Source organism: Nomia melanderi, chromosome 8, assembly GCF_051020985.1.
Source record: "Nomia melanderi isolate GNS246 chromosome 8, iyNomMela1, whole genome shotgun sequence".
NCBI lineage: Eukaryota > Metazoa > Arthropoda > Insecta > Hymenoptera > Halictidae > Nomia > Nomia melanderi.
In genome coordinates, this window is record NC_135006.1 from 16,469,709 (window position 1) to 16,586,295 (window position 116,587).

The 116,587-nt window shown below is 52.4% G+C and overlaps 2 protein-coding genes across 6 annotated transcripts; both read left to right on the forward strand.

Moving 5' to 3' along the window:
• The first annotated feature begins 3,388 nt into the window (after positions 1-3,388).
• On the forward strand, positions 3,389-108,928 carry LOC116433066 (nephrin). Of its 5 annotated transcripts, none has more exons than XM_076369615.1 (15): positions 3,389-4,247; positions 8,629-8,845; positions 24,183-24,315; positions 36,800-37,005; positions 55,106-55,216; positions 60,319-60,546; positions 67,942-68,093; positions 75,816-75,957; positions 96,552-96,682; positions 103,306-103,465; positions 103,858-104,205; positions 105,878-106,144; positions 107,534-107,773; positions 108,351-108,463; positions 108,634-108,928. In XM_076369615.1, the coding sequence occupies exons 2-15, from the start codon at positions 8,728-8,730 to the stop codon at positions 108,712-108,714; spliced, it is 2,430 nt and encodes an 809-aa protein (XP_076225730.1). In that variant the 5' UTR covers positions 3,389-4,247; positions 8,629-8,727; the 3' UTR covers positions 108,715-108,928. The 5 variants fall into 5 exon arrangements, with proteins under 5 accessions (XP_076225730.1, XP_076225729.1, XP_076225733.1 ...); XM_076369614.1 differs by having other exon boundaries at positions 3,389-4,122; XM_076369618.1 differs by having other exon boundaries at positions 3,389-4,122; positions 108,355-108,463.
• Positions 108,929-113,942: 5,014 nt separating this feature from the next.
• Positions 113,943-116,325, forward strand: Npc2b (Niemann-Pick type C-2b). The gene is made up of 3 exons (XM_031990753.2): positions 113,943-114,180; positions 115,053-115,357; positions 115,861-116,325. The coding sequence occupies exons 1-3, from the start codon at positions 114,102-114,104 to the stop codon at positions 115,942-115,944; spliced, it is 468 nt and encodes a 155-aa protein (XP_031846613.1). The 5' UTR covers positions 113,943-114,101; the 3' UTR covers positions 115,945-116,325.
• Positions 116,326-116,587: the final 262 nt, after the last annotated feature.

Genomic DNA, 116,587 nt, shown 5'->3' on the forward strand with positions numbered 1-116,587 from the left:
CATTCTTTGAAAGTAATTCTCTCTACGTCATCGATGCGCGTATTACAGTCCAATCTACCGTAATTACACAGTAGAAAGTTCTATCGGTCTCAAATCGCGGTGATATCGCATTTATACGTCAAACTTTACCCTAAACTGATGTGTCTTCGCGGCTAGTCCCGTCGTAGCTGAGAAATTACTAATACTTAACACATTGCGTACTGGCAACGAGAAATATCGTTTTCGTATAAAGACACTTAGCTATGCAATTTCGCTGATTACTCAGGCTGGAGGGTTGCTGGGCTTTTCCGAAGGATGCGTAAGCAAGGGTAGTGTAAGGAGAATGCTTGCGGGAGAGAATGATTTTTAACTGATGGCGAGAGTTTTTAGAGAATTGCGTTGACCCGAGAAGAGAAAAGACCCGAACACTGCGAGCTGCATCGTTTCTATTTATCTGTATTTCATTCAATTATCTATCGCTGTGTCTTTTTCAAATAAAACATATTTAAAACGCCATTAATACCACAGCAACGAGGGAGCGTCTGCGCTATGTTATCGTTAGATTTCACTTGTTCGATTGAATTTTGGTACGCGCATTTACACTTCGAAATGCGTCATCGCGCGACGACGTCTGTAGTATTCCGACTGCAAGGGGTTAAAGGTCTCGATCGTTTTCAATTTTCCTAGTTCCCTTGGTTGCGAGAGGAACCGAGCGAGAGTAGGTTACGTCGGTGGTCGAACAGAGACGGGCTGCGTTATTATTGAGCCGCGCGGCGCAGTTGTCGCACATGATTCTGTCTTACGAGCGTTTCCTGGGGTGACACGATATTCCGTGTGCAAGTTTACGCGCCCATATGCCGCACGCATAATTACACGCATATACCTACGGGCAACAGAAGCTGCCGGCGTTACGTAATCTTAGCTGCTCGATCAGTAAACCGTAAAGACGCGTACCACCGATCGCTGCAACGTTCCGTCGTCTACTCGCTGGAGCGATTATGGGATTCAAGCGGGGCCACCGTGTGATTCGTTCGCGGATTAATCGAGATTAATCGGAAGATCGAAGGTTCAGGTTCCACGAGTTCACAAAAATTCTTAACGTCTCGCGTATCACTTGTTCCTTCGTAGCAAAAAGCAAACGGGATCTTTCGAATCCATTGGCTCGAATGGAAATTTCCGGATTAAAAGAGACTTTCGAAATTCTCTCGACGGAACAATATTTATCTGCTTTAAGTTGCCTCATCGTTTCACGCCAGCCGTATAATTATAATGGGTCGGGGCCGCGCATGTGAATACAAAGCGAACAGCGGAGATAAAAAATTGTGCCGGCCGTTTAGCGGTTCCTCCTGCACCGCCGCGACCCTCTCGCCGCGCTTAACACACCTATTGCTCGTTAACGATAACACACGCGCATTTATTACAGAACCGCTACGCGGGCCGAATGACGTCGGAAATATGTCTGTTTAAAACGTAACCAGATCCAACTGCTCCGCCCGGTCTGCGGCCGAGCGCATTTTTAACCTCCGCGTAACTCGTAATGTCGGTGCAATATGAATTTTCGAAAGTCCTCCCGGCGAACGGGGCGGACCGTTACAATGGGAAATTAAGCGTTTCTGCCGACACAATCGACCGACGGGGTTCTCTCAATTAGTCGATAAAATTCTCTGAAATATTTTTCGTCTGATTCGTCGCGTTCGAGGCGAAGTGAATAACCGAACGTCTGGGGTAACAGCGCGGGTAAAATTGTTGCTGGCTCCTCGGGAAACGTTTCTGCGTGTCGCGACCGTTCGGGGGATTATCGTATGTTTCATTTATTTACCGGCCGCTTCGATTTTCGTTGTGAATTGTGGCATTAGATATTGGAAAGGTCCCGGAAGCTTTTCCCGTGGTACTAGATTCGCCGACCGCTTCCGTTCAATAGGATATTTAACACTGTCGGTGGCGGTAAATTTAGAAGCAGGTATTTTAACGGTAGAACTGCCGGTTAACATCGATACGACCTATTTTAGACCTCTCTCTTCATAGTTAGAAATACTCACGACGATCCAGATACGCCCAAATTAGAGTATAAGCGAACTGATACGCGAACGAGTGTCTTCTTATACTTTATATACCAAAGAGTCGGCTGTACTGATCGATTTTTAAGCGATCGCTAGACAAATCGGGGCCATTGTCGCTCTACTATAACGCACGGAGCTACTTTACTGCCGTCATTCACAGGCTGCGGTATCGAACAATCGCCAGTAAACGAGTGGCAGCCCCGTGACGGACGCGAAGACGCGATCGGTCGCGCGGTTCGTCATCGATCCCGAGCGAGACACGCCGCCGTACAGGGGTAAATTGCAGCGCGGACGTCGCCGAGGGTCTCGCCGCCTTGAGAACCGCATAGCTCCGCGTAATTAATCGCGTAAGCGCGTCCCAAGGTTGGCCGTACGAGAGGTCAGGCTAAGCCCCACCCATTTCTGATTCGCGGCTCGATTAATTTCGATCAAACGCCGCGCAATCAATATCCCGGCGAGTTAATTACCGAGGGAAAAAGCAGCGGTGCTATCGAGCCGTGGTCTCATTAATCTCGCTGCTCGGCGAGCGGCGTGGCCAGCTCCCGGCTCGCAGACGCGAAGATCGCGGGCTTTTTGGACGGGTAGTCGCGTCGGCCGGAAGCGCGGACGGGGAGCCACGGTTTCTTAGCCAGCTGACCCCGCCACCCCCCTCTTCCCCGGCGGTAGTTTATCAAGACTATGACTCATTTCTAGTATGCACATACGGCGAGAAATTCGAACCACTTTGAGTAGGATTCGATACGACTTCCGAGCGTGAAGAGTACTTTCCAAGTGGAAACTCTGGTGCAGCATAGAACACGCTTCGAACGATAATAGCGATGATTCTTTATTAAAACGTGAACCGCAGGAAGAATAAGGGAGAAGGAGAGAGGAGGTAAAGTCAAAAGACAACTCTACGGGTACAAGAAATTCATCCGAATCGACGAAGACGTACTCAGACGCGTTCGCGTTCGGCAACGTTGAAAACACCTTCGAAAGAGGGATTTTTGAATGGTCATCGTTGCTCTCGCCGGACGTTACCCCTGTCCCGCTGCGAAGCTCCTTCCCTCGGTTTCCTCTTTATCTCCAGCGAGCGTAGACTGCGAGCTCGCACGAAGATTATCGAGCTCGCACGAACGGCGAGCGAGGGCGAGCAGGCGAGCGGCCGAGCAAGCAGGCAGGGGTGTCGGCAAGTGGTGGTGGAAGTGGAAAGCCGGGGGTGCACGCGGGGTGGAGGTCTCGACTAGGTGCACCGGAGAGATTCGCCACGCGGGGAACGGGTGGCGGTGGGGTGAGTTTCGGGCGCAGGTTGGAGCGAGGATGGTATCCGTGCGCGAAAGTTCGTCGGCAGCATCCAGTGACATCGCGGAGCTCGGCGCGCGCGCTTCGTTCCCCTCGAATCACGTTCCCACGGCCCCCAGTGCTTCCGATACGTCGTGCACCCCCGATGTTCCGCGATCGAGCCGCGTAACAATCCTCGATCCCGAACGCGCGCCCGCCGATGGGATCGCGGTTCCGCGGCGCGTCGGCCTGCGGATTAATCATTTCGCCGATCGAGCACGCTCGTCTCCCGAGGATCGGCGATCGATCCCCGTGTTTACCGGGATCGTAACGGTCCCTACCCGTTGGATACACGCTGCGAACGGCACAAGCGCGCGCGCGAGCGCACACGCGTACGGGGACGAACCGTTCGTTCCTGTTCGCTCGGGACACACACCGTTCGCCGAGGATCGGAAGAGGAACCGCGGCCGGAGGTCGTACGAATCCCCGACTCTCGATGGAAGTAGTGCGCGCGGATGCCAACGGGACTCGAGAACAGTGCGAGACGGAGGTGTTCCTGCGGGATAGAGCAGTGTGAGCGAACGCGAGCCGGAACGTTCCGCCGACGACCCATGACAGGACACAGCACCACGTGTTCGCGGCATAATTCATCCTGGACCTGAGTCCACCAGGGACGAGTTGTCACGGGGGCGATGGTGTAAAAACAGAGGGAGAATAGGGGTAGGAAGAGAGAAACAGGACGAAAGTGTGAACAGTCGTGCGTCGCTCGGAGTGGTGTATCGTGTCGGTCGGCGACGAGACTCGGACGACAAGTACGGGACAGGTAACGCGAGCTGTATCTTCCGGTAGATTTTACGATCCTCTCAGCTCGCCGCTTCGGAACTCTGATTGATAACGAAGTGCGCGGAATCGAGACGGCTCTGGGAAATGAACGAGACAAAGGGGGAGGCAAGTTCATTATACCCCCATCGATAAAACAGCCCCGTAACTTTTTACGAACCTCTCGCTCGTTTTCCCAAGGAAATCGATAGTTTTCCTTCCGCGAAGCCTCGGCGAGCCGCCGCGATCTTTGGCCACGGGAATATTTCAAACAATACCCCTTTATCTCCTTCTTTCACCGCGCGACTGCTACACAATGTGCAGTTATTGTGATTCGGTGGTTCTATAGCGACCCATCGAATGCCCCGGCTTTCCGCCAGTGTCTCTAGCGAGACGCAAGGACGGCGAAAGCTCCGCTGCGAGTAGACGAGCGGAAAAACTAGCAGCGTTGCTTTACAGTCGGCCCATTCCGGTTAGGGCATCGGGTCCTCTCGTCTCTCTTTCGGCCGCGAGACGTCTTTCTCTCGGGTATTTCTTACATAAATTGATACTCCGAGGTCATCAGCGGAATATGCCCGTTGCACCGGGTATAACGTACGACGGGCTTATCGCGTAAATTCCTGCCTTATCCGACGCAGCGGAAGAGTATCATGAATTTTTGCGTTCGCGCGGAACGGGGGTGACGCGGATTCAGTCGTCCGCGCACCGTTTTCTTTCCTCGCTGCCAAGAAAACCGAAAAAACCTCTCCCGTGCTTCCGAGAATGCAAGTTTAAAAGATGCTCTCGCTGCGATCCGCCTCTCGCTCGGATGCAATGTTTCTGCCGCGCAGCGTTTCGCTGGGAAAACACTGCTTTCGCGTCTCGATATTCTGATGGATGTCGCCATTTATCAGTCACTGGCTGCGTCGTTGTCAACGGGCGTGACAGAGAGAGAGAGAGAGGGAAAGAGGCAGAGAGGGAGAGAGACAGAGAGAGCGAGAGGGAATATCACGAATTACGCTTCCTGGATTTTATTTTTATTTTCATCGGACAAGCGCGCGCTCGGAGATACATTGGCCGCGGTTCGATAAAAAATAATAATTTATTTCGGCCGGTGATGCGCGAAACAATTATTTATGCGCTCGTTCGTTTCTCGCCGCACACCACGGCGCAGCCCGTTTCGTGTACTTAATCCTCCGCGGGCAAAGTGAATTTCGAAAAGATTTCAAAGTTTCTTTCGTATAACAAACTTTCGCCATTTCCGTTCGTAATCAAACATTTATGACTTTATTTCTATCAAGTATTATATTATCGCTTCGGGAAGAGTGCACTCAGAGTCTCCCGGACTCCCAGCTCCGGCGGTTAACGATAAAAGTTTCATCGACTACAATATTATATGTTTGTAATAAGTAAATCGCTTGCCAGGCTCTCCCTTTGTTCCCGAGGATTTACGTATTTATTCCCGTCGAGAGTTCCCCCGATATTCTCCGGGCGAGAATATCTCGCGGAACGAACGGCAGCATTACCGCGGCGAACTTGGCGAGCCAGTTCGACTCGGTGAACAAAAGTACGAGTAACTGGTTGTTCCGGACTCGCGAAGTATCCCGTATCGCGCGGTTCTCGACGCGCCACGAGAAAAAAGGCATTAATGCACGCCGAATCGCGCGCTTAAAGGAAATTAAGCGCTTCGCCGACTACGGTTCCCCTGTTCGCGTGTCCCTCGCCCTTTCCCCGTCGCGAAGAACAATCGGCCTGGCCAACTCTCGCCGGTCGACCTATAGAATCGCGAGCTCCACGATACTTAGCACCATCTCCGCCCGGCGAATCAATGATCCGCGCAGTCTACAAACACCGGCTCGACGTGTCCCCGCGTGAAACTTCCAAAGTTTTCGCCGACGTCTGTCGACCATGCGGGTCGCGTTTAAATTCCTCGTCGCGCCTCCGGGAAACGGATCGGCAGCCGGGAAGGGAAAACTGAAAGGATCCCGCTGTTTCCGCCGGGATTTCTCGAACGGGGTTAAAGGTAAACTGATTAGCAACCTCCCTGAGCCGATCCCGAGGCGGACCTTTCCGATCGAGCCCCGAAAATTAGCGTCATCTTGGAAGTGTCGGATACTCGTCAACCTAATCGTTTCGGATGCTCTTTGAATGTCGATGGGCCTTTAGAAAGCCGGGGTTTCGGAGACGTCGGGACGCTCCGACGCGTTTCACCTCGCTAATGGCAGTTTAACAGCTCGGTGAAAAGACGGGGCGGCTGAAACTTCTCGATATCTGGTCCGCGAGCGTCGTCGGTGATTTTCTTGGCTCGTTCGAGCTTCGTCGCGGCGTCTTCCGAGAAGTTCCTCGGAACTGTCCGATTAGCCCGTCGAATACGAATGTGAGAGGGCGAAGCGCGAGGTCTTAAATCCTTCGGTCATATTCGCGGAACTTCGGGAAGTTCGGCGATAGCAATGCAGTTACTCGAGGATACTTCGGCGTATCTAACGCGACTCGAAAGCATCGGGAGAGAATGGATAGAAATTCTGACGTACGCCGGACAAGATACTCTTCCGTGTACGTCGGGGCGCGCATCTTACGCGAACGGATCCCCGATCACGTCCGTAGCGTACGATAGTTCGGTTCAGCTCGAAAGTAGAGTGAAGTAATTCCGTGGCTCGGATGCCGAACACATCGCCGGGCCAACTCACTTTTCCGTTCGGCGGGACAAACAGCGGGGTAACTTCCTTCGACGTTTCTCAAAGCAGCTCGTCGGAAGCGCCGAATGCACCGGCGAGAAGTATTTATGGGGCGTCGCGGCTCGAGGGAACAGACTACGGTAATTTCGGGGCAACGCTCGCTATCCGCCGCGATAATTTCGCTGTCTGGCCTCTCGACGCTTTTCTCGCGTTAGACCGCCCGCGTGCTATTGGTCACGTTCGATGAAACGTTACTCGGTCGTTTCTACCGCGTGTGCTCGCGCCACGAATCCCGGGGTGATTTCGGTTTATCCGTGTTTATCGAAAACAATATACGAGCAAAGAATTCTGAGTGGACCGATAGCGTGCGAACGGGCCTCGCCGCAGCTCCGTCGTATCCTTCGAAACCGATCCACGCCGGATGAACGTATCCCGAGCCGTAAACTCGGCTGTGTTTCGCGAATCGTCGAATGGTTTTACGACGCGCGTATTTGCCGGCGAATATGTTTACGTACCTTTAAATCCCGATCGCGCGGTCGGCCGGCGTTCAAAGCGTCCGCGGCTCGTGCCCCGATATTACTCTCCTCTTTATATGGCCGTTCGCCGGGCAAACCTATCGCGCTAACAGTGAACTTCATACTTGCCCGATGTCGATCCCGTTTCCATCGCGTGACGCGTGTGCCGTCCGCCGGCAGCGGACCCGACGGCCGCGCAGAGGACGGTTTAATTCGTTGTATGTAACTGAAAAACGGGAACGGCCGGGCTACACCGGAAAACGAAGTTACGCGCGCGGCGTCGCATCGATTCGTAATACGATACAAACGGAGAAGCGCGATCGAAACTTGCGCTGCGGCTCGCCGGATACAACGCGTCGCTCGCTGTAATTTCCCCGTGGTCAGGCGGAAAAAGGAACGCGAGATTCGTGTTCGAGGCGGATCGGACGAGAGACGAGGGGGGGAGGGGATGAAATACCTTTCATTGTGCCTTGTATAGCGCTCGGGCGATTGTTGCGCTGGTGTTTTCTCGAGTAAATTAAATCGAAGTCGACATCTAATTAAGTGAAACAACCGGCCTCGAACTGGACCGCGATGTTTACTTACAATGTTTGCGTTCAATTAATTTGTACGCCACAGTGACGAATGACATGTTTAAAACTGAACGTATACTTTGACAAATTCACCGAAACGTCGCGCGCCGATCGAAACTCGATTTGAAATTACATTTTTCGAGAGACGCCTGTGACCACTCCCGCGTGATTACGATGTCCAAATATTGGTGCAAGTTACTGACATATGCACAACATTCCCAAATGAATTTATTCGCACGCGAGTATTGCAACGCTAGATCCACGCTCGTTTGTCGTGTATTCCATTGTTCCTAGCGAAATTGCTGCTCGTTTATTTAGACCTTGGAAATTAGGAGTTTGAACGGCCGTAGACGTCCGTCGAAGAATGTTTATGAAATTCGTGGAAATACGATACGCGTCGAATCGGCGTGTTCCTTGAGCCCGGCGTTAATATCGAGAACGTTCGTTCAGGGACATATCGGGCGGCCATTGAAACGTTTAACGTTTAATCGGCCGGCTACCGGACTCGACGGATATTTTCGTTCCTGCCTTCCTCAATCTTGAATTCCACCCTCGCGTTCCCATTCGAGCACGCGGCTATTACCCGGAACAAGTTTATTCCCTATTAAAACCGTACCCCCCTTTTCCCCTTGACTGCTCTGTTTTGCGTAAAGGTTCCCGGAAGATATAGCTGCCGCCCCGATCTCCCGCCTCCCGCGGCCCTATAAAGTTGCATTAAAGCGAACCTTAAGGGCGACCTTATAGATAACCCGCGCTCGTTCTGTTTCAGATAAGGGGAAAGTACGCGTCGCGATCCTTGTTCGAAGAACAAGACGTAAACGTCGTTAGGATGGTTTGAGGGTGAAGTTATCAAGAGACGTTCGTCAGTATGCTGTGGATATTGATCGCAGTGACGTGCATCGAGGTATCGACCTTTGCCAGCGCACAGCCGAAAAAAGCGACGACTGCTCAAGAAGATGCGAACAACACCGAGGCGGAACACCCGAGTGAGTACCGTTCCCGTTTCGTCGGCTGCCCCAATCTTTTATCATCCCCCGGGAGGCGAGCGATTATCGAAGATCGCATGGCCGACGACTAGGTCGATTCTCTTATTCGCCAACTTCTCGACATATATTTTTCAACGTCCTCCACGGGAACTCGTCGGCGCTCCCCGGGATCTGATAAAGTTCCCGGAGATCCGGGTCAATTTGGACCCGAGCGTCAGAGAATTCATACGTGTTGATTATACGTACCGTGCGAGATGTGGGTTTCGGTAATGGTTGGACGAAGCTTTTTGAAATCCTTGAGAGAGATGGAAGTGTTTTTTTACCAATGTCCACGGGCGCGATGTTGAAGCTTTTTAATTTCCGTTCGATTGAAAATTATATTTCGACTTTTCTGGAATATTTCCGATGCCGATTGAAAGCTTTTATCGCGAGCGATTGGAGAGTATAAATTTCATGTATATTTGTTCGTGATTGGCATGGCGCGCGAAGATTTGTTCGATGAGCGATTCATTCGAAATCTCTGTCCTGCGTTGATTTACAAGATATATGCACTCCCGTGCGCAGCGATTCGATAAGGTAACCATTTTCAATTTATCGAGCGAAACGTCGAAATAATGCAAGCTTTTTACACGTACACCGTCCGTCACGTCCCCCCGCGCACGGGGAAAAACAATTTGTTAAAATGGCTGCGGGAACGTGCTCCCGCGGCAGAATGTTCTCTCTTACTGATCGTGTTGTGCAAACGAGGCGCTGGCCGGGTAGCTGGAAAATAGAGAAACTACTCGCACAAATTCTCCTGCGCAAAACTTGTTCCCTAATTTATTCGCCGGTTGCCGCGCACGTCTCGCGAATATCAAAATTAATGTTAAATGGGTACGTGTGGCGGGATTAGATTCCGGGTAAGCTCGTCGAAGAACTTTTTCCGATACCGGCGCCGCCAATTAGCGACGGACGCGTGCTCGCCCGGAGAAGAAACATTACGAAGCCTGTTTCCTCGGATGATTCCTGCCGGAACACCGTGATTTCGATGAATCCAAGAGGCGAAAGGAGGTTTCCGGGTTCGGAGGACCCGGATCGGATGAAAGGGGCACTCGGAGGAACACCTCTCGCCGATCGATACGGAATCTGGAGGAATTCCAGGAGACAGAAAGAACATCTGAAGTATAAAATTTCAACGTCCGGTGTTCGTTACTCACGGGGATAATGATTCGAAAGTGAAATTTCATTGCTCGCGTCTTCCCGGCGTGTTCCGCGCACCGAAAAATTTCACCTGGACCGACGGGAAGCGGTTTCCGGGATTACACTCGACGAAAGAAGCTCGCCGCGACTCGTGCGTCAGACGGATCACGGAACAACCGGAGAACTTGGGTCGCGGCGAGTAGGAAGGAGGGTATCGGTTTCCGGGTTTAGATTCGAGACGGCTGCTCCGGATACCCGAACCGTCCAGTCTCCTCGCGGTTGATTCGATCGAAAACAGAGCGGCGGATCTCCGGCGAACGAAGAGGAAGTACGTGGTAAGACCACCGATGAATCGTTGCGAGAGTTTGCGATCGGGATTTAGCGGATTAGTCGGGCTATATCGGTCGCGCGCTTTATAAATCCCGGACGAAACCAAACTAATTAGGTATGTATATAGTCGAAGCGGCGCCGCGGGACACATAATTAATGCGGTGCCCCGGGTAAATGAGAAATTAATTACGATATGGAAATCAGAAGGATCCCTCGGTCTGGCTCAGCAACGTTGCCCAGGGACCCCTCCGATCCCTCGGCGTCCGTCCACGCCGGGTGTACGTTTCTTTGATACAGACGCACGTGCAAAACGTGAGCTGCACCGACACGGGACTCCCCGGTATACACGTGCCGCCGCAGACGCGCGCCGAACAAAACTGAAACTCTCTTCCATCGCGACACCGGAGCACCGGAAAATACGCCGGGCGCCGCGGAGGACGCCTCCGCAAAAGTCCACGGAATCTTTTGTGTAGCATTCTCGCGACGCGACGCGACTCGACGCTTCGTTTTCTCCCCGTGGCGCGACTATTTTCAAGGAACGCCGGAGGAATAGCTACTTGGAAATTCGAGCTTTCTAGTGGGTCAGTTCGAATCCTCCGTATTAGCGCGGCTGAAAAGAGGGATTCCAGGGGAGTCGGTTTAGCTGGACGGTTAAGTATCGAGTCGAGTATTGGGCTAACCCCGTTGTTGAACGAGGGCCAACGAAACTATCCAGTTTGCTCTACGTGTTCCTCGGGGCATCCACCGTGAACCGCTTGGTTACCGGTAATCTAGTCGAAGACCGAAACTCACCGACGTCTACAACTTTCCTGGACTAGTTTTTGGAATTCAGCTTCATCCGAGCTTCTTGCCGTTTCGGAAGGAGCGAACCGTCAACTCGAAAGAGATTCTCGTCGCCGTAAGCGATTGTTCGCCGAAATAATTACCGACCACTCGAGCTTTCGGGAAGTATACGGCGAGGATTTTCCCGGCAGACGAGGTCGCGCGATTTTCGAACCGCGCCGCGATAAACTTCGCACCCGGACGCGACGTTTATTAACCGTCAAAGGCTCGCCGCGCTCCCGGTTTCTCGAAACGGAGCCGCGTCTAATTACAGGTTCGCTCCTCGGCTATTTGCAAACGAAAGCGCGGGGAATCCTCGTCCCGTATCTTCGCGGGATTTCACCGTTCGATCGAGGGACCGATTGAAACTCTTCGGTTTCTCGAGTGCGGTTCCCAACAAACGTCGGGGGGGGGGGGGGGGGGGAGGAGGCGAGGGACTCTCGAAACCGAGAAACGACCCGGAACGCTGTAATTCAACCGCCCGAAGTAGCGTGGAGAGCGGCGAGGCCGTTACGTAGCCGGCAACAACCGACATTCCGGGATTTTTGAAATTTACATCGCTTCTTCCGGCAACAGCTGGAGGCTAACTTTCCACTGTTAACGAGTCCTCGAGTTTACTAAAGTATTTTCTTTAATAGATTCGCCGAAGGAACTCGAAGTCCGCGGGACGGTTCGCGCGGGGCGCGATCCGCTTGTTATCGTTACCGAATTCCGTTGACGTTTTCTTCTTCTCGCTTGGAGCAACAACGGCCGGACCTTGAATTCAACGCCGCGTTTATGCGATAATAATGACGGTAATAATTCCTTAATAGGACCGCGTTACGATTCCGGACATCCAGCAACTTTCGCCGCGCGATACCGGCGTGAAAAATGAAACGGGTCGACGGTGTCTCGGAGACCTTGTACCCAAGGGTGCAAGGAGATTTCAAGGAGGAGGTATTTCACCGCGAAAATACGTTTAAAGGTAGACGGGAGAAAAATCTATGGCAAATGCGCGCATCGTTGAGTGTCCTTTTAAGGGATGGAGAGTGCTCCCCGTCGTTGAGGAGGGTTCGCCGCGATGGGGGATGAAAAAAGGGGGCGAAATATCGGGGAGAAATTACCTCCCGGAGGGTATGCCCGAACGGAGACAGTTTAGATAAAAATTTCCTACGTTTGTCACGGTCCTTCCCTAATTAAAGGCTCGTGATTAATGTCCCGTAATTTCGCGTTGTCCTCGACAATCGATACGGCCGAGGTTCGAGCAGCCTCGGTGCCGAGTCCTTTCCGAAATTCCACTATATTACTCGCGATACGCGCGAATCGTCGCGTTAAACTCCCGCGCGGCGCTCTTTTTCCTTGGTTCCCTCTTGCCCTCGTCAGCGGCTGGGAGAATTTATCGTTCCGCTCCTCGCGCAGTTTCTGTATACACACTTTCACGCAAGAAATTAAAGTTTTTATCTGGCCGGCGACGCTACGCGCAGAGCTCGTTGCACGGCGTCTCGCTCGGAGGACATTAATTTGGCTGAAACGCGCGGGAAGTTTGGAAGGAAACGATTCGTAGCCGCGATAGTTTAAATTACTATCTTGCGGACCGCGTTAAAACTTTCGCGAGGAGGGTCGGGCGCGGCCAATAGATCTTTTTAATAACTGCAAGGAAATCCGTGAGCGTTGTTTGCCCGCGGTTTTAAATCAAACGGGCCGGAATGTTGCTCGCCGCCGCCTCGCGGTCTATCGGCCGATAGCCGGCGAGCGGGGGAGGAACCTCTCCGCGAAATATTGTCTGCCGGGTCTTAAACTGTCTAATGAAATTCGTTCTATCGCGAGAGGCGGCGTTGCCCGTTTCGGGCGTAAGCTGCTTTTAGCGACGAGCGTCTCTTCTTGCCTCCGCGCGGAGCGGCGCAACAGCGCGAGACTCAGCTGGTTGCACGAAACAACGATCAAGCCGGTCTAACGAGTGTTTAAACTAAGCTTGTTAACCATCACGGCCGGGCAAGAAGCGACGACGCGGCCACGGGAGAGAGTGTGCGAGCGCGGGCCTCGCGCGGATCACGGCGACGATGTCTGGCCCCCTTCCCAAGGGGCGGCCGAGCCTTTCTCCGGCTCTATTTTACACCCGGCTTCCCCGGAGCTCGCTGGAAATTTTCGTCGCGCCGCCGAAACGAAAGAAATGCTCGGCGCTGATGACGCAAACTATCGAGAGACCGGCTCGCCGCGCGAGCCCCGCGACAGGCGTGAAATTATCTAAATACAGGGAAAACCTCGTTTGCTAACCCAATTAACGTTGATTCGATATAACGCGGTTTCTCCAAGAATACTAAACGCGTTCTGAATATTCCGCGACTCGATACGAGGGTCCTCGTCGACGGGAAACTGGCTGTTAAATCTTCACACTCCAGGGACAATTCCCTGTTTTTCTTTCATTCGTGAATTTACACTCGTATCTCGAATGTATACATGTTGAGTGAATAGAAAGGTAACTTACGATCAAGACGACGCTCCTTCGCTGTTAGTTTTTTCGTTCCCGTTTCGCGTGCCTTGTTTCGCTCGACGCTTCGCCGCCGGGGGTCGTGAGTAGATCGTTAATCAAGGTATCATCGTATCTCCGTTGTTCCGTTTCCGTCGTGTATCTCTCGCTTCCTCGTCCCCGCAGTTTCCATTTGATGCACGTTCATTCCGCCATGTAACGAAAAAAAAAAGAAAAATGCGAATCAGCGGAAACCATCGATAGGAGAGACGCGCTCTAAAAAATGTCTTCCGCAATTTTAATCCGTAGATTGAACCATTGAAACGTATCGGGGAACACTTGCAGCTTTTCGACATTCCCGGCGGTCATATGAGCGTAAAACGTTACACACAGGGATGAAATCGAACGAACGAAATTTGACTGGACTATCAAGCGACGGTTGATAATCCGTACCAACGCGGCGACTCGTCGCGTCCAACAAAAGAGACCAAAACGCTGCTTTTCATTGTATCGATTTTCCCGTGTCACTGCCTCGGAAAAGGCCGCGCGCGCGGTGTCCGGCGCGATGTTGTTACATTAACGGGTGAACATTCATCCGAAAGTTGCGATTGTTTGCTGGTGATTAACTTTTAACCGTTGCTTCGAGCGCCTGAAATAAAACGGTCACTTGCCGCGTGAATCGGTAGTGGTTAATCGCCGGGTGTGTTCGTGATCTATTGAAATCGAAGAAAACAAAGCGTGAAGACACGCGCGACGCCGCTTCGAACAGCGTTGTTCGCGTTAACGGGGACAATTCATCGAAATGTCACGATTCTTTGTCGGACATTAATTTTTAACCGTCGCGTGCCTAAGGTGAAACGGTCGTTTCACACGTACGGCGACTAAGATCGGTGTATGTGCGCGCAGGCGATCGATTGGAACGGAAGAAGACAAAACCGGAAGACGCGTGTAAAGCCGGTTCAACCAGGGACCGCGATATTGAGGTCGGCGCATAGAATTCAGCGGTCAATGGAAACCCTTTATTAAATAATAGTCGCTACCGGCGGACGCTAGTGTTACAGCAACGTTAGCGTAAATAAACTACCGCTGTATGGATCTGGCACATGCCCGGGGAACATAATAGATCAACCCGATTACGGAACGATTATCGGTATTACGGTAGGAATAATTCGCGGCGAAATCAACTGCGCCCTACACGTTTCTTGGACCGTTTCGCACCCGCGGCGGCGCGTTTCTACCCTCGTTCCGCGTATATCGGCCGTTGCCGTGGCGCTTTTATTTGCGAGCTAGACACGCGGCTCGCAAATTTAGAAAAACGAATTTACGCAAAAACCGAAATGTGGTTGGAAAAGTAATTGCCTGCACGGCGAGGCCGGTCAAAGGAAGCAAACTAACTGGTAATTAATATAGTTACGTCCACTCGTGAACCGAATATTCGCGGACGTTGGTTTTCAGTCGGCGGCTCTCCCAACGCGCGCCCCGTATCCCCGAAATCGCGTTAACCTTGCGTCCCTTACTGAACGCGCGCGTTATTCATCAACGATTCCGCGGAAGTATTTCCCGCGGCCCGAAAAAATTCCTCTACCAGCCGCGGCCGGGAAAGAAATATTCCTGTCAAGTTTCCGCGCGTGCTCTCGTTAGTTCGGATTATCCTCGCGTACGGGCGGCGCGTAACTCTCGCGAATGCGTTGGGAATAACAGGAGACCGGGCTGCCCTCCCCGTCGAAGGCAATTAAGCGAAGCAGCGAGACCAGCGACGCGATCGCTGAAAGTACGCCTAGAAAAGAATGTTTGTTCCGGCCGCGATCGGGCGCGTTAACGAGGGCGTTGCGTGACGAGTGTAAAATTCGTTCGCGCACAGGAGGAGGATCGACGGATCGACCGGGTTCCCACGGAGCCTCCGATCGAGCGGAGGCTACGAGGCTTGGAAAATTTCGTGCATACGAAACAACAGGGGAATTGATTTTCTTGTCACAAGTTTAATTGCTTGCGGATGATGAACGATCCGCTCGAGTCACCGTCGCCGTTAATAGCGCGGAGACTGTCCGACACACGGCACGGCCGCCGCCGCTTCATCCCCTCCGCATGAAAAATACACCGTTTAACGAAACTCCGGACACCGGTGAATGCGGTGCCCGCACTCAATAACCGGAGAGTTCAAATTTTTTATCCCGTGTATCGTGCCGGGCGTTCCCGGGAGATAGAGACGCGAGCAAAAGCGGGCGCGACAGAGAGAAATCGCGGGATCGAGATGGAGGGAAACTGTACCGTTCCTTTCAACTAACGGTCAAATTCTCTCGCGAAAAAGCTCGCTGGCAGCGACGAGCCCGCGCAAAGCCGGACGGAACCTGAAAATTCTAAGAGCGGAAAACGCTGCTGGGTCTACGGACGGATCTTCCCCGGGCAGTCAAAGTTTTAATTAATCGGGAGCACGGACCGTGAGGTATTTTTATTAATTTTCCTTCCCCCATTCCTTTAACCGTCGAGCTCCCTCCCCCGACAGCTTGGGAGGAATCAGCCTGGCTTTAATAGCGTCACGCTACGCGCTACACGCCGCGCGGACGATAATTGCTTCGAAGTTCGAACGCGGGCCGATGCGAAGCGGCGCGGAGCGACTCGACGTCGCGCACACGCGTTGATTGCGTTCGCTCCGAGGAAAGTTTCGCGCTCCGGAACGCGTTCACCGCATTCCTCTGGGCCTCGCGCGTTTACCGATGTAAATACGGGAGCCGGACGCGTCTATCGGCGGAGCGGCAGTTACTTCGGTTATCCCAGACAACGATCGCGCGTTAGCGTCCGCATTTTGACCGAGACAGACCATATTGGCTTTGAGGATCCGATGTCCTCGTTAAAGAGTCCCAGGTGTTCGATATCGGCCTAGACCAAAAGGATCAACTCTCGATTCGCCGCCTCTAAGGAACACCTGCGAGCGTTAGCGGCGTGTCAAAGTCTAATAGTTCGCGGTGTTGCGGTATCGGCTCGGGAGCAAACGAATCGATCCTTGATTTCCGAATACCACGTGCCAGTGGCTAAAGTTTCGCGCATGTTACACACCGAGGATTTACCCAGAAGGATTCGTCCATAGAGCGAGGGAAGTTGGAGATCATTTTCGGCCGAAACAACGAGGAACAATCTACCGTTTATCTCAGAATCTTCAGCGCGATCGAAATCATTTCTAACGTGTCGGCGTTTAGATATAAAAACCCTTCTGCGAGCCTGTTTTTAGTTAATCCGTGGATTGAGCCCAAGGTAGGCAATAGCTACGAATTTTATACCTGCATGTAATTTAAAGTCGAGGCGATCCTTGGTGCTATTGCTGCTATGGTCGTTAGAAAGTTCCGGGTCTCCGGCTAACGGAACAATTTTTGGGAAAAACCAATGCCACTCACGCGTCCGTCACTCCCCCGCCACTAGCGGAGAGATATATATCGTACGCCGACCCACCGGCATTATTCATTGCACATTGAGAAATTGAAAGATTGAACTGAGAAACGGTAGACTGTGTCACTCCTTTCGCGCTCCCCAAAATACATCCTCCGAATCCCCAATCGGTTTCCTTCCTATAAACGTAACGTCGACGGTTCGCGACGTCCATCGCATAATTATCCGAGGTCGCCGCGAGAGATAAGTGCCGGTTAACGTCGTAACGAGGGGCCAATATCGGCTGACAAACTGTGACGCGTATATTGGCCGATAAACGGGCGCGGAGAACACACAGATATTCTTCGTCTTTCCGAGCGCGGCCTGCTCTCTGCGTTCCCTTGGAAAAAGGGTGACGTTCATCGATAATCGATCTCAATTCCAGCGGGTTTGACGCTCGGCGAATCAAATCGGCCGTCGAGTGGTGAAGCGGCATCGCCGGCTCGAAGGTATACTCGTTAACGACGCCGACCTCGGGTCCGATAATCCGCAGTCAATTAGCGCGATAACCGATTTTCAAGGCTCCGCCGTGCTCCTCTCGCGAAGCGACGGGACGCGTCGCGTCGGTTTCCCGAGCGACGGACGCGGAATCTGTACACTTCCGTTACCGGCGTTCCCTCCGTGACATTCTCGGCGTGACTACGGGCGCAGCCCGGCCGCGCTGTGTACCATAACCCGTCGGCTAAATCGGCGGGCGTATATGGCCGACCGGTAACTGCATTGGATGGATGCTACCTACGATAAGGGCGCGATGCACTTCGCCAGCATCACCGTTATAACCCCCGCCGATCCACGTCCGTGGATATCTCGCCTCGTTTCCGCCCGGAACCGACATCGTTAAAACGTTGACTGCCACGTGAATTTTAAAGGCTTCGTGTAATATTACTTACTCTTTCATAGGGGAGATAGACGGTATCGGACATGCAAATAATTAGCCGCAACGCGTTGCGTTCGTTGCACGCTCAATGATATTTCTGTAGAAATGATTCTCAATACCGCAATTATTTTCGAGCAATCCAAAAGTAATCAGTGACCACCGCGGCAGTCAACGTTGAACCCGTCGCCGAACCGGAAGTTAGTGGTTCCACCGTGCGCCGGGCATCCGGTATAATTCCGTCGTTTATCCTCGGCTCTCTCTACGCACGAGACCGCGAAAACGTTGGTTGGAAGTTCTTACGCGGAGGAGAGTCGAACAGACGTCGCAGGAAACGGTGTAACGATCGCGGTCCTTCCGCGAGGAAACGGTTCTCCGCCGTAGGCGAAACGTTTCCCTCTGTGAAAGGGGAGGCAAAGGGAAGGGCCGTGCCACGGCGGGTAATACAACGTATCCCGGTAAGAGCTTTCCGAAGGGTACGGCGACGGTATTAGCGTCGACACGAGTTTTTCCAGGAGAGCCGCGCCGGATTAAAGCGGAACCGAAACGAAGCGATCGGAATACGAAACACCGGCGTGCACCGGGGAGAACGGAGTCGTTACGTGAGAGACACGAAGCAGGCCGGCGGACCGGTTCTCTCGATCTCGAACCGAATAATGCACCCCTTTGCAGTGATTCCTGCCGTTTCCTCGAACGCGACTTCCCTCTCGGAAAAAGCGACCTCCTTCCGAGACCACCCACCGTTCCTACATCAATTACTTCGATTCCTTTCTCCGTTTGTTCTTTATAACCAATCCTCGGGACGCACGGTCCTTTTTTCCCCTCTGCTCGAAGGCACGGTTGCTGCGCGCGAGAGGAAAAGAAGTAGCGATCGGCGAGAGGCGGAGCGAAAGGGAACGTCGAAAAGCGGACCGGTAACAAAGCAAAGACAAGCTCGTCGATTTTCTTGCAAATGAAGGATCCGAACGGCGACTCGATACCCTGACCAACGATTTCCATTTAAACGCGACCGTTTCCAGACCCGTGACGCACGAATTGAAAATTCCGGCTGCCGCGGCGAGTAATTCCGAACGAATCTTCCCGGAACGATACTCGGCGCGTGGAGAACAGAGAGATTCCCTCTGCACGAACGACCGTCCATCCGAGCGTGCGAACTTTTCACGAAATTCTTTCCCTATTCCGTCTCGCCGAGTCGCGCGCGCACCGTTTCCACTCGCCGGAAACCGCGCGACCGAAACTGGCCTCCGCTTGTTGTCCTGCGAGCTGGTCGTTTGGTAAACAGTGGAAGAATCGAAAACGTTCGGACGGCCTCCGCTCTGGCCGGCAGCCAGCGTCTCGTTCGTCGACGCGTTTGACGCGTTCCCGCGGGCTCGTCCCTCATCGGAGCTGTCGTCGAAACGGCGCGCGGACGCGGGTCGGGGAGGTTTTTTCCCCTCCGTCGCGCGCGCAGGGACAAATCAAGATTACGCTGAGGAACGGCGCCGTTCATCGGGCACCGGGGCAATTATTTCGGCATTTGTCGAGCCCGACGTTCCGTAAATCACGGATGAATCGAACGAACGGTACGGCCGGCGTCGCGCACAAATGTCGGGGGTTTGAAAAAGAATACCGGCCGGCCGTATCCATAAACAACGTTATAAAATTAAGCCGCATGCATACGCGGCCCCGTATAGTTTCGGTCCACGGCGTAAACCCAGAGGCAAACAGCGGACTCGTGTACACGCGGCGCTTTACGGCGCACTAGACGCAGATTTTGGTTTGTTGTAAAATCAACGTTCCCGCGGCGTGTGCTCCAATCGAAATCGCGTAACACGGTTGGAAGGTGGGCACTTGGCAACAATAGCCGCGTGCGATTGTTTGCGAATTACTTGGTCGTCGGTCACGATCTCTCCGTTCCACGGGAAAGGCCGGCGGAAAATTGAAACGCGATCGTTCCATCGCGCCGCGCCACGTTCTCCCCATTATCCCGTGACCCGTGAATAAGCCTCCGCGGACCCGAGCCGCGCCGGAAACGTTTCAACGACAGACGCTTTTATTTCCTGCCCAAATAATTTCCCACTTGCACCCGGCAATCCCGACTTCTCTCGCGAGGGAACGCCGCGGATTACACTTTCGTAAGAATTCGCGCGGAGCTTTCTACTCGCGATCCGCGTTACGTAAAAGCCCGTGAAACGTTCTTAGCGTCGCGTTTTAATATTTCATCGTAGACGCTCGTAACAAATTCGACCGCGCCGAGCGTGAGCGATGTACTAATAGAATCGTGAAATAATTGTTTTCACTTATTAACGTAGATACCGTATGCATTTATGAATAAGATCGAAGAGCAAGGGCGAAACGCCAGCGCGCCAGAGGAGAATCGCGATTACTCTATTCCGTTGCACCCGTTCATCGGCGATTTACGTGAAAAGAACGATTATTTCGCTCGGAGTAATTCGAGCGCGGCAGTTCGACCGTTCCGCCGGCAGACAGTGGTCGAACGATCGGGGGAGTAACGAGCCCGGCGGAGTCGGTGCTCCGGCGAAAGGTTTCGTCGCCGGTATTCTCGGTGTGCGCCGCTTCATTCTTCGCCGAGATACCCGCGATTCGATTCAGCCGCGGTACCCGGAGCGCTAGATTTCCCGTTTCGTCCGGCCGGCCGTCTTTCAGAACTTTCGTCCGTTCTCCCCACGTCCACTCCATTCTCCGTAGCCGCGGAATAAAGGCTCGTAATGTATGCAAGCCAGCTGCAGCGAAACCTTTGCGACCCGCTTTCTCCGGGCCAACATTCCATCTCGGCGACCGGACATAAAGAACCAGAAAGATATTCTGCTTGGCCTATTCTTTTTGGCCAGCCGCGCTTCGAAGCGGAAAGCACCCGTTAAATACGGAATTTCGCGAGTCGTCGGAACGATTCTACGCGGATACGTACATACCTGCAAGTTCGTCTTATCCTCCATTCGCCACTCGAAGTTCCGCCGACCGAGACTTCAATCCCCCATCCCCGGCCGCGCGAAATTATTACCACGGCGCAGGCACCGGTCGCTCGCCTCGCCTCGCCTCGCCTCGCCTCGCCTCGCCTCGCCGCGCGGAGGAGCTGAAAGAAACGCGAACGTTTCGAGACAAATGGTTCCATTACGTCGAACGATGAAACAGCTTAATATCACGCTTTGCCATTCGAACGTGCTCCTAATTTGGTTAACCGAAATTGAGTCCCGGAAACGCCGCCGTGCCCTCGTGAAAATTGAAATCGCGGTACGAGAGCGGCGCGCAAGATGGTCGGTGTAACCGGAATTTACGAGATACGGAACAAATCAGCGGGCAGAAAGAGAGAGAGGGGGAGAGAAAGAGAGAGAGAGATGTCGTATCAAAATTCTAGACCGAGCCGAGCGTAGCGGTAATTATACTCATCAACGGAAATGTCACGGGCAGACCCGGTTTATTATATGACCGCTCGCCGGGCGGCACCGCCGGGCATTATTGTTTCCCAAAGAATTTCATTTAAATTCCGACCGGCGGAAAGTTTTCGCGCGCAATACGAAATCGCTTTGTCTAATAGTTTTTGATCCACCGTAATTACTTCCCGTCGTAATGACGCTCCCCGGCGGGAACTTTGTAATTAATTAGGTTCAGCGCGGTCGTCCGCAGCTCGGAATCGACGAATCTTATTTGGAACTTCCCTTTTGATCTGATACGCGGTCAACGCGGACTGCGAACGCGCTTCGTTAATAAGTTAAAGCCCCGCACGAGAGGATTTAATCGAAAGCATTCCCATCCGTTCTCGGCGGCGTCGCCGTTCGTTATAATCACGTGATCTGCGAACACCTCGACAACATCGAACGCGATTTTCCCCTTTTACGCCGAATCGAAACGGAATCGGTCCCATCGATCGATAGGAAGAGTCGAGAGGAAGCTGTCCGAAGATCGTCGACGCATCGCGTGTCAACGATTTTGCTCGCGACGAAAAGAAGCAAAAAAGATTCGCACCAGTACGCCGGTCAGGACTCTGACGAACAACAGACGCAACGATGGCCCGTTGTTCGAGCTGTTCCGATCGAATTTTCCAATTTGTCTGGAACGAACGGAGGCGCCCCGGTTCCGATGGGCGTCCCAAACGAACGGCCACTTCTTCCGTGATTTAACTGGACCAAGTGAATTTCCGCATTACCGAGTGCCCGTTTGCGAGGGCACGTACTTGCGTGAAGTCGTTGTAACGCTAACGTAAATGCAATACGTGTTCCCACGGTGAAAATACATGCAGGATCCTCGCGTCGACGAGCGCCGAGGCGACATCGACTTAAACGAATTTCCCCGACAAACTCCGCCGCGTAGTCGTCATTTTCTCTTGAAACTCATTTCACACGGGCGCGAGTGCTCACACGCGGACCGGAGAAATAGAAGAGAGGAAGGCTAACACGGAAAAAGAGGGAATACACTGTTGAGCGCGGACTCGGGGATTCCTACGTCTCCGGAGCGCACTCTAATCCGGTCATTGTCTTCGTCCAGTAACGATTGGAAAATTGCTCCGATGACTCGCGGAACGCGATAACGACCGACGTTCCCGAGCACGTAAGATTTACGAGATCGTCGGTAAATATTCGCGAACGACCGCGGATAACGTGCGGCTGAAGGAGCAATTACTGTCGCGCTAATTACAGCGCGAACGTCGGGAGATCGAACAGCGTTCGACGCGAAAGTACGAATGGGGCAGGGAAACGACGTCGCCGCGGAGTTGGCCGACGCATATCCGGCTCGCTGCAGGAAGTACTCGAGCCGACGGTGTCGAGGGACGGAACAGCGAGCGTCGTGAACCGCGAGGAGCGTCCGCTAAGCGTCGAACGACCGACAACCGATTTGTTCAACGCGAGGATTACGGTCCGTCGCTCGAGCTTCGTTTCGAAATGAATGCCGATCGTTGAATCCCGGTCAGACAGACGCGTGTGCGTTCGGTTCACGGTCCAACGAGTAATTCTTGTCTGCGGCGCCGGTCGTTTATCCTCGCGCGAACGAAGACCGGGAGCTTTAGGGAGTTAAAGGTCGAGGGTCTCGTCGAGCTGCGAAACCAGCCGCGCGCTTCCTCCTTCTTCCCAGGTGTATCGGATTTAACGGTTTAAAAGGCAATTTATTTCGCGCACGATTTTCCCCGTCAGTTTGACACAACGAGAGATTAAACGAGCCGCATGCGTGCGCGCGCGGCCGCGCGATTCCCATCGAAGCGTTAAAGTGTATTTTATACCGAGCGAGGAGCGCAACCCGAGACCCGTCCGCGCTAGGTCGTTTCCTTCTCGAATACGCTAAACGGTGAATACGAAAAACCAATAAATTATTTCCACCCTATTAACGTGACCGTCGATACTACCCAGGCTACGCGGTAATGGATCGCGGGGAATTTTTCTTTTTCGGGGGAAAGTATCCATAACTCCTCGGGCTGCACGTCATAATTCTTAATTCCGAAGGTGCTTGAAACTCGCCGCGGCGACCCCGATAAAAGCCTTTTAAACGGAACGTCGATACATTTCCTATCCTGCTAAGCGAACAGGAATTAATTACGAATATAGCGGCAGGAAATGAATAGCCTATGCCAACGTTTCCCTCGTTTGCCGCGCGTTCGTCTTCGATAGGAACCTTGTAATCTTCCGATTCCTTTTTGCCTGTTTACCTATCGATCGTTTCTCTCCTTGAGTCCCTTTAGCAGCAGAGGTACGAATATTGTAACTGTAATTCCTACCGAAGAATATATTACTACTTATTTATTTCCACCTCATTGCTACGAATATTACTATGCAGAAGACCTTTATGCGAGCAGATAATTATAAGAATATATCGATTAACCCTGTGCGGTCCGAAGTACTTTTGTTCTCTCACTTTGAGGTTCACGTCGACGTTGGTTCATTCAATCGCGGCTTAATATGACGAAAGCTTAATTAATGCGAAGAATTTATTTATTCGAGAATATTCGGGAGTCATTGGAATGTTACCTTTAAATGGTACAATCGTGATACCACGAAGAAATATAGAAAAAATTGTTAAAACAGGTAGAGGTTGTAATAAAATGGAATATCGAGTCTGATTCGACATAGGACTGCAAAGGATTACGGTTGTACAATTCTATTGTACAATTAATTCGTTTAATAATTCGTTGGAACAGCATTATCCCTTTCAGTAATATCACTTCTACCGTTAAAAAGTCGAGCGACTCCCAACCCCGTCGTGATTTACCGTTCCGCGCGTTCCGCGGTGCACCGAAACGCGGGCGAAAAAGTTCTGAACGCGCTGTCAATGTGTTGCAGTACCGATGGAGACGATACAGGGAGTGGCGGGGCAGAGGGCAACTTTGCCCTGTAATATACAACCCCGCGAGCCGAACGACGCCGTCTCTATGGTGCTCTGGTTTAAAGAGGACAGCGGCGAACCACTCTACAGGTAAGCCATCATAGTTATTTACGAGAGATAGAGAGGGCGGACGAGAGAGACCTTTTAAATCTACGCAGCAGCCATTTCCCCGATACACAGAAGAGCCCTGTCGACGCTGTTTGCACGTGTCCCCGTGCCGCTGCCGCAAAAACCGGCGGCCGTTACCGCGTTGTCAGGAGCGAAAGACATTTTCATGAATCCGCGGTTCGTTTTCGTTCGCCGCGCGAAATCGAATCGGTACTCGGAGCGGGAGGGCCTGGTATCTGTTCCGTCGACCGATCGAAACGACCGCCGCGTAAACGGGGACCAACCCGAGATTTCGTTGAGCCACGAATCGTCTGCGCGGTCCATTCTCCGGCGCAGAGTGTTCCGACGACGATCCTTTCTATCCTCGTAAATATCGCGTTTATGGTGGATCGCGTAAAACCAGGATCAGCAGCGATTCCGCAGTACCGTCTTTCCGTTCGTCTCCGTATTCGCTCGCGCTGCGAATCATTTTCCTTCCTGTCGCCTCGTTCCGCTCGTGTTACATTCTTCGGAGCCCTCTCGCGGCGGCGATGGGCGTTCCGCAGACACTCCCCGGATCAGGATTAATTCCCGAAGATCGACGGAATTCTCGTTCCGCGCTGGAAACGAGGCGGATCGGAGGGAACGCCGATGAACCTCGGCCGGCTGCGACGGAATCACGGCTGCAAGCTGGGACTTTCCGGCTGGGCATTACGGCAGCTCGTAAAAAAATCTTATTCCGCCGAAAGAAAAATGCATAAAAGAGGCGCGAACTCGGTTTTATTCGTCTCGCGAGCCATGGAACAGTTCCGTTCGTGCTTCGCGCGGCACTCGTACGGGCGATAAAAACTTTGGGAATGTCTCTCTCCGAAGGCGCCAATGATATTCGAGCCGCCGACGCCGGCGATGGCTGAGAGTAGCAGAATTCAATATTAATATTTAATCTCTGGCGACGGATGCCAACGGCTAAGGGCGCGGGGAGAATAAATTTCGCCGCGCGAGGCGGCCGGAGGAAATTCATGCGGACTTTTAGGCTCTCCCTAGACGTCGCGCGACGAGCTCTTTATACCGAGCGAACGTGCGAGGCGAGATCCTCGCGGGACACGGTTCGCCGTTGTATCGGTCACCGATGACCGGTGCTTCCGAGTCCATTGAGAGCGAGTACGATCGACGGAATAATTCGATGGAAACGGTTCACTCGTTACCGAGCCGTTGCAACGCGCTTTTATCAAAGGGTTTTGTCTTAAAAGTAAACGTGCTTTAACCGGGAACAGTAAGTTTCCTCGCGTTCTCGACAATTATCGATTGCGAAGTGAACTCGAGTAGAAAGACTCGATGAAATTCTAAACGTAACGGATTAATCGAGCGTTCCTATGAATTCTTCCGACTAACTTCGAGTGTTCTTGAAAAACCGGGAAGCGGCAGTCGACGGCACGTAGCACAACTCATTTTCGCGGCCGGATACGGCGGGTTACCTCAAGATGGCTGTCGATCAATCCTCCTTATTAGCCATGCATTGGTACAGCTGTGTATACGCGCATAAATGAAGTTACACAGGATGCGCGGTTACGATCCGGATAACAAATAGCTCCGCCCGGCACGACGCACGCTCGCGTCACGCTCGTCCTGTAATTAATGTGCTTCCCCGGCGTAAAGTAAATGAACGTCGCTTATGAAATGCAAATTCCTCGGAGGGACTTAATTAGTGGCCGTTCGATTGCGAAGCTGCTGGGATCGCGAGTTGCAGCATCGCTTCCCGCTCCTTCGAAGTTCCAGTTGAATCGTTCGGACGTCCAGACACGGGAAACGGAAATCCCCGGGGAGCGGAAACCGCGAAATTCCAGCACGAAGCACATTTTCATATCTCGGTCGGGAGTCAAGTAATAACGGACACAGGCGTGCGATAGTTTTCGCGAGAATTTCGTAAGATTTTTACGGCCGGCGGAACAGCGGGAGACCAAGAAACGAATAGAGAGAGAGAGAGAGAGAGAGACCAAAGAGAGAGAGATAGAGGTAGTAGCGAGTTATTCCGGACAGCAGCAGGGGCGTTAACCACCCTTTCTACAGAACGGACAACACCGCGCTTATTAAACGCGTGCCAGGATTAAAAAGAAACTGCTTGCGCATTCAGGAATGTAATAGTCCTGCTTCCTAAGCACGGGCCGTTCCTACGGCGCGAAATATACTGCGACAATCTTGCGAAGAGTTAATTGCTCGGCAGCTTTACCAAGCGGAAGGGAGGAAAATCTTGCGGCCAAAGAAGTTTATCACGCCGCGAGCAGGTGCGGAGGGTTTACTGCGTCGTTACGAGATCTTCGAATACAAGGGGATGATCGTCGCGAGGTCGAACCATCGAAGATGGCCGGTGTTCGAGTCCCGGCGACGAACAGCGAATGACGAATGGACACGGGTCACGGTCCCCGAAACGGGAGTCCTCAAGGGCGAAGATGAAACGTCAGAGGCAGCATGATCGCGCACTCGCCGTCAGACGCATCGACCAACGAGGACCCGCCACTCGACACACTCGCTGAACCGTGTAGGATCGTTGACACGAGTACAAACGCATCGCCGGGCGTAACCCTTAACCCCCTAAACGCGCGCGACGCGATGCTACGACGGCGTCGCCATTAACCCGCCTTCCGCTCGCGGCGCGGTCGAGCTCCGACTTCAGCCGTAGCCTCGATCTCTCCACCAGCTTCCCTTTCCGTCTCCGTTCGCCTCTATGCCCGGCCGTTTCCGCCCTGACGATCGTTCGAGCAGCGCCGCAGCGACTTCCTCGTTTTCAGGCGACGTTTCGCGTTTACTTGGCCGTCGCCGATGCTCTCCACCTCTTTTGTGCCAACCTCTACGACGTCCCCATCCCCCCTTTCCATTCCGTCGGACTCCTTCTCCCTTTTTTCTGTGCCTTTTCATCGCGCCGCGCGAAAATTTCTGCTGACCGCGACTTTTCGCGGAGCACCGGCGTCGCGTCTTCGCCCTTCTAATCCGATCGAATCTTCTCCTCGGGCGCAACGACGAGATCCCGCCCTGTTGTCGGCCCGTTCCCAGCCGCGTCGGGGATCGTGTCCGACGGCGAACCACGCCTTCCCATCGAGGACGAGCGGTCCGGCTCCCCGACGCGTCGACGTCGAGCTGACTAATCATTCGACTCGACACCTCGCGCTCGCTCACCGCTTAACGGATAATTAGAAACCGCCGCGGACACGGAAACCCCCGCGATAGTGTAATCGGCCGTGCACGTACGCGCCCGGAGACAGCCTGAAACGGAGCAAAGATCATCAAACTCGCATAGAAACTTTAATTGCTTCTCCCGATGAATCGCCGGATTGTGCGGTAAACTTGCCGAGCGCCGACGCGCACCTGCGAACCGTCGCCGGCTCGTTCCGTCCGACGGAAACACCAATCGCGCTGACGTCAGCCGCTAGTCCGCCGAGAGCGTCGCGGCGCGCCGTTCAACCGCACGTCCGCTGCCTCCCCCGATGCCACTTCGATTCCCCGGCGAAACGGGTAAACAACATTTTATTTCAGTCTTTCTGTTCTTCGCTTTCGCATGGAAAACACGGGGGAGGAGTTATTGCAATCTGCGGCGCAGGAAATTCGCGATTATATGCTATTCAGTTGTCCCGGAAGTTCTTCCGTCGCTATGTGTAACGAACGCAAATGGAACACATGGAAACTTTGTTTCTAAGACTCGCTCCGAACACGGTGTTCACCCTGCGAGGATTATTAACCGTTGCACTCGAGAGACTCTCAGTCACCACTCGATTTATCACGGTAAAACTATAGAATGTGATGTTTAATGTTAAACCTTGTACAATGCCTCGACGCGTGAAACATTGGAATAAAACAGCTTTGCTTCTCAATGTACTCGTGATTTCCCTTCGAATTAGTCTCAATGAACATCGTCTCCGCCTCGTAAAGAAACGTTAAATATTTCTAGTAAGGAACATCCGAGTGCAAAGGGTTAACGAAGGAATAATAAAAATAATTCAATCCGAACGATGAGCAATACCTACTCTTTTCTGGTACTTAAGGAATCGATATACAATTAAACCGCGAGGGGTTATAAAAGAGGACGGGAAAGGCGATCAGAAATATTTCACTTGGAATCTGAATCATGCGCGAATCATAGATCCCGAAGATGAATGCTCGCCATGGAAGCTGGCAAATGCAGCGACGCTCGATTAAGCGGCGCCGCGTGCACGGGAACGTTCACTATCGAGAAGTTAATTGACCCGTTTTCGCGACGGTATTGTGATCGACTTACGTGTGGAACGGTGTGCACGCGTCTTGCCAGCTCGGGGCTGCGTTTCACCGGCTCGAATTATCGCTCCATTGTTCGTGCTGTTACACAACAGGGTAACGGACCTCTCTCGTACGCGGAACGGCACGGATGAACCGGGAAACCGGCCCATCCATTATTACGGGGCTATTGTTACGCGTCGCTCGGTTCCCGATTAACCGTTATCGCGGCGGCGGGACGTCGTTTAACTTATAGCGCCGGCCCACCGGCCTCGCGAGGATTCCGTTTCTTCGGATAACGCCAGATTTTCGGCGTCCCCTCGGTATTCGTGGATTCGAGGAGTACCGATAAATCGAAAGAGCCGCGATAACGTTGTCCGACCGGGCGTGCACTGTTGCGCTACTGTTTCAGAAGCGACTACGTAACTACTGTAGGCTGACCATACATCGTCTTGCACTACTGACCTTGTTATTAGACGTCAAACAGCCACGCTGTTGGCGAGTTTGCGTAACAAAGAACACGAACGGAGTATTGTTCAATTATGATCGGTGCTGCTGCTTTGTAATCGATAATTGATTGAAAATTAATAAACAGGAGGATAATATTGTAGTATCTAGAATTTTTAGAATGATTTTTAGTGAAAGACAGGCTATAAAACGGTCGAGGGAAAGTAGTCTGCTTTCCAGAGGTGCATCCGAGTGTTTCTGATGACTGCGAGTGAGAAGAATGCTTGTGGCGGAGAGAATGATTTTTGGGAGAGCCTGTATGAGTCGTGTGTTGGCCTCCGTGGCATTGAGTTGTATTTTTACGTGTTGTCCGTGTTGTTTCCATATTTTATAAAATACATATATTTATTCCTAGTTCTCGATTACTCGAGATCCATCTTTTCATTATCTATAATATAGTAATCGCTGTAACATCTAATTCGAATCGAGCAGAATTGAATAAAACGAATGCCCGTTGAGTCGTCTCTAAAGTTTTCATCGTTAGTCTCACTCGTTACCATCAGCGTCGAGTGTTTTCTTGTGGTCGATTAGGTGAACCGGTCGATTTTAGTCTGTAGGCAGTCTCTGTTAGGTAGAGATGCGCTTTGCGCGTTGCAAACGCGATATCCATCGGACCGGGAATCAAGTTCCATTGGTAGGAGCATTATATCGCGATCGTCCGCGTTCAGGAACGTTTCCAATTTCGAGAATCCGTGGGTAATCGTTTCGATTACGATCGTACTTTTAACGAGCTGCGCAATCCAGTGGCGCGCAGTGACCGGCAGGCAAGACATTCGAACGAACGTAACCGCACAGACGGGGCCGGGATTATTCGTGTAAGCTGACCGCAATAATTGGTCAGCGAGTTCTATGAATGCGATGGAGATTTAATGATAACCCGGACGGACATACCCGTGGACCGAAATCGCCGCTGACGCCCTACCTATCGGTAGATAAATGGTGACCGATCACAGATCATCGACCTGATTTGCATTTGCGAGCGCCGATACGGCCGACGCTTTTATCTCGCGTCCACGTCCTCGTTCGCGTTCACCTAGATTTCCTGCGCCCGATAAATGATGTCGATGTATGTTTGATGTCCACATCGATAAATCATCTCTTTCAGCGCGAACGATGACAGCTGCTAATTCACGACAAGCTAATAAACCGTTAACTATGGGTTCGATTCCATCGGTAAATATCGACGAGATAACGCGCTCGCTCGGACGGCCGCACGCGTGAAAAACGATTGTTCGGACACGCGGGACGGTTTTACGGTATCTCGTCGCGCGAGATCCTGTTTGCTCGTCAAAACGGGCTGCGGTTCGACGTCGAACTGCGAAATTACCTCGACTGTCGACGGAGAAAGCTACGGTTTCCCAAGCTCCGAAAGCTTCGCGTTTCGTTCCGATTGGCTCGGAGTCGCTCTCCTTCGACCGCCTTCGACGCGCTCTCATTTCGCGATCAACGGCGAGGCGTGTTCACGATTTTTCCGCTCGGGCGAATCAACCTCGCCGCGATACGTTTCCTCCGTGTCACCGGAGGATACGCGTAATTTTGAACGACCTCGAACGGAATTGCCTAAATATCGAAGTCCGTGAGCGCAAGCTAATTTTCCGTTCGACACACCGACTCGGCGGGTATGCGTCTGGTTGCAATCGCAAAGTTTCGTTCGGTGCGAGCTATGTTAACCGGCGTTCCTTTCAGCTATTGCATTAATTAGCGTACGCCGACGCCTCCTATCTATATTTCGCTCGACGCTGCCGCCGCTCGATCCCGACTTTTCGTTTCCCGGTCGTTTCCTCCCGTCTTCCTCCTCGCCGCTCCCGGTCCCCTTATGTTTCGTCGAGTAGAAACTCGTCTCTCCGTAACTCGTTAATTTGACGCTACTTCGCAGTCGGAGATTCGTCCGAGGTTTCGCGCCTTCCACGCGCGCGCCGTTCCTCGGACGAATATTCCACGTCGCTGTCGCGGCCCGACAGCGATAGACTAGTCTAGTTTAATTTCAACGAGAATCGACCCCCTCCCCGCGTCTGCTCTCGCTCGCCGCACCGATCGAACCGGCTGAATTCGGATTTCCAGGCTCGAAATTCGCACAACGGGAAACGTAAACACGCGTGGGGCGGCCCGCATTCCGCCGCTGAAATTTCTATAGCGCGCCGCCTGACAATGGCGTGTCCAGCGAGATTAGAAGGATGAGCGAAAATAACGCGACGAGAGGAACGTCCGAGGGTGGCGCAGCGGCGATCGCGTCGGCAACGGCGATCGCCGTTGGTCACGTTCGCCCGGAAGAAAAGGAAACTGGAAAAACGAGCAACTGGCGCGTCGGAGCCGCGGACAGCAAGGTCTTTTATCTGCTTACGCTTTATTTGCCGTCCGCGCGAGCGCGCCGGATCGGCGGCGCGCGTGAACTCTCGTCTGGCTACGCGACAGAGCTCGTATCTACCCTCCGTGAACGTTCGAGCGACGGATGAATATGAAAGTATCGCGCGCATCCCGTGGCGGTCCTTTTGTTCGCGTCATCCATTTATGCGCGAAGACAGGCACCGCTTAATCCGTCGCTCGGAACCTAACGAACTCGTCGATCGACCGATGCGTCGGCTTCTTCTTTTTCCCTCGCGCACGCTTCAATTCCCCCGCATCCGGAAGTCCCGGCTTTTCGCCGCGAAATCGAGCGTGTCCGCGCCTCGATTTTCCCACCTCGCGCTCGCTTCCGTTGCGACGCCGGCGAAACGAACCGCGAAGTCGCTCGTCCGCGAGACGCATTCTCCCGTTCCCCGCAATTCCGGCCGCGACCGGAATAACGTTTCCCGCGGCAGACAATGCGGGGACCGGCCGATGAAAATCGGAATTGGTTTCGATCATTACGAACCGACCGGATTTTCGACGAATCCGGGAAAGGAGGGCAATGTCTTTCGTAAATCCCGTCCCCCCGGCCCCGTCGTCCGCTTTAATACAATAATTCTGTCCGGTGTTCTCGCATTCGCCGGTGTCGTAAATAAACCCGCCGATTGTCTGGCAAGAACGCCGCAATCTCGAGAGGAAGCGGCACTCGGCGTCCTCCCCTCCGCGTTATCCGTCTGCTCGATATAACGCCCGGCGTCGCCTCGGTCCGGGCCGGTTCCGTTCCGTTTCTCCGGCTAATTCCCCGATTCGCCTCTCGTCGCGGTTCGCCGCGCGAGACGTCGTCGATCCCGCGCGACGATCGATAAATCGCGCGGGAAAAATCTGCGCTCGCCCCACGCAGCTCGAATTCTGATTCCCGGCGAACCGAGAAAAATGAATTTCAAGCTCGGGTCGGTCGATGCGCCGCCTCGTTTTACGAGAGTTCGCGAGCAAGAATACCCGTTCGTCGACCGAGAGTCGATCTATTACGGAGCTATGAAAATGATCCTATTGAAATCGAAAGAGCTTAGAGATGAAACCCGCGAACGGGGAAATACTCGATACAGATCGAACGATCATCCGTCTTCTGGGATTGCCGCGAAACGAGCGCATTGTGGACTTCGCCAATCACCACCCTTTTCCAGCGGTACGCTCTTTTGTCACCCTCCCTTTCTTCCACGCCCCCCGAAGCCCTCCTCGCCCCTCTGTCTCCCGGCGCTCCTGCCCGCGCACGGATTCGATTCTTTTGTTCGAGTTCTTCCGTTTCTGAAAGCTCTCTCCTCTCCTCGTCGACGACTCGATTCCCGCTTTTTTTTGCCATTAAAGAGAGAGAGAGAGAGAGAGAGAGAGAGAGAGAGAGAGAGAACAAGAAAAACGAAAAACAACGAAAAAGGCTCTTCCTCTTTGGTCCGCCGAGCGTAATCGAAGCTTGTTTCTTCGCTGCGATTCGTGTCGAGCCGCCGATCAGCTGAACCGACATCGTTTCGACGGTGTCGGGCCGCTGCGCTCCGGCGTGCTCTCGATTCATCGACGGGAAAAAAGTGGTACACCGAGGCGGGAAAGAAAAAAAAAACCGTGTCTCCGTATCACGCTGCAGATACATCGGATGCCAAGGCGGGGAACGCTCCGGGAGACGTTTAATGTTCACGACACGGAAGCGAGCCGGATCCCTTGCCGGTCGTGTAATCGGATATTATATTATATTCACCGATCGGATTGATATCTCTGTCCCCTATTATGCGACGGCATGAATCCCATTTTGAAGAATACCGGGCTGTGGTTTCACCGTGATATTTGAATAGAGGGGTGGATAGCTGGTTAGACCGGAGCGCGGGGGGTGTGGCGACGGGGCGGGGAGCGCGGAGGCTAGAAACGATGGGGGCTGGTACGCCGACGAGAACCAATGATTTCGACCGATCGAACGCGACGGACGCGGAAACCGTCGTTGAACCGTAACCGATTTCCATGCGCGCTCAGGCGCTTTTACGCCCGCGCGGGATCGTCCCGAGCCGTGTACTTCGCAAAACGGGGGCGAGCGTTAATTAAGAGCCGCGTGAGAATCGTTTTAATTAAGAGATTAATTCAATTTTTCGAAGAGAGATGGCCGGCTTACAGTGTCTCGTCGTAGAAAGTCGGACCGCCGCAATTACGAAATTAAAGCACCGCTCCGATTATCGGACACTCGGCGAACCCTTTCCCACCGACCTTTGCGTCGCTTCGTCGCGCGTGTAACGTGCAATCGGATTTCTCGGGTACGACCTAATCCGGGGCAACGACGCGAAGAATACGATACGTAACGTTTGCCTTCCCGGCGAGTGTATCTCGCGACGAACCACTTTCAGCTTAAAGATAACGATGACTCTTTCAGCGTCAGCCATTCCATTAAAAACGCGTCACGGGAGGACACTTTACCGGCGTTCCCTTCGACGGACGGTTCCTCGCCGCTTCCATCGCGCCGCTGTAAGCGTACTGAAACTCGCGCAAAGGAGAGACACGCCTAGCTGTTCGTTACTTCCGAAAGAATTCTTCGAGAATGTTTACCGTCTTCCGTGAGCTAGCGTTTGAACCGGGCGAGCCGGGCTCTTGATCCCGATTAAAAATCATTTAGCCGTCGCGTACCCAGGGAACGAAAGTTAACTCGCGCAAATTATATTTCCCGGTCGAGCGGGACGACGGGAAAGAAGGAAGCGAACGGTAGCTGTCTGGTTAGCCAGCCGGCTGGCTGGCTGGCTGGCCGGCGACCGGTGACGGCGGGCCACGGAACTGGGAAAAGAGAGAAATGTGCTGCCGCAGTGGCGACGCCGTCTGCAATTACAATGCCTTAATTTTATGCGCGAAGTTAAGCTCCTTTTAAGAGTCCCGGGAGCGGTCGGTTCCCTTCGTGGCCCTGTCTCCGGGACGCTGCGCGGCGGGTCGCCAACCTCCTCGGCGGTACACTCGTTTCACCGACACTAGCGTATTCATGGCCGACCTTCTTTCACCCCGCGCGACCAGCGAGATCTTCCGACGAGTCGCGGCAATTATTTTAATTTGTTTAGGGACTATTCTTGCCCGTCCTCGCCTTTCTCCTGGCCCTCCGGCACCGCTTCCTCTCGATTTTATCCCCGACCATCCATCCATTCAGCCTAGTTTCCTCGTTTCGTCGTTTCTTTTCTTTCTCCGGGCATTGTCGGCGTCGTTTGTCCCCTTCCTCCCTCCGCCGGTTGTCCGCAGTTATTCCACGGCCGTTAGATGCTCGTTTCCCAGTCGCCGCGGCGAGCTCCGTTCCCCGAACCGATCGAACCGCTCATCGTTCCTCCCTCGGAGGCTCGTAAATCGTATTTATCCCGAACGTTACGTAACCTTTCCCGCGGCTCGGACGCGCGACGCAATCGGAAACCGTCGACGGAGGACGGAGCAAAACCAATTACTCGTCGCCTCGTCCTAATCGCGTCCCATCGTCCATCCTCGCGCCAGCACCTCGATCATCCGGCTTGCTTCTCCTCGTGTACACGCTCGAGCACCGCTCTTCCGATGTTTTTGCGACTATTTTTACACGGTGTCTTAGTGGCCGCATCGGTTCTCGTTACGCGAGCGATTCGGCGGTTCTCTCCCGGGAGATTCTCTATTCGAATGGCCCGACCGAGCTTTTCATTAGAGGGATCCGCGAAGATTGAATCGAGCGCGGACGGGATGACGCGTCGCGATTTTCGACGAGGTGTTTGCCGTCGTTTCACCGTGGACACGGGACTCGTTAGTTTTTCCGTTGCCGTTGAGCACCATTTGTACAGATTTTATCCGGTGATGAGGGTACACGAGGAAAAACGGCACGGTAATTAAGAGTTTTTCCGCGGCAGTAGCGCGATCTCGATGCCTCTTTAGTTTCTCGTAAATCAGCCGGCGCGGAAAGTAAACGAGCGGCGCTGTCCTACGGGGCGGCCGGGGGCGGAACGGCGGAAGGGCGGCACGACGACGAGGACAACGACTCGACGAGTCCGTCGAGATCAGATTCGTGCCTCTCGGGAAACTCTCTCGAGTCATCGTGCTCGTTAAAAACCAATCCAATTTGTCTTACGACCGCGGACAAACTGCACCCGAATAAGACTGCACGGCCCGTCGAAAAGTTGGTCCGTCGGGCGAACGTTGGGCGGGACACTTCGTTGATCGACCGTGCGACGTCTTATCGTCGGAACTCGGCTGAACTTCGTCGCTCGATTAGACCCACCGAACTCACGTTCGCTCGCGCCGTTCCTCCGGAATAATTGATCGTCCGACACGGAAAACTTGGACGTGCCGTGCGGCTAATACCCGAAACGAAAAATTAGAGGAAAGATTGAATGTATCGAACAGATCCTTCGAGCGTTCGTACACGTTCGCGTATGCATGGTAGAATCTCGATGAATCGAATCGCAACGTATAGTAGATGATGTTCGAAGTATAGAGGCTTCTTCCGATCCGGAATTGGAACGAAAGAGACTCGGCGAACGAAAATTCGAGTTACAGAGCTTCTCCGGCGTGATTGAGACAAACGTAGTTTCGTATTTCGAGGCACGAAGGTTTTTACAGCGAAGCGGAAGAGAACGATGGAAGTTTACGAGTTAAAGAGGTTTTTGAGTTATAGGGGTCCGACGGTACACACGTACGTATAGCGCGCAAGTAAATACATATGATGTTTGTTGGTTCACTTGGTAGTTATGAAGTTGTTCGTGTCGCCGGCTCCGAAAGACGAGGGCGAATCTTTGCTCCGGGGCATTCGAGACTGGACTCTGATACATCTTCTAATGCCATCTCGGAGAGAGCTCGATCTCCAAGGTAAAAGGTTATCCGACTCTCTCGGTCGAGTGCACTTCCCTCGGTCTGTATTGGGTTTGAAGCTCGGGACTCGGGGGTCGAGCAAACTTCTCTCGGCACCGACCCCTCCGACTATGACGAATTGCGAAAGTTGAGTGAAAAATTGGGCCGAGGTTACGTAAGACCAGACTCGCAGCCACCTACGCACGTGCTCGAACGGTGCATCATCCTGTCGTCGTCCGTTCGCTTTGAATTTTCATTTCTGTCCGGTGAATGCAAGCCGGAAACGATGATCGATCCAAACAGTAAATTTAATGCTTTCACCGGCTGAGAAGCTCGAGGCTTTCGGGAACGAGCCGCGTCCAATAAGAAAGTTACCCCAGCCTCTCGCTACCGTGACTAGCGATCGAGCCACGAGGAATATTTCCGAATCGAATGAATTGCTAATGCAATTCCTGGTTCACGGGGAAGTAAAGATTATAGGAAGACGCGGTTGCTAATTACGCGAAGCTATGGCGGAACGTTAGGTAGCATAAAAGCACCTTCACTCCTGAGAGCTTGCAACGACTATAATGATCGATCCGTTGACGTTGTTTTGTTCCAGCTACGACGCGAGAAACCGGCAGTTCGGGAAAGCGAAGTTGTGGAGCGCACCCCATTTCTGGGGAGACAGAGCGTCGTTCAGAGCGAGCCCGCCCGCCCAGTTGACGATCCGAGATCTACGGCAGACCGACGAGGGAGTATACAGGTGTAGAGTCGATTTTCGCAACTCGCCGACAAGAAATTTCAAGGTCAACTTCACTGTCATCGGTAAGTGGAGAGCAACTCGCCTCGCGACCGACTCGATCCGTTTCAATCCCGCGACCGTTCTCGTCAGCGGAATAGCGAGAAGTTCGGCCGTTTCACCGGCAAATAGTCGGCCGTCCGATATCGAATCGAACGACCGTTCGATCGAGTCGCTACTCGAGAACCGAGACAAAACGGGGAGGCGGTCCGTGGCTCGGAGACCGTGGCCCGTAACCATTGAAATTTAAAAACACGATCCGCCTATTTTCCCCTGCTCGTCGAACTTCGCCAGTTTCGCGCGAAACTACCCGGAAACTTATCGGAGTTTCTGGACGTTGCGGTGCCCGGATGGATCGCCGGAAATCGGGGGGCCGCGGAGGAATCGTCGCGGCGTGGCGCGCGCGCTGCGCGGCTTATCGATGCTCGATTTCAAGCGAGATCGTTGATTGGAAGCTAGAACTCGGGGGCGACCGCGCGACGGGAACGTCGCGTTTCGCGGTCGATCGGTTTGTTGAACGTCGACAACTCCTCTTCCTCCGCAACGGACCGATCCGATCGATTGTTCGAACGGCCCGCCGATAATTACGGCGGAACTTTATTCGGCGGCCGGGATTCATCAAGTTCGGACGAGCAACTTCGACGCGGCCCGATTCGACCTCGATCCCCGGACATCAAAGACCGACAACAGCGATACCGGAGAACGTACGGTCCGCCAGGGGAAAAATCGAATCGTGCACAGAAACGGGTGCCTCGTTTTTGTTTCTGTTCTATTTTTTCCCCCCTACGAGCGGCGGCGCTTCGCGCAGCGTGCAGTCTACGATTTCAAAAGGGGTTTTTGCCCGGGCGACGGTTCAGTTTTCGAGGAAAGCTGCGAACCTCCGGCGGAATAATTGACCGATTACTCGGGGAACGGAGCGGCGTGGGCAGCTGTCGTGGCGTAACTCGCAGAGAACAGGCGTATCAGGTTTCGCGTATCAGCCCAGGACCGAAACTGCTGGCTGGCTTCTCCCGATACTTTGTCGAAAGTCTAAGACGGGCCCAGAGGACGTTGCTCTCTTGTCTTCTAATAGAATCGAACCGGTATCGTGGTCTCTGTTTAAGGAGAACCACGCTCCGTACCTCGAAACCGGGCAGAAGCCCAAAGTCCTTTCAGGAAACCCCTAACCCAATTTACTCATCGATCGACTATTAAACTGAGTTAAGCGCCGACTGTCGATTCCGCTCCAAGGAGTACTCGGCGAAACTTTAAGACGTACCTAAAATCTGCCGAGACACGGAACGCGAACAAAGGGGAAGCTCTCGCGGCGTCGCCCGATCGGTGGCAGCGCGATGGTTTTTCCCAGTTTCACCCTTCGAATCTTCAATTTCGAAGGCGGAAAGTTCGCGCGAACGACCTTAGTCGTCCGACTCGAAAGTCGGCGAGCCCCCCCCCCCCCACAACCTGAAACGATGCTGAACGTTGTCGCGACGAAAATTTGATAATTTTATCCGCGACGACTGCAGAGTCTAGAGATGTTTCGCGATATCCGCGGAATAAAGCAGCTTCGCGCTGCCGTTCGCCAAGTTATTCTTGAAAGTTAATACCCGGCGTGTTTGTTCTTCCCGTGCATATTGAAACCCGTGAGTTTCTCGCGAAATCCCGGGGGTTCTTCGCCGGAACTAGAGACGCCTCCGCCGCCACCCGGAGAAGGTCGAGCCACGCTGCAAACTTGCGAGAGAAAGCTGCTGAGGCGTCGAGTCGGTGAACGTTAATCCGATTAGGATTTGGTTTAGATTTTGACAGGGTACGCTGCCCGTCTCCCCTGCAACACCCCGGGAACCATAGTCTAATCGCCGATTACGGAGAAATTAATTTCGTCTTATCCAGCGTTCCATTCAACCCCGTTTCCCGTTCGTCGAACTATCTGCCTCGGCCCACATCGTCTTCGATACGTACCTGAAACTCGATCCTACCGATTCCCGGGGAATCCTGCTAATTCTCCTTCAACCGTTCGCGCAGGATTGTTTTCTCGCCGTGAATTCTATCGCGATTGATCGTAAATTACGCGGAATTTAATATCGAGCATCGAACTTTAGAATTCGCTTGCATCGAACCGAGCGAGGATTCAAAGTTGCGCGCCGACTGCGGAAACGTTAAAGTTGTCGGAAACTTTTCGGAGGCAACGATGCTCGTACGGTCTCGCGTGTAGTTTCGCGACGATTTCGATGGGCGAGCATCGAACTCGCACTCAAACGGATACGGAGCCGCGCGCAAGCCACGGGAATCCACGCGATGCGACGTTTAAGAGGCTTATGAAAGATTATGCATTCGCTCCGTCGCGCGGAGATCGATTGCCGTGAACCCCTAAACGAGAATGATGCCTTCCGACGATGGTACGTTGCTAAAAAGTTCCTCGCCGTCGAGCGTGTTTCCGTATAAGCTTCTTACCTACAATTACTTTGAGACTCGGACGACGGAAAAAGGGGGGAACCCCGTTCGGCCGGGTTAAGTCCGGCATCAAACAGTTGCCGCCGGGCCGATTACTTTGTCGGCTTTGCCCTCGGCGAGCAGACAGGCCAGGGAGGACGCGGACGCGAACGCTCGTCGCGAATTTTTCGCGAAAATTGCATATTCGCCTATCCCGGCGCGCCTCTTTGCGTCGCGAAAGCTTATCGTGTTCCCTCGAAGCGCGGCTAACGACAAAATTAAAGGAAACTCGTCGTTCCGCGCTTCGTATTTCTTCGTATCTCTTCGTATTGTACTTCAGCCCTACTTCGCTACTCGTATTTACGAATTGGTTCTATTCTAGTTCCTCCAGCTCGTCGCGGCGCAAAGATTCCACGTAGTTTCCTTCGAATATAGTGTACTTTGGAAAATTGAAAAGGCTTCTCGCCGTGGTTCGACGTCAAAATTCAATCGGCGCATGCCCGGTAAGATTCTATTTTATACTCCGGGAAATACTTTCGAAACGGGAATAAGAGCGAGAGTGGACGAGAAAGAGAAAGAGAGAGAGAGAGATAGAGAGATCGAATCGAAAATAGGGATTCGTTCTCGGACGAAATTTACCGCGGTTTAACAACATCGTCGTCGCACGCGGCATGCCGCGCGGCGCAGCGCCGCACCGGTTTTTCCTCGAGGCTGACAGCCCCGAGAATAATTTATCGCGCGGCGAATAATGTATCGCCGGCGTAACTTACCCCTATTCGGGGCACAGTTTCCGGAGCAGGTAATGGAGACGCACTTTGCCGAGCCGACACAACGAACGGAGTTTCCTCCGACGAAACAAGGCGAAACGAGAAAGAAGGAACCTTCCGGTGAGAGAGCCCACTTCGCTCTAGGGAGATTACTTCCGCGGACATGCGGTTTCCCCGGTCCTCTAAAGAAATCATGAATCGAGCCTCAATAATGTAGCGACCAATCGAACTCCGCGGAAAGTTGGACGAGTGGTCGAGGCCAATCGAGCCGGGCTCCGCGGCGGATAGAAAGTTTCGCCGATCGCAGGGAGAGAATCGAACGGACAACTTTCGAAGCGCGCCGAATAGATATTGCTCGCCTAAACCTACACACGCCCGGCCGGAAGCGCGTGTGTCTCGTTTATCGCGGGCATTGAATTCCCATGGATTAGCGCCGCCGTAGACGGGTAACGTATGTGTCGTGATTCCTTGAAAATTCATGAAATCGAGCGTTCCCCGCCGCCGGCGTTCCCATCCTTCTCCCTGTATTCGTTCCCGAAGCGCGCCCGTTGTTTCGAAAGTTGAACGTGGATAGCTACGAAAACACGACGTGGCTCATTAGCTGCAAGAACGGCTGCAAGAATTTTAAAATGTTCCGCTTCCCGGGGAGACTGGCTGGATTGATCGTTCGAACGGTCCGGAACGGATCCCTTCGTACGACGACGACGACGACGACGACGCGAAAGCAAACGAACGTGCGCGCTCCTGCCTCCGCCCGTATATTTATCTTGTTTGCTGCGTTCTTAAATTGAATACACGGAAGGAGCCGTTGTAACGAATAAAGCGGAGGAATCAATTGTGTCGGGTATCGATACGTACTCGTGCAAGCGTCGAAGGTTGGATCGACCGACGACCCCGGATCGGCATTGTTCGGCGTAGCCGCGACGCGGCGGAGAGAATCCGAACGGGGAAGCATTCTTTGCCGACGGGGGAAGACTTTCGAATAATGCGTAAAAAATTGCGATCGATCCGAGCCGACGCAACGCGACGCAACGCGACGCAGCGCTGAATCACGGCTGAATTTCAGCCTCGCGTCTCGCGACAAGATGGCCACTCGAGCCGCCTTCACGCTCGCGAAGCGCATGGCCGGAGCGGGACGCGACAGGCGAAAGGAGCACCGATGGGAAGACTCGCGGAAAGTCCAGCTGCCATACTTTTCCACTCCGGTGAGCCCGTTCATCTTCGCGTTCGCCATTCCTTATCTTATGCAACGCGCCGGTTGAAAAGAAGTGGTACACGTTACTTCCAGCGTTCTCCGATTGTCGCCTCGACGATCATCTTCGACAGAACATTCGCCACGTTCCATCGGAGAGGTGGATATTATTTTTACGCGGCAGGGTCGACATGGAGATCGCTTTTCTCCCTTATCGGTCATCCTTCTTCCAGCCCCGGGACCGTTCGCCCGTGAATATCTTCGAGCATAATTTATAATTCTCGATTTCCGGCGACTTTCAATTCCCTGGGAAAAACGGGGGGTCGAGAAAGGATCGAAATGGGGACGGCTCGTTCGGTGTTCGTACGTCCGAGTGTCGTTTGGAAATCGGGAGAACCGTGTAACCTGTTTTTGGCAGTCGAGTTGCTCCCGCGAACCGGAAATCGGCCGCCGTGCCGGCGTCTTGGGTCGGCGGTGAGACACGTTGATTACACCCTGCGAGAAATATCTTTACTTTTGTGACTCTGTTCACCGATATCGGTGGGTATCCGAGAACAGCGGTTATTCGAGTCACGCGTACGATTCCCCAACGTTTCCGATATTCCCGGTTCGGCGTATCCTGTCCGTTGGTGGCTGTTGAACGTGTTCCGATCACAGGTCCTCGGCATTCTCTCCTCTAACGGTCCCACGTTTCGCATTCTGCTCCCCTCAAAGACGTTCCGTTCCGGTCTCCTCTTCGACCTGCGCCCGAAAGGGAGATTGCGTAATCAACGCGCGTCTCAGCGTCGAAATTGAATCCCAATTGTACTTTCCAGAACCATCAAGCTACTCGCGAATCGAGCAGGTCAGCGCCCGCCGCTGCGAGTCCTCCGATTATTTGTATTATTCAACGGAAGTAGTTCTCGGTACGGTCTCCGTCCTACCGCGGAATCCCGTAATTGATACGGCGCCGAACAATCGTTTCCCGTGCGTCTGGTGTTGACTTTGTCGCGTCGCACAGAGGCGATAGATACAGCGGTTTCCGTCCTGTCGTTACACGTCTCGTTGGTTTTAAATTTCAACTGGCGCTCCGGTTTTCTCTCTTCTGGAAAATAGCTTCCCGCTGTTGCACGGAAAACCGAAGCTGCGGTGGGAAGGTTCACCTGAAATTTATCACCCAACGTCCGTTCACCGTTCGCTTCCGCGTCGAGCACATTCCTGCACGAAGTTCGAGTAGCTTCAGAAATTGACGAGTTTCGGAAGATCCGGGACGGTCAGCGAACGCCGCGACCACGCGTGCATCTTTCGAAGTAGCACTCCGTTAAGTTTCAACGGACTCGTAGCGGATTATCGCGACCAAGTTTCCGTATCTCGGCTTAGACGGTTCCCGGATCTCGCGTTTTTCATGAATCTTCGAATCACGATGAACTTCGGCGAAGTCCGCGAATCTGGATCACGCCGCGAGCGTCGCGAGGGAAGCGAAGCTTTCGGGAAATTCCGGGTGGCAGAGATGAAAGCCCGGGGTTGAGGGAACTGTTAAGTAAATCCCGACGCGTCGGAGGCAGCGGGACTTTTAAGTAACGGGAAACTCGGACCGCGGCGCCACCCCTCCCCTTCGCGCCGCGAGGAAACCTGAGGCGGCAATCGGCGCGACCGAGATTAAGATTTAGACCCAAAGCAATTAGCGGGAAACGCACGATGAAAGCGCGGCCGCGAACAACGCGGCGGTTCTTCCGAGGTACAAAAGGACGTACGACGTCGCGATGAAAGGATCGAGCACGGCGGCCCGCGGCGGTCCGCGGCGCGGCAAAGGAGACCGCGTCGCAAAAGGCTGCGCCGTTGTATAGGAGAAATGTAAACGGAATGAGAAAAGGGAAACAGTCATCTGATGCGAGCTCTCGATCCACGCACGGATGGTAATTGCTCGGCGTCCCGTTCCAGCTATTCCTTGTCGTTCGAGGACGGCGGCTCGTGATCGGAGACCGAGATTTCCTGCCGCGATATCCGCGCAGGATCGGCGTACGAATGGCGTACGGTCCGGTCGGACGTCCGTTTTCTGGATGAAACTCAAAAAATACGAATGATAGAACCAAATGCTTCGGACGAAAGTTGTAAGGTATACAGCTAAGCATATGGTGGTTATATTTTTTTTACACTATGAAGTTTCTAAAATTATGACGGATTTTTTACAGAAAGAGGAACGGCAGTTATTTGCACGAAACCGTTACTTTCTATATAAAAATCATTCTGTACAGCAGGGACTACTTAGCAACGCGTTGGCAACCTTCAATTTTTCGTTAGCCCAGTAGCCGAATTTTCGGGTGTTGTCCACAGGCGGCACTGTGCGGCGTCGAGAGAGCGTTCCGAGCGTCGTCGAGGAAAGGAACGATGCCAGTATCCGGGGAAAATGAAGGGTCGTTCGGTAGGTGATTCGAGGATCGTGACCGATAATAACGACAAGCCTCGTATTTTTCCGTCGAGCCACTCCTTCGCTCGTGCTCTGCCTCCCGTCATAACTTTATTCCGTTGCTCGTGTCTCCGCCGCGTCCAACTTTACGACGAGCGTTCGTCGACGGCAGTGCGCCGGGAGCGTGACACGCGACGCAATGGCCGGACATTCCCTTTGTACCCGCAACGACGCAGGTTCAGAGTGCATCGTGTTTAATTCAATAACACGACTCAAAGCGCAAGAGCTCGCGCATTCGTTACATATTAGTGGAGCAAAAGAAATTTGACAAGCTAATCACCCAAAGGTGAGAAACGCGACACCTTCTTCGTACTCGGAGACTATGGACTTCGCGAGGATTCTCCGCAGAATGTTTACCAGCGATTCGAAAGGATACTACACATTCTCAGTCCGTAGAGAGCCGGCGTCCGTCATGTAAGAAGTCCTTACACCTTTTTACGGCTTCGCGTTCCGCATCGAGATCCCGGCCCTTTTATCCCTCGCGAGATGAAGCGGTTATCTTTCGCAGTTGTTTCCGCGTCGCTTTCAATTTCCCACTCGGTCGTTCGCGAAACGGATTCTTCGGTGGAATTCGCTGGCAACGGTTCCGTCCCACTCCTCTGGAACGTCGGCCCGGACGTAAGTCTCCTCGAAAATAAAGGATCGCGTCGCGTTAACGCGGGCTATTCGAAGTGCGCCGCGAGACAAACATCCCCCGGATCGCTCGAGTATCTCCGGGCAAACCTGATTTCAGAAACGTGTCGCAGGATCGCCTCTCCCCCGGGGTTATTCAGGATATTTTCATGCGATCCGAATACGATCTGCAACGGTTCCGGAACACTGTACGCTATCCTCCGCCGTGGGAGTTTCACCAGATTCGTCGCTTTGTCAATCTTTTTGGTTAGCAAGTTCTCCGGAAAAGTTGGCGTATCGACACCTTTGAAAGAGCGTACTCGCTGAGTCGATTTCGCCGACGTATTGTCGCCTCGCGAGACCCTTTCCCGGGATATATTCTTGGCATTTTCCATACCCGGGTACCCAAGGCTGCGCCGGTTTTCCCGGCCGTTCCGTAAGAGCACTCGGAACGAGGCGGAACGTCGACGACGATCGGATACCCCGGACGGTCCGATCGAAAACACGGTTTTCGGTAAATACCATTGTTCCCCGCGTCCCCCAGGCGCGCGGACAAACAGATTCCAGGATGGAAACTCGGAAATTTGTCCGCGGGAGGACGCGGGGAGCGGTCGCGTCCGCCGGCCGACGCGGCGGATGAATAATGGGGAATTTTACGGGCTCGTAAACGATTCCGACGTCCTCGTAACTCACCTCGGCCTCGTTCCCTTCTGTCTCTCGTCTTTTACTTTCAGCTGGCCTCGACTCTCTCCCTTGACATTGTTTCCTGTCCCATTTCGGCCCGACAGTCGCGTCCCTTCCGCGACACCGCCATTCGTTTCCCGTGGCCGGCGGAGGCTCGCTTCCTGCCGCCTTAGCCTGCGCCGGCTGCCGGTCGATCGTTCAATCGCGAACGATCGCGACCCGGAATATCGGGGGTGTGGGGCGTGGGGTGGTAAAAGGGGATAGGAAGACGCCGCGTGCGTCGCGTTTCATTCGAGACGCGATAAATCCTCCGATCCCCGTGCAACGCTCTTTATGGACCGCTTTCGGGTTCGAACGCTCGCTCCGACCCGTCGGACGAATATCTCCGAGATGTTCGAGCGATCGGATTAAATGCAACGCCGAGACCGGGGCCATTCGTTTGTCCCCGGATTACGCAAATATTTCCCGTCCGCCCCATTGCCTCCCTCCTCGTTCTTCTCTTTTCCGCGATCCTTCATCGGCCTCGACGTTCCTATTCGATCCCCCGTCCACCGAGCCGCGCGTGTTCTTTCAAAGGCTGCGTATCGGAGGAGGCGGTGACGGTTAACGGACCTCGACGAATCTTCCGGCTTTTAATTGGAAAAATCGGAAACCGCGAAATTCGTTTGGTGCCAAGTGGAGAGCCTCGGCTATCGGATTCCCGTTTAATCGTGCTCGTGTTATCGAAGCCGGTTCGAAGATACCGGCGGCGGGCTGGCTGCTATCGAAACGGTACAAGGATTTAGAGGGATTCGGTAATGACGAGGATGTTGTACCGTTACAACTGAATCGTGGTAATGTTAACTTTCGGTCGTTCGATTCTTGACCGCCGAATTGAAGTGCCAAAGCGGAAGCGGATCATTCGATGCCCCGTTTCTTATTTAACACGTCCCGTGCCACGGAAACTTCGGTTATATTTTGCTTATGAACTGTATCGAGTTTTTCAATAAAATAATAAGTTATACTCAAGTTTTTATATATTTTGATATTGTTTCTTTACGGCTTCACTGCTTTCTAACGTATACCGCCGACCGTGTATATCCATTAAAAATATTTTCTTACAAACATTGTCGTGAACCGCATGTGGTACACGTGGCACGGAACGCGTTAAAGTTCGAATCACGTTGTCCCTCGCCCCGAGTATTCTCCGAAGTAAGAAATTCGTTCGGCTCATTTTTCACGCGTTAACGAGCAATTTATTGCCCGAGTTTTCAATTATCGGAACAGAGACGGTCCACGTTACATCGGATAACCGAGTCCGTTACACACACTCGTACGGTATCCGTTCGTTGTACGTTCCCCGCGCCGGAACGACGGGACAACGTTGGTTATTCCCGACGGGCTTCGAGAGGCGAGTCGGGAAATATTCGATTAGTATGAGACCGGCGTAAAACGTTTTCGAGATGCAAGTGACGTAACGGACGTTCAGTCGTGCGTGTATATAGATATAAAAAGGGGCAGACGATCCGGAGGGTGATAAAATTTATCACCGTGCGGTGCCGGTTGAGGGTGAACGGTATCGAGAACGATATCGAGATTTATCGCGGCGAACGGCGCGCCGCGCGATTCTCCGGCGTGGATCGGTTCCACGTCTTGGTGCGGCTTCGACCGCGAGCCGCGCGGATTCAATCGAGAACCGCTCGCTCGATACTCGCCCGATACCATCGCTGCCATCGAAAGCTCGTATTATAGATAGCGAGGATCGTTCGCCGGTGCTATTTTCCTGAGCTTCCGAGAACGCAGGATCCATTTGAAAATTCCCATCGTACATAAATTCGCCTCCGCCGCCGAATGTCTTCTGTCTGTCACCGTTTACGGCCGATATTCCACTGTGTCGATGTCTTCCTTGTTCGCTTAGCGGAGGACCCGAATAATTCGAGTACCCGGCTATGAACACGGATCAAGTTGGGAAAATTGTTCGAGATAACTCTCGACGTTCCCGAGATTCCCGGAACTTTCGTGTTTCGGCGAAGAACGCGAAATTTTCGAGTTTTACGTTCTGCGGTCTGACTCGAACTGACCCGAAAATTATCTAATCCGATCCGTCCGGAACTCTGCACCCGCACGTCTCCGTTGCGGAGCGCTAGATAAGAGGCCGGCAGCACTTGTTCGCTGGTAATCCGCTCTCGAAAACCTTAGAGACTTAGAGCGCCGATACGCGCCGCCGGTGTGTTCCCGGTGAAACGATGTTACGACGCGAAGCGGAATTTCCCGGGATAAGAATCAGAGCCGTACGCGCGACACGGCCACTCGGAAACAATACCGGCGCCGGGGAAACCGAAAAATTGAATTGCTCGGCCGAACGACGGAACCACGGATCGCCGTACGCTCGATAAATCCCGGTATCGCGATCGACGTCGCGATACATCGTCTATAGTCGCGTTCGAGTGTGGCTTTTACTACCTTGTAAACTCCTGCCGCCGCCATATTTCCGCGGGAAGGCGGTCGTCGCCGGCCGCCGATCGAGAGGATAACCGCGGAACTGGTGTACGCTCGCGTTAGTCGACGCCCAGAAATAAATCTCCGGGTAATCCGTGATATAAACGGACAATTTAGGGGACGGGCTCTGTCTACTTTCACTGTCTGCCGCGTTATCGTTCGAAGCTGAAAAAGCTGCGCGGCAACGAGCCGCAACTAGGTATGCCGGCTGCTATCGTGTCGCTCGCGATATATTCCGCGCATAAATCTCGTCGCTGCATCGGCGCGCAATACGCGGCTATTATCCGCAGACCTCTGGCGATTCAGTCTGCCGAGTGTCGCGGACGGATAGATTTTTTCGCCGACAAAGGGTCGCATTCTTCCTCTGCGACGTCGACGTTCTCGCGCGGTTGCGTCCAGCGTGCGCCGATCAGACGTTGCCCGACTATGGTCCGCTCGCTCCACTTCGTCTCTTCCGTGGAACGTAATAGCAGCCTCCGGTCCACGGGATTCCGAGAATATAATCCTACGTTCTACGTCCGGTCGAAGGCGACATTCGATTTGATCTCTGTTATACTTGCTTCGGCAACATCCGCTACAATTATTTGCTACATCGGGATTACATCGTACAAGCGCCGATACGTCGCGTATCGGAGTGACTGTATCGAAACCCGAGCGTCGCCGCTGCTGTATTTACTCGGGAGAAGAAGATTCGCCTTACCTCTGTGATTTTTTGCTCGCGATCGGCGAGCGAACGTCTCATCAGCGCATGATACCTTCCGCAGCGTCAACCCATAGACGCGACTTTCGGACGGAAACGTCGGAGACGACAGAGACGCGAACGCGTCGTCCTCCCGTCCCGGAAATTACCGCGCCGGAAATACACGTATTTCCGGTTACACGGACGCGAACAATCATTACCAGCGGAAAGGAAAGGTAAACGATCCCGGGCTTCCGGGTCTCCTTGCTTTAAAGTAACGACGCTGCACTGCAACCCCTCGCGTTCTCTTCGCAAGGATGAGGATTGCTTGTCAAACGCAAACGTTCGACGCTGCGATAAGAAAAATGGAGGACGAGTGACGAGGAGGAAGTAAAAGGAACGGAACGGAACAGGACGGAGTAGGACTCGTGGGACGCGAAGGGGGCGGGGTGAATAAGACCGGAGAGCGTAGGGCGAGCAGATACGCCGGAGCGAGTCCATCTTTCCCGGTCACGTTTACTCGGAGTCGGCAGCGTTCGTAAAACATCCAATTTCCGTAGAAGGCGCAAACCATAAAACACTACGGTGTTTCTATTCCGGTGTGGTGAAACGACGGGCATGCGGGAATCCTCGTTCGGCAAGTTTTATCGTTCGCCGAGTCGGCGGACGGTTTCGTGACAAGCTGTTCGAAAATGAAGGTGTCCGCCGCGACGAAACAGTGCGACGTACTTCGACTCTGAGCACCGTCCCGCGGGAACGAAACGAATCATGGGATTCCCAGCGCGAACCGACGCCGCGTGAATCTACTCGCGGATTAGCCGGGATCCCTTCGCCGGCGCCGCGCAACTTACTCGTTTTCCCACGGAAACCGCCGGAAACTCGTTCCTTTCGGTCCGAGCGAATGATCGTAGATTATTCGCGAAACAGGTGAACGAAGACTCGACGAGACACTCTACGAAGCACGTTCGTAAGATTTAATCGCGCGCACTACGACAGCGCGATTCAAGAATCCAAACTATCGAGTCGCAACGAATTGCCAACGAAACGGACCGGGCTGGGTCTCGACTCGTCGCGGCTAACCTTGGCGAAGCGGCGGCGGGCGATTTAAGAGTCAGATTCGACGAGAAAACTCGGTGCAATTTGTCGGTGGCGTATGGAAATTGTAACACCGCGACCCGAGCCCTTCCCGTTCGCCCCCTTTTTCTCATTCGGCCTGTGTTCGTGCGTTGAATCGCTCGCCGGAATCCCGACGAGGCTGTAGATAAGCTCGACGGAGTTCTTTAATTAAAACGCGTACTTTAATTGTCGCTTCATACATCCCCGGGCGGGGAATAAAAAGCCAAGATATACGGGCGAGCGGATGCGCGGATTGCCAAGAATTTATCGGTGCACGGCTGGAAGATCGAGCGAGTCGAGCGAGTCGAGCGGCGGCGGCGGCCGTTTCCGGAAATAAACAGATTTCCGGCTCGGCGAGCGCGGATCGGGACGGCGTACCGGTAGGACGGTATTTTTCGGTGCTCGCGGGATTGCCGCTCGGCAAATTAGCGCGATTAGAATCAGTAACCGTGCTTAATTGCTCTATCCAACGGCCGGGGGTGGTTCAATTGGGAACGGCGGTTGGGGAGTCGCGGCGACCCGGCCGTTATTGTCATGAAAAATCCACGGGGGAATAGAATTGCGCCGGGGGAGAAGGTGTTTCGGAGAATACACAAAGAAATACGTGCGGCGCATATTCCACCGGAACGGCGGCCGCCATCGCTGCGGCACGCTCGCGTAAAAATAACATCGCCCCGGACGCGGCGCAGGAATTTTCGTAAATTTTTAACGGTAATCGTTACGTGGTCTCGGCCCGATACCCAAGTCACGCAGCCAGTCACCGACGCGCCCGGGGGATGGTTGCTGTCGTGCAACAGCGGACTGCTGTAACTCAACGTGCCGCGGTGCACACGCTCACACGGACGTCCGTCCGTCCGCCTGGCCGCGCTGGATCTGACGCGATCAGATCCGAATGCGACCGTCCGCGCCCCGGGAATTCGACAAACGCGAATCGCCCGAATATTTTCTTACCTCGCGAGCAACGTCGAACATCGTCGGGCCGTGTCGGAGTTCGGGATTCTCGGGATGGCCAGATTAATGTAGGCGGCTGGCACGCGTTTCGCCTGAAAAACAATCGATACCTTGACACGTTCCGTGCGACGAGCACCTCAAGCGTATCATTTATTCGTTCGCGACAGAGACGAATAAGAACGAGTATCGATCGTTCCCTACGAATCTTGTATTGTAATATACTATCCGGTAACATGTGACACGTTACTATCTACATTTAACCCTTTGCACTCGAGAGACTATCAGCCACCACTCGATTTGACCCGGTAAAACTATAGAATGTGATATTTAATGTTAAACTTTTGTGGGAATGGATGTATTTGAATGATGAATGCACGTGCAATAGATGAATGACGCGACTGTGTGTGTGAGCATTCATGCGTTTTGAATGACTGTTCAAAGCATTGGAATATTTAGATTATATTGATTTTCTCTGTATGTTAATAACGTTCATTTTTTTATGAATCTAGAATATTCCAAATACATGTGAAGTTAATGCATGGCGATGAAAGAATGTTCTAGAATCCGAGTATATAAATAGTGTGTGCGTCGTTTGATTTAGTTAGTGTTTTATTCTGAGTTGTCAAGAAATAATCATACTGTTTCTAATAAAATTCTCTTTCTCCTACACTTTGTATAACGCCTCGATACGTGTAACATTCGAATAAAACAGCCTCGTTCCTCAACGTACCGGTGATTTCTCTTCGAATTACGAAGAATATCGTCTTCGCCTCGCAAAGGAACGGTAAACATTTCTAGTAAGAAACATCCGAGCGCAAAGGGTTGAAATTTGAGTAAGGCTGATTTTTCACAGCGCGCTTCCATAGTTCTAAAGCCTCGGCTTCGAAAAGACGGATTCCAGGGAACGGAGAGTCAGCTCGAGTCCGGCTAACCCCACGATCTCCGGACGGCGATGTAACGCCCGGTGTTTAGCTTTCGACGGAACGTGAATGGAAGTAGGACGAGGAAAATCGGAATCACGGTAATCGTCACCGGGTTGTCGGACAAATGCGGCTTTGCGGGAGCAACAGACGACAGGCTTGAATCTATAGACGGTCGGAGTCCATGAACGGGAAAGGAGGACGGTGCGCGGTCGAGCACGTCTTGGTCCGATAGCGTCGGAGAATATCCCGCAAATGGTGCATCCGGATCGTGGCGAGGTAGAGATAGCTGCTCGACGGTGTCTATGTACCGTGCACCTGCATACCGTGGCCGGTAACACAGCCGCCGCTCGGAAAACGTGTAGAAACTGTATACTGCCGGTTATTCGGTAGCTGAGAAACGGGCAAACACGCACGAGTAAACAAATGCAAGACGGATCGTGCATAACGGGTCGTCGACGCGGCGTTGGCGCCCGCCAGCGTCGCTGGAAGAGCCGTCGTTCACCGCGTCAGGCTCTCGCACGTAAAGAGCCATGGCACGGGGGCGGGGGCTGCGACGGCAGCCGACGAAATAAGGAGCAGCGCGATACGTTAGCAGCTCGAAGAACTCGGGGAACTCCCGTCGAACGTGACGGGACTGAAACTCCACCGTGAAATTCCCATTCGCGTATTCCCTCTTATATAGTCCGACTACTGTCCAGTCGTGGATGCGGAACACAGTGTTTCCGTCGAGTATGCAACGAACGTTGCGAGCCAACTTCGGCTGCGATACTGAAAGATGGCTGTGAAGCGAAGCTGAAAGTATACGACGATAAGGGGAATAAATCGAGAAACGGCGGTTCGTTTCGGATTTGCTGGATACACGAACTCGTTAATATTCGTACGATGAAGAGTTACCGTTCTTACGTACGGGCTGTTCCGAAACGATCGAGCGAGATGAAAATTCGAAAGGCATCGATCGCTTCGCCTGCGAACGATTCGCGTACTAAGCGGTACGAGAGGCGAGTAGATTTTCGCAGTCCTTCGGCGCGTGTAGAAAGTGCTGCAGCAGCCCGCACACCTGGTTGATTCCGCTTCGGCTTTATCTTTACGTTTAAACGCATCCGTAATGGACAATGGGAAGTCCGTTAAAAGAAAAAGGCTGAAACGAATGGGTTCGAGAGGGAACTAAATCTGAACGAGTAACGGGGGAGTCCAATAACGAGTGCGTGATACAGTCTGGAAGTCGATAAATCTGATCGGCCTCCTGGAAAGTCCGAGCAGCGACGTCGGGGGGCGAGCCGAGCCGGCGGACGAAAGTGGAAGTGGGAAAGTGGAGTTCGTTAAACGAGCTTAACGTGCGCCTCCACCGCCGCCGCCGCCGCCGCCGTGGCGCAGCATTACTCCCGGCTAACGGGCCGTGTTGCAAACCCTATTAGCAATATATTTTCTCGGTTCACCGGATCTGCGGGGCGGCTATTGTGCCCGCGGCCAAGCGGTTTACGCGTCGCCGTGCGACCGCGCCGCTGTCGGAACGTTTGCCTTCCAGTCGCGCGGACCGGAAACTTCTTGGTCACCGGAGCCGAAGACGCCGCAGCCTCCGGTCTATACGCTGTCGCGTTAACTAGGCGACTGCCACGGGCATTTTCAGCGCGGAGATACGGTCCCGCGCGATAAAATATAAAGTATGTTATAGACTAAACGCACAGGCGGTCTATTCGCGAGCGTAACTTGGAATTATAAAAAAAGCTATTCTCCCGTAGCGAGGATAAATGGTGTTGGAGATAATTACGAATGACGCGGTAAAGATTTTGACCCGATATCTGATTCCTACCGCGATTGTTCGCAAGAGAATCGGAGAAGCTGAGCACCGCTGACCATCGCGACGGTCAACCCGTTAACCCGGAACTGACGGAGGTCTCCGTGTTCCGCGAGGAACGATCGAACATGTCGGGAATTCCGAAGAGCGCACTTCGGTCTCGAGTGGGTTATCCGTGGTCGAGGCACGGTTTCAAAATATTTTCGCAGATTTCGCCGAGATTGCCGCAGTATTGGAGCTCGTGAAAGAATAGTTGATCCCAGCTGTATGCAAACATCGATTTATCCGAGGCGATTCCTAGATTCTCGAGACTGTCTCGGAGCCGCGGTGCTTCGTCGAACGTAAAGCGACCGTCTAGGCGTAGGAAACTTTACGATCGAGAGTCGCCAGAGGGTCGGAGTACCTCGCCTCGCGCTAGCAACGAAGAAACACCGACAATGTTCGGGTCGACGCGGTTAGAAATTCTTAAGATGTCCCCTGAATCAGCTTTGACGGCGGCCGTGGGCTATGACTGAGTTTCGCTTATTTCACTTCCTCGGCTCGTCGTTTCCTTTGCTCTTTTATCTTTGATCTCGAGTGGCACGGAACTCGAGGAACCGGGTTCGACGCGTTCACCGTCGCAGTGGTCACCGATGGCGGACCCAATCGAATTGTCGTGGAACGATTGAAACGCGCCGATCGATATCGAACGAGAACGTTCGATAACACAAATTGATAATCCGAAGCAAAAAAAGGGGCGTTTGATAGTTAATATTAATCTCCAATACTCTCCGCCCGAGATTCTCGTGGCAGTGAACCCGAGAACGCTCGAAGACGTTCCGAAGCTCCAATCAGAGAATAACGTCGAGGAGACAGCGCGGTAGCTCGTCGATATCGAAGAACAAGAAATTCGGAAGGCAGCGAATGGTCGGCAGGAATGGAGTCGAAGGTGGAGAGTCGTTTACGCGGAATCGGGACTGACGGTGGAACAGCTAAAGAGCGCGTCCGTGGACCGGATATTCTCGCTGAAAATTGAACGTTCGACCGGGAACAATGGAAAGAGAACGTCGTCTTCGTAAGGGAACGGCTCGATTGTCATGGAAGAACAATAGCGAGAACGGGGAACATCGGATCCGGCGCGGAAAGAGGTGGGCGGGGGCGGGGGGGCGCCGGTGTCTCGAGGCGGCGGATAAACCCGCTATAAAAGGTCGTGAATGCTGGCATTAGCGGCGCTAAACCGCCGTCGCGGGGCGGCCCGGCTGTAATCTCGGCCAAGATTACGACGTCCGTCCGTTGTACGGACTCCGGGGATCGACGAGTCTTTCGCAGGCACCGGCTCGTCGTTCCGCTCCTTTCGTTGCCACGGGTCGGCGCCGAGGCGGCGAATCGTTCTCCGGAGAAAGGACGCGGAACGAGAGACCCGTGCATACCCCGCTTTCACGAATCGATCCCGGCGAAGGGTCGCTTTGCGATTTTACGTCCGCCGTTCGAACGAACGCGATCGGGAACTTCCATTCTCTCTCGGGTCGGAGAGGGGCCGGGAAAAAACGGAGCCGACGCGCAGTGGGCGGACCGGAAGAAGGTTGTCGCGACGAGCGCGCGGCGGAAACAACGCGGAAAACTCGATCGTTGAATGAAAATTAGCGTCGCGACGCACGAAATATGGAAAGTGGCTCCGCGTCCCGAGACCCCGACGAACATTGGTGCGTTCCTTTTTTGCCGGCGGGGTCGTGGAGTCGCGAGCGCGGGCTGGCGCGAAATCGGAACAGGTGTATGTTTCCAGTCGACGTTGTCGCGACAATGGCCGGAGGCAATTTCCATCCGGCATCCGGTGAAGCACGCGACGGGATGAAACTCGGCCTGTTTGCGGTTGCCGCAGCCGTATCGCGAACCAATCCGGTTGATGAAAGAGCGCCGGCGGTGAGGAGGGCGGAAGCGTTCGCGTCTAGTGGAAGCTATTTTCTCTGCGTCGCCTTCGCGGTATTCCGTTCGCCGGTGGTTGCGATCCAGCCGAACTCCGTCTCGATCGTAGCCACTCGACGCTAAGTCCGGAGCGTATCGCGGCTCTCACGTTCCCTCTGCTTTCTGTTCGCAGTGCCGCCGTCGAAGCCGATAATCTACGACGCCAAGAGGAGGGACATGAGCAAACTGTTCGAGGCCTATCCCGAAGGGGCCGACCTGTTCCTCGTCTGCGAGGTTCACGGAGGTGAGTGTCAACCGGCCGGTGTATTTATGAGATTAAGTGTCATCGATCTCCGACGCGTTGCGGAGCACCGGTTCAGCCATTCCTTCAGCTTCCCCGGCGGTGCACGTAAATCTCGTAAACCCAGCTCGCCATTCTTCTTGCGAAAAGTAATCTATCGCGGCTTGATGTAGCACCGCGCCGCGCTTGTATTAATCGGTGTGAAGATGGCTCGGGAGTCTCTCGCATCCCGCTCCGTCGCCGAACCCGATCGCGAGAATAATGGATCATCCTTAAAAATTGCTGTCGGCCGATCAGCTGGACGTATTATTATGAGCGGACGTGTGGCGCTTTTAAAAGATCCGAGGACGCTGTAACTGGCCATCCGTCACACTCGATCACGAATGTACGGCGACGGAGTTGGACTATCTTGCCGAGGTAGACAAGTTGCCTGGTAACATACAACGAGGATAGCAGCAACGGAAGCATGTAGCAATTACAGCTATTCTTTGGAGTATTAACTCTTTGCGGACGAGTGTCATTTCGGCGAAATCAAATTTCCATATTTGGAAGTGTAACTCGCAGAAAAACGATTCAATTACTAAACAGCAAGAGATGAGTGTATAATTTCTTTTCTTTTCATTATTTAAGCGAAAATAATTTACCTTTATCTGCTAAAGGTTTCGTATATTTCAAAGAATCTTCGTCCGCGAAGGGTTAAAAGGTTTCCCATAGAATAATCATTTTTCGTTATTCGAACAACTCGACTAGTTCCTTGCGACTCGCGACTTCAGCTAGCACAGTTTACTATCGCTGAAACGACGACGCTCGTTCTCAAAGCGTAGAGCGACGAGGTGAATGTAACCAACGCGTGCTTCGTTTTCGCTAATCGAAAACTGAAATTTCGCGAGAGAGAGAGAGAGAGAGAGAGAGAGAGCTATTTCTGGAGGATAATATCGCGGTATCGTCGCGTTACGATAAATGATTCCGAGGTCCCGGTTCGCGCGGTAATATCTGCCGCGACGTCTGGCAACAGAGAAAATCCCTACGCGCGAGCGATCGCGCGTAAATCGCTTGAAAAGAGATTGCAGAGGCGCAAACGTCTTCCGAATCTTGCGTACCGAACGAGAAATCCTATTTCCTTGAACCGCGAGTATTCACTGGCGCGAGGCCAATTCCATTTAGAGACGGCGTTCGCGTACTCGAACCGAGCGCGAAGCGAAGTAGACGAACTTGACGCTGAGGAGGGGGCTGGGATGAAGATGACTGCTGAATGGAGAGGGCGGAAGGCGGAGAAGAGAGGCCAGAAGAGTCCAGCCTAGTTTTTCCGAGATTTCTCACGACGCTGGATGTCCGCGTCTCCTGGCATCGTTTCGCATCGCTTCGCGTCGTATCGGATCGCGCGATGGATCTTCTGGAGCGGCGCCAGTTTTCAGCCAGATTCACACTAGCGGTCAACGGGGCACACGTATCGAGTGAAATCATAACCGGGCATGAACGCTGCTAATCCAATAACACGGAATTTATCTAGAATACTCGCAACATCCGCGGCGAATCGATAACGGCGGCTAACTGCGAACGGCCGGGGTGACGGTTAATGAAATTTGTTCGAGGAAACATTGCTCGTTTCTTCAACGGTGTTCGATCGTTCGAGCCTTAAAGACTGACACTCTCGCGACACGAATCTCGACCTAAGCCGATGATCAGGGTAAGCGGCCTACGCGACGCGTGTCACGTAGAAGAAGGAGGACTCGACGATGACTGTTAAACCGTGAAGAAGAGCGCGAGGTAATTGTCATCCCGGACGAAACAATTTAAAAAGTTTTCTCTACTTGAACGCGGGACGGGACTCGGACGCGTGCTTCCATAAGCCGTTAATTGCGACGAGCGCGGGGAAAGACTTACGGCGTCGACGTCGACGTGGACGTCCTTCCTCGCAAGGAAATCCGAAAAAATTCCCACGAGGATGAGGGAAACTTCCGAAATGCTTAACTTTCATTAAACGTCCGATATTACTTTGAATAATGGAATCAAGGAAATTAACGGGAAACTCGGCTTCTGCCCGAACTTTTTTCGATCCGACAAGAAATTTCTGCGAGTTTCCTCTCTGTTACGCGAATTCCCTTTTCTCCGGGCTGCTCTTGGAAAGATTACAGAGCACACGCTCGCCGGCAGCCGGTTCTACGGAGGAGCAATTTGTCGCTTCCCAGGGCGAAATGAATTTTCGGGATTTGAAATTCTTTCGATCGAATAAAGCCCGACACGGGCGTATTAGCGTGGAGCGCTGCGAGGCTGATCGACGAGGATGAGTAAAGCTCTCGTTAAGCGAGCGGCCCGCCAGAATTCTCGAGGAACCGGCCGGGCCGTGGTCACCGACGCGCAATCGAGAAGCTTAACGCGTCCGAGTGAGGGGTCGGCTATTGTAATCGGGTTTTGTTGCCACACAATATACCGTCTTCAGTCTTTTCCACGTGTCACCTTTCCCGCCGGCCGCATTGCCGCGGCATTGTTCGACTGTCACCGCGAATGCAATTTTGCAGCGAGCCATGGTAAAATGTTTGTTTTAACGCGACTCGCTAGCCGTGCGTGTGTTGTACACGGGAGCCGCGCGCGGGCGCGCCAGCGAGCGAGCCGTGCTGCATTGCTCTTGCATTGTTCGCGTGCGCTTCGTTGTTGGGCCACGGTGAAATAAATCGAGCGCCGTCTCGTAAGCGATACACGCTGAAAATGGAAATGCCCACGGTTCCCCGGAAAAATCGCACCCTATTTGTATAACCAGTCATCGAACGATGATAGCGAGAGCGCCGAATAACACGTTGCCGCTGTAAATTGCTTTTCGCCCATCGAGGAACTTGGGGAATTATTCGAATCGCCAGTAATTCCCAGCTAATTAATTTTCAACTTCACAGCAACTTTTTCAGTGACGCGCGCCGGCGTCGACGCGTTAATTGCGAAACATCTACCGCGAGCATGAACAACCTTTGAATAAGAGTACTCGAGGTAGGTACACCGGGTCTCGGATATTGCGGTTAAAAATTGCGGCGACTCTCGTGTAAACGCGGTAACTCGATCATCGCCGCGATCATTCGTTAAGGCGAAGACGTTTGCGACAGGGAACGAGACTTGCGAGCAGCAGAATTTCTCTCGTAGAACAGTTTCGAACAACGCGGAACCAATTAACCGTGTCGCGGAGGGGTTGTACCTTCACCGACGACTGGTCGATCCGATTTTACGAATTAGAATGAGAAAGACGCGGCCTGCCCGGTTGTAACGCGGGGTCAGCGCGGAATAGAATCATCTCGACTAGTAGAGATGCGGCGGACACCGCGGAAAGCCACTAAAATTCGTTTCTTATTGTGCCTCCTTCAGCGTCGTGTAACATTATTACGACCGAGTCGTATCCAACCCGCGAGCCCCGTGATATATACCTGGGCCATCCGTGATACCAGGTGGAAGCCCGGAGAGCAATAAAGATCTTCGTTCTCTCTCCCCCGGCAATCCCTGGCTCCCTTACTTCCACCTTTTCTACTTCCGCCTCTCACAGAGGCAATGAAATAATTCCCCGCGACGCAAACCGGAAAGTCGAGAGCGTGTGACATTCACCCTCGATTCTCCTTTCTACCCCGGCTTCCCCCCCTCACTCTATCTCTCTCTCTCTCTCTCTCTCTCTCGGTCTCTTTCCATTCGAAGAATGCCTCGTCTTTGTTGGTTCGCAGCGGCAGGCTTCCACTCGTCGTTTCTAGTCTCCCCCGTTGCATAATTCGCTTTTCGAATAAACGAGTTCTCGGGTACGCGCGAGAAACTCGATCCTCGCGAGCGTACAATTATATCAGCGAGTCGCGCATGGTTCCCGCATACAAGTTCTTCGCGTCCACATTCGCGAATAAATTAATTGTGGAATAACGGGAAAAGGCATTTACGATTAGGCCATTGTTGCTGTGCGTTGCACCGTTCTCGCCGCGCGCCTCGAGTCAACGAGTCAACCGGGGGAACGATTAAATCGGATCTTCCACGAGCGTTTCCGCGTATCTGAATAAATTCGAAGCTCGCGCCGATCGGGTTTCGCTGGGAAATTGGATTCCCATTGAACTTCGGTCGAAAAGAGTGCTCTTAAATTAACACTAGGGACGCCGTGTCTCTCGAAACGACTGGCTCTCGTTTTCTTATTTCGCGATTATTAATGTTTTCGAAGTATCGGATGTCTGAATTGATTCTGGAAATAGTTTCCCCCGTTCCACAACCTTTATAACAATTGTTATGTAATTATTGTTGTAATTATTATTATTAAAAGCTGAGTAGTTGTAGCGTTAAGCATGCGAGATTATGTCGGGAAACCGTGAATCACCCGTGCATCTCTGCGGGATACGTCGAATACCGATGGAAGAACACACCCGCGTTATCGCTCCAGTTTCTTCGCGCAGTTATGGACCGTCGACGTGCGCCGATTCCTGACCGGCAAGTTTACGGGAATAATTAACCTGGGAAATTAGGTGTCGGTGCCGGCGGTACATCGGGACCAATAAATTGACGAGCGGACGCCAAGCGGTTTCCATTGCGATCGCTATTGTTGCAGCCGGGTAAGACCCGTCGAGCGTCGTGATTGACGACTAGCCGGCAGCCTCTGATACACATCCGTAGACACGGACGCAGCCCCGATGCGTCGTCTGTTCGAATTGGTCCGACTACTCGGATTGTCCTAGCCGGCAATCAACCCGCTTCCCACGAATAAGCGACAAGGAGCGTTCCGTCGGATAGACGCGCTTCGCGGGAGACGACGGCGCTTCGGCTCCGTGACGGCCATGTTGCGGCGTTATGTTTACATTGCGCGAGCTTCGGCAGCGACCCGGCGAAGTAAACGATTCGACCGACATACATCGAAGTCGCGAATGAAATTTCGAATTCTCCGGAGTAACAGCTACTTCGACACCGGTAGCAGAATCCTTCTGTTTAAAGATATCGAGAACTCGATTGTTCACGTATCCGTCGGATCAACTGTGAACTACGAAGGGTCAAGGTAGAACGTTAATCTCGTAGAATCGGTATCGACCGACGTTGCCGAACTTCGAATCGCATCGAAGGCGCCGTTCGAACGTCTCGAGATCGTTAATCTCTCTGTTTCCATCTAGGTAAACCCAGGCCCCGCGTCACGTGGTTCCTGGAGTCGCATGTAATGGACGCGCCGTCGGAGGTTCGGGAAACCCTGGGGCCAGGCGGCGAGAGCAACGTCGTGACCATCAGCAACGTGACGCTGAAGGGCCTCACGAGGAGTCATTACCACGCGAAATTGTTCTGCAAGGCGAACAATACTCATTTAGCCCTGCCACTCACCACTGCCGTTGTCATCGAGCTTCACAGTAAGTGCACCTGTCGCTTTTCATCGGCGTTAATTAGATCGCCGTTCGAGGCGATCGAGTAAACTTGGAACGGACTGAACTGCGCGACGTCTATCGACATCCGCGCGGAACCCAACGGATTCGATCCGGTGCGCGGACGAAGTCGCACGCGTCATTTTAGCATCGTAATCAACGACGGTGCGCCGTTACCGGGTGCTAAGGGCATCATAAATGATAGCTTTGTCGGATTTCGAAGCTACCGGACTCGGAACGCTCGCTTCCCTTCCGTGGCTTCAAAATCCCGCTAGACAAACGATCTCGATGATGTAGTTTAATCCGTTGAAAAGTGCAGCGGCTAATTGCCCTCGCGATCGGATGACCGCTGAAACCCGAGGCCCGGTATTCATCTAACTAAACGTTGGATAATTAATGACGTTCCTTACACGCCCAGCAAGATATTTCCGACTCGCGCGCGCGCGCGCGGGATTTCGTCGCGCGACGCATAATTGATCCGAGCGAAACGAATTTCATTCGGTTTTTCCTTTTCCACGTTTCGTACACGCTATCCCGCATCGGATAAATACGAGCGAAGCACTTCAGACGAAAGCAAACGCGTATCGAGCGTGCCCGCGCGGCCGTTTTTCCGATTCCAACTGGGAAGAGCGGAATATTTAACAGGCGCGTCGAACTCGCCGACGAATTTTCTCGCGAGCGGTCCACGACGCGGAAGGACATCGGAAAATGCTCGTAAAGCGTCGAGCGGCAAAGAATCAAGAGGATTTCGACGTTAATAAACTCACACGCCCCTTTGGAATCGCGGAAATCACGACAAGTCGCGACGGCGCCAGTGAAGTCGCGGCTGGAAGCGAATTCTACAAAACGCAATTAACCTTTTCCCCGTATATTCCCTGAAGCGATTATCCTAGTATTCCAGGCGCGCTTTCCGCATACGCGATGATTCGATCGGAAACTTTCCGGCGCGATCGCGCACGCCGACCGATACAGGAAATTAATATTAATAATTCCATGGATGTCGATGCAGGGCTCATCGGCGCGCCCGGGATTCGTTCCGCCGACGGGCAACTTTCGCGCCGGACAAACAAGTTTAAATGAAATTGCCTGTCGTAGCGCGGAAGCTGCAGCCGTCGGCGGCCACGGCGCGAGAAGAGCGAGACAAGTAACGGTGGCTGCGTTAATGCGAAAGAGTCGGCAGGGAAATGCGGGTCAACCGACACCTGCTAAAGGAGGAGTTTAAAGGACGGAACTGTTTGTTTGTTTTGTCTCGTCGCATCGCGATCCACGCGGAAGGTGATCGTTGTTCAATCGCGACGAGCAAATCGACGGGCGAGCAAGAAGAGGAAATGTGGTCGCGTCGGTTTACCATTCTGATACGATTTGTCTTCGTCGGGCGAACTTCCGCGAATCGATCACAGACAATACCGCGACTCTCCATTAAGTGGCGAACCGCTCGAGAATTTCCACGTGTATTTTTCTTGGTCGACGTCTAACGGCCACTAGAAACTTACCGTCTAGATGAAACATCGGAACTCGCCGGGGAACTTCGGTTCTCGATGTTTCGTTAATTGGGATCGACTTAGACGAGCCGCGCCGCGAATAATCGAAGGGCACTCGGCTCGACTGCTTGAAAGTCTAACGAGCTAAAGCGGAGGGAGACTGGACGCGGGGACTTAGGAGACGTACAGGCGCTTTTATCTTTTATGGGATTTTTTGCTGAACTTCGCGAGAGTGTTGACATCGAGCAGAGAGATCACCTGTTTCTTTTGAAAACGCGTCGTCTCGCTCTCGACTCCTTTATTCTTTCGCTCGTTTCTCTTTACAGTCGGGTCCTATAAAATGAATTCTAATTCGACGAGAAGTCAATGAGCAACTAACGATTTAAGAGATACATTTTACGATGGAGAATTTCCTTATATTCATAAGACGTCCGTGCGGAGTACAAGTACAGGGTATACGATAGTCGCGCGATCAGACCGCGCCTTCGATCGTCGGCTCGCAGCGGCGGAGGAGATCGGTGTATAAATTCGCCGTAAATATTTGCATAAATATTTCATGGCTGCTCGACGGTGGGGAACACCGAGTTCGGTCGAGTAACGCGGATCGGTACACGGAACATTTGAGAACTTTTCATCCTGATATATATGCATGGTTGAAGGGAGCTTAACGAACGGTTACGAGGTTCCCCGCGTTCCCGTTAAAAGGCCCGGTCGTTCTATCCATGTTAATACCATTATCCGGAGTCTGCAGCATTTAACCAGACAGCGATAGCACGTAGGTATTTCGTTTAATGCTTTTAAAAGATTTCCGAACCGCGCGTTGCGTTTCCCGTCGCGGGCGCGCGGCGAGCTATCGCGAGACGAGTGTCTCTCGAAACGGGAATAATTCATGCCGATACACGTCCGTTTGTTATGCGGAAGCGGACAAAGTGCCGCGGGCCGGTTCACGGTTCACGCTCTACGCATACGAAATTCTTTTGTGCGGATGCGAGACGACGGGAACCGGAACGGGACCGAAAATTAGCTGTTTTCCGATCGATTCCGGCGGACCGTCTGGCTGCTCTTTCGCGGGAACAATGACCGGAATAGGGATCGCGAGGAGGCCTCCTCGTTTCCGCGAATCTTGGTCTAATTGGAAACGACAGGCGAAGCGTACATCGAATAATTGCAGAACCCTCGATCGATACGCTTGAAAGTCTAACGAGTCGGTGTGCACGCGCGACACCGCGCGCGCCGCGTCGACTGAAAATGCAAGCAGCCCGCACACCGACTTTTTCCCCATTCCCGTTCGAACAGGCGGCGTTTGCATATTTGTGTGCATCTGGGGGGTGTACTCGAAAGACGGATGCCGCTCCGCGAACTTGCCGGCAGCCACCCTTTTAAATTCGATATTCGCGACGGCCGATAATTTGGTGATTTAACAAGGCCGTTACGCGACGCGAAAACCGTACCGCGAGTATAGAAAGTAACGACCGTAAATTACAGGATACTTTTTCCTCGAACGTTCCCCGGAAGTGGTTCGTTTTCATTAGCGCACAGAATCGGAGAACTTGTCCCGAAAAAACCGGTCGACCCGACCCGGTAACAAGCCCGGGAGGATCTTTCTGGCCAACCAACAAAGAACTCTCGTTCGGCGAAGAGTCGCCCGCCGACCGGACGTCATCGGTTCCATCCTAATTGGTATGAAAATCCGCGGACCTTCTTTATGCGAACGTCGCGAACTAACCGGGAAGGAACACGGTCTCACCGTGTACGTAAGGAAATCTCGATCCGTGGTCCGCGGACTTTGAAAAATCAAGATCTCCCCCCGGTCCGGGCGAAGTTTCCTCGGGAAACGCGAACACGGTTTTGCGAATGGAAAGGAAACTCGAGGCGTTTGTGGGTTGACGGAGTCGCGAACGGGGTAACGACTCTCGAAAGTACCTCCGCGAACGCGTGCAAGAACGAAGGGGTTTAAACTACTCTCGAGACGAGCTGAACTTCGTCCTCGTAACTCGCTCTCCGATAACGAAGACGCGGAAAACAAATAATTTCGGTTATCCCCGTCTATTCGCGGGATAAACGTTCCCCGCGATTAATCGGCAATCTATTCCGGGCACGCGTTCGATAATAACTCCCGGGAACGGGAGGGTAAAAAGATATCATTAGAACAGAAACGATTCTTCGATGCTAAATTCGAAGAACCGAGTTAAATACAGACCGAGATAAATCTAGCGGCTACCTCGGGCTGACCCGTTTCTGCTTTCTTCCTTTACAGTCGGTAAAAAGGTGCAGCTGCTTCTCAGAAGCATCACCGAACCACTGTAATCAACGAATCTCGGGTGAACGCAGTTTCGTGATTCCTCTAGAAAAATAGAATGAAGTCTGCGCGCTCGGTAATTCCGTTCCGTTGAACGAGGAGGGTAACAAATCTTTTACATAAAGCGGCAGCTTTAAGTCGGCCGTTTATTGAAAAGGCGCGCAAAGTCGGCAATTCGTTTGAATGGAGCGAAAGAAGCGGTTAACAGTTTCCTCGATTAGAACGCAACGATAAGAGTGGACGCTCTGCCAAATCATGGTAATAATATCACTTAGCCCAGCCACCGGTGGCTCGAGTCAATTTCACTTAAGTCGACGATTCGCAAGATCGGCGTACACGGCCCGTTCCGTAATGCTCGCTCGTTCCAGGACTAACCGACTTAACCTACAAACGAGCCGTTTAAACTTCGCTCGGGATTCTTTTTGCGCGCCCCGCTCGTCCTCCGAGCCCCTCGTCGACTACTCCCGCCGGTGCTCCGCTCTTTCCCTCGCGATTCTCGCCCGTTCGCTCGCTCGCTCGCCCGCGGCGCATTATTCGCCCGTCACCGAGCACACCAACCGCGAAACATATTAAAAGCATAAATACGCTGGAGGAGCGACGCACGGAAAAACGTCGGTTCCCCTCGTTCGCGGCCCGATTTCATATCTCCCTCCCCCTCCGTCGGCGGCGGCACAAAGGGTTCCGAATGAATTTAAAGCGCGAATTACGGGAGACAGGGACGGAACCGCGCGGCGGCGGGAGGAGCGCGAAGATTATCTGTGAGCTGAACCGAGGCCGCTCAAAGTTTCCGCCGATCCGCCGCGGCGACGTCGCGGAATTTGATTTACAAATTTCAATTTTAAGTTTTGCCCCGTCCCCCGGCGCCGGTAATTTTCCGGCTGTTTTTGTTTTCGCCCGCGTTCCCTGCGAATTCCAATTACTCGGACGCTTCTTTCCTACCGCGTTCCGCCGCCGTATTTAACGCGTTCGCCGGCAGCGTCACGCGTCCGCGCCGATCCCAATTTCGTACTTCGCGTGGAAAAAGTAAAACTAACGCAGAGCGGAGTCTCGTTGGATGTTTTTACGGGATATATATGTTTGTACACGCGACGCGTAAGAGGGTGTTCCCGCTTTCCGTACGTCTCGGAAAGTTTTTCCGAGGCATCATCGTTATCAAGATTGTAAGCGAAATAAGTTGCAGGTAACGGACGCGTCGACTCGTTCTTTTTCCGCCTCTCCCTTCGTTCCAGTTTCCCGGTCCCCCGTTTCTCCTCGGACCTATGCTCATCGATTTCAGATTGGGATCGCGGGTAGCGTCGGCGTGCCGAGCGTGGACGCCGGGCCGGCTCGTTGAAAAAATCGTCCCGCTCCGAACAGATGAACGAGAGAGGAAAAAAGACGCGAGTAATCGACGGAAGTCTTGGTTTCATTTCCGGGGAGACGCGCGAAATGAGGAAAGTTTTTGTTTGGACAGCGAACGGGGCCGCTGTCTCGAAACACGCGAAGCTGTCGGGATCGGTAAGCGCATCAAAATTGTGGACACACACTGGGGAGAACAAAAAAGTTCGCCGGAGCGTAGTCTGGGTCTGACACAGATTTCAACCGGGGCTACGGCGACGCGCGTCGTTTCGGCCCGCTGCATAACGCGAAGTTTCTCCTTCCGTTTCGCTCGGTTTTTGTTCACCGCGCGGCTAAATGAAAATTTTGCACGTGAAATTGCCTCGCGCGCTTCACATAGCAAAAACAGAATTTCATGTCTCGCAGATTATAGGATAACGGTGTTTACGTGGAGTGGGCGTGCTCGATGCTGAAACGCGGCCGGCATAATTGCGTGCGCGAGTGTAGTTTCCGTCGGGCTAAACGTTCGCCGATAAAACGCGTCGTTCCAAGCGGAACGTCGATCTCTCGCCTGTCCCTCGATCGATCCCGGTCCCTCCCAATCGAATCGGCGCTAATGAACGCGCGCGAGACCGCGAACTCTCGCCGCCTAGGAACCGTATCCGCTTGAATATCTGCACACCCGTCACGGTGAAAGACATAACTACGGTTATTCAAACCGGCCGCGGACTCGGCTAACGCGGCGAATTTACGTCCGAGGAAAGTTTCGCCCGAGTCTTGCACGGATCAGTGAAAAGTTGGAAATCTTTCGCGGTGCAAGCGAGGCATGCCCGCCCCTCCGCCGTATTTATCTCCGTCGGCCGAAGCCGAAGAAGTTGCCGAGCGATCAGAATCTTTCTAAAGGCAAAACGAACCGTGCCCTCGTAACGAGCCGGAGCGGAAAGTTTTCTGCCAAGCGACGCGCTCGCCCGCGGTAGCGACCACTCCGCGTTCCGACGTGCCGGTTACCCTGAATCTCGTCGATCGACCCGCTCCGAAGATTCGGCCCTCCGCGACTTCAAGCGTACGGATGATTTAGCCGTCGCGAACAATGGCGAATTATCGCGGGCTGCTAACGAGAAGCAACGGGGCGGCCGTTACCGCGCATCGGCGGACGGTTGCTGAACGTTTAATTAATACTTGGTTATTTTCCCGTTGGCCAGACTCCGGGCCACAATTTCGTCATCCAATTAATAACCGTACACTGCCGCTGGAAGGCTACCGTTAACGAGATCCGCCGTGGAATGCAGCGGGCCGGCATTACGCGACTCCGCTCGATTCGGCGGGCGCTCATTCCGGCGCAAGAAGAGGCTTGTCGCGGGACAAAGGGGAGTAATTATCAAGGCCGCTTTTTTTTCTCTCGTTTTCCGGTCGAAAATTGAAAACTCCTCCGGGGCCAGAGGCGAAACAACGTCGAATAATTAGCAGCGACTTATTAAGTACAAAGTATTAGAACCCCGAGACAGGAAAAGTTGAGCGTGCCCCGTCTCGACACCGCCATTCAAACACTTTTCCGAGGGTCTAGCCGGGAAGTTCCGCGAACGAGTGTTCTCCTTAGGAAACCCGCGATGGATCTTTCGCCGCGGTCCAGCTGGCCTTCTTCAATTCCGCTATCGCGTCCGCTTCGTTTAATAAGCCTCCGTCTGGCTCTCCTCGGATAACTCCTTAGTGCACTCGCAGTTTATTCTCGAAGATAAGGGAAGAAATCCGAGGGGCCGTTCGAAGCGGGCGGAGGTCTCGACCATTCGCTCGATAATCCTTATCGCGGCCATGCATTCCGCGCTCTCGGATTAACCAGGTTCGCGCGCATACGCGTCGAGTTTAGAGATTGGCATTGTCGTTTCAACTCTGCTCGAGGATCGTTTATACTTCTTCGTCATCGTCGACGGTCGCGAACTTTACCCGACCGTTTCCAGCGAGGAAAAACGAGGGACACTTGGATCGAACACCGGTCAACCGGCCAGGGACGCGACGCGTTCCCGCCCATCTGCCTGTTGCCCGACCGTTCCACCGTGCCAACCGAAAGCTGGCTGTCCATTCCGCTGTAAAATTATCGCGAGTTACTCTCGAAAGCGTCGCGCGCAAATGGATACCCCCTCGAGCACCGTCGAACTCTTCGTTACCTTCGAGACGGTATCTACTCGCGTGAAGTGCTCGCGACAGCGAGCCGCGATTATTTTACTCCCGAACGGGCGCGTACTGTAAAGCAATCCTTTGACAGATGCGTTTCTCGATATCTGCTTCCAGTGAAGCCGCTGAAAGTCGAAATTATGGGCAAGGACAAGATCCTATCGGCGGGCAGGAGGTACGAGACCAGATGTCAGAGCACGGGATCAAAGCCGCCGGCCGATTTAACCTGGTGGAAAGCCTCGAAGCAGCTCAAGGGGACGATCAAAAACGTGAGTAGCAGCTGATTAGAATCTTCGCGCGAATCGTCGCCGAGCTCTCGCTCGACTCGATTCCATTCCACGATCTCGCGATGCTTAATCGTTATCGCGTCGGCGCCGCGAAGGGCCGTTCCGTCGTTTTCTTCTCCGCGGACAGACAAACACACAGAGGGTGAGAGAGAGAGAGAGGGAGAAAAAGAAAACTTGCGACAGACGCGGCTCTCCGCGCGGAACAGAGGAACGAAAAATTACGGGAAAAGGGAGAAAGAGTCGGGCGGTGTTTCCACGATGAACCGAGCGCTTCGGATGATTGATACTCGCCCGGCGGAAGCTCGTTCCGTCGAGAAACCATTCCGCCAGGCTTTACGGGAATAAAAATGACGCGCGCTCGATAACGAACCCCGAACGGGAACTAATAAGCTTCGAGAACGACAACATCGGAACGGGGATTCCGGGAATAAATTTGTTTCTGGGCGGCGTTCGTTTCTCCCTTTATTCCCGATACGATCCTCGTATCGAGCAACTTTCGAGCCATTAAATCCGGGGATCGATTACCCGCTCGAAACGGGGAAATAGCGACGCGAGGCAGGATACCGAGACGAGGCGAGCCGAGCCGAGTCGGGCACCGTTGAGCCCGAAAGGATCAAACGCGTAACGAGAAGGACAAGGAAAAGCTGGTTCGATCCGCAGCCGGTACTTCCGTCGAGATTAGGCGTCTCGCGGGGCGCCCTCGCCGAATTGAGCCCTCTCCGAGACGACGGGCTGTTTCGACGAAATTAGCTGGAACCCTCGCCGGTTCACCGGCCGCGATATTAAAGCGGGTAAATGAATTCCGGATGAAAAGTGTAACGACGTTGTACCCACGGCGTATACGGCGTAGTTATCGGATAGATGGAAACGGCTGAAGCGGTCCCACGCCTCGTATGGCCCGGGCTCGCTAATTTAATCATTCACGCCGCTAGAAAATAGCGCGTCTAAACTGCCGGCAAACTTTGCCCACCAAAAATTAATTACTCGATTAATTACCCGGCGATGAAGCGTTACCGGAGCGAAACATTCGAAATTAATTATGTGAACGTCCCGGCCGTCGCGTCGAAAAACGACGTACAGAGGTCCGTTACAAATTTCCCTGCCGGCGGTGGCAAACGCGCGCTTGCCGGCGACGCGAGTCTCCCGCGGGAGAAATCTTCACGGTAAGTAATCGGTTTACGAAGATTCGACGTCGTCCGCGCAAACTTTGCGCCGACGGACAGGTGAATAGATGTCCCCGCGCGCGTACGAGGATCCGATCGATTTTCATTAAGAAAATATCGAATGACTCGCGTGCCGCGAGATTTTTCCCAAGTTTTCCGATCGCAACTTTCAATGGGGCACGCTGCCCTCTCGTAATCCTCGTCGCGAGTATGCTCGACAGCGGCGCAAAATGTCGCTGACGATCCGTCGCCGTTGAGGTACGCGGCGTTCGTTACACAGCGAAACTATCGCGAGTCGCGCCCCCGAGAGGTTTTTCCCGAGCAAATACTCGGTCGGGATCGACCATCCGAAAGCATTGTGAAACTGGTATCTCTCCGCGAGCAGTGTCCGCTGGCAGGAATCGCTGTCCAGAAGTGCTCGCGACAGTTTCGCTCTTAAATGGACACGTAGCTTAACCGTCGCGGCCGAGGAACGGATGTGTGGGTCGGTCGGCGCGCTCTAAAAATCACGAACCGCGCGTACATCTCGGCGAAATACGAGGAGCCGGGCACAAAGGGGTAAAAGAAGAAAAGGGGGGAAAAAGGAGCACGGGAAACACAATGCGGCAGGCGTGGTGGCGTGCCAGCGACACGGTCGCCCGTAACTTCCGAAGCGTTCCGCTTCTTACGAATTAATCTTGGAGAGCCTGTTTTCGCGGTCGCCGGCTCGAATTTCGAATCCCCCGAAACGAAACCTCTCAAATTTTCCCGGGAACCGCGCGTCTATCGATCTGCCCGCTCCGCGGGGGCACAGAGGCGGCAGTTTACGTTCCGGAGAAGGAGCAGCGCTTGAAAATATTTCGAAATTCCGCAGCCAACTCCCACCGCGCGCGTGCCTCCATTCTGGTGACATCGTCGCGTTCGCATTCAAAAGCTCGGCTGGAAATCGATGAAAAGTGCATCCGATATTCGCCACAGGGAAACCAAACCGAACTGAAGCCTCGGGAACATTTGCGCTTAACAAATGTTGTAATCTCTTTGTTTCACCCGTTCGGATCCGGATAAATCAGCCGCGTCTGAACGACAATTGGATGGCTCTTTAAAAGAACCTCTTATATTCCCGGGTCGGTTGTAAGTCGTGGATAATGAGATCGATAGAGTCCTTCGGGACGGAAGACAAAGAACGGAACGATCAACGGGGGGAAAAATTCAGCGTGCGTCGCAGAGATGCTTCGGACAGAATCCCCAGACATCGGAGCATGTCGGGACCAGTGTGAAGTCGCCGTCTTTGCAGGGCTTCCTCTGGGACGAGGCTTGCTACAGAAATGGTTTCCGAAACAGTTTCGCCGCACCGTCGGGAATTCGGTGACGAATCGCTGTCGTGCCGAGCGGGAGCCTGTGGGACGCCAAGAATTCATGTTTTTCACGCCGCGGAACGCTCGTCGAGGCGAACGGCGAGACGAGGGAGAACAACGATCGACGCATTGATGGTTCATCGATGACCAACGAATTCGAACGTCGTTAATGCTGCTATTGTCGGGCAAGACAATTTAACAACGGACTACAGGATTTTTATGCATCCTTTCCACGGACGAACAAGCGACAGATACGCGGAACGTTCAAGATTCTCGTGCCAGCCGACGCATCAACGACGCACCGACAGTTTAAACCGACGAGGATGAAAAAGAAATATTTTCATTAGACCCTCTCCATCGCAGGAGAATTTGGCGTAAATATTTCAAGTAGGTACACAGCGGGAAAAGGCAACGCCTCGCTACTAAAAGGTGCAAGAACGCGAGGCTGCCGGGGCACGAAAGCGGGAGGAGCAACGTTTCGGAATAAAGGTTTTTGCGGTGTGCTTAAACAGCGGAAAAGATGGGCGCTCGTGGATATCGCGAGGCAGGAGGTTGACGGGGGATGAACGTGAAGAGGAGGCTTGAAATTTCGCATAGCGTTCGGCGTAAACGCGAAATCGAGTTCACCGTAGCGATACTTCCGGATAGAAAAACGCCAGAAATTTTCCTTTCGACCGCCCTCTCGGCAGGGCGAGGCGGATATTTGCGGAAGAGGCGGCCGCGTTCCCGGGGGAATGACGTTTAAGTGACAGCGCGGAAGAAGTACCTCCGCGGATTCGTAACTTGCTCGCGGGGGAGCGCGAGCAAGGAAATCCACGAACCGAAAGGGGGAGGAAGAAGAAGCGCGGGACCATTAAGGAATTGGAAGAAAGTCGGGACGCGAGGAAAGCTGGGAATTCGTGGCACGCCACGTGATTTATTTAAAGGCCAGAAGAAATTAATACCGCGACGTCGGCCGGAAATCGATGCGTATAGAAAACGCAAGAGTCCCGGGATGATTTATCGCCCGGCGAATGTTGCCGTTGCGAGTGGATTAATAGTTTCATGGGAATGACGGACAGCTTGATAATAATTTATCGGGTGCGTCCGTGTAATTGCTATCGAACCATCTGGGAGCAACCGGATTGATAACGGGTCTATCGATGAATGTCACCGATTCCGCGCGTCCGATCCCGCGGACAACCGCCAGTTAACGTGTCGTTAACGGGATCCACAATTATCCAGTCGTGCAATTAATAATTGTAGATAATGCCGCGGGGGCATCGAGACATAATCGAGGAAGGAATTCCCGGATCCGCCGACACGGGCGAGAGGATTCGAATGGGTTCGGAAACGCGAATGCGGCACACGAGTGGTTCACCGAAATAAAACGAAACCGGCTGCGTCGGCGGCACAGAACGGTATCTTTGCGCAGGCAGCTGTGATTCGATGAAACGGTCGCAGCTTCGAGATCAAAGGTCCGAATAAAGTGGAACTAACGAGCGAAACTTCAACCGTTTAACCGAGCAAACGGGTTCCGCTTTTCCGGAGGACGGGGGAAAGATCGCGCGTTATCGCTGTAAACGTCGTTACGCATTATGATACGTGTCGCCGATACGTACATCGATATCAGCTATCGCGAGACCCGTGTCATTTCATTTTACCGTCCACCGCAACTTCGCTGGTAGCTTCAACAATAGATCGCGACGATCGCACAGGAAAATACAAAGATTTCTGAGACCGATCTTCACGTGTCGAGACACGTATCGCGGAACCTAGGTATCGAAGTAGACGTCGTCGACGTGTACTCTACCGCGCGGAGGGCTTAATCGTAAACAAGGCAATGCGGAAGGCAAACGATGAAACTTAAAGGGACGCTGCGACGGAACACTCTCGAGTGTGCCTCGTCCTCGGACGAAGACACGTCCGCGGTTCGTCGAGAATCGGCGCGGGGAATCTCGGCGAACTGAGATGATACGTATCGCGTTGAATCGCGGAGCCGTCTCGAGGCTGTCTAACGTGTCGTCGTTGTTCGAAACGATACCACCGGCGACCGCGACGCCCGGAGTTGGCGCCGCCTAATTTGTAGAATCCATTAGTTGGAACGAGGAACATCGTTCCGCGTCGTACTTCCAGTTGGAGACGGTGACAGCGGGAGTAATAGCGAAACTGCGATAATAATAGTCACGGAGGGAACGACTCGTCGCGTCCGTGTGCCGTGCGATCCGCGAATAGTCGGGCTCGAGGCTCCCTCCGTACTCCATCCGTCGATAAAACTCGCGAATCGCGTCTCTCGCTGCCCCGTGCCTGTTCACCGCTCGTAGAATCGCGTCCGAAGGGACGCGGTACCTTCGCAAACCACGCGAACAAAGGAAAATTACTCGGTACGCAGAGGAAAGCAGCCGAACGTTCGCATTGGGAAATCTTGGAGATTTTTACAAGGCGGCGAGCTCTTCGAGTCCCTCGGAGTAATAAATTCCAACGTCGATATCCGTACAATTTTCTCGTATCGCTACGGGCGAGGATGCGCGACCGATCGAACAGGATTTCCGCTAAGGAGCGCTATCGCTGGATCGTGTATACGATTTTCGCGGTTAGAAGGGCTAGAAGAAGAATCTTATCTCTTCCCCGAGAGAATCGCGATTGGAATGTAGAGGCTGCCCAAAACGATTCGAGCTAAACTTGTACTACGCACTACTAGTGTCGAGTAGATGAAGAAAGTTTCAATTCGTTGTACAGAATCGTATACGTATTATTCTACCGAGTGACAGTTATCGTTTACGTGTCCTGACCTATGGCCTCGAGATCTCTACTGTCAGTCCTATCGCCTAAAAAACATTCAGTCGTAAGAGACTCAACCCTTTGCACCCGGGAGTTTCTCACTAGAAATATTTAACATTTTTTGACAAGACGAAGACGATATTCTTTAAGACTACATATCAGATTTTATAGTTTTACTGTGTCAAATCTGGTGATGATTCGATGAAGGTCACTCTCAGTCACCACTCGAGTGCAAAGGGTTAATTATACGAAGGTATAATACATATATTTAAATTAAATATATATAATATAATATAATTAAATTATTTTTAATTATAAGGTATAATTATAAGGTCCGAATTATTATTCTCATAACTACTGCAATAAATTCCAAATGTCTCCCCAATAAAGCAGTTTAGGGCATAAGAATTTTCATCCATTCGATCTCCGTGACAAGCAGCACAAGTTTGGTCCCAGCCTTTTTAGAAAGCCTGTATAATCATGTCTACGCGCCTGGTCCGCTCGAATATCCCGCGCGCTTTCTTTCTCGCGTATTCCGAGCGGCTGCCCGATACCGGACTAATTTTCATAGAGCGGAAATGGAAAACGAGAGGCAAAGGTTTCCCTGCGACGAGAACGGTTCCCGGTTTTTAATGGCGCACGGGGATATTCGGAATCCAGAGGTCCCTGGCACGCGGGTCCAGATTTATCTCCGAGGACCGATTTTCACGTCGTATCGCGACGCAGCTGGCTTCTCCCCGCGGATTCGCGTTTTAAGCCGGAGTTCGTCGCAGTTTCGCGTATTATTAGTTTCGCAGACTTTATCACGACTGGTTATTATCCAGCGGAGTTTTATCGCGCGAATGACACCCGCGTTCCGTGCCTCGCCGCCCAGAGTCGCGCAAGGTACCCGAGATTCCTCGCGAGTCGCGCACGTGCTACCCTTCTGAATATTTTAACCGAGAATTACTGCCAACCAGCTCGTCTTCTTCTCTTTTACGCATTCGCTTATACCCGAAGCGATGGCGAATTCCACGACCTCTGTACGGTTAATGCGACTCGAGTGGACGATACACGGCGCAACCTCGATTATTTCATCGAATTCGATGACCAATAATCTAGATAAATGGGCGCTTAAGAAGAAGCTTGTTGCAAACATTAACAACCCTTCGCACAATAGATTTCCACCGTCAAATATTTCAACGAACAGTTCCGAGGAAACCAGCGCAGGATTACTGCATTCGCTGCACACGCAAAATTTCTCAGAAGAAACGTTGCGATTTAACGTCGCGATCAAGATTCTGGACAACTTGGATCGTGCAAAATAACGACTGACAGATCGAACAAGGAAAACAATCTTCCGATCCACTGCTCCTCGCAATAATCCAGGTTCAAACCGCGCGAGTAATCCGTGGGAAAAATCGATCGGTTTTCTCCAGGGGAAAGAGCGGCAGCGGATTTCCCGGCTTTGAGTCCAGTGAATGTTTAACGACTTTTTCGGTGACCGCCGTCCGGTGTAAATTAATCGCAAGCAGGTTTCGTCTACCATTGCGAACCGTGCGATACCAATCGCCGTGCAAACTGAATATCCTTCCAATGTTTGGTTACCGTTATAGTTCGAATTCAAAATCGCCGAGTCGCATCGACTGTCCGCGGCTGTCAGCCGCGCGTTTCAATTTTTCGCGTGATCATTAGCCCGCCATTATTTCCGGCGGCAGAGAAGAATAATCGGGAGACGGGGATGACGGAGAGCAGCGCGCAGCGAAGGCAGTCAGTTGGTACGGTACACCCCCGCATATTTACCATTCTCGAGTCTGCATGAATAACGATCTCGAAATTTCGGCCAGAGCCGTCGCCATAAATTCACCGGAGAAACGTTTCGGCTCGTTTTCGAGGGGATTCGAAATTCCTCGCATGACATCGCACCCCGCCACGTCGAGCGGAACCGAGCAGAGCCGAGACGAACCGAGCCGCGCCGCTCGTTTTCGTTCGATATGGCTATTCGCCGGGATAACTCCTATCTACTCGTTGCAAACTTTTTTTTTTCAATCGTGATTCCAAGCGCTCGCGCGCCCGCCGCTCGTCGCTCAACGATCCGGAGGAAGAATTTATTTCGCGACAATGGGGGTTCGGGACCACGGTAATTGGCGCGACGATTAACAATGAAAGGGACAATGACCGACGGAAACGCTCGACAGTACGAAAGATGCGAAAACGGGGGACATTAGCATGTTGTCAGTTCTGCCGGCCGACACCGATTGTCATGGAGATTTGGCGCGGCCGTTCGCTGTAATCTGACATTTCGTCGGAATTTAATCGCGGGATGATCATTCGCGAGGCAAGCTTGAAATAGTTCGATTGTCGTCTAAAAAAGTACATCAAGAACATTCGTTCGTTCGATTCGAGAGAGGTACCGTTATACTTTCATCTATTTCGATCTTCTGTTTATTGCAACGAGGTTCTGTTAGTTTCAGGAGGATGGGACCAGCGTGAGCATGCTGCAGTGGACACCGTCGATAGAAGACGAGGGAAAGTTCCTAGTGTGCCGAGCGACGAATCCGAAATTGCAGGAGGCCGGGATAGAGGAACGGTGGAAGCTCAAAGTGCACTGTGAGTACACACATCGCGATTAAACTGAAATGGACGCGTTTCCAAATATTTTCGCATACCGGTATCGAGGGGTAATTTCGCCCAACCTGTGGATTCCGCTGTTCGCGTTTACCGTCCGTGTCCGAATTTTTCGAATTCATTTCCCCCGGCTCTCGAATCGCGCAACGCGGAGCTCGGCGAAAGAGGAACGCCGTGCACGGATGGAACGCTCGCGTTTCCTTCGGACGCGAATGTTTTCTTCGAAGACGGATATCCGTCGAAGTAGACAGCAGTCGAAATTTCGACTCGTTCGCGTCGGAAGGATCGAACGGCGAGAGACATCGGCACAAATAACCCAACGTTGATTACAAGCTCTCGATCAACCGTGCCGTAAGACACGCAATTTGGCTTGACGCATTTGCATGACGCGCCGCGATGCGTTCAATACGCGTCTATCCATTGTTAATCAACTACTGTGGCGGGCTGGGAGCTTCCGCGTGCGCGGCCACGGCAAAGACGCGATGCCGTTTCATTGGGAATCCTAACGTGGTAATACGTTCCGCGGCGCGGCTCGTATGATTCCGGACTAATTCGATTCGATGGATTCCCGTGACGCGCCGCGCCGCCCGTTCCCGCCGACGGCGGGCGCGAACGAGGCATAGTCAGCCTTAGCGCGAAATTGCGTGCCATCCAATCTGTCCTGGCAACGTTTACCTGCATAACGTAAGCCAGAAACGTCTGCTCGCCTGATACAGATACGAGCTATCGTTATCCGTTTATTTACGACCGCGCGTCTGATCGGCCACTCGATGCATCCGCTATTATCCTCGTTTCCAGCGCACGCATATATGTAGGAATTTGGCATTAGTCCGACGTATAATCCCATCCCGTTCCGGCTCTCAGGAATCTCCGCAGAACCAACAACTTACCGAATCGATTTCGTTGCCGGTCCCGCAACCGGTTAAGCGATTCCCCGGCAAACTCCGAGGAAAAAACCGACGCGGCACTGCGAACGGCTCAATTGATCAGCGCAGCGAACCGTTAAATAAAAGACGACAGACGGAATCCCGAGCCGGAAAACCGGTATCTTTCCGTTCGACGCGTGTACGCTACGTGTACGCGAAATAGAAACAAATACGAGGAACAAAAGGCGTACTCGCTGGCTAATAAATACATACGGGATTCCCGCAGACCGCTGCCTTCGTATCGGATAAAACCACTTTCTCGATAGCCCGGGCAAACGCCACTCGATGTAATTATCCTGGGATCAAAGGGAAACGACGTTAAGCTCCGTCCGCTAATCAACCTTTATTCTGAATTCTCGCCAGGGACGATGCTCGGTTTCAATAGCGCGTACCTCGGCCAAGGGGGCGGGCATTCCCCCGCGGCGAAGAATCAATTCGCGGATGCGGAACGCCGGCCGGGATCGGAATAATCTTGTAATAACGGCGTAGGCTAACGGTGGACTAAAATTCAAATGCCTTCCATTAAGTACAGGCGTTGCGCGTTGCGCGTTCCGGCGAACGGCTAATGCCGGAAAACGTCTAGAACGTTGATAATAATTCTGGGCAAATTCCAGACACCTGGTCACCGTACCCGTTACGTTTCAGCCACGTCGGTATATACCGGTCATAACCCGCGGAGCAACCCTGTAAATAGCTTCGGAGTTATTTACGCGGGGCTACAGTTCACGGGCGTTCCCCGTTTACCCGATTCCCTCGTTTCGCCGTCCCCCTCCCCCTCTCGTTCCCACTGTTCTTCTAAACCGCGTAAACACTCCAATAAAATTTCACGTTCCGCGGGTAGAACAAACGGAGGCTGCTGCCCGTAAATACCGTCGGGGATTCCCGTGCATATGTAAATATCGTTAGCGCGGCCGCCTTTCCCGAACCGAAAAAAGAGAATCGTCTATCGCGCGAATCGCCTCCATATTTTAGCATAATCCAGTGACGGAACGGCTGCGGATGTTCCTTGCACGATCGAGTGTGTCTCTCCCCCTCCCCGTCCCCGTGAAAATGGTCGACCATTATTGTTATAAAGCGGCCCATAACTGTACGGTTTACCGTAGCTAACGATACAGGCTCGCATCCATCAACGTCGGCCTCGCGCTGTCAGTGGTAACGATACGTGCTTCATCAGACACGGCTCGTACCGGCGTTCCTCGCGCGGCTCGTTACACCCGCGACTCCGTGCCGCGTACGACAACGACCGCTCTAACGATCGGGAAATCTGCCCGAGGATTACGACGCCGATGGACAAGCCTCACGCTGGCAAAAGAAACGACGCGCCGCTGATAACTGATCGCGCCCGTTCGAACGCGTCGCGATGGATCGACGAGTTTTAGAGAAACGACGATTCCAGACGACGTCGATTCTAACGCGAGGACTACCTTTATTCACCACTGCTGACCAGCAAGCGACTATTTCCGATCATTGCCGATGTCGAACTGCTCATCGAATGAAATAACGTCGCTGCAAGTTTCAAAGCGAAAAGCTAAGGACGCTTCAGGCTGGGAGCGATTGAAAAAGTTGATTTACAGGAATATAGATGACTCGGATTCTTAAGTGGAATCTTGGGAATTTTCAGGAATCAATCGGAATGTTTTTCAGTTCGGGCGTTAAGAAACGATTCGCGGTCAAGGATCGTCAAGTCGCGGAACGACGGAGGCAGAATCGGCGACTACCAGTTGAAGGGAAAGGAGAATAGGTCAATGGCATCGGTCGTGTCGCGTGGTTAACGATCTGTTCAGTTGCACGAGAACCGTCGTGTCGCGTTCCGTCCCGTTCCGTCCCGTTCCGTCTCGTTCCAGCCCATCCTCCGGCCCTACGTTCCCCAGGCTTGCCGTCGACCCGGCTGGAATGCGAGGCATAGCGCGTGTTCATTTGCCGGAAAGCTATTTCCTACCTTCCATTACCGGACCGTGCCATGTGCCATACCACATATTTGTGCTCGTACGAAAACGTGTATACACGCGTACACGCGTGCTCTCATCTGGCCGCACAAATCTCGATCGAATCTCCGGTGTACTCGGTCCGCCACGCCGAGTTACCGGCGCGATAGACGCGCGGGGATGGCCAGATACGTGTAAGCCAATAGCGAAAGCGTAACAGGATAACTCCGCGAAACATTACACGCCGGCTATCGCGAATCGATACCGCCCCCCTAAGAAATTACTCGAGATATTCGAGGGAACCGCCACGGTTGTTCGATCTACGAGAAAGATATTTCACTGGACTCGTACAATGTACTCGAATAAACGATGTATACGCTGCGCGTTCACCTGTGAGATGCTCTTCCGTTGAAATACATTTCCAGTTGAATAGATTCTACGCAGCTTTTCATTATTATCTTCACCGTGAACCTTCTTTCGTGCGATTGCAAGGTTTAATCCGAAGCGATCGTCCCCCGTTTGCAGTTCTATCATCCGCAAGCTACTCGCGAGCATTGAGATCGTTAACGAAGGACACTGGCCCGACACAGTGTCTCCGTTTCCACGGCTCGAGCACTCGCACTTTCGCTGGCCCTCAAAATGCTGCAGTCGCATGGCAACCTCCCGTTTTCCCTCGAATTTCCCGGCGTTCCTTACACCCCGTCCCCCGAGACGCGCGCCCCCGAAATTGTCGCGAGTTTGTTGCTAAGTGCGACGGTTCCGTGAGCCTTTATCCAATTAGCGACAACTTTATCGACTCAATTGTCGGGCGGCCGTCGAGTGAACGCACTCGCGGAAACGGAAGCCCTGACGGATTCTGAATATTCCGGCGGGAATCGGGAGGGGAAATTGGGTCGGCCGGATTAAAGATTCGCCGGATTACCGTTAATCGCCGACTCCGCCGCTATGAAAGCTGCTTTTAACGGAAGTGTTTGCGCCGTTCGCGGGACGCGGCAACCGCGTCGCAATTTCCCCGGGCAATCCTCGGCCCGTCGAGTCGCCGAGGAAAAGAAAACCCGGCGAGGTCGTAACGTCGCTAACAAAGAAACGGCGGGGGAAGGAAATGATTCCGATGGAGAGCGGCCGGCCGTCAGGCCGCCGTTTCCACAAATCACTACTCGCGATAAACGTTCAGCCTCGGTTTTACCGGGTTATTTATCGCGGACTGCGGCTAGAGGCCAAAAGCAGTTACCGAACCGTAGGTTGGGGCGGCGCGGATGCTGTGCTGCAAGCGTTACCGCGTGTAGCGATATGTAGATGCCTACGTGTTTTTTACGACATCGGTAATCTGTGCTCCTCGATCTTCCTGGCAGCGTTTAGTCGCGCCGCCGGGCCTGCGTTGAGAACGATCGATGCTTCGGCGATCCGAAACGCGACTCGATTCATCGATGATACGCCGCGGAAGCCGTGTCGTCGGATATTTCATTAAGCTTAATTCGTTTCAAGTCGACGGGAAGAGATCCCTTTGTTACGCGAGTAAATAGACACGATGGAACATACTTTACGGGGCAGTTGATGCGCCTAAGTATTTTAATATCCGATACTTGTGCTGTTTCTTTGACGACAGCTCGATGCCGACTTATAACACGGATGTAAGCTCGGAGGACTAACTCGGACCGACTCGATTAACGTCAACTGTTATTCGTGGCTCGCAGCAGGCTCTCGACCGTCGGCGAATCGAGTGTCGCGCGACAGGACGCGGAATTTCCGTGGAAGAGGGAGACGAGAGCCGACAGAGGATGCTCCGCAGTTCGTTATGCCGTTATGTAACGCGAGGAGGTCGCCGGAGCGTGCTTAACGATGTCGTACAACTTTGATTGGCTACGCGGACTTCGACGGGCCGCAACTTCCGGTTTGCCCGGCGCTAGCCTCGCGTATTGCCGAAACAAAGGGGGCTCCCCGGCCGCTCCGAGCGCGATTCTCTCGTTCGACTACGTGTATTGCCCGAGCCAAGAATGAAATACGCTCTCGTGTACATTCGCGAACCACTATCCTGTTTGCGGAAGTTTCTCCCTTTGTCGGCGGTGTGATTATGAACCGGCGACCGAACCGAGTCCGTAAACGAGCATAGTGATGCATGAAACGGGCATAGAGAAACAACTTTCCGACGAACGACGCCGGGGAGAGAGATCGCCGGCGTCGCGTTTATCGGCCGGTCGGTAAAAGTTTGACAATTCTCGACGCGGACTCGTCTCGAAAAGTTTCGCCGGGAAAAGAGGCGAGCGATCGCCGTGCCACGGGGCGCTCGCGGACGATGAACAGCGTCACCTTATAATCGGAAAGCATACGAGGGGCGGTTCGTTCGTCCGTAAAATTGCAGGCCCGCGTCTATCCGCCGTCGCAGCGCGTCGTTTCGCGTCCCGTAGTCTCGTGAGACCGACCACCTGGCGAACCGTGCGATCCCGAACGACTTTCGCGACAAGTTCCGCGCTCAACTTTACGATCATCCGCGATTTCCGTGGGCGCTTCGCGAAGATAACGAAACGCGAAACGAGTTTTCCACGGATCGAGTTTCCCCGGAACTCGTGGCAGCGCACTGGGGGAGCCGGGTCGTACGGTAGCGAAGCTAGATTTAACTCTGCCACCGAGAATATTACGACTTTTTCACTTTTTCGGAATTGCTAGACTTTATTATTACATTATCGCGCTTCCATTAATTTCCATTAAGTTCTGTTCTATATCGGAAGTACGGGTTTGAATTTATAATGTTCATCGCCCATGGAGAGCAAGCTGGTAAAGCTACAGTCGGTGTTGCATGACTCTGGCCTGCATCTTGCGGTGGAAAGTTCTTTAGCTCTCTTGTATACCGGACCGGGAAAAAACTACAGGCAAAAGAAACGAATTCCGACGATGCGGAGCAAAGGCAGTTACCACGGTTCACTTGCGTCGGGCTCGGCTCGTTAACGGTTAAAGGCACGTTCCTCGATAACCGATTTAATCGTTGGTACGATGTCCGCCGCTACGGCGTAACGAAACGGCGAAACGGAGGACCGCGACCCGAAACTTCGGGGCGGGATTTACGAGGCGTAACGTCCCCGTTATTATCATCGCGGTCGTTAATAATTATTCGACGGGGCAGCCGATTCATCATCGCTCCGAATTAAGCTCGATGTAAACGTATCGCCTACCACGTGAATACGATTTACCGTTATTAACCGACGCACGTTTAATTTCAGTGTAAACCGTAATCCTCCATACGCGCGGCGTATCGAGCATTATCGACGATGCGGACGCTTTCAAGAAGCCAAATTTAACGCCGCCAGGCGGCTCGATGCCGAGTGACGCAGTTCCGACGGCATAAAAGCAATTAGAACGAGTAAATTAATATTTGAGGCCGGCACACGCGCGCCATCTTGAACGTGCACCGACGTCACGAGTATAAACAAAGCCGGCGAAAATGGAATTAATATCCGAAAGGAATTGCTTCGGAATTTATTTCGTTCGGCTCGTCCATCAATCACAAACGGACGAACCACCAATTTAATCGGGCTACCAGAAAATCCGGTTCGCAAATATTTCGATTCTGTGGCTTTTTTCCGCCGTTGCGAAATACCGCTCTCCTCCGTCGTCCCCGTTGCGTCAGCGTACACGCCCCTTTGCCCGATGCATCAGCTATTCTTTATGCAACGGTACACGTTCCGCGTTTCCTAGCGCCGCGGATGGTTCACTCAAGGCAGCATTGTGAATCAACAATGCGTGGGAACGTAATTAACGCGCCATGGACCAGCAGAATTAACCGCGTTCGACGGAAGAGCGGGATGAGTGGGTATTTGTCCGAAGCTGCGATACGCGCTCGCAGCGTTACATTAGTTCATATGTAAATTTCTGCTTTATTTACGCCGAAACAATTACTAAAATTTCCAACGCTCCGTCCGTGAGGGCACTCGCGAAACGTTCCGTCGCGAGGGTAACGATCGTCTGATGCTAGCGCCGGTAGAGCACTCGAAGCGATTCGTTTCTGGTTTCTTTGCTGAACATTTTTCAAAAGATACAAATACGCTTGCAAGCGATTACTCTCCATTGATTTACCGCCGAGCACTTTGAACTATGAGGCAATTGACGTTCCACTAAGCGCGTCCGTGTCATTTATGTAGGAAAGTACAACCTAGTCAATTCGAGCGCCGGCGGTTCTAGTGTTAAATCGTAAACCGGGCAATTTATTCGAGCACGGCAAACGGCGCGCCGCGTCGCGTCACTGTGTGGTGTGGCGCGATGGTCAAGTTTTCGGCTGCCGTTGACATTATTCGCGACACTCGTGTCGCGGGGGCAGTCGAGCGGACCAAAGTAAATCGTGATTTCGAGCGGCGGAAAACCGGCGGGAAAGTTGCGGAAGAACGCCGCGAACGGCGCGACGCGTTACAGAGTCGCGAGCAACGTTTCCGCCTCGGATGGTTCGCGAATAACGGACGTTTTAATAAAACGCCGACAGGCTTGCCTCTCTCCGGTTTTCTTTTCCCGCCATTCTGCTCGTTATCCTTGGTCGGAAGGAGGGAGCCAAACGATCCGCCGCAAAACCATTGCTACCCGCCGAGTAGAAAGTCTCAGCTTCCACCCCTCTCCTCGCGACTGCGAACGTTCAGAACTTATCCAGAAGCGAGTTCGGAATGGGACGCGAGTACCGCGCGACACTTCGTACTCGCAAGACGATTAGCGGCGCTGAATTTTAGTGGTTAAAGTTCCTCCGGAAAATCGCCGGATCCGGGGAATTTTCAATCCGGCGATAATTAAATCGTTAACCAGATTGCTGCGGAATTCGGTTTGAAAAACCTCTCGTGCAGTGCGGACTAGAATCAATTGAGTATACACGTCGGACGCAGATCAAACGCGCCTACGATATATTACAGTAAAAAACTGAAACTCGATGAGATTGAATCGCATTTTTATTCGAGCAAGTGAATAATCGATGAATCGTTAGGCGAATCGATTAAAACCGAATGAATCGTTGAAAATCGTGGCATTATTTCGAGTTAACTGTTCATAGAGTTCGAACAGGTTCGTTGACAAATCGCCGAATCACCCGAAGTAATCTCGTCGTGTGTTCGCGGGATGATAGTCGCAAGGAAGAGTTTCGTTCGAGCACGGAGAAAGTATTATAACGACGACCTAATTGGCAGAAGTTCCGCAACAATCGATATCCTGGCGCCGGCGAAAGTCGCGCGAGATCGCCGGCGCGATATTTCAATTTCGCCAGCCCCGGCGCCGTCGGGAATCTCCGAAAAAGTTGTTAATTGGGGAATCATAGATGCAAATTCGCGAAACCCGCCGCGATAGACCGGCGGCAGGTAACCGTGATTGTGACGGCGATGGTGACGCCGGCCGTCCCGGTGAAAATATTGCGCTGAAATTCGAACCGATCGCTACCGTCGCTCATCAATCACGTTTATCACGGCCGCACTCTCTGATTTTTCTTTCCTCCGACCAGTTTTTCATTTCTTGTTGACAACGAAGCGTCGAACAAATACCGGCCGACAAGAAATCAATAAGCGAACGAACCCCCGCCGGAACGCGCAATAATATATTCGAGTGGAATGCGTGGGAAGAACAGCGCTGGGAACGGTGCATCGTGCGTGGACTTTGTATGCATCGCGCTGCCGACAATTACAGAATCCGGAATTAAATTCAACGAACGAATTCACCGGGCGAGAGACCTGGCGCGGCGTGTGTCCGTGGCCAAGACACGTTACGGTCAGCTATGTTTAAAGGCGACGGCACAGGGAAGAATGACAGCGAAAATCGAAACCGTGAAATACGAGGAAGGAGATGGAAACGGAGACTGTTCCGAGTTCCATTCCGATATGTTATAAAAGTCTCGCTCGCAATCGTGACTGATGCAACGGGATGGAAAAAAAGTTGGGAGAACAGTGAGGGTGGTCGGGGCACAGGGGGGGGGGGGGGGGGGCAAAAAAAGGCGACATTTTCTCTTAGGAAAACCGAGACCCCATCCGGTCGTTAGTTCTGTCTCGGTGACTTACGTGTCGGAATGCTAGCTGCCGCTGCCGCTAAATTGAATGCGAATGTTAGCAGTAACGAATAACTTCGCGTGCAGGAACGACGGTGGCCATTTCGCGCGGAAAACGGACGTTAGCCGGAGAACGGAACACCGGCAAAATTGACAGTCATGATCCGGAGCAGCGGAGCGTCGTGCCGCGTGTTTTCCTATACATTTTCGTGCTCAATTACGCCAAACGAAGTTCCAAGAAATGAAAGCCCTTCGAGAGTCCCCCGAGAACCCTTGTCGCCCTGGGCACTTCCTCCCAAGTCTCGGGGCTGTCGGGGTATCTCTCGGGAACTCGGGGCTGGAGCGAAAAGTGACATTGCAGTTCAACCTAATAATTACACTATCAATTAATTATGAACTAGTTATTATCTCGACGAACCGCCGCGACAAAAAGTTTCAAACACTATCTCCGAACTTCGGAGCGAATTGCCGGTGGATTCTTCGATAATTAACTTCTCGGCGTTCAACGTTTTTCTCTCCGTTAACTCCTTGATTTCTTGTTCACCTACGATCGACGCGACTGCGCTGTGCCAACAACAACTTTGACGACACATGAATATTTCATCGGAATTAACGGGATTCAGTGATATCCGTGTTCACTGAATTTTCTCTGAAATTCCCAGCGGAAGGCCAACACGATATTTTAAGGGGAGAGAGGTTAAGAGCGCTTAGTCAGCCGTGGCGGTATCTAAACGGAAGCGTCTGAGCAGGAAGCAATCCTCTCGAGTCCGGCAAGCCGTGACACGGTCAGCGCGTCGTTAAACGTCGGAAGGCAAGCAGCGCGTGTCGCTCGCCGTATACATGACCGACGCGAAATACACCGTCTCGGTATTCCCATGCATATGCATGCGAATGCGTGTTTGCGGCTCGCGCCGACACGCGTACGCGCGGCCCGCGCGGCCGCGAATAGCAGTGATGAATGAGGAAAGGGGCTTTCCGCCGGCATGGCCGGGCTACTGGCTTTCGAATCGAGAGGGTCGTGCCACTGGGAAGACCTCTCGGAAGATATTCCGCGCCGACAGGCTCGCCCGCCCCTCGAAACGCATTACGACGACCGAGCTGAGCCGAGGGACTGCCGCCCAGGACAAATTCCTTCGACGTTCCTGCATCTCCCGGCGTCCTCTGCTCCGGGCGCCGCCTCTTTCGCTAAAAGCCGGCCTGATTTCTCCGCGGGACTAATTCGACGTTCTGCACGGGAATGCCCGTGTTTGGAATTCGACACCGCCGAATCGATTACTCCGAGAGGAATGCACAATATTCAATATCGGATTCGCGGCAAGATTCGGCTGTTCCCGCAAAGATTCTCGCGCGCACCGAAGTTGCGGCGGGCGGATCGGAGGCTGGCAAGCGGGAGGATGCGAGGATAGCGACGTCGCTGTCGGAACGTTGTCTTTGTAGAATATGTTCGCCGTTGAAGCGTAAAAGGAGGCAGAATCGCGAGAGGTTGGAGCACCGAGCAAGGAAATTCGCGGCGGAGAGAGCGCCGTCGAGATAATTAACGTACGATACACAGCCTACGTACAGTGAAAGCGATTAGAAACCTAATCTGTAATGGCTGATTGTCGGAGATATCGATAGGAAGCAAATTAGCCTCGAAGCTATTAATATGTACGGTGTACGATTCGTTCGTGCGTCTCCACGCTGAGTTGGGAAAGCTTGATCGTTTGTTAAGACTAATTGCGACAGGATAAAATGCGACGTTCATCCCGGCGTGCGTTTCGAGTGCAACTCGATGATCGCTAGTATGCGAGTACCTGGCGGATTAGATTTTGCTCGACTCCGTCTTCGTGGATCCACCCTGTTCGATCCGTGTCGTTACAGTTCCCGATGGTAAAAACAGCCGTGTCAGTAATTTAACGAAAAAGAGTGGAAACTCTCTGGAGAAAAGTAAACGTTCGGAATAAGGAAGAAAAATCCGAACGGAACGTCCGAGCGCGGATAAACAATAGGGAAATACTGGAATATATTGCGCAATGGTTCGCATCGGCTGAAAAAACAAACGGGGCATAATCAATTGGGAATCGAGGATGTATTTGAAAAGCTTCCTGCTGGAAATTTCGAAATAAATCGTAGATGGAGCTTCTGTCGAAAATACGAGCGCGGCACACGGTAGATATCGATGGACCCCCCGCGAACAGTTTCGAATATTAATCAACGTAAACGATGAAATTAAAATTTCAATTTTGAAATCCTCGATTACATTTAAATCCGAAATTATCCACGGGGAAACAAGGATCGCGACCTTCGGTTCGCGACGAGGTACACGGTTTTAATTTTGACGCAGTTTCATCCGCTGACACGATTCACTCGCCAGAAGGCTCGAGCGTATCGTACATTTTTCCACGCGTTACGCAGACTCTATCCGCCAGCCGCTTCCGCGACATAAAAATTTATCGGGAATTTATACGCGAACTACGGAGACCGTGATCTTCCTAATGGTCGACGGTAACCGATAAATTGCATAAACGCTGGTAGCTGTATTTAATTGCAAAGTCGGCAGTCTGAAAGAAAGACGGCATGACCGTAGATACGTCGTTTCCTCGGCGGCGGTTTTGCTCGCAGGCTCGCATGTTAATTGCCTTAATTACTGGGAGGAAACTGCACTCCCTGTCGACGAGACCATACCGGGGAATCCCGAGAAAAGTCTTATGAATATTTACGAACGGTTTATTTGTAGACGCAGTTTCGATCCTTTGTTAATGCAGTCCCTCTTTCTTTCTCTCTCTCTCTCTCTCTCTCTCTCTCTCTCTCTCTCTCTCTCTCTCTCTCTCTCTCTCTCTCTCTCTCTCTCTCTCTCTCTCTCTCTCTCTCTCTCTCTCTCTCTCTCTCTCTCTCTCTCTCTCTCTCTCTCTCTGACTCTCTGTACCTCCTTCGCCGTTTCTCTCCGAGAAAGTGGCCGTATCGCGTTACGTCTCCGCGATTTTCTATAAGTTGCTAGTCGCGCGGACGATTTCCACGACGATTCGAGCGATACGAAGCTGTTTGCAGGAAAAAGTTTCTGGCAACCGGGTCGTCGGAGTCGCGACTTTATCTTGTTCGCGCGAAACTCGGAAACGCGGAATAGATGGCGAAAAAATATCCGGTCTTCGGAACGACACGGACAGGGGCTGAACTCTGACATTTCCGACAAACGAAACCGATCGATAAATTCGACGAACGATGGCTTACTCGGTACAACTGCCCTACCGAAATATCCGGACGAGAGAAAGGTCTGTTTTACGTTCGCCGGTGGTGCGCCCGGCAGGGAGCAGGGGGGCACCAGCAGCAGAAGCACCGTAAAAAACCGTTATTGCGATCGAGCGATCCAGGAAGCCAGCCACGACAAATTCGGTTATCCCGCGATGCGAAATTTAACCCTCTAAAAGCAAATTGTCCTTCCCGGAGCGCGACTCGTGGGGATCCGCTTTACGATTTCGCCGAAGTTCGACTTTCGACGGACATTCGGTGCGAGTTCTCTCCGAACAAAAATAAAAGAGCGGCGTATCGACGTTCCATGGACTTCCGATGGCCACCTTTCACCATCTTCCGATTTATCGCCGCTCATAAATCTTTCGATCGGCGATCGTAAAGTCGTCGACGTTGCTTGCCATGAATGTCACGATACTTTGTCAGTTATGTTCCCCGTAATGAAATAAAATGCCCCTGAAGATAACTTCCGCTCGGCGGCCAACGGTTCTCGCTGCGGAGGACTCGACTCGTCAGTGTTTTTTCCGTTCGAAGCCCGAACTCGCCGTTAACGAATCGCGGCGGAACGTCCATCGTCGCCGCGACGCGTCGGAGACATTATTTCCACTCCGTTCCGGCGATTATCCCCAACGAAAGTGGAACGGCCGGGGAACCCCGGGCTCCGCGATCGCAACTTTGTTATGGAGATTGCGGGATACAATTTCGGGGACGAGCTTAATGGCACCGGGACTTTAATAAACGTTAAGCGTTAACGAACCTCGTAAGAAACATAAAATGCGGCCACCGACTCGACAGCTAGCCTCGGAAAACGGGAAGCTTGACAGGTGGAGCAATCCCGGAAGTTCTCTCGGCGGGAACTAACTTTACGAGACTTTTACGACGCATCCGATATAGTATTTTACAAGTAATAACAACGACTAGGTGGCTCTCGGCTCTGATACCAAAATCTTAGCGGCTCCTCGGCAAGCCGGTGCTTCCGTCGTAGGTTTTACGCACCGCGAGGTCCTTCAACCATTCGTGCACGGCGATTCTCAGCGCTAGAAATCGCTTCATGGACTCGACAAAATTCAGTTTCTCCCTGATGTCACCGAGAGAATTCATTCGTTAGTCCACGCGAAAAGTCGAAGCGTTAAGTGTCCTTCCACAGAGAGAGGCTGCCCCGACTTCACCGCGAAAGAATTACGAAGTACGGTACATTCCCACGACGAACATCGATCAAATCACCGTAGCAAAATTCCGCTTTGTCATCCCGCGAGCGGGACGTCCGCAGAACGCGCGCACGGGCTTCCCATAAACCGCGGACAATCTCGCCCCCGTGACAGAGCGGAGCAGGAAAACATTAATTCCCCTCCACCGCGCGTGTTTTCAAAAGCCGCGTTCCCGCTGGAATTGTCCGAACGATAAAAATCCATGAGTTCCGATAAATTATATTGAGAATCGGGGGGATCGTTGGACGCGCGTTCCGCTACACGACGATTACGTCGGCGTTGCAGCTGGATTACTAATCACCGATAAAGCGTAGCTGATCGCGGCGCGAGTTCGAGTCCCGCCGACCAAATAATCGCGGCCTAGTGGACCGTGCTTTTTTTTTCCATCGAGTTTGGTTTGGTTGGCGTTCGATCGACGGGAAACGCGAGCGATTGATCGGCGACCAATGTCGATAACGTCCATCCGAGCCGACGACGGGACGGCGCGCGACGCGGCCGGCGTGCAACACGCAAGAAAGGAACACGGTCGCGTCGATACGCTCCGTCGATCATGATTAATTAATGCACGGACCGCGAACGATGCCTGTCGAGTCGTTACCCGTGCCATGCTGCTTACCGGGAGTCCGCTATCGAGCTTGCCAGCTCCGTTCGGGTCCGAACTTTCCCCCGTAACGACTAGACGGTATCGATAACGCGGTCGAGTGGCCAATTCACGAAACCATCCGAGCTCGGTGATCTACGAACGACAGCGACGAAATCACAACAAATGTAGCTGAACCAGATAATCGGGCAAGATCCCGCCGTCAAAGCGTACACCCGGAGGAAACGAAATGAACACGGATTTAACGAGGCGCTTCCAGTTCGCTCGGCGTAGTTCCGTCTATCGCGATCGTCTGGAAGATCGATCGCAGGTAAACAATGAAATTTCCGTGAATATTTGCTTCCAGCTACCGGTACGCATTTAAATTTTCGACGTGTGATCCGGAGCAGCTCCAGCCGGTCCTCCGATCGTTAACATTGTTAAATAGTCATTAAACGACACCCCTTCCCTTCTTTGCCAAACGTCTGACCATTGCCGGAGGTAACTACTGCTGAACAGGTTGCACTTTCCAAGTGTTATTCCGGCTGGCTGCAACGGGTAGCTCGTTGCTCACGGAATGATTATTACCGTCGTTAAGAAAGGTTCGTTATCATCAGCCGAAAATGAACTCCGCGCTCGTAATCCTCGAACGCGTTTGCACGGCGGATCTCCGCCGTCGGCGGCGCGATACGCGAGCGGCAGAAATCTGTTATCGTTACCGCGTCAAACGGTTCCGTTATCGGTTTCCACGCGCTGACCGTAAAAACGAAAATCGAAGCTCGCAGAGCTCGCGGGGAAGCGTCAAGCGCCCGAGGGGAAACGTCTCGTTATAGCGTACCGTAATTAGAAAGAGCGGACGCCAGCGTGGCCGAAGAACGACGCGTCATTGGAATCGGTAAAATTCCCGCCGGTGAAACCCCGCATTCCGGCTTTGTCAATTTTTACGTTTACGGGAGGAGAAATTTTCATGAAAATGATTCGCGCGCGCGGTTGTATTTACGTTAGACGATTCTCGGAAGAAAAGCAATGGGAACAGAACCCGCTGCCGGCGCTGCTGCAGCTGCGATTCCATTCCTCCTCGGTGCATCGCTGTACCGAACGAACGTCCATTAGGAGAAATTTTGTGGAGAATGCGAAGCTCGGGAATCCCAAAACTTTTCGCTCCGTCCGACGTTGCTCGACGCTGCGAAGAGACTAATTCCGTACGTTCCAGAGCGTACCAAGAGTTTCGGCGGTTCCGCGGGCAGCGCACGAGCGAGATGACTGATGGCCCATGACGAGCGCGGAACGTCTGCTGGGCACCGACGTACAGCCACGGATAACAAATGCCGTGGACGACGCGAGTAATCAACTCTGAGTGCCAACTCGAGAGCAAAGATACGCATTTTGATTTGAAAATGTGAAAAATGGAACTCGAAAGTTGGAGAGCTCGAAGATTTTCAAACCAAACAAATTTGGAATTGGATATTCCCTTCGCCGATCACGAATCCATCGAACTCTTTCGGTAAACGAAACACAGACACAGGCCCGAAAGCTGTTGCGCGGCTATCCGCTGAAAAGTCGCAGGAATCTCAGGCCTGCGATCTCTGAAAGATCAACCCCGTCCCCGTCCGCCTGCGGAACACGTAATCCGTCCGTTCTGCGGCGACACGTATCCGTTCTTGATCGGATAGAGGCGGCACTCATCGCCGAGCCTTTTCGGAAATATCAGGAGCCGCGTTACGGGGCCGCCGGTATCAATCGGGTTCATCTCGCGCGATGAGACAACCGACCGTCCAAGGGAATTTCGCTCGGCCGTATCGAGCCGATTCATCGGCACACGCTGCAGAATTCATATCGCGAAGTGGCCCCTCATAGAGACCGATTGTTCGAAACCTTTTTGTCCGTGGATCCTCTTTCCGACTTTATTTTTTCCGCCTCCCCCTCCGCCGTCCCCCCGCCCCCGCAGTTTTCCAATCGATTCGTTCCCCAGCCCGGCACTCCCATAATTTCACTGATAATGCTCTCCTGTCCGTAAGCCGAGGATTTCTCCGCGCGTCCGATGTTTTCGCCGCAACGAAACGCGGAGGTTCGACGCGAAACGAGGCACGAGAGGTATGCGCATACACATGGAGCTAACAAACTACTACAATTATGATATCGACGAAACTTTCTAGAATAACGTATCGCACGAACTGTTTCGAAACTTCTCCTTCTCTCTTTCTACGCCCCGCCGGCCGGTCGTCGCTCCGCGCTCTCTCTCTGAATCTCGCGCGTACGGGTAGAACGCCTCTTCGAGTCTCTCTCGATGACACTCCGCTCGTTGTTTATGTTTCAAGAGCTAAGAGAGCAAAGCTGTGCCAGCCGCGAATATTGGATACAGTCGCATACTACTCCCTGAACTTTAGATTATGCATTACATACACATACACTTGTATCTATAGTCTCGGAGAGATTTCCTCTATTTTCATTGAAGGCATCGATCCACCGAGGTTGCGTGCATCCTGCGCTGTTTCCCCGACGCTCGCGTTTCCCTGTTTCGCCGGTTCCTCGCTCTTTTTTCTCCTCTTTGTTTCGCTGCCTCTCCGCCCAGCTATCTTCGCCGCTCCCCTCGCGCGGTGTTTTCGGGGAAAGCTTCCGGTTGGCAGAGAGTTTGATGAATCGAATTCGCCAGACAGGAATCTCCGGTGTCGCCGCAGTGTTAGGACGAATAATGGGTACACTTCGGTTGCCAAGCTCGCCTCTGCGCCGATCGTCTCCTATAAAGCATCGCCTTTACCTTCTGTCGCGGCTCTCCAATATCTGACCGATAAAACCCAACGACATCCGGGGAATCGTCGGACGAAAGGGGATCCCCGGCTCGACCAAGAGTTTCATTAGTATGTCCAACGTTGCTTACGGAATCATTCACAAGAATCGAATTCGCGCGGCTGCAAGGTAACGCTGCGACAAAAGCGGTCCCTTTGCTCTCCATCGGTCCGCCACTCGGAGCGACTCGTCGAATACCGGCACGATCCGAGCGAGCACCGACGGTGTCTGGTCCTGTCATCGACCACCCGCGCTGACACCAGAGCGGCGGCGAATAACGATCGCGAACGAACGGAATTCGATGGCTTTTCATTAGGCGCTCTCAGCGTGTGCGAGCCCCGTTTCTCCCTGTCTCGCCGTGTGTACGCAAAGAAACCGTCGAATTCTGAGCTCTTCCCGAAGGAAGGTTTGATCCTTTGAGGACGAACGTTCCGGTGACATTAAACTTTCATGCCTGGAACATCTGTTTGCGATTCCATGCCGAGGTAAACTTGATGTTTACTTTGATTCCAATATTTTGTAACGCGATACCGACTGTTTGATGGCTGCCGGGTATCACGGGGAAATTAGCATTCCCTCGGCGAATGCGAAGATCGTAAGAGGAACTCTAGGAATAATGTTCCCACCGGGAGGATGTTTTTCTTTCGGCGTACCGGAAAAAGAGCAGTGAAATAAATACCCGGAACAAGTATGGCCGATTCGGAGCTAATATTGACGAACGCTTTCTAGTGCGTACTCGTTTTCTCATTCAATATTTGTCCAGCGTTCCCCAAGTTTCCCATTACCGTGTCCAGAGCTCTACGGCGCAATTTTGGCGTCAGGATCAAATAATGCGGTATCGTGTCGTTTAAGGCGAGCCGAATTGATTCCCCGAGATAGAATTACGGATTAGAGTGATAACGAGTATTTCGATTTAGCCGGAATAACTATGGCGTTGCGGGGACGTGTACGAGCGGTTCACTCTAATCGAGAGCCGAGTAAATCGCCGGCACAGAGGACGAAGTTGCTTCGATAAGTTCGCCTTCAATTTTACACCGCGCAGGTGTTGTACACCGAGTTTCGCGTGCATTTAACCATACACCAGAAACAATAATGTTCCAGGCAAATGAACTCGTTCCCCCGACAATGGAAAATGTTTCACGCGATAACACTGGCCGGCAGTGGCGAGCTTCGATACCGATGAATCGGGCTTTTCGAAAAAGGCGTGTACCGTGCGCGCGTTTCCCCCATTTTACGGGTTCCTTGTCGGTCCATGGGTGCGTAACAATATCGCGGATTGCGAACAAATCGCGAGCTCGCTGTATTTCGGTCGGCGCGAGGCGAGAAGCTTTCATCGGCGCTTATAATCGTATGAAAATAAAAACATTCTTTCCAGCCGGCTGATCGGTTTTCATCGCTTTGTCCGTCACAATAATAACGACTCGCGCCCCCGCGCTCGAAATTTATCCCGTAACAGCACACATAGCAGGCGCAAATAATAATTGGTGTAGTAAAAGAGGTTTAACTCGTAAAACCGGGCACAGAGATTAACCAGAGTTCGTGACACAAACGATTGCGCCGCTTTTTCGATATTCAATCATTATTCGGAAAAACGACGGTCCAATAGCGGCCGGCCCAATCGATACCGGGACAAAAATTTAACAGGATTACACTACCTGGAAATTCGTCCGCCCGGACGTGTCCTCGTGCCGGCGCGACTCGAAGCGGCCCGACACATTCGTGCGTTCGCTATCGTCTCGTCGTAACCGTAAAAATTCTCCCCGGCCGGCCATCTCCGAGATAGCCCTGGAACCGGTAAACTCAGGTTTCGCCTCGTTTCTCCTTTAATTGCGCGTGTTATTAAAGGACAAGCTAACCCCTGTAGAATTCATTTTTTGCTCCCGTTTAAACGGACACGACCAGCAAATGCGCGCCGTTTGCCGGGTAACGTGGATTGCTCGGGAATTTTCGTAAAAGGCGCGCGCATAATGAAAATTAACCCGGGACCCGGCCCGTCGACGTATAATTGAACGTGCCACATGCACTCCGGAACGTCCGTAGCGTGCTACGTAAGAGCCGGACGCGACTGGATACGTAGGGTCGACGTGGTCCATTTATCGCGTGACTCGCTCACGTTGGACCCTTGCGCTTCGCCGTCGCGTGCCGGCGCTTCATTCGTGCGTTCCACGCGACGACCACGCGTCGATTAGTTTTCCATCGTTACTTTCGATTGCGCCGCGCGCGAACGAAGGTCGCACGAAATCCTCGGAGAAACACGTTAACCCACGGCCCCGTACAGCAGAATCCCTTTGGCGTCGATAGTTCAATCCTTAGCGTTCGACGATACTTTTCATTGCGAATATTCATTGTTCTCCGATGAAACAGATAGTACTTGTTTAAGCGTCGACTTAAAAATTTAATGCTAAATTTGCGATTGTACAATCCTGCTAGGGCAAAGGATTAACATAAGCAGAACAGCCGCGGGTTGAACAACGCACCGGTAATTTGAAAGAGACTCGGATAATTTTGCCAGTCTATTCTGCGAAATGTAAGAGGGAATCGATATCAAATTTCATTAATACAGTTCAAATCGACGGACGCGAATATAATCGCTAACGATCCAGTGAAACGGGCCGAGATACGCGCAATTCTAATTAGAGTAGCGTGATCAAGAGTAGACCATGAAAGGCGGCATTATTGGCGTAATTATACGCGGACCCGTATATTTCATGAACCCAAGCGTGCGTCCATGTTGCGGGACAAGAGTGTTATAGAATAGAGGTCGGTCGAATGTGAAATGCATTCGAATGGAGAAGCGAATAGCGTTATCGCGATTAATATTAGAGAGAATACGAAAGTCCGCCGCGGGCCGTGTGCCTAATTTCCCAACAGAGGCTTAGCGGCCGTTCACGAGCCGTCGCTGTTCATGTCGGCGGATTTTTCCGCTTCGCTTTGGCATGCCGATATCTGCGACGTCCGGCTACGTCGAGAAACAGACCGCTCGTCGTTGAAACATTTGGCCGCGAAACGCCAGGCCGATAATTAAAACATCAGTTACGCTTGCAGCCCTTGCGTTTCTTCCGAGATGAAAATTTATTTTCCGCGCTCGCGAACACGGACGACACCGGTGCTCGGATGGAAGAAAAATATTGAAAAAACTTCAGAAAAACCTGACTTCCGATAATTCCAACGGCGAACGTACATACCTCTGTTTTCAATCAACGCGTTCACTGTCTAGGCGACCACCGACGACCCGAGCTGCCGGACATAGTGAAAATAACTGCAACAAGATCAACGCAGATTAAAAACATTCGATAACGTGGATAATTAAATAACAGTGCAAAGTAAAAACTGTAACATCGTTGTCAGTCGTTATTTCTGACAGAATTGATCTACGCTACGAAAGAATATACGCGGTATCACGCTAAACGCTGAAAATTCCGATGGCGATGAACGTGTCGGCTAAAGCGAACCGTCGGCCGTCCAGGTGTCATCTATTCGGCACGGTCGATCCCGTAGATTTCGATGGCGAATCGAATAGCGCAAGGAACTACGCGCGATAAAACGTTTCCCGTCGGCCAAAGCGCGACGCTATTAACCGTAGCGGTTTCGCGTTTAAGTTCTATCCGGCGCGGGCACGCGATTCGCCGAGCCGCGTTCCGCACGAGCGAAAATGCAAATTTCATTAAACGAACCTCGCCGATATCCGAATATTATTGCGACACTGCGTCGACGAGCTCTCGATTCATAAATAACGAATGGATGGACCCGTGACAAGCATATACAACTTCCGCCGGACACGGATATCCCATCGAAGCCTCTCGTGCATGACACACCCCGAAAACCGGCGCTGCAACACGCTTTAATCATGTTCTAACGCTTACACAACGTTAGCCCTCTCCCTCTCTCTCTCTCTCTCTCTAACGTTTTTATTTCTTTTTTTTTTAGTTGCGCCTATCGTCACTCTGAAGATGGACTCCTCGTTGAATCCGAAGAACATCAAAGAGGGCGACGACGTGTACTTCGAATGCAACGTTAGGGCGAATCCTAGGGCTTACAAATTGACATGGTTTCACGAGGTACGTCAAACCAGCAGCTACTTCCGCACATTCGGTCCCATTTGCCGTGCGCGTCAAAGGGAGCCCCGGAAGTGTCGGCGTTCCAGACGCTCGTCGCTAACCGGCGCATCGCGTCGCGTAGTTCCTACGGACAAGTGTCGTGTGTGCTCGCGCGCGCGCGGGCGCGTACCAGACGGGACGTAACAGCGGGAAAGCATAGGACCTCGTAAAAAAGAACTTCTCGATGAATCGACACCGACGTGAAATTAGGCGGCGTGCCGGGGGAGAGGTTTCTCCCGCTCGTTTCACCGCGTGCTCGTAAAACGAAGGTGCAGAGGTGTAAAACTGGCGCAGCGTAATAACTCCGTCGCGCGATACACCCGCGGGAATCCGGGAAATTGCGCTATAATGGCCGGCGAAAGAGTAACCGGCTAGGTTTCGAACAGACCCGACCGTTGATGCCTCTAGTGCGTGGGTCGTCCGTGAACTCCGATGGGGCTGAGACGTGAGTAATGCATCGCGAGGAAACTAGGCGACGAGGAAACGCTCCGGGTCGCGACGCCGGCCCGTCGCTTCGCGTCTCGACCCGCCGAAAATATCCTGGAAAACTCCTGGCTCGCACCTGGAAAGCTCGAGCGTTATCTTCGGTCACTCGAGGATCCTAGAGTTAAGCCTCTTAAGGGGGATTATGCTTTCCATCATTCTCCCGGTGCGAACGGGTCGAAACTCTCCCAAGGGGTCGACGAAATCCTAGGAGCATCGTGCGACCCCTCGCCCCTCGCCGGATGCTCTCGCCCATGGACGATATTCCGAGCTGAAGCTTGAATTCGTTGTCCCCGTCTCGACGGATCGGCAACAGCGCGTAAACTTGCCAGCATTTTTGAATAGAATACCGAAGACCTCGCTGGAACATGTGCACCTCGACTTCCAGTTCCGTTTTCCACCTTTCGCGTTGGATTTGTCTCGCGTGGAAACGCTTTCTCGAGGTATGCGAATGCGATCGCTAGTTGTAACCAGATGTCACGGTTGAAACAAAGTTATTAGAATGTAATTATCGTTGAATGCTTTTGGGAATTCTACGTTCTTGATTCAGGTTTTCGCGTGGAATCTCCCGCTTCTTGTTTGTACCGTTTGTTACAGTACATCCTGCATATTATGGAAGTAAATACGTATAAGAAGAGTAGTCGGTCATTAATGGCGCAACATAAACGGTAGTATTCGGCGAGAAAATAGCGCAAAGAACGATGTCTCGGCTCTCTGTGAAAGTTCCGGCGTCCTGAACGAAACGTACGAAATTCCCTCGGCATTCAACGTGTTAATAAAACGTGCGACGGAACAAAGCGTTCGGAATTGTCAGACGTTCCCTCCGAACGCTCCCCAAAGCGCACGAAAAGGAGGACGAAAGTTTCCGTGGCAAACGAAGCGGCTCTCACTTTTCCTATCGAGTTTGCTCGGTAGATGCAGCGTCGCGTAAGTTACGTGTCTAGAACCACGACGCTTCGAAGCATGGACGTACGGAAAGCGACAAGGCGGTTGCGAGAATATTTTAGAAGCATTCGCGAATTATTAACACCGGCGTCTACGAGGAGATTCGTCGAACACGACAGCAGGCACGACAGAAGGATGTCCCGAATACGATTGAAGCGCGAACGAACGATTCGACATCCGTCCACTGCGAATTCCCGATCGAACGTCGCGTGATCCTTAATTAACGGCCTCTCGCTAATGGCAGAAATTACGAACGAATGAACTCGTATAAGCGAAAGTTCGCAAAATCGAATACGAGCGGAGAAAAGTTTTAATAAAAGGACGCCCTTTTCCGGGTGAAGGGGGGGCGGCGGGGTGGGCTATGATTCAGTGCCGGGTCAAAGGGAAAAAAAAAGTAAGAGGAATTCGGTGAATAAGTAACGGAGTTTCAAAGTTTCGAGGAAGAGGTTTCGTCGTCGGGAGTGGGATGAGAGGGCGTGGATAACTTGAAACGTCTCGAACCGTTCCTCCGGTATCCTCGCACGGCGGCGCGGTCGCGTTTGTGCTCACCCTGCCGAAATTATCGGGTATTTACGAGTTCGTAGTCGCTTCCCGTCCGTTCGACGTCCTTTCGCTTCGCATTCCGAAAAACCGAACCAATAAATTCCGCACGAATCACCGGGCAGAGCCGGTTTACCAATCTGTAAAAATGCTCGCGTAAAAATCTCCGCCGAATGGAAATTTTCCAGTGAACGAACGACGCTTTTGCGTCCGTGCGTCGCCGACCGTGCCAAAACATTCGCGGGGGTCGCATTCATTCGCGGTTAATCGCACGCGCGAGCCATTCGAATGACGAATCAAAGTAGAAAAACACTCCCCGCCGGGAAAAACTCGAGCGAGTCCGAGGATTCGAATATCGGGCCCTGAAGGGCGGTTTCGTCGGCGGCGAAGGACGCGGTGCATTCGGAACGGATATTCGCGCGGCAACAACGGTCGACCGCGGATCAGTTTATAGTTTATAGGCAACGCTTCGCTGGAAAATGAAAAAGACAGCCGACCAAACGCAGCCGAGTGTCAGCGGCCGCGGGCGCTTTCCACGGTTGCGCTCGGCAACGATTATGCAGCGCAATGACATGCGGTTGAAATAGAATCTAGACGGGTTACATCAAGCTGGACCTTCCGCTAATTCACCTATGTGTTATGAAATCTGATGCTCGCGTTACCGCGGCCGGTGCACGGGGAAACGCCATTAACCGATCAGCGGTTGTTAAAATACGCCACTCCGCGATGACGTTCGAAGACGGGAAAGAGGATCAAAAAGGCTGTCGATCTGGAGATAAATCCGGATCAATAGGCATAAAGCGTCGGGCAGTGATGTCGAATATAAAAATAATGAAAGCCAAAGGCGGTAAGAATAAAAATCCATTCGGGATCCGGCCGATGAATCCATCCAGACATACACTATCCACGGGAACGTATTTAATTCCCCTTTGCTGAATTATAGTCCGCTCTTTCCAAACAGCTAATCCCCATATAGACTCTCGAAAAATTCGAGTTGCCCAGGGATTCCATTGAAAACACGCTCACCCGGTGTGGCACAGCGCGAAACGGACGAGACCTGAATATTCAGCCGTACCGAGTTTTCAAATCCGGGAGGAGTTTTAAAAACGTTTATCCAGATTAATGCGCTCCATTGTCCGGGCCGCGTAAACGACAACCCCGTTTGGCCGGCAGGCAACCGTCGTCGTTCGTCCGAGCATTGTCTCGGAGCTGTCGCGATCGTCCTTTTATGGGATTGTCGAACAGATCGGCGGCAGGGAGATTCCGGAAACAAAGAAGGCTTGCTTATGCTTTATGCAGAATCCGAGGGATAAGGATGCTCGCGCGAGCTGGAAGTGCACCAAGAGGGAATGGAAGTTATCGGTCCTGTCTAGCGCTGATCCGGCAGTCGCGTGTAACGCGGAGAGGCAAACGTACCCGTTGCCCGCCGCGGATTCATATTATCGTCCCGACGCGGAACGCGAATGCTTAATGTCTCACACGGACACGCGACGTTCTACGAAAACAGGGGACTTGCTCAATATTTTCGCCGGCGCGCGCGATGCCGCATCTCCGCGACTCAACGAACCGCGACGCGAACTTTATCGTATTTCCTGGTCTCGCGAAAGATATGCGCATCGCATTTCCGCTCGCGTATCCTGCGAATGTTAACGCGTTATATGCTGCGAAGGTCACCGCTGAACGCCACTTCGAAATTGCTTGGAAAGAATTACGCCTGTCGAGTCGAATGATTAATCGTTCGCAATTGAAAGTTCCGCGCTGGAGATATTCTCTCATATTCTCGGTGGAAACGAAATAAAAAGCGATGTAATTTTATTTGAATATTTCATATATCGATGCATTGTACAAAGCTTAATATTGTCTAGAACTTTGAAAACACAACAGGCCAAACTCTTGCGGCGGCGAACGCGTTAACGATCGGAGTAGCGCAACAACAAGTAACAACTACGCTACGTCCGATTAACATCGTCTGATTCTACTGCAGGCACTTCGAGATTTAATTCCGCCTACGATTCCGCGGGTTCCTTACGCGTTCTCGTTACCGGAAGTTATCGCGGCCTGCCAGGAGTTAATCGAAGGCAGCACGCGCGCAAACAAGCAGCATCAGAGAAATAAGATGTAGACCGATATGCAGCAGCCAGCGCCGGTGAATCGTGTATTCGACGAGGCAACGTTTTCAGTGTACAAATAATAATAACATCCGCCGCCGCGAACTTAGACGCATCGTTTCGCGATCCGAGATAGCTTCGAACCGCTGGGGGCATATTCTTGAGTCGCATGGTTCGCGCGTACAAGTTTCCGCGAACTCCTGGAAACCGAATGAAACGGATCCGGCGCTCGTTACTCGTAGAAAACAAGCAGGAGAGGCGCGTGTTTGGTAAAGCGAACAGGACTGGAACTATTCCGGCGGATCCGCTCGGCATAGTTCTCGTAATCCTCTAACAACAAGTTATCTTTTCCACGGAGAACTAAAAGTATTCTCCCAGGGCGTTCACCAACGAAGATTCATAGAGTTGTCGCCGAACTATCTCAAGGCTGCGAACGAAAATTTTCAAGGTAGAAGCGAAACCCCGCGGGACCAGGATTAATCGATATAATCGAATTCGAGAACCGATAATAACGACGTGTATACACACACGTCCACCACCTGCTTTCCCGTATTAACCCAAAGTACCCGGTTGACGTATCGATTTCAGCGACCCGGATACCTTGATCGTGCTCCGAAGATTTTCAAGTTTCCGCAAAGGGGTGAATAATAATAGTGTATTCGGTTTCGCTGGGAAAACTTGCCGGGTCTGCGATCGACCACCCCCGTCCGCCGCTGCCCGCGCCGGCGTTCCCTGGTGAAACGCGATTCTTGGACGCGACGAGCCGAAAGTTCGCATGGTACCTAGACCGGAACGGAACGAGGGTTGAAAAGCTTTAACGAGTCGTGATTTTAGCACGAGTCCGATGAAATATTCAAGTAGTCTGCTAGCCCCGAGACATTCGCGAAAGTGCGGGGTTTCGGGGACTCGGGAAATAATCGAGTTTCAGAAATTTCCATCCATCCCGGGGCTCGGTTACCGGCGCGGCGCGGCGCGGCGCGGTGCACCTTAAGGCCGCAACCTGTGTGCGAAGCCTTTGTCGGAAACTTAAGAGAGAAATTATAATATTGTCGGGGCTCGCGGAGGTTGCGCGCGAGCCGCGCCACCACCCTTCCAGCTAAGGCGCGAAAATCCGCGAGCTACCGGCCCTGTGTATGCACGCGAGGGCGTTGTAATTCGCAGCCTCGCCGAGAGTGTATATATTTGTGAACCGGTGGCCAGGGACGACTATGACTGGCGAGGGTGTACACGCGCGAGCGCGCACGACTGTCATAGCGTTCGCGCCGGGAATAACGAGCCGGCGAGAAAAGAGGACGGAGACAGAGGATCAAGTGGTGTACATCGTAAATTCCCTTTGTCCGACCCCTCGGAGCGAGCGACGATCTACAAGCGGAACCACGGCTCGGGCTTTCTCGTCGGGGACGTCGACGTCCCGTCCCGTTCCATCCCTCGGCCAGTCTTCGGCCAGGCCGAAGAAAGTCGCAGCACGCGGCCACCTAATTGTTCGTTTCTAACTGAAAACAAACGGCGCTCGAAACTCGTCGCTCCGTTTCCACGGTTGCGGATGAGCCTCCGACGAGAGGTTCGGATGTCTTCCGGGCTGCAGCGAAATCGTTACGCAGCATCGACCAGTCGCTGGCGACCATGGATACGCGGTCAGTCGAGCGAGCACACGGTTTTTGCGTTTCGAAACATTTTATCGTTAACGATCTTCCATTTTTCATACCTTTTGCTTTAGCGGTGTTCGATTCGGCTAACGAGTGCTTCGAAACACGATGCATATCGATGCAGGACGATTGATTACAGAACTAGATTGCCGGAGAGCAATATGCGTACACGTATCAATTTCAAATTAGTCGCAGAGTCGCTCCTATTTTGAACTCTTGACGATGAAGTCGATGGCGGCTGGTCGACTTGAAAGTTCATTGATCGAGACCGCCGAGATTTAAATCGATGTCGAATGGTTCGACCAAACTTCCGTGTCTCGAGAACGTTTCTAGCGCGAGGTAAATTTTGAATCTTCGGCATGCGCGACAGGCTTTATGGTTGGACAGCAACGGAGAATGCGGCAAACAGGATCCTAACTTTCCGGAGCTTCTCCGACCGTGCCGCTAACTTTTCGTCGTGGCCGTGTACTCATGACTGAGGGGACTTAACTATGTATGGTATACCCAACAAACCGTGAACCGGATTCTTCTTCTTGGTCATCCGTTTAAAAGCTTCCCCGGTGTTGCTAGCCCTGGATATCATTTCCCCAAAGATCACCGTACACGCGGCTGCCCGGCGAATGTACGAGCGTTTTATTCGGATATCGTTCTTCCGGTACATGGAGCCGCCGCAAATAACGAGTCACAATATCGAGCAATTTTCCGCGTGCGCGTGCCATAAATTTCGACGGCGATATCCGGCGAACAACAAAGATCGGTGAAGCGTGCGTTATTCGCGCGCCGTCTCGTTGCCTACATTCCCGGCTGAAATCTCGACCCGGACATTCTTTGATGCAGGATCTATTTCCCTTTGTTTATTCAGGAAGAAGAGCTCCATTACAACGTCACCGCCGGCATAGTGCTCTCGGACCACTCTCTGGTGCTTCAGAGTATAACTCGGGAGTCCGCTGGAAGATACACCTGCATGGCCGCCAATGTGGAGGGTCGTGCCAGTTCTAACGTAGTGAACCTCCAGGTTATGTGTGAGTATGGTCTCTCCGTTCTCGCGATGCGGACATTGCGGGGCGCGACAAAAAAAAAGGGGGGAACGACAGAAAAATATATGTTCCATCCGTGAATGTCGTAGACGTTCCGCGATAAAACACGGCCGGCGTGTTTTTTCCGTGTCCAGGCTGTCCGCATAATCGTCACTTTTATTCCCCCCCGATGACGACGCACGCGCGGCCCCGGTATCTCGCGAAGCAAACGTAGCACCGAATGTTTTACGACGGCCCTCGTAACTCTTGGTTTTCGTTAAACCGGGAACAGGCGCGATATAAAGCGGAGCGGCACGGAAATACCAACGGTTAACGCGAAAAACGCGTACGCGCCATCCGCCACCGGTTGCATGTACCGTGGTACGTTTTTGTTACAGTCGCCCCTATTTGCAAGCACGTTTTAAACTCCGCCGGTTGGAGACACCAGAACGCGACGCCGCCACCTTTGAACGTGCCCGAGGAGGTTCACGGAGCCTCGAAGCACGAGACCATCAGCTTGGTCTGCGAGGTCGAGGCTATTCCGACCACCATCAGCTTCCAATGGACCTTCAACAGCAGTGGGGACCTCACCGACATTCCGTCCACAAAATTCACTAACGAGGGCACTTCGAGCCGCCTGACCTACACCCCCTCGTCCGACATGGACTACGGGACGTTAGGCTGTTGGGCCAGCAACGTCGTGGGTCTCTCGAAGCAGCCGTGTCTCTACCAAGTGATCGCAACAGGTTCGTAGTCTCCTCGGAGATTCGAGTCGATAGATTCGAGAACGATGCGAGAAGAGAGTTTGGTATGCGAGTTGCGAAAATGATGGCCGATAAAAGAACAGAGAGAAACGAGAAAGAGAAAAAGTCGGAAGAACGCAGCAGAGTTAAGGGAGCAATCGCTGTGAACGACGATTCGCTAGTCGACGCGGTAATCGCGCGTACGGCGCGCGCAACGGTCGCCTAACAACAATTAAGCAACGCGTTACCGTTGCGAGATAAAACGATCGCGGCGAACGAACGAAGTGAACGCGGGAACGCTTTTTAATTATTCCTGAGCCCGCGAAAATTACCGAGAACCGTGTACCGTTCGGCGTCCGCCGAGCATAACGCCGGACAGCGACCGAAATCCCCCGGGGAACAAACACGAAATGAAAAACCACGTTATCACCAGCTGCTCGTTTCCGGCCGAACTTCCCGTCGTATGGCCGCGACGTGCGCGTTTTTGCGAGTATTTCATGAAAACCATAATTGAATATGTTCATTACCGCGTACGCGCGGTGGGTTTGTGTTCGACTTGGAGAAAGCCGCGGCGAATCTACTGGCCGAACGCCGGCCGAAGTCCCGGGGACGGCCGACGGACAAAACCAGTCCAAGAACCGTTCGACCGACCGAATTAGTTTCGTCCGCGTCAGGTATAGGCGTCCGTCGATTCACAGAGGTTGATAATTTCCAGGCGATTCGAATCCGACCCGATGCGAAACCGTTCGGCCGCGTCACGCGGTAATTGGACGCGTAATTTATTTTCGAACCGCGGGAACGTGTTTCTTATATAATTACGGGTCGGCGGTGCGTCGGCCGGCACTTGACCAGCGAAGCTGACGCGGAACGGTGTGTTTATTATCGGCGGAGCCGAATAATCCAATTGTTCCTCGGAATAGCGGTGCGCAGAGGTGAACTCTCGCCCCGGGGAGTGTGTTTAAGAAAGGCGGGCGACCGCGCTAAATAATTAGCAACGGTGGAAATGCTAATCGGGGGAAAGAAAGGAAGAGAAATGGACGCGGAAAATGGAAAAATCTATGGGTCCGTGGCTCCAGCAATTTGCGTTACCGCGAAAAAAGGCCAGCAGCCGCGCCGAGCACATTGTCCACTGTTTCCGCAAGCTTTTTCAGCCGCCTATTTGCATACAAGTGATCTCGTTAATGCAACGCCATCGTCGATAATGACGCCCGTGGAACATAATTTCATTGGCCGCGAAATGGTGCAGTATCGCGTTGCAATTTTCGTTGCGCAATAAAACGAAGTTATGGCCGCCGCGGCGTGACTACGCCACTTTTTCCTGTTCCGTTCCACCGTGAGAAATTGCGCACAATACGACCCTTCGTTACTACGCGCGACACGCGTTCGTTTTGAAAAAAAGAGAAGAAAAAAATGGAAAAAGGAAAACGCATCAGCCGGATTCATCCGCGGCTCGCATCGTCTATGAATAGGTTCCGGGCCGCGCGGGTTAACGAAATTAGGCGGCGATAACGCGAATTTCTCGCGTAGGAACCCGGACCCCGATGAAACGCGATTGTTGCCACGTAACTAGGCGCTTTTCGGACGACACCGGCGCGGTCACAGCATTCGGCGAGCGTGATGAAGTTTCCAAAACTCGCAATGGTACGGGCAATAATCACAGGCGGTCGTTTCGCAGGCAAACCGTACCCGCTGCAAAACTGCACGGCCCAGAACCAGTCCGGTTCCTGGATCAGGATATCGTGCGAGGAAGGGTACGACGGCGGTTTGCCGCAGAAGTTCGTCGCGATGGTGGACAAGCTGCGCCTGGAGTCGGCGAATCCCTATTGGGAGCTGGAGCTTCACAAACCGACGACGATCGCTCTTTACGCGGTCAACATGAAGGGGTCCAGTGCTCCGGTGATCATGGAACGCGTGGCGTTGAAGGGTGTAGCCAAGTTTACCGGTGCGTAAGTACCTACACACCCGACGAAAGTTGAACGAGAAACGCGAACAGACGGATAAGCAACGGTCTGTATCCACTCAACGGGTCGCGCTCTTCAAAAGATCCGACTCGTGGAACCTCTTCCCGTTCCGAAGCGTAGAGAGAGCTTTCCAACCTTTTGCCACCAGCCACTCCCGCGCGATCGTATATCTCACGTGCCGGCGAGGCATCCGCCTATCTGCTCTCCGCTCCCGCTGCTCGATAATAGGTTTTCACGAGTCGTCCCGTTGGCGAACAGAGATTAACCGTATTCGCGGTACGCGAACGTGTTAGTTCTCGCCGCGACTGTATCGCCGTTATTCGGACACAGCGATACTCGCCCCTGCTACGGATTTGTCCGGCCATCAATTAACTGGATTAACGATGCAGTTAATAGTCGCGGACCGCTTCTGCGAGGCGGAAGAGGCTGGCTCGCGAGACGATAACAGCTAATTAATCTTCGTCCGACGCTCGGGGCTATAAAATACAGGCGTTGCTTGTCGCAACGGAGAAAGGAGGAAGGAAAAGACAATCCGGAAACGCGTCCTGAAATTTATGAGCCATTACTATGCATTCTGTTTTCTCCCATTCGTTTCTTTCCTCTCAAACTTCGCGTTTCGGCTGTCCTCCAATAGCGGCACCGCCCCGGACAGTTCAGCCGCCCTTAATTTCTCGTCGCGTTCATTAATCTTACGCGACAACGAAGACGCGCCTATGGAGGAACCGAGCGGCGGCCGAGGCTGCAAAAACCGGAGGGAAATTATAATACGCGGCATCTTTGACCGTGCAACGACGACAACGACTTTCTACGGGCGCGATTAATCTTTTCGGATAATATCGAGCGGAGACGGGGCGCCCGTGCATCGGCGATCGTTAGGAACGCAGCCCGAAGAACGCGCGCCTCGGCGTCCGCGAAGCGGAACAGGCCAACGCTGTAGGGGCAAATGAGAAGTTCCAGCGTTCGTTACCTGTTTCGTGGGAATAGCAACGCGTGAATTAATAAACACGTTAATCGAACGGCGCCAAGCGGTGCCGCCTCCTCGAAGTTTCGCAATACACCGGAGTGAGACCCTAATTGGAAGTAGATTAGGTTCCCCGGAAATTTCTCGCCGAAATTCAACCGCAACGGTGTTCACAAACGCGCCCGAATGACAAACAAGAGAATTAGAAACTGTCGCGGATTTCGCCGGAACTCGGTCGCGCGGACTATTCGAAACGATAAACGGAGGACATTGCCGGGGCGGTCGTGATGTATCGCGCGTTCCGAGAAAGAGAGACGGGAAAAGCGAGAAGGAAAAACGAAATTTATATCGCGTGCGTTGCCGAATAAATCCAGTATAAATAGAGAACTAGCCGAGATTTCGTTTATAGGTGAATCGGTGTCTTCGGTGGACATGTCGCCGATCCTGATTGGTCTGGGTGGAACGGCGACCGGTTTGGGGCTAATCGTGACCGGCGTGTTGATGGCGCTGTGGAGAAAGCACGCAGCTACTCCGGCGAAACCGAAGCCGCCGCAACAACCCAGCATCTCGACCTTCGCCGGCAAAGGCGAAGAGGAGGACGGGAATCCCGATCTCATACCCACCACGGCCTTGACCAATCATCTAATAGGTAATACCGTCGTTCCCCTAATACCACTCGGACGTTCGGGGCAAAGATGGGCGGTGTTACAAGTAATTGTCAATGACTCGATGCTTCGGACATCGATCGATTCATATCGCAATTGCTTCCGCGGCGGTGAACGCGTTAAATCGAGACGCGAACGGTGACGGAGGAGCATCCGGTTCGAGAACGCTGATCTACATTCCCTAATACAAACAACCCTCCATCGCGTTCCGTTGAATTTTGTACGTGGAACTGATGAAAGTGCTCCGTTTAAACGAGAACCGTAAATACGTCGGGTCGCGTCTTAAACCACAACCGGATGCTTACAAAACTTTCAAGGCAATTGCTCGTTCGGGACGCGGTCCGTTACATCGATCCACCGTCTCCGGCGGCGGCATCGGTTGCATCGCTTGCACCGCCGCATTCGGGCCACGTCGATTTCGATACAGGGAGCAACGATGGCCGTATAAAATACTTACGTGAATCTTTTGCCGGGCAAAACTTACATCGTTACGTCGTTACCGCGACTCCCGGCGAATCCATTATACGACCGGCGTTAAGCTCGCCCCGTAACTTCTTTCAGATAGGAAGCTTTTACATTACGGATCCTTGCCGCGGAGGCCGCGACAGCTGGAAGGACGGGAGATGTCCCACGATGTCGTAGAAGAGTCGGATTATCCGCGGGCATCGCCAAACGTGAGTAATCGGATTTTCATCGTCGGCCCGCTAGAGGCGGGAGGCGAGGATTCCGGCTGGCCGCGACGCCGATAAATTGAAATCGGTCGGAGGCTGTCTCGTTGAAGAACGTCCCACCGATGCCGGTGCCATTTTATTCGTGTACCAACGATCCTTTGTCTCTTTTCCAGACGTTTTACAGCCTCCAAAGACCGCACCGATATTCGGAGACGGTTATCCGGAGCGCCGCGATCCAGGAAAGTTGCATCTAAGAGAGCGAGGCGCATTCGGAGGATCGAAACGGTCCCGACGATCCTGACGGGGAGGAAGGGAGGGATCATGCTGGAGCGATTCGCCGCGAGCCGACGGAGTTCCCCTTTGGCCTCCGTCGCGGAGTACACAAAAATCAAAAAGACTAAAGCCATGCTTACACCACATTGTACACGTTTAAGCGTACGAAGACATTAATTAGCCAGTCGACGACAGTATGCCTTTGTAAATATTGTATATAAATAAAACACATCGATTTCGTGTTACGCGGCTCTCTCCCTCGCCATTCGGCACCCTCTGGTCCTGCGTTCGCCAAAAACTTTCTGTCTTATTAGTTATTTAATCGATCGCGCGCCTTGTTCCACGCATGCGTCTATTTCATTCTCGTTCCAAGTGAAACGCTCGCGAAGAATGAAGGAGAGACGCGAAAGAGAAGCGGCGATTACCGAACCAGCTATTATCGTATTTAGCGCGTTTCTGTCGGATTTGGTTCAAGTGCCGCCGCTATTCTCGCGAAAGATTTAATGTACCCGCGGATGTTTAATGCGCCCGGTGTAAGGGAAATAGCGGTGTCCCGTATGACGGTCGAGAACAATGCTCCGAGAGGTATATATCCTCGAAACAGAGCGAAAGGTGATCGCGTACACCGAGATGCGCCATCGTTCGAAATCCAGGCCAAGGAAAGGGTGGAATTTATCGTGGCCTCCTTTCGCGGTAATCTTTGTTTTGAGACACGGGAATCTTGGACACTTAATGAGACTTTTCCCCTATTCGTCTCCTCTACTTTACAGCGCAATCTCGGCGTCTTTCGACGACGATAAATGCACCGGACCAACTTAGCCGGGTTACTCGTGGCCGAAGTATCTTCGATCGGCCATGTTATTCATCGTTGAACGCACGAGACGTCCTTGCAAGTGGGACGCGTTATCCCAGTGTAATAGTCAGCCGTTTTCATCCTGAAAACGTTTCAAATGCACCGGACGAAGCTGAATCGCTCGGAGAGCAGATAGCATCGACCGTATTTTTGAACTTTATTCAACATGCCGATCGTCCCGATAAGATCCGATGACGTTTCGGTCTGCTTCGGCAAGTCGAACAGAAATTTTAATAAAGCTGCTTCGAGAATAAAGATCTGCGTTTGTTCTTCTATGCTTCCCATCTTTCTCCCATTAAATCCCTGAAAGAATCACGAACTCTGACTCTGTTATGTTTAATTTGCAAAGTTACCGAGGAATAAATAATAGATTTTACCTGTAACAGGAATACATTCGTTGACATTCGAAGTTAAATATAACCAACGCGATATAACACACAAAATTGAATAAGGTATCAGTCAACATTGTCGGGTATCAATAAGTCACTGGAATGGAATGAAAGTAAATGAGCGTTATTAAATATTGGTTAACATCGGCGGTGGTCAACAAATGAAAAATCGATTTCAAACATTTGTAGTCGATCTAATAGACAACAGTTTATTTATGTTCCCCATAATATTACCCGTCGGCCATCTATCGATAGTACGCGCAAACAGCAGGAACCTTCGAGATGCAAATTTAAAATCAATACGAACATCCCGTGCAGTATAATTTTCTATGCACCGTTCGGGGATAGTGGCACCATTCAAAATATTCTCTCGCATAACCCGCTTCTACCTGCACCGAATGGTCAGCCTGCGGACCGCATAAAACTTCGACATAAAAATCGCAATTGCCTCAATTTCTGTAATCTATTCGTACACTCTGCTGGTAACGTTACGAACCACAGAGAAAATCGAATGTCCGAATCTGCACCTTTTGTCGGATCTATCCTTTCACCTAGTCTATGCTACGAGTCTTCGGTACTGCCTGTAGGTAAAACAGACTGATCCACGTATCATTCACCCGAATATAATATTCAACTATTCGACATTCGTATAACTTAACATACATTTGCTTCCAAGTGCGTCGAAGTTTCTGCAATCGCGTTTGTTCCGCAAACGTTGCAGCTCGGTAAAATGTTACCAGCACACCGTAACGGAACGATTGCCCAGCGTTGGTGAAGTGCACTGAAACGGGTCATCGGCCCGTCGCAGTTATCCGTTTCGCCGAAAGCAATTTTTCCCTTGTTCGGAGGTTTTCCACGCATCGCTTCGGAACAATTACACGAGCTAACCGCACGCGGTCCAGTGGACTGTAATGGAACCGATACGCTATCCGGTAGCTGGGAGCGAGGGAGAAACAACGCGTCCCTGCATTTAAATACGACTCCTGTCCACTCGATGATTCGATCGCTACTGGTTCGATGACTTCGCGAAACACTGCGCCGGTTAATCGAGTTCCTTGCGAAACTTGCTTCCAACGGAGGCATTTTTCTCCGCCTTCCTCCGCGTCCCCCGCCACGCCGAAAATGTATCGAGGAGGATCGAAGTTTCTCAGAAAATTAAGACGTAGTTACTTCGCCGTCGGAATCGAGTTATACTCGTAGACAGTGTTCTAATTAGTCGAGATGAGATAATTGCCTTTAGCGAAGCTGCCCGGAGAAAGAGAGACCTTGCGAGATCCGGTTGTGTATTCTTCGTACGATAGACGATCGTTGTTCGCCGCAGAAACGATTCGTGATAAAAAAAAAGAACGAAGCTATCAATGAATATAAGAGTCCGCCGGTTTCCTCGTAGACTCGTCTCATTCCTGATATTTCATATTTTCTCGCTCCGCGACAATGACAATTGATATGTATTATCTTCGAGTGACAGGACCGCGGAGGGCTATCGAAAAATTACATACGACACTTCGCGAATCCTTTCATTTGCTTAAGGAGTGGCCGTTTGTCGGCACGCCATATACACCACGATACGATCAATTATGTATCTCGATAAATTACAGTGTGCGAATAATAGCCGTGAGGCAGTCACGAGATCGAGGCGATTATTTGAAATCTTTTTTTTTTTACTCGTCCGGCGCGTTCGACGTACCAGTACAAGATGTCGTCCGCCGTAATTACGTTGAACGAAGGAGAAGAAGAGGTCGCGCCCGGAAGCATGGCGTGAAGGAAATCGACTGCGGAATTACTTCTCGCCGAGAGATATCGTACGCGAGGCGACTGGCAACTGGCCCTCCCTTCGTGAGCTGGATGAATAATTATATTCATGATCACGTTTTTTGTGCCGCGTTTCCGAGAATGGTTCGTCAGACCCTGATTCTTATGTACACCGGTTGGTCAGAGCATCTGCCGCGTTGCGACGGGAGCGCCTTAATTTCTCGCGCTGCTTTTCTGGCATTGCGTTTAAATTGGCTGGCCCGAGAAACGGAGTTCTCTGCGAGGCATTTTTAATTCGAGCCCCATCGGCACAATTATTCGATTATCTTGTTAACGGCGAGCCGAGTCTACAAACGAACGGCGCTGATACGATCGAATTGCCTCTCGAAAAAATTCGCGACGCAGATGCGGTTAACCGTCTCGACAGCCGAGAATCGAAATACCTTCGCGAGAAATACGTCGAGCCGATATTTCGGTGTTTCACGTGAAACCAAGTTTCACCGCTCATAAAGTTTCCAAAGAAATAATAGAAAAACGAATATAATATACCCTACTGAATTAACTAAATTCACTATAAGGAGTAGGACTCTTTTACCGAATGATCGTTTCAAGAGTATCTGTTCCCTTTGAAAAATTCAATGAATTTTGAAATTGCTATGAGGACTTCGAGTAGCGCTGTTTCTAAGTTGGAATATGTACCTCCGAACAATAGGAAAACCATAAGACGTCCAGAGAGTTAAGAGAACTCGAGTCGCGAGTCCAGTTTTTCGTCGATCGAAACCGTGATCCGACCATCTCGGGCCTCGGAGCCTGAAAAAGGGAAAAAAACGAACGAGAAAGGTATCGCGCGCATCCTCATGGACACGCGAGGAATTCTTCCTCTCCGCCTCAAGGTTACTGTCACTGGCGATCCCTCGTTTGTATTCTGGCCGACTTCTGACTTCACGGGCTGCATTTCGTGTTGCCGGGCCACGTGCGTTTCGCCGTTATCGCGCGCGAAACGTATCCGGACGTTCCGTTGTCAATGTCGTTTCATGTTCTTCCGCAAAAATTAGTAATCCGAATACGAAGCAATAGCCAGACACTTAAGTATGCCGGGCAGATAAGGACAGTACCTTTCGATCGATTCCATAGTCAAACGTGTATCAGCACCGGAATAAGTCAGGCTGCCGTAAGAACGCTTCGAATCACGTGTTACCCGTGATCGTACCTTCGCTCTTTGTTTATATCCTGGAGTCACGGTTATGTGATTTCAGAGAAATTTCGTAACTTCGTCAGCTCGGTTCTAGTGTGACGAAGGTCGCGCATGTGTTTACCGTTTCCAGGGAAACGATCGGCGACCGTAATTCGCTCGCGATGAAGAGTTCGCATCCATTATTGTTCACTTAGAAAAAACGTTATTCCCCCGTTTTATGTGGCAACGATTCGAAACGTATAACCAGTTCCGACGTACGCATGCATGAGCTAAAGAAAGAAAATATAATGCGCGCAAAAAATACGCTATGAAAGGAGCCCGATCAGCGCAACGAGAGAAAAAGATGAAACTAATCGTGACGATAATAATAATGTAGGATTAGAATGAGACAGGCCGAATTAGCATTAACGCAAACTCTGACTAATATCCTCGGTTCTGACACACGTATTAGTACAAGCGCGATAAGATAAAAAGTAAACGAAGCCGGCGGTGGTCGACGGAACATCAACATTACAGCTCGCCGCGTTCGCGAACAACAATCAAAGGTCGTCTATGTAAGAGAAAAAAATGGAACTTCATTCCAGCGGAGAGGCGAGAGACGCGGGATGTTAGCGTTGTTAATTTCCTGCCCTTTGTTGTTCGCAGCCGCGTTGGTCCGTTTCATTTCCGTTCGGACATACGAGCGAACGCGGACCGGCATTGACGCGACGATGAAAAGGAGGAACGACGTTAAAACAATCGGAATTGGAATCGAGAACCGAGCTATCTAAAAACGACCGTGCGATCTGACCGAAATTAAGAGACCCGCCCCTTTTCTCGATCGATCGCACTTTCGTTCGCGATCGTATAGCTCTCGGATCCACGTACCTTCTGCACGCGATTTATCATTCGACTCGGCCTGTTCGATCTTGTCGAAGTTTTATGAATTTACATATTCCCTTCCACACAGTGGATCGCTTTTCACCGTTACCCCCACCGCGGGATCGTCTTTCCTCGGGAAGGGGGAATCCGTTTAAAGCCAACTTTGACGAATGATCGGCCATAACGTTGCATCGTCACAGCGGCTCGCAGTCGAAAGTCGGACTCGGAGCTGGTTGGAGCAAGCAGATACGGCAAGGAGCTCATCGCGCACAGAATCTTCTTTCGAGGACGCACCGCAACGAACTTTCACCGATAATTATGCTGAGGGAAACGATTCTCGTGTTCGCGGTTCTGATCGCGGTGGCGAACGCCACGGAAGTCCTCAAGTGTGGCAGTGGTGCGTAGAAGAAACTTGGAATTTTCAATCGGCGTGTGCCCCCTCGACGATCTCGCCTGTGAATCGTATCGTTCGAATAACCGGATTCGCTGAGAAATCGGAAACGCGTCTCGCGCTCGCGTTGGACGGTCCGCGTTCTGTCAACTGGATCTCGAGTTTCGCGGATATTCGCATAAACGCGCGGATCGTTCGTTTCTTCTGCGAGCGTGCAGCGTTTCGATTCAGCGATGATTCCTGAATCGCGGGTAAATTGAAGGCTTCTCGGGAGTCAGTCCCTGAAACTGCGAGTTTCACTTTCGATCTCGGTCGCTCGTGGGAGTCTGTGGGGCCGAGAAGGGGGCAGGACAACCTTCGACCCGGCTGGGGAGAAAAATGCGTTGGCTCGGTCGCAGGTAGAGGCAGGTTAAAAATACACGCGATGGGATCGGCAGGAAACGATTTCTCTTATCCTTGCGAATAATCTGCGCGCGCTGTCACGGTTTCCATGAATCGATGGATGCGAGTACATGGTAGTTGACCCAAAATCAACGCGGGGAACCAAACCGACTCGTTAGAAATCAATTGAACACGTCGAGTGCTGTTGCCGTCACCGATTACAAGCGTTTCTCGACTGATTGAAAATTATTACGACGCGTAAACTAATCGATATCCGACGAGAATGTCGAATAACGAAGCTATCCGAACGATAAAATAACGTTAGAATCGTGGAAGCAAATAATGAATAATCGTTTCCGTTTCTATTTTTACGAGACACGCAACGAGGCGCGACACTCTGAAAAATCTCGTGACGGTCAACGTGTCGTTTATGTAACTACCCTCATGTTTCTTTCTTTCGAAGAAAGCGAAAGACGAGTAACGTGCTGTTTTCGCAGGAGAGCTGTACGAAGATTCCAACCAGATTAAGATATCCGGCTGCGACAAGCCGCCGTGCAAGTTGAAGCGTGGAACGAAGGGAACAGTGGAGCAGAAGTTCGTGCCCAACAAGGACATCGAGAGTGTTACGAACAGCGTGAGCGCCGCGGTTCTCTCCGTGCCGCTGCCGTTCGTCGGCGTGGACGGGACCAGCGCGTGCGAGAATATTTTCAACGCGGACGGCACGCCCGCTGGATGCTCGCTGAAGAAAGGCGTCGATTATTACTACAAACGGGAGTTCCCCATCCTGCCAATCTATCCTACGGTGAGCGTTTCTCAATGGACCGATACGTCGTCCAGATTTCCATTCGTTCCTCCGTTATCCAGTCGCGCGCGCTCGCGGCGTCATCGAAATTCGACGCGTTAGCGGCTTATCTGCTCGATAACCGAAAGTTTATCGTAAGGACTAGACACGAGGAATGTCGCAATTTGCGCTGAGAGCTAGCGCGGAACCGTCGTTTCCGTTGGCCGTCGCATTATCTCGCATGAGCATATCAGCAGCAATTTCGTAACACACTTTTTTCTTCTCCGATTTCTTAGAAAGATGATCCATCGATGCCGGTCGTTGATAAATTCCTTTGAACTCTGTCGAAGAAGCTGTATCTCGCGGTGTACGCTGGAATCTAGTTACTCGCGATCTACGGAATTAAAATTCTTCCTTTCACGTTATCCTCGTTTCGACTATATTTCGACTTTGCTTCGTTATCATTTCCCCTGTATCAAAGGGTTTCTGTCAGTAAGTTCATCGTGATCGTTATTATTTCGCAGATCTCAATGGTGATTCACTACGAGTTGAAGGAAGGCGAACAATCGATAGCGTGCTTCGAGGTTCCTGCAAAAATCATACGCTGAGAGGAGCTGCCCGTTCATTCTGGGACGATTAACTTCCTCGATCCCCGGACCAATGGAGCTGCGCCTCTGCGTCCGAAACATTTGTACAATAAGGATGGTTACCGTTGAAGAGAGGACGTTTGCGATAGAACAACCGGCATTCTCGCGAATGTGCTGCTTTCGGTAGCCCGCTTTACCGTCGAGCTTAATTAGCATGTAGTACTCACCCGTTATTTTAATCGTTTCCCCTTTCCTTTTCTCTGTCTTTAATTTACCCTCCAGCGTTCTTTACAGTTTGTCGCCAGGGACATAGGTAAATTATTCCATGCGAGGAAAGTAGCGTGTATTTCGATTCAGACAACGTCACGATTACAATTGTTAATAAAACTTTTGTATAATCTACCTGCGCGGAACGCGTGCCTCTTCTCAATGAGCTTCGTATTCCCGAAGTCTGTCTCGCGTTCCTTCCTTCCGCCGGAACATTTCCATCGCCGAGAAGTTGCGAATGAATTTCTATCGAAACGTGGGGGTCGGTAACCCCGATAACCAGAAATAGCAACGATAGCGCTAGGAATAGCGCAGCGAAAGCTAGAGAATCGGGCGAACCAGAGATACCGTCGATAAGATAGGGAACCCGACGAAACTGGTAGCTACTGCCGCTCGT

Excerpts from the sequence above, each read along its gene's own strand:
- LOC116433066 (XM_076369615.1), top strand. The coding sequence starts at position 8,728 with ATGCTGTGGATATTGATCGCAGTGACGTGCATCGAGGTATCGACCTTT. Across the intron at positions 60,547-67,941 it reads CGTTGTCATCGAGCTTCACA|TGAAGCCGCTGAAAGTCGAA; the intron begins GTAAGTGCACCT and ends ATCTGCTTCCAG. Across the intron at positions 75,958-96,551 it reads GTGGAAGCTCAAAGTGCACT|TTGCGCCTATCGTCACTCTG; the intron begins GTGAGTACACAC and ends TTTTTTTTTTAG.
- Npc2b (XM_031990753.2), top strand. The coding sequence starts at position 114,102 with ATGCTGAGGGAAACGATTCTCGTGTTCGCGGTTCTGATCGCGGTGGCG. Across the intron at positions 114,181-115,052 it reads AGTCCTCAAGTGTGGCAGTG|GAGAGCTGTACGAAGATTCC; the intron begins GTGCGTAGAAGA and ends CTGTTTTCGCAG. Across the intron at positions 115,358-115,860 it reads TCCTGCCAATCTATCCTACG|ATCTCAATGGTGATTCACTA; the intron begins GTGAGCGTTTCT and ends ATTATTTCGCAG.